The sequence below is a fragment of the Choloepus didactylus genome, chromosome 22 (genome assembly GCF_015220235.1).
Source record: "Choloepus didactylus isolate mChoDid1 chromosome 22, mChoDid1.pri, whole genome shotgun sequence".
Taxonomy (NCBI): Eukaryota; Metazoa; Chordata; class Mammalia; order Pilosa; family Megalonychidae; genus Choloepus; species Choloepus didactylus.
In genome coordinates this window covers 28,058,284-28,202,462 of record NC_051328.1, presented here as the reverse complement: position 1 = coordinate 28,202,462, position 144,179 = coordinate 28,058,284, and the positions used below count along the sequence as shown (strand labels likewise).

The following is a 144,179-nucleotide window of genomic DNA, read 5'->3' as shown; positions in this document are numbered from 1 at the left end:
TTCTAAACAGGAAAGACCATGAACTCTCCTTCACCACATGGGGTTGTTAGAAGAGCTCCTGCCACAGAGAAGATGGGAGCTGACAACTTGAGATGTATTTTAGGACAAACACACCCAAAGAGAGAGATTCTTCAACAAAATGAGTCCCTTAAAAATAGCCTTGAGAAGTAAGCAGTCATCAGAAACTCCCAAGAGATGCCTGCAAAGACCAGAGTTCTTTTGGCCCTACCACCAAAGCTGGTGGAGTCTTCCTCCCACCACCTACAAAGAACCAACCCATGAGCTCTTCCTCTCCTCTCTGGAGGAGCTCAGCCTGGTCAGGAAGCCCCAGTGCCAGTTCCTGGGGGTCATCTGAGTTCTCTAGTGCAGTCTGCACCTCATACCTGGTACAGCTGAGGTCGCATCAGTGGATGGGAGAAACCTTCTGTGCTGAAGAGCTGGAGTCCCAGCCCTCCAGTCATTTCCCTGATTGCCATGATCAAAAGATGACGACACCCATCCTATCAGGACCCGCCAGACCACGACCCCACCTGGGAGGGCCCCATGTGCCCCTCCCTTCCTTTCACCTGAGGTTCCTCTTAGAAGAAAATGCAATCTGTGCCTTCCCCAGAAAAGAACTTTCTTCTGCCCAAGAGGGTATATGCAGACAACAATCCTGAGGTTTGGGGTTTAAAAAGAAACAAACCATTTTGGCGCCTATAAAGACCACTCCCCACACCTTTTCCTCCACCCACCAACAGTGAGCCACCTGCAAGATCCTTCTCTTGCTGGAGGGGCTCATCCTAGACTTGTGGGGGTGGGGGGGCTGTGCGGCTGGGGAAGCCCCAGCACCTTGTCCTAAGTTTCATCTTGGGTCTCTCCTGACCACGGGCCTGAGCTTGGCTGAAACATGCTTCCACCTGCCTGTCCGCCTCTCTTTCCTGCCCAGCCTGCTCCTTTAGGCCCTCCTCTGGTCTTTCCCCTGAATGCTGAACCGCCCGGTTCCAAGGTTTGTCGTTTAAAACACAAAGAGTGTATTCACCACAAAAGATTACCTCAAGCTCTTATGGCCTGCAGAATTAACTGCTTAATTTTAAAGATACCTCACATTTTACTGGATAGTAAAGGACTTATTAGATATTGCTGCTGCATTTAATGCTTTAAAACTCCTTTAGGGCTAAATAAAAAGAGATACAATAAAAACCAAGCCTGCAGTTTTCTCTGATGCCCAGCCAGGCTTGGGCACCAGCCCTTTATATCAAATGGGTTTGGGGTTTGGAAAGTCGGGAGTCCACCACCTGTGAAAAGCTCTTTTCCATGATTTCACCTGCTCCTCCAGGCGGGGCCCAGAGGTAGACAGGACCGCCGAGGCTTGGGAACGAGATCTCGCTGAACACCAGCGGGGCTAAGGCTAATGGGCAGGAAGGAGAACTACCGCCCCCTGAGGGCACACTCCACAGGAACGTTTCAAAGCACTGCTTCTCAGCTGTGGGCGGCTTTGCCCCTTTTCCCCGGGGGACATGTGACAAGGTCTGGAGACACTTTTGGTTGTCGTAACTGGGGGGAGGGGGTATGCTGCTGGCATTGAATGGGCAGAGGCCGGGGATGCTGCTCAACGTCCTGCAATGCCCAGGACGGCCCCCACAGCAAAGAACTACCAGCCCCAAACGGCGAGAAACTCTGGTCTAGAATAAAGGCACTTGAACCACCCCCACCCCCTACCAAGCATCCTATTTTGGGGAGTCATGATCCCTTTTGAGCATCTTAGGAAGGCCCTGTCCCTAGGGAAAAAAAATGTATCCATGCACAGACAGACAGCTTAGCACAGGGTGGCGGTGGGGTTCATCAACCCCCAATGCCCATTTATGAGCCCCAGCACCCACCCAATCCCAGGGAATCAGACCAGGGTGCAGAGAGGCTGCTAATCTGTCCAGGGTAGCACAAACAGCAAGTGGCAAAGCCACAGGAAAGACCCCAGGTTCCAAGGCTGCACCAGAACCTCCACAGGGGATCAGAGCAGCACTGCTGATCTGACACCACCCCACTCTCCATCCGGCTCCCAACTCCCGGCCACCGCCCCCTGATGTTGTGGAAGGTGGCTGGCCAGTACTCCGAGGCCACCAGCAGCAACTCCGGGCGGATGCCAGGGACAAGGGCGGGCTTGAAAAGGCCTGAAGCAGAGGCAGCCCTGCTGGCCCTGGGCATTTGGTGCTGGGGCCACCTTCTCTGAGTCTCCCATGGGTGCAGGACCGCTGGGCTCACCACTCACAAGTGGGAGCCGGGGCTCGGGCCCCTCAGCCTCAGTCAGCTCTCTGCACCTCCAACCACACTCACCAGGACACTCACAGTGGCACCAGAGGCTGATTCAGAGCCAGGAAGGCAGCTCAAAGGCCTCTCATGGGTGCACTTAGCTCTCAAACCTGCCTGCTCAGAGGGTCCCAAGACTCTCTTCTCAGAAGTCAGCAGTCTGTCAATATCTGTAAATTGCTGAAACAAAAGTAAATAAAACCCTGAGGTTTTCTTTTTCCTCCACTAAAACCTCTTCTCAGCCCCCTCCATTTTCCTGTGCTTTAGTTGCTTTCCTTTCATACCAAGAGGCAACGTGTGGGCTGGGCTGGTCGATGGCTGTGCAAGAACCCACATTACTTTCCTCCTCTTGCTGGACATGGACAGCACGGCTGTGGGCAGATGCCCTGGCATGGATGTCCGTGCCCCCAGGGCTCGTCCTCGGTCCTTATTTCCTGTCTGATCACTGGTTTCCTGTTGAAAACCACACAGCATGACACCTTTGCTTCTGTGGAGGCCTGTGACGATTGAGAAATGCCATTCAATGCCTTCAAGGGCACTTTTTTTTTAATACTTTGCAAGAGCTCTCTTACAACATTTTTGTTTTAGAAATAGTAGCCCACCAGATTTAAGGTACCCTTTGCTATATGTGAAGCAGACTGACTTCTGAAATGAATGAAACACTGTAAAGATAATATCCGCCCCCGTGATTCCTTTCTGCCCTTCCTTCTCCCTGGCACTACCTGAGTGTCATATTTCTCACCAACATGGGGCAGTTGCATGGCCAGAATGGCTATGGTCTGGTGTGTTTTGACAACTGGGTCCTATTTGGGTCTGTCTCTTAAGGAGGCCCCAGTTTGTTCTTGGGCTGATGTCTCCCCTACCCCAGAAGGGCACAGGGTGACTCCAGAAAGGGGATGAGAAACACTCAGCCCAGGGCCAGTCCCCACAGAAGCAGGTTGATGTCCACGACTCTGGTCCCCTAAGGGACCCCCTAAGAGAGCCAAAATCATGAGTCCAACTCCCCATTGTCCATGCAGCAGCACCACAGAGCAGGCTGGAAGGGATAATCCCCATCATTTGGTGGAGGAGAAGCAGGCCCAGAGAGGGTCATGAACATGTGAAGTTCGCACAGCCAGCAGAAGCAAGGCTCCGTTGGCACTCGCCATGTTGCTTTCATGCAGCGGGAGCACCATCAGATCCTTCTTTCTCCTCATCCCACAAGGAGCAGGCTGTGGGCGGTGGTCTCCTGGCCTCCGCCCCTGCCTCCCCACCCCACACCATCCCACCCCCTCTGCCCCTGAGCAGAGCCAACCAGCTACAGTTGGCCATGACCTGTGGCTTCAAGCTGCTGCAATTCCACTTGTGGGCAGCCTGCCTATAGGATCAGAATCCCAGGTCAAGGTGGCAGGGACTACAAAACTGGATGTAGGAACTCAAGGTGGGGCCAGAGTGCCCCCTTATGGCTAACTGTTAAGCAACCCAAATCTAATGTCTGCTCCAAGAGCTCTGTAGTCCAGGCGTGGTAGTGCTGGGGGTTGGGTTCAGGGCACTCGCTGCCCTCCTCCAGTTTCTCCTTTGGCTCTAGACCACCCCTGGGAACACAGGTTGATGGGGGCAGGGGGGAATGCCCACCATGTACAAGACACGTGTTCCTCTTGCTGCATCTCTGAATGAGCTCACTCAGCATCATCTGTGGATGGTGTGCCAGGCACTGGGACAGGCACGTTGGGGACCAGAAACAACAAGACACTGTGCCCGCCCTCGCAGAGTTTATGGAGTGAGGCAAACAACCAAGGAAACAGAATGGCAAAGATCCGACTGAACTGAGTGCAACAGTCTGGGCGAGAAGGGAGGATCACACGGGCTTGCAGGGGCTGAGTGGAGCTTTGAAGGAGAAGTAAAGGTGCAGGTGGACAAGAGGGGAAGGCATTTCCAGGGGAAGGAGCAGGCCAGCGCCCGTCCTCGCCGCTCCCCTTGTCCCGCCTCTCTCTCCTGGCTGGACCAAGAGACACGCCAGGTCCACGTCTGGGGGGATTCCTGCGACCCTCCCAGCCTTCACACCCTGATCCTGCCATGGAACAGCTGGTTTCCTGAATCCTGCACAAGCCCGTCCACCATACAGACACTTGAGAATTCAGTAAGAGGAACGTATTCTTTGTTCACCTGCTGCAGGGGATTCAGAAAACTCTAAGAAAGAGAAGCATCTCAGGGAAAGAGGAAAGATGCAAAAAGTCATGTCAAAAGGCTCAGCAAGTTCGCTCTGGGCCATGGAGGCAAGAGGGGGTGAGGTGGGGAAGAAGGGGATGGGAACTCCATGGGTGTCGGTGGGATCTGGGTGAGGGAATGGGGGAGTCAGGGGGAAAGGCTTGGAGCAGGAGAGCTCCAGAAGAGTCCATGAGACAGTGCATGGCAGGTGCTATGGAGCAGGGAGGTTCCTGAGGAGTACTCCCTGTGGAGGGCTGGGAACACGAAAGGGGCATCATTAATACTGTGCTCTCACAGGCTCCCCCCGCAGCACATCGGCTCAGCCTGCTCTCAAGCTGGGCTCCTGCCTCCCTGCCCGCAGGGCTTGCCTGCAGGGCTAAAAGAACTCCTCCTCCCCAGGGTGAGTAAGCCAGCAGCGCCCAGCTGACCAGGGACCCAGGGTGCTCACCAGGGGTGGGCCCTGTGGGGGAGCCCAAGGCTCCTAGGAATGGGAAGCTGGGAGTGGGGGGGGGCACAAGGTGGGCCCCAGCCAGCTGCACATTCATCCTGAACCTGCCACTCACCTGACCTTTTAGAAAACTCCTTTCTTCTCAGGCTCCCCAGTCCCTCGGAGCTGCTGTGGCCTTCTGTGTAAGGCGCCATTCAAAACTGAAACAAAAAACATGGCCAGCTCCATGGACCCGGCCAGCTCCGGCCTGCCCCGATGGGGGATCCGGGCCTCGGGCTCTGGCATTTCTCTGTTCTTACAGTTGCTCTGCCAGGCTTTGCTTAGCCTGTGTCCTCCTTCTCCCATGCGGACCCAGAGTTTGCCCACTTGTCCGGCCGCCCCAGGACTCTGGGTCCTCAGCCTCAGGCCAGGGGGAGGAGCCCACCCGTGACAGGGTGGGTCCTGGGGTCACGGGGAGGCAGTTCACCGGGGCAGCAGCATTATTTTCTCTAGTTTTTCTGATATTCCATCTCTACTAGGAATCTGCTTGTTTGAAATATGGCTGAGAGTGAAACAGATGGCCACCGGGGGGCAGCAGAAGACAAATGCTTTACCTGGAAACAATTTGTACTGTTCGCACAAAATGTAGAGCAGGGTTCCCAAACTTGGCTGCACATGGGATTCACTGGGGAACATTAAACGAGACTGATACCAGGTACCCACCCCCATAAATTCTAATTTACTTGGTTTGGGGTGCAACCCTAGCATCAGGCTTTTTAAAAGCTCCCCAGGGGAACTTTAATTTTTAAAAGGAAGAGGAGGAGGAGAAACCTCTCAGACCCATCTACTATTTTGCTAAGGTTAAAAACCATTGGGCTGGACCTTTGCAACTCAAAGTAGGGTCCATGGATCAATCACCAGCATCAACATCCCCTGAGAGCTTGGACCCACCCCCAAAACTGCATCAGAATCTGCATTTTAATAGGATCTCCAGGAGATTCCTGCACATTAAAATTTGAGAAGCACTGGTCCTAATAACCAAAAGGGCTCTTGGGGATAGTCTAGTTCAATGCCATATCTCCAGTGTCTAGAGAGAAGGATCCATTTGTCTCAAGTCACTGGCCACGTATTGGGTGTGATGACATAGACCTCAGGAACCTGACTCCCACCCAGCCTAGTATTCTTTCCCACATGGCTCCTCCAGCCCTGAGCTGGGCCTGGGCACAAGGTGGCAATAAGTGATGGCAGGATTTGGTGGGATCTTAGAACTTCCTCATAGCCCTTAGTACATGGTTGGGGGGTAGGGAGGATTCCAGGATGAATGCCCTCCCTGGCTCAAGGAGATTCTGTCCTCATATATAACTCAAGATATCAAACAGAACAACCTCTCACCTTGAATCATGCTGTGGTACCATCTCTCAATCAAGAAAAACAGAGAAGAGAGAAAGAGGTCACTGTGGCTAGCTGTAGCCAGGGGAGGCATCTTGCAGGACGGGCTTTTGGGAAAGGTGGGTTAGATTTCAATGGCTGGTGGAAGCAAGGTGCCACAGTTCCCACATAAATGAAGTGGGACCACAAGACCCACATAAATGAAGTGAATTAAGAGGACAGGAAAGAGATCAGCAGGGCTGGGGCACCAGGAAAGGTCGGGCAGCAGTGGGAGATAAAACAGGACTGGGAGGGAGGCTTATTAGACCCCAAGCAAGGCCCTGAAAACAGGTAGAGGACTCAAAGCCTGCTGAAGCTGGTTCAGACCTGGGCTGGAGGCCACAAGGAGCTATAGAAGGTATCTGAGCCAGGGAGAGGTCAGGGTCTTAGAAAGATCTTCTTAGGTCAGCCCTGTCTGTTGGGCATGGAGCAATGGAGGAAGGGGCTATAAGAACCCTCACCTAGGAGCTCACTGAAGACATAGCTTGAGGCTCATTCATCTCCCAGTCGCCAGGATTTGCAGAGCCTTGGTCTTTGGAAGTTTCCCTGCAAATGACCATCTCTTAAGTAGACTAGCCTTTTAGCCAAGGGCCATTTAATATCCAGGTCCAGCTCAGAAAAGGAAATTAAGTCCTGTTTTTATGGTCTTGAGCTTGTTACATCACGAAGTGGGGATAACAGAAACTCCCTCATAAGCTTACAGTGAAAATGACCTGTGAAAGTACACGGCATGTGCCTCCTAATCAATGGTAGCATTTTTTTGGGTACTTCACATATATCAAAGTACCTTACGTATATGAATTTATTTCCCCATACAATGATACTTTGAGATAAACATTTCCCCACTTTAAAAGTAAGAAAACTCAAGGATAAAAAGGTTAAGGTCACAGAGCTCACACATGCGTACAACAGGGATCTGAATCAGGTTTTGGGGCTCCAGCAACCCTTTCCTACCCACTCTTCCATATGGCCACCAAAGTGCCCAGGTCTCTGTCCTCGACCCCTCTATGACCCCCAGGCCACACCTCTCTCAATTCTTCCTTCTGAGCCTTGTCCTCTCCTTTGACAGACACACATTTCCAAAGGCCAGTGGGATAAATCCACAAGGATGTCTGTCTTCCCCTCACACTCAACCAGCCCCAAACATCCAGCCCCTCCCTTTAGCCTAAGCCTAAGGCAGCTTATCCCTCGTGCTTCCATTCGAGCATTCAAGTTCTCATTCTGGGCAGAAAGCTAGCTCATCCTGACCCTGCTGGTCTCTGGCCATGGACTACGCGACCCTGGAGAGCAGAAATCTATCCTCAGGCACTTCTCAGACCCAAGCACAGTAAATGTAGACCTACCTCTCAGTCAAACAAGCACCCCCTCCCAGCTCCATTTCAGCTCAGGGCGTATCTTCCACACTGTCCTCTGTGATATAAACCTCTCACTTGACCCAGCCCTCTCCAGCGTCTTCCTCATTCCCCCAACCGCCCTCTCTGCTCAGAGCCACCTCCCAACTGCCTCTTAGAGTCTTCACGTCCCCCACATTCTGAGAGACCAACCCCTCTCCCTGACCTCCAGCACACTCAGGTCACATGTCACCCCTCCTCGAAGTCCTCCTCCTTCCACCTCCTCTCCTTGTCCTAAGCTCTCACCTACGTGCTCTGCCCCCGTTAGCATTAGTTCCCAGGGTGTCCCTTTCCCAAAGAGCCATACACTCTTTGGGGGCAAGAGCTGTGTCTTCTTATCTTTCATCCCCACCACAGTGATCACAAAACCACTAATAAACAGATGTTGAGTGATTGAATTTGGGGATTTAGTTTGAGCAAAAATTGATGCACAGTGGGCATCAACATTAACAGTTCTATGTTTCCCGGAAGAGAAAACATAAAATAAAATTGCCCACGACCACAGCCCAGGCCACTGCCCCTTGCACATGTCATGCCTGTCATATACATACACACACACACACACACACACACACACACACACACGCAAAATCTGTTTATTCTGTTTCCACTTGTGAAAGGCAGTGATGATTCAAATATTTCTTGAATGAATTAATTTATGAATGAAGGAATGAGATTTTAAAGGTCACTTAATTCAGGGACTTTACACTTGAGTATTGGAAACAACTATAGAGTACAATCCCCAGGCCCAATGCCAAGTCTTATGGTCTATCAGATGCTCTAGGGTTAGGCCTCAGGTGTTCCACTTTTATTAATTTGTTTTAGTTTTTAACTTTTCCTTTTAAAATACTTTCAGACTTATAAAAGAGTTGCAAAATAAGTCAGATTTCCCATATACCCTCCACCCAGCTTCCCCAAATCTTAGCATCTCACAGGAACATAATGCAATTATCAAAGCCAGAAAATCAACATTGATACAATACTACTAACTCACATACAGACTTCATTCAAATTTAGCCAATTGCCCACTAACATCTTTTTTCAGCTCCAGTATCTGATCCAATCCAGGATCCCACAAAGCATTTAGCTGTCATGTCTGTGTAAACAACCCCAATCTGGGACAGTCTATAGCCTCTGTCTTTTACATGACCTTGACACTTCCAAATATCATGTTGGTATTTATCATTACTAGTACCATCAGCTTTGTCGACTTGGTAAGGGTGGTATTTCTACCAGATTTCTCCATTGTAAAATTACTATTTTTTCCATTGATGATTCTTGCCTGCTGTAATTATTACTGTAGTATTTGCCAAATGGTGATTTGCTATTTCTATCATTCCTTCTACATTTCTACCATTTGGAATTCTACCATAAGGAAGAGCTGTTGTCTCTCTCTCTCTCAATCTCTCTCTCTTTCTCTCTCTCTCTCTCCCTCTTATACACACACACACACACACACACACACATACACACACATACACGCATACATATATATATTTGAATTATTTATTTCAGGATGTACTCATAGATGTTTATTTCATTTTATGAGTTATAACACATTACCATCTATATTTATTTTGTTGCTAAAAATGTCCCAGATTTGGCCATTGGGATTCCTTTTAAGTTAGCTCCTGTGTCCTTGTGACATGGCCCCATCACTTTGTGAGCACTTCCTAACTCTCTGGCCCTTCTAACCCAGGAGTTCATAGTGATACCTTTGACTCAAACCCACCATCATTTTTGATTCCTCCCACTTCTTGGATGACTTTAATTATTCATTTTGGGGGTAAATCAAACAACATCATGTCAGAATGTCAGAACTATATTTAAAAGGTACACAAAAAAGAAGTGTCAGTCGCTTTCATACCTTCAACCCATTCCCATTTGCCCATTTTTTCTACCTGTTTCCACCACATCCTATAGATAACCAATTTCATGATTTCCGGTTCACTCTTCCTGTATTTCTTTTTGAACAAATGGGCAGATACATGTATATTTTCTTATACCTCTTCTTTTTTACATGCATATTATAGAAATGCTTTGGCACTTTGATTTTTTCACTTAACGTATTCTGGACTTCACTCAATATCAGTGCTTGGAAATCTTCCTCACTCTTCCTCTTATACTGCATAGTCTACCATTGTGTGTACGTACCACAGTTTATACAACCACTTCTTACATATGGGCATTTAAGTTTGTTCTAGTTTGCTAATGCTGCTGGAATGCAAAACACCAGAAATGGATTGGCTTTTATAAAAGGTGGTTTATTTGGTTACACAGTTACAGTCTTAAGGCCATAAAGTGTCCAAGGTAACACATTAGCAATCGGGTACCTTCACTGGAGGATGGCCAATGGTGTCCGGAAATCCTCTGTTAGCTGGTAAGGCATGTGGCTGGCATCTGCTCCAAAGTTCTGGTTTCAAAATGGCTTTCTCCCAGGACGTTCCTCTCTAGGCTGCAGTTCCTCAAAAATGTCACTCTTAGTTGCACTTGGGATATTTGTCCTCTCTTAACTTCTCTGGAGCAAGAGTCTGCTTTCAACAGCCATCTTCAAACTGTCTCTCATCTGCAGCTCCTATACTTTCTTCAAAGTGTCCCTCTTGACTGTAGCTCCTCTTCAAAAGTCCACTTTCAGCTGCACTGAGTTCCTTCTGCCTGTCAGCTCATTTATATATAGCTCCACTGATCAAGGCCCACCCTGAATGGGTAGGGCCATGCCTCCATGGAAATATCTAAGCAGAGTCATCGCCCACAGCTGGGTGGGGCACATCTCCAAAAAAACACTCAAAGAAATCTAATCAACACTGATAATGTCTGCCCACACAAGATTACATCAAAGATAATGGTGTTTGGGGGACACAATACATTCAAACTGGCACAAAGTTCTTCCCAATAGTACAAACAACGCATGTGTATGTATTTGTATATTGTTGAATACGTATTATCACAGTAAATTCCTAGAAGTTGGATGGCCAGGTTAAAAAGTAAGAACATTTTTAGTTTTCTTAGATATTGCCCAATTCCCCTCTGAAAGGGTTGTCTCAATTTGCACTCCCACCAGTTATTTATGAGAGTACCTGTTTCCTCATAGCCTTGCCAACCGAAAGCTGTCATATTTTAAATGTTTGACATTCTGGATAAGCAAGAAATCATATCTCAGTGTTGTTTCCATGTGTATTTCTTTTATTATGAGTGCACGCTTATCTTTTCATATGTTTGTTTTATTTTAATTTGTGTGTATGTTTTCAAATCTTTCTCCCATTTTTCTTCTGGGTTTTTGGTCCTCTCTTCCTCAATTTTTAAGAGTCCTCTATGTATTAGAGATATTAGCCCTTTGTTGGTGGGCAAATACATTCTCTCACTTTTTTCAGCTGTCTTTTGACTTTGTTCACAGTGTTTCTTGCCATGTCCAATCTACAAATCGTTTAACTGTCTCTAGATTTTGCATCATGAGAAAATCTTTCCTTACACTTAGGTTAAAGAGGAATTCACTCATGCTTTGTTTTTGTTTTTGTTTTTGTTTTTGTTCTTTATCTTCATTTTATTGAGATATATTCACATACCACACAGTCATACAAAACAAATCGTACTTTCGATTGTTTACAGTACCATTACATACTTGTACATTCATCACCTAAATCAATCCCTGACACCTTCATTAGCACACACACAAAAATAACAAGAATAATAATTAGAGTGAAAAAGAGCAATTGAAGTAAAAAAGAACACTGGGTACCTTTGTCTGTTTGTTTCCTTCCCCTATTTTTCTACTCATCCATCCATAAACTAGACAAAGTGGAGTGTGGTCCTTATGGCTTTCCCAATCCCACTGTCACCCCTCATAAGCTACATTTTTATACAACTGTCTTCGAGATTCATGGGTTCTGGGTTGTAGTTTGATAGTTTCAGGTATCCACCATCAGCTACCCCAATTCTTTAGAACCTAAAAAGGGTTGTCTAAAGTGTGCGTAAGAGTGCCCACCAGAGTGACCTCTCGGCTCCTTTTGGAATCTCTCTGCCACTGAAGCTTATTTCATTTCCTTTCACATCCCCTTTTTGGTCAAGAAGATGTTCTCCGTCCCACGATGCCAGGTCTACATTCCTCCCCGGGAGTCATATTCCATGTTGCCAGGGAGATTCACTCCCCTGGGTGTCTGATCCCATGTAGGGGGGAGGGCAGTGATTTCACCTTTCAAGTTGGCTTAGCCAGAGAGAGAGGGCCACATCTGAGCAACAAAGAGGCATTCAGGAGGAGGCTCTTAGGCACAACCATAGGGAGGCCTAGCCTCTCCTTTGCAGCAGCCGTCTTCCCAAGGGTAAAACCTATGGTAGAGGGCTCAACCCATCAAACCACCAGTCCCCTATGTCTCTGGTCATGTTAGCAACCATGGAGGTGGGGTAGGCCAATACCCCTGCATTCTCCACAGGCTCCTCAAGGGGGCACTACATCTTTTTTTTTCCTTGTTTTTCTTTTTCTTTTTTTTTTAACTTGCCCTTCTTTTTTAAATCAACTGTATGAAAAAAAAGTTAAAAAGAAAACAAACATACAATAAAAGAACATTTCAAAGAGACCATAACAAGGGAGTAAGAAAAAGACAACTAACCTAAGATAACTGCTTAACTTCCAACATGTTCCTACTTTACTCCAAGAAAGTTATGTAATACAGCAACATTTCTGTGAACTTGTTCCTACTATATCCATCAGAAATTAACAGACCATAGTCATTCCTGGGCATCCCCAGAACATTAAATAGCTTATCTGTTCTTCTTGGATTACTGTTCCCCCTTCCTTAATTGCTCTCTACTGCTAGTTCCCCTACATTCTACATTATAAACCATTTCTTTTACATTTTTCAAAGTTCACATTAGTGGTAGCATATAATATTTCTCTTTTTGTGCCTGGCTTATTTCCCTCAGCATTATGTCTTCAAGGTTCATCCATGTTGTCATACGTTTCACGAGATGGTTCCTTCTTACTGCCGCGTAGTATTCCATCGTGTGTATATACCACATTTTATTTATCCACTCATCTGTTGAAGGACATTTGGGTTGTTTCCATCTCTTGGCAATTGTGAATAATGCTGCTATGAACATTGGCATGCAGATATCTGTTCGTGTCACTGCTTTCCGATCTTCCGGGTATATACCGAGAAGTGTAATCACTGGATCGAATGGTAACTCTATATCTAGTTTTCTAAGGAACTGCCAGACTGACTTCCAGAGTGGCTGAACCATTATACAGTCCCACCAACAATGAATAAGAGTTCCAATTTCTCCACATCCCCTCCAGCATTTGTAGTTTCCTGTTTGTTTAATGGCAGCCATTCTAACCGGTGTTAGATGGTATCTCATTGGGGTCTTAATTTGCATCTCTCTAATAGCTAGTGAAGCTGAACATTTTTTCATGTGTTTCTTGGCCATTTGTATTTCCTCTTCAGAGAACTGTCTTTTCATATCTTTTGCCCATTTTATAATTGGGCTGTCTGTACTATTGTCATTGAGTTGTAGGATTTCTTTGTATATGCAAGATATCAGTCTTTTGTCACATACATGGTTTCCAAAAATTTTTTCCCATTGAGTTGGCTGCCTCTTTACCTTTTTGAGAGATTCCTTTGAGGTGCAGAAACTTCTAAGCTTGAGGAGTTCCCATTTATCTATTTTCTCTTTTGTTGCTTGTGCTTTGGGTGTAAAGTCTAGGAAGTGGCCGCCTAATACAAGGTCTTGAAGATGTTTTCCTACATTATCTTCTAGGAGTTTTATGGTACTTTCTTTTATATTGAGATCTTTGGTCCATTTTGAGTTAATTTTTGTGTAGGGGGTGAGGTGGGGGTCCTCTTTCATTCTTTTGGATATGGATATCCAACTCTCCCAGCCCCATTTGTTGAAAAGACCATTATGACTCAGTTCAGTGACTTTGGGGGCCTTATCAAAGATCAGTCGGCCATAGATCTGAGGGTCTATCTCTGAATTCTCAATTCGATTCCATTGATCTATATGTCTATCTTTGTGCCAGTACCATGCTGTTTTGGCAACTGTGGCTTTATAATAAGCTTCAAAGTCAGGGAGTGTAAGTCCTCCCACTTCGTTTTTCTTTTTTAGAGTGTCTTTAGCAATTTGAGGCATCTTCCCTTTCCAAATAAATTTGATAACTAGCTTTTCCAAGTCTGCAAAGTAGGTTCTTGGAATTTTGATTGGGATTGCATTGAATCTGTAGATGAGTTTGGGTAGAATTGACATCTTAATGACATTTAGTCTTCCTATCCATGAACATGGAATATTTTTCCATCTTTTAAGGTCCCCTTCTATTTCTTTTAGTAGAGTTATGTAGTTTTCTTTGTATAGGTCTTTTACATCTTTGGTTAAGTTTATTCCTAGGTACTTGATTTTTTTAGTTGCTATTGAAAATGGTATCTTTTTCTTGAGTGGCTCTTCAGTTTGTTCATTTCTAGCATATAGAAACATTACTGACTTATGTGCATTAATCGTGTATCCCGCTACTTTGCTAAATTTGTTTATTAGCTCTAGTAGCTGTATCGTCGATTTCTCAGGGTTTTCTAGATATAAGATCATATCATCTGCAAACAATGACAGTTTTACTTCTTCTTTTCCAATCTGGATGCCTTTTATTTCTTTGTCTTGCCGGATTGCCCTGGCTAGCACTTCCAGCACAATGCTGAATAACAGTGGTGACAGCGGGCATCCTTGTCTTGTTCCTGATCTTAGAGGGAAGGCTTTCAGTCTCTCACCATTGAGTACTATGCTGGCTGTGGGTTTTTCATATATGCTCTTTATCATGTTGAGGAAGTTTCCTTCAATTCCTACCTTTTGAAGTGTTTTTATCAAAAACGGATGTTGGATTTTGTCAAATGCTTTTTCAGCATCTATTGAGATGATCAATTGATTTTTCCCTTTTGACTTGTTAATGTGTTGTAATACATTGATTGATTTTCTTATGTTGAACCATCCTTGCATGCCTGGAATGAACCCCACTTGGTCATGGTGTATGATTTTTTTAATGTGTCTTTGGATTCGATTTGCAAGTATTTTGTTGAGGATTTTTGCATCTATATTCATTAGGGAGATTGGCCGGTAGTTTTCCTTTTTTGTAGCAACTTTGCCTGGTTTGGGTATTAGATTGATGTTAGCTTCATAAAATGAGTTAGGTAGTGTTCCATTTTCTTCAATGTTTTGAAAGAGTTTGAGTAAGATTGGTGTCAGTTCTTTCTGGAAAGTTTGGTAGAATTCTCCTGTGAAGCCATCTGGCCCTGGGCATTTATTTGTGGGAAGATTTTTGATGACTGATTGGATCTCTTTGCTTGTGATGGGTTGGCTGAGGTCTTCTATTTCTTCTCTGGTCAGTCTAGGTTGGTCATATGTTTCCAGGAAATTGTCCATTTCTTCTACATTATCCAGTTTGTTGCCATACAGCTGTTCATAATATCCTCTTATAATTTTTTTAATTTCTTCAGGATCTGCAGTTATGTCACCTTTTTCATTCATTATTTTGTTTATATGGGTCTTCTCTCTTTTTGATTTTGTCAGTCTAGCTAGGGGCTTGTCAATCTTGTTGATCTTCTCAAAGAACCAACTTTTGGTGATATTTATCCTCTCTATTGTTTTTTTGTTCTCTATGTCATTTATTTCTGCTTTAATCCTTGTTATTTCTTTTCCTCTACTTGGTTTAGGATTGGTTTGCTGTTAATTTTCTAGCTTCTTCAGTTGATCAATTAGTTCTTTGATTTTGGCTCTTTCTTCCTTTTTAATATATGCGTTTAGTGCTATAAATTTCCCCCTCAGCACTGCTTTTGCTGCATCCCATAGGTTTTGGTATGTTGTGTTCTCATTTTCATTCGTCTCTATATATTTAGCAATTTCTCTTGCTATTTCTTCTTTAACCCACTGATTGTTTAGGAGTGTGTTGTTTAACCTCCAGGTATTTGTGAATTTTCTAAGTCTCTGATGGTTATTGACTTCTAATTGTATTCCATTGTGGTCAGAGAATGTGCTTTGAATAATTTCAATCTTTTTAAATTTATTGAGGCTTGTTTTATGTCCCAACATATGATCTATTCTGGAGAAAGTTCCGTGAGCACTAGAAAAGTATGTGTATCCTGGTGATTTGGGATGTAATGTCCTGTATATGTCTGTTAAATCTAATTCATTTATCAGATTGTTTAGGTTTTCAATTTCCTTATTGGTCTTCTGTCTGGTTGATCTATCTATAGGAGAGAGTGATGTGTTGAAGTCTCCCACAATTATTGTGGAAACATCAATTGCTTCCTTTAGTTTTGCCAGTGTTTCTCTCATGTATTTTGTGGCACCTTGATTGGGTGCATAGACATTTACGATTGTTATTTCTTCTTGCTGAATTGCCCCTTTTATTAGTATGTAGTGGCCTTCTTTGTCTCTCAAAACATCCCTGCATTTGAAGTCTATTTTATCTGAGATTAATATTGCTACACCTGCTGTTCTAGTTTGCTAATGCTGGAGAATGCAAAACACCAGAGATGGATAGGCTTTTATAAAACGGGGGTTTATTTCACTAAATAATTACAGTCTTAAGGCCACAAAGCATCCAAGGTAACACCTCAGCAATCGGGTACCTTCACCGGAGGACGGCCAGTGGTGTCCAGAAAACCTCTGTTAGCTAGGAAGGCAGCTGGCATCTGCTCCAAAGCTCCGGCCTCAAAACGGCTTTCTCCCAGGACGTTCCTTTCTAGCAAGCTTGCTTCTCTTCAAAACATTACTCCCAGCTGCACTCTCTTTCCTCTCTTTGAGTCAGCTCATTTATATAGCTCCACTGATCAAGGCCCACCCTGAATGGGCGGGGCCATGCCTCCATGGGAACATCTCATCAGAATCATCTCCCACAGCTGGGTGGGGCACATTCCAAGCAAATCCAACCAGCACCAAAAATATCTGCCCCACAAAACTACAAAGACAATGGCATTTGGGGGACACAATACATTCAAACTGGCACATTCCACCCCCTGGACCCCAAAATGACATTATCTTTCCAAACACAGAATATATATTCATTCCACAACAATACCACAAAAACTCAAATCATTTCAGTAACAAAAGTTAAGTACAAAATCCCATCAAAATCAATTTAGGCATGGTCAGTCCTAAGGCATAATTTTTCTTTAGCTGTGGATCTGTGAACTTAGAACAAGTTATGTGCTCCCAATATACAAAGGAGAGACATTCATAGGATAAACATTTCCATTGCCATAAGGAGAAACAGTAAGGAAAACAGGGTTAACAGGACCAAAACAGTTCCTAAAACCTGCAGGACAAACTCCATTAGATTTCAAAGTCTGAGAGTCATTTACAGAACAATGTTGCATCCTTGGGGCTTGAGAGAGCGGGAGCCTAACCCTTCCCAAGGGCCTTTTTGGCAGCTGTTTCCTCTCCAAATTCTTGGGTGAGTGCTCCAACATATCCACACATTGGGGAGACCACCTTCTCGGCCCCACCCTCCTCAAACCTCGGGGCAGCTCCCGGATTCCCTTCCATCTCCGGGGCACACGCTCAACCCCTTCAGAACAGTGTGGTGGCAGCCAGGTTCTCCCCAATTCCCTGGAAATGTGCTCCAACCTCTTTGGGACCTGAGGTGGCAAAACTCTTCCAGAGCATTGAGGCGGAAAGCCCGCCCTCGACCTCCAGGGCAAACTCACCCTTTCCATGCATGTGAGCTTCTCCACTCTCCCAGCCTGAGACCTCTTGACTCCAGACCTCAACCTCCATGGCTCTGTCTTTGGAGAAATTTTTCCTTCAGTTTGTTCCTTGTCTGTCTCCTCCAGTCCAGACTGGCAATGGCTCCGTCTATAAAGATCTCGCAAAAATTCTGTTGGCTTTGCATGAAGCACACAGGGATCAAAGCCATCAGACAACAGGACCTTCCACAAATCCTTTCTGCTTAACTCCTTTTCCAATCTTGGCTTGTACTGAAATGGCGCCTGGGTTCCATGTTTGGTTACATCCTCACGTTGGGCTGTAGCTTCTGGGATTCCATCCCCTGGAAGCTCATAATTTTCCAAGCCATCAGCTTGTGGTTTCTTTGAACCCAAGAGTTCAGTTCTAAGTTTATCTCTCTCTGCTCGCATTTTACTATAAGCTGCAAGGAGAAGCCAGGGTATATCTTCCACACGTAGTCTGGAGATCTCCTCAGCTAAGTATTCCAGGTTGTCACTTTTAAATTCTTCCTTCCATCTAACACCAGGACTCAATTTTGCCAAATTCTCTGCCACTTTAAAACAAGGATCACCTTTCTTTCAGTTTACAACACATTCATCATTTCTGTTCAAGTCCTCATCAGAAGTATCTTTAGAGTCCATATTTCCACAAACAGTCTCTTTAAAGCAGTTTTGGCCTTTTCTATCAAGCTCCTCACAACTCTTCCAGAAATTCCCCCTTATCCATTTAAAAAGCCGTTCCAACATGTTTGGTATCTGCAAACTCAGCAGCAAAAGCACCCCACTTCTCTGGTACCAAAATCTGTTCTAGTTTGCTAATGCTGGAGAATGCAAAACACCAGAGATGGATAGGCTTTTATAAAACGGGGGTTTATTTCACTAAATAATTACAGTCTTAAGGCCACAAAGCATCCAAGGTAACACCTCAGCAATCGGGTACCTTCACCGGAGGACGGCCAGTGGTGTCCAGAAAACCTCTGTTAGCTAGGAAGGCAGCTGGCATCTGCTCCAAAGCTCCGGCCTCAAAACGGCTTTCTCCCAGGACGTTCCTTTCTAGCAAGCTTGCTTCTCTTCAAAACATTACTCCCAGCTGCACTCTCTTTCCTCTCTTTGAGTCAGCTCATTTATATAGCTCCACTGATCAAGGCCCACCCTGAATGGGCGGGGCCATGCCTCCATGGGAACATCTCATCAGAATCATCTCCCACAGCTGGGTGGGGCACATTCCAAGCAAATCCAACCAGCACCAAAAATATCTGCCCCACAAAACTACAAAGACAATGGCATTTGGGGGACACAATACATTCAAACTGGCACACCTGCTTTCTTTTGGCTGTAGCTTGCATGAAATATTTTTTTCCATCCTTTCACTTTCAGTTTCTTTGTGTCCCTGTGTCTAAGATGAGTCTCTTGTATGCAACATATTGATTGTTCATTTTTTTTGATCCATTCTGCGAATCTATATCTTTTAATTGGGGAGTTTAATCCATTTACATTCAACATTATAACCGTGAAGGCATTTCTTGAATCGGCCATCTTATCCTTTGGTTTATGTTTGTCATATTTTTCCCCTCTGTCTATTAATATCCTTTATTGTACCCATACCGAATCTCTTTAGTACTGAACCTTTCTCCAAGTCTCTCTGTCCTTTCTTTGTTTATCTGTCTGTAGGGCTTCCTTTAGTATCTCCAGTAGGGCAGGTCTCTTGTTAGCAAATTCTCTCAGCATTTGTTTGTCTGTGAAAAATTTAAGCTCTCCCTCAAATTTGAAGGAGAGCTTTGCTGGATAAAGTATTCTTGGCTGGAAATTTTTCTCACTCAGAATTTTAAATATATCGTGCCACTGCCTTCTTGCCTCCATGGTGGCTGCTGAGTAGTCACTACTTAGTCTTATGCTGTTTCCTTTGTATGTGGTGAATTGCTTTTCTCTTGCTGCTTTCAGAACTTGCTCCTTCTCTTCTGTGTTTGACAGTGTGATCAGTATATGTCTCGGAGTGGGTTTATTTGGATTTATTCTATTTGGAGTTCGCTGAGCATTTATGATTTGTGTATTTATGTTGTTTAGAAGATTTGGGAAGTTTTCCCCAACAATTTCTTTGAATACTCTTCCTAGACCTTTACCCTTTTCTTCCCCTTCTGGGACACCAATGAGTCTTATATTCGGACGTTTCATATTATCTATCATATCCCTGAGGTCCATTTTGATTTTTTCAATTTTTTTCCCCATTCTTTCTTTTATGCTTTCATTTCCATTCTGTCATCTTCCAGGTCACTGATTCGTTGTTCAGCTTCCTCTAGTCTTGTACTATGAGTGTCCAGAATCTTTTTAATTTGGTCAACAGTTTCTTTAATTTCCATAAGATCATCCATTTTTTTATTTAGTCTTGCAATGTCTTCTTTATGCTCTTCTAGGGTCTTCTTGATTTCCTTTGTATCCCGTACTATGGTCTGATTGTTCATCTTTAGTTCTTTGAGTAGCTGCTCTAGGTGCTGTGTCTCTTCTGTTCTTTTGATTTGGGTGCTTGGGCTTGGGTTATCCATATCGTCTGGTTTTTTCATATGCTTTATAATTTTCTGTTGTTTTTGGCCTCGTGGCATTTGCTGAACTTGATAGGGTTCTTTTAGGATTTGTAGACCAATTGAAGTCCTTATCTCTAATTTATCAGATCTACAGCTTCGTGGAGTACACTTTCTCTAACCAGCAGGTGGCGTCCACGAGCCACCTGTTATCCACAAGCCAGTTCTTCCCTGCTTAGCCTTTTTGGTGAGTGGGGGAGTGAGTCTTGTGGGGTCCAACTGGTGTACCAAGCTTGCGTGTGTAATTGGTGTTGCCTGCCCTTTATATGGGGCGTGTTTCTGGGCAGTCAGGGAGGGGGGGTGGCCCTAACAATCAAATCTCCCTGGTGATCCTAGAGTTTTAAAGCTGCTGCAATAGTCTAATCCGTCAGTTCAGTCCTGCCACAGTTTGTCTCTGCCACTGACCCACAAGTCCTTGGTATTGGCGTATGGCTCCTGAGACTTGCAAGTGGGCCCCTCTTCCAGGCCGTGCACCCTGGGTCCTCTGTTGAGGGATGACTGTGCTATGTCACAGGTGAGTGCCGTCCCCCCAGGGCGGTTCTGGGCTGCTGGGCTGTGTAGGGAGGCTCCCAGTCTGCTGAAATGATGGCTGAATGGGGCTTTGTTAATTCACACTGTTCCACCTTCCCAACTCTGGGACAATCAGCTGAGGTTGCAGGGAAGGCTAATGTCCGCGCCCAGTTTTGTGGTGTGTGCCTGTTATTTGAAGCACTTCCGTCACACTGGGTTGTCTGGGGCAGCTCTGGGCTATGGGGCTGGCGATGGGCAAGAGTGTTTCCTGTCCACCAGGATGATGGCTGTGAGTGGACACCCCCCTTTTCTTGGGAAGTTGTGGTGTTTAGTGAATTTTCTCAGCCACTGGATTATTGCGTTTTGTCTCAGAGCTCTCTTAGTTCTGCTCTTGACTTGACCTGCCCAAATTGCAAGTCTTTGAAGCTTTCTGTATTGGGCTTCTTAGAGTAATTGTTTTAGAAAAAGAAAAAAGGATTAAAAAAAAAAAAAGGGCCCTCCTCAGAGATCTAATGGGTTATTGAAATGCTAAGAGACAAAGCAACCAGGGCCATTAAAGAAAGGTCCACAGGGCAGAGAGAGCAGCTTTTCTTCGGGATTTGCATATGAGCCTCGGGGCCTGAGCTCTGACCTTCCCCTTTCTATGTTCACCGGAACTCCCAAAATCCTCCGCTTTTATTTTGGAGTTTTTCGTGCTGTTTTTTTTCTATGCCTGTCTCCTCTCTGCTGGGCTGGCTGCTCTCAGATTCTCTGGTGTCTGGTCTCAGTCTATCTATGGCTGGAGTTTGGATCAGTAGAATGAGTTTCCGATAAGGGCTGCCACTGCAGTTCTCCCTTCTCCTTCCCGGAGCTGACAGCCCCTCCTCCCACGGGACTGAGCCTGGCAGGGAGGGGCGCGGGTCCCCTGGCCGCAAAAACTTACAGATTTCGCTGATCTCAGCAGTTCCACGTTTTCATGAGTGTTGTATGAAGTATGCCCAAAGTCAGATTGCTCTGTGGTGTCCAGTCCACGCAGTTCCTGGCTTTCTACCTACTTTCCTGGAGGAGTAACTAAAACATACAGCTCACCAGTCCGCCATCTTGCCCCGCCTCTCGTTTTTTTTTTTATTAGAACTAACTTGTATGTTCCATTTTTTACATTTAATCCATGATCCATTCAAGTTTATTTATAGATGGTGTGAGGTATGAACCTAATTTTATCTTTTTTGAAATGGCAACCCAGTTGTCGCAGCACCATTTGCAATAAAGTTATCACTGCCTCACAATTTGAGATACCAACTTTATCATATATGAAGGTTCCATTTGTACTTTGGTCTATTCTATACTTTCTATTCTATTCCACTGGTCTGTCTGATTATTCATGTGCCAATTCCTCAATGTTCTCATTATAGAGGCTCTATAGATTTTTAAATGTACAGTAGGACTAGACTCCTGTTTTTTTCCAGTGTTTCCCTGGATATTCTAACATGTCTATTTTTTATGTGAACTTTAGTTATAAACTTATCAACTTCACGAAAAAGCAATGCTGATATTTTTATGGAATTGCATTAAAATTTTGAGCTAATTTGGGGAGAACTGGCATTTTAATGGTGTTGAATCATAATATCCAAAAACAGGGAAAGTCTTTACATTTAGCCCACGTTTGTATCTTTCACAAGTGTTGTAAAGTTCTCCATTTATATATTTTTCACATTTCTTGTTAAGTTTATTCTTGTTTTTAAATCTTCTTTGTTGTCATTATATTGGGATTTTCTATTCTCCTATGTCCTCTAACCTAATTATCATTTTTGTATATGAAGGCTATTGATTTCTGTTTGTTAATTTTATATTTGGCTGCCTTCTTGATATTTTTGATTCTTTAGAATTTTCCAGGTATATCATACTAATATCTGCAAACAGAAAGAGTTTTACTTATTTTTTTTTTTGTCAATTCTCTAATTGAATTGGCAGGCATGTCTAGTATAATGGTGAAATCAGTATACATGTATATATTATATATCTATATTATGTACTGTCCATATATAATCATTAAGAAGGTATCAATCAATTTTTATTGTCAAGTGTTTTTATCAGGGATAAGCATTGACATTTTGTTGAATAGTTTATCTATTAATATGGTGTTTCTTATTAACATATTTCTTAATATTGATCCACTATTGCATTCCTGGAATCAATCCACTTAGCTATGGCATTATTTTCCTAAGGTAGTGTCAGATTCTGTTTGCTAATATTTTATTTGGAATTTCTGCATTGATAAAAGTGATATCGATTTGTAGGTTTTCATCAGGTTTCGTTATCAATGTTATATTTGCTTCAGAAAAAGAATTAGGAAGTTTTCCTTCATTTTCAATAATCTGAAACAATTTACAAACCTCTGGAACTCTCTGGCCTGTGAAGGTTTGATAGAATTCTCCTGTGAAAACATCTGGCCTTGTTTTAACTTCTTAATTTTTTACTAGTTTTAAGTCCTTTATTATAAAATATTTCAAACATACAGTAAAGAAGTAATTGTTTAATGAATCCCATTACTTATCATCCAGCTTCAATAATTACCAATCTATTGCCAAACTTGGTTCATTTTTACCACTTCCTCATCCCCTACTGTTAACGGTTATTTTTTAAATAGCCTCACTGAGATGTAATTTACATGACACAAAATTCACCCATTGTAAGTGTACAAATCAATGATTTTTGGTAAAATTACAGAGTTGTATAACCATCACCACCAACCAGGTTTAGGATTTCCCTCACACCACCAAGCTTCCCATTCCCGTTCACAGTCAAAACAGAAAATGTAATTCAAAGGCAACTCAAAACCATAGGTACCACAAAAAAATAAACAAGGCAGAATTCAGGAAATTTGTCCTCTGGTGGAAGCAAAGAAATTCAATCAGGGAGGGGCACACAGAAACTGCAACGGTATTGGTAAAATTCTGAGTCTTAAGTTGTGTGGTGGTTACGTGGGTGCTCACTACAACTTCTATATGCACTACATACATCCTTCTGTAGATTCAGATATTACTTTTTTTTTTTAACAAGAAAGACCCCAGTCACCTAAAATCCTGTGTTAAAGAGGAAAATTCCTGCAAGCCAGGAACACAGCTGTAAACCATCTCCAAGAGGAGCCTCCTACAGATAGCTGGTTGAGGAAAAATTTACCACTTTCAAAAAAAGGATATTTTTAAAAGTACAAAAAAAAGAAAGAAAAAAAAAAAAGAGAGTGTAACAAATAAACAGAAAAGAAAAGGAAAAATGCATGGTAGCTAAGGAACTAAGGGGAAAAAATGACATCAGATTGTAGGTGAAATGGCTAAAAATGTTCCCAAAATTTGTAAGAACTTAAAGGAAAGAACTCTTTGATAAAAACAAGAAAAGAGAAAGAAAAAGCAAAGTTATAAGACCTCAGGGAAGAGATGGTGAGACTACAAAAGAAAACAATCTGGCTGGAATCAGAAAGAAAAGAAGGAAAACAAAAAAAGACAAAATTAGAAGGAACGCTAGGGAAGACAGACATGGGAAAACACAGTCAGGGAAATAGGAACATAACAAGAAAAGCAAGCAAATGAAGTGGGACTTAAGAAGGGAACAGAATCAGAGAAAAAATTATTAGGGAAGACATCAGGCCAAGGAGATTGAACATTCTCTCAAAGAAGGAAATAATGGAGCAAAACAAGTAGCTGAAAAGTAGATTCAAAATAACTTTCCAAAAAGAAAAGCTAAAGCCTACAAGTTAAAAAGGGCACACAGGGACAAATCAAAATCACAATGAGATTCCATTTCACACTTAATAGGATGGCTGTAATCAAAAAGTCAGATAACAGTAAGTACTGGAGAAGATGTGGAAAGATTGGAACCCTCATATGCTGCTGGTGGGAATGTAAAATGGAGCAGCCACTTTGGAAAACAGTATGGTAGTTCCTCAAAATGCAAAACATAGAGTTAACATATGACCCAGAAATTCCCCTCCTAGGAGTCTACCCATGAGAACTGAAAACATATGTCCACACAAAACTTGAAACCCAAATGATGAATAAACAAAATGTGGCACATCCATACAATGGAATAATTTTCAGCCATAAAAATGAAGTACTGATACATACTCCAACATGGATGAATCATGAAAACATTATGCTAAGTGAAAGATGTCAGGCACAAAAGGGCAAATATTGTATGATTCCATTTATACAAAATGTCTGGAACAGGCAAATCCGTAGAGATAAAAAGTGTAGATAAGTGGATGCCCAGGGCTTGGGGAGTTTAGGGGGCGGTAATGGAGAGTAACTGCTAATAGTTACAGGTTTCTTTTTGATGTGATGAAAATGTTCTAAAATTAGTTATGGTGATGGTTGCACAACTGTCGATATACTAGAAACCACTGAATTGTAGACTTTAATGGGTAAAATGTATTGTATGTGAATTATATCTCAATAAAGCTGCTTTTTTTTACAGAGGGGACACACTGACAAGTATTGTCATGGGATATGAATTAATGAGAAAGAAAATTTCTCAAATGGAAAAAAGGGGAACTGTGAGGCCGTGTGTTTCTGATTCTCACCCACACCCAGCACGTCTGGGCACCGACTCCAGGTCCTCACATTCCCTGTCCCATCCCCAAAGTACCTATAAAACAGCCACTCCTGCCTGAACAACCTTGTCCAGGATTCCTCCTTCTTCCCACATAAACTCACTACTAACAAGGCTGAAAGAAACCCAGTTTTCTCCCTGGCTGTTCCCTTGCTATTGGGAGTGTGTAATAACTTTTTGACATGCTTATAAATTATACATGTGAGATTTTGCTTTAACGTGGTAATAATACCTATTAGTTACTAAGCACTTATTACCTTGTCCTAAGCACTTTATATATATCACTCCATTGACCCCTTTTAAGTCAGGACTATCATTACCCCCATTTTACAGATGAGGAAGTGGAAGCACAGAGAGAGATGTTAAGCAACTTACCCAAGGCCACACAATCAGTATGGGATGGATTCAGGTTTTGAACCCAGCTATCCAGAACCCACACTGACTCCACACCAAGAAATATCCAAAAACAGACACTGGACTTTGAAGGTAAGAAAGAATCATTTGAGCAGTTTGTACTAAGTCCCTTACAAGGGTATAAGCGCCCAGCTGGGTTCAGACTTCTCCACAGCAACATTTATCAAGAGGATTTAACTCCAGTGACCCGAGGATTTTATACCCAGTTAAGACAGTCCTCAAAAACAACAGCAGCACGACACAAATGCAATTAATACCACTGAATCGCACACTTGAAACGGTACAGTGGGAAATTTTTAGTTACCACCTTAAAAAGTTGTATAGAAAAAGAATAAAGGCAACATATCAATGATTGTGATCATGCAAGAGCACAGCCAATACTGTCCCTCTTCTGTCAAGACTCCAGGAGAGGTCACTGAGAAAAAACATGCTGCAACAGATTGTCGACTGACAAATACCAAACTAAGCTGCAGGGCAACAGCAGCATTTATTTGGGATCTTAGAATTGCAATTCGGGGAGCACAGATTCAAGTAGTAACCCAAATCGTATCCCCTCTTGACATTCCAGACAAGGGTTTTGAAAGGAAAAGAAGAACATTAAATAAGTTGTTTGTGGGTAGTGGATATTTGGTGTGCTCCAAATGTCCTCCAGGTTGATAGTTTCCTGAGTTCTTTTTTTAAAAAAATCTCTTTATTAGAGATGATGTGTTAGAACAATCATGCATAAAATACAGGATTCCCAGGATTCCCGTATACCACCCCATGACCAATACCTTGCATTGGTATGGAACATTTGTTACAATTGATGATAGCACTTTTTTTTAATAAGTGTACTATTCTTTTTAACAGTAGTAACCAGGATTTATTTAGACATTCTATGTTCTAAGCATTGTGTGAAGCAATTTACATGGATTACCTCGTTTAAAATGAAGTTGTAAGTTTACAGAAAAATCATATAAAAAATACACCATTCCAAGATACCCCCTAATGTTGACAATTTCCATTAGTGTGGCACCTTTAATGAAAGAATATTAAAATAGTACTATTACCTACAGTCCATAGTTTACCTTAGGTCTGTTTTTTTCCATAAACCACCCTATGATTAATGCATTTTATTAGTGCCGTTAATTTGTTTTAATTCATGAAAGAACACTCTTATATTTGAATTATTAACCCCAATTCAAAGTCCACAACAGGGTTCACTGTGTTAAACAGCCCCATGTTTATCTTCTAACTTTCATTCTAGTAACATAAAAAGACCCAAAACTTCCCCTTTCAACCACATTCTCATACATAATTCAATCTTGTTAACTACACTCACAATAAATGTGCTACCATTACCACCATCCATTTCCAAACCTTTACAATCAACCTATAAAGAAATTTTGTGTAAATTAAGCATTAGCTCCCCATTCTCTACCCCCAGCCTATCCCCTGGTAACCTATATTCTAGATTCCAACTACATCAGTTTGCTTATTATAATTAGCTCATATCAGTGAAATCATACAGCATAATGTTTCAGGCTTTATTTCTTTTGGCATAATGTCCTCAAGGTTCATCCATGTTGTTACGTGCATCAGGACTTCATTCCTTCTTACAGCTGAAGATTATTCCATTGTGTGTATATACCACATTTTGCTTATCTGTTCATTGGTTGATGGACACTTAGTTGCTTCCATCTTTTAGTGATTGTGAATAATGCCGCTATGAACATCAGTGTGAAAATATCTATTCAAGTCCCTACTTACAATTCTTCTGCATATGTATCTAATAGCAGATTGTCAGGTCATATGGTAATTCTATATGTAGCTTTCTGAGGAATTACCAAACTGTCTTCCAGAGCGGCTGCACCATTTTACATTCCACCAGCAATGAATGAGTGCTCCTATTTCTCCACATCGTCTTCAACACTTATAGTTTTCTATTGTTTTTAATAGTAACCATTCTAGTAGGTATGGAATGATATCTTCTGCTTTTGATTTGCATTTTGCTAATAGCTAGTGATGTTGAGCATCTTTTCATGTGCTTTTGAGCCATTTTTATATTTTCTTTGGGGAAACGTCTATTCAAGTCTTTTGCCCAGTTTTTAATTGGGTTGTTTGTCTTATTGTTGAGTTGTAGGATTTCTTTATACATAACTGGATATTAAACCCTTATCAGATATGTGGTTTCCAAATATTTTCTCCCATTGAGTATGTTGTCTTTTCAGTTTCATGACAAAGTTCTTTGATGCATAAAAGTTTTTTTAATTTTGAGGAGGTTCCATTTATCTCTTTCTCTTTCATTGCTTCTGTTTTGGGTGTAGTCTAAGAAACCATTGCCTAACACAAGTCTCAAAGATGCTTCCCTACATTTTCTTCTAGGAGTTTTACAGTCCTGGCTGTTATATGTAGGTCTTTGATCCACTGTGAGTTAATTTTTGTGTATGGTGTGAGATAGGGGCCCTCTTTCATTCTTTTGCATAATGGATATCCAGTTCTTCTAGCATAGTTTGTAGAAGACACTATCCTTTACCAACTGAGTGGGCTTGGCAGCCGTGTCAAAAATCAATTGGCCATAGATGTGAGGGTCTATTTCTGAACTCTCAATTCGATTCCATTGACCGATATATCCATCCTTGTGCCAGGGTGATGCTGTTTTGACCACTGTAGTTTCATAATATGCTTTAAAGTCAGGAAGTGTGAGTCTTCCAAACTTGTTTTTCTTTTTTAAGATGTTTTTGGCTATGTAGCTTATGAGGGGTGACAATGGGATTGGGAAAGCCATAAGGACCAAACACCACTTTGTCTAGTTTATGGATGGATGGGTAGAAAAGTAGGGGAAGGAAACAAACAGACAAAGGTACCCAGTGTTCTTTTTTACTTCAATTGCTCTTTTTCACTCTAATTATTATTCTTGTTATTTTTGTGTGTGTGCTAATGAAGGTGTCAGGGATTGATTTAGGTGATGAATGTACAACTATGTAATGGTACTGTAAACAATCGAAAGTACAATTTGTTTTGTATGACTGCGTGGTATGTGAATATATCTCAATAAAATGATGATTAAAAAAAAAAAAAAAAAAAAAAAAAGATGTTTTTGGCTATTCAGGGCCCCCTTACCCTTCCAAATAAAATTGATAATTGGCTTTTCCATTTCTACAAAATAGGCTGTTGGAATTTTGATTGGGATTGCATTGAATATGTAAAACAGTTTGGGTAGAATTGACATCTTAACAATATTTAGTCTTCCAATCCACAAATACAGGTTGTCCTTCCATTTATTTAGGTCTTCTTTGATTTCCTTCAGCAATGTTTTGTAGTTTTCTGTGTACAAGTTCTTTACATCCTTAAATTTATTCCTAGATATGTGATTCTTTTAGTTGCTATTGTAAATGGAATTTTTTCCTTGATTTCCTCCTCAGATTGCTCATTACTAGTGTATAGAAACACTACTGATTTTTGCATGTTGATATTGTATCCTGCCACTTTACTAAATTCATTTATTAACTCTGGTTGCTTTATGGTAGATTTTTCAAAGCTTTCTATATATAGAATTATGTCATCTGCAAATAGTGAAAGTTTTATTTCTTCCTTCCCAATTTGGATGCCTTTTATTTCTTTTTCTTGCCTAATTGCTCTAGCTAGAACTTACAGTACAATGCTGAATAGCAGTGGGCATCCTTGTCTTGTTCCAGATCTTAGAGGGAAAGCTTTCAGGATGACGGTAGCTGGGGGTTTTTCAAATATGCCCTTTATCGTGCTGAGGAAGTTTCCTTCTCTTCCTGTTTGTCTAAGTGTTTTTATCAATAAAGGATGCTGAGTTTTCTCAAATGCCTTTTCTGCATCAATTGAGATGATCGTGTGGTTTTTTCCCCCTTTGTTCTTTTAATGTGTGGTATTACATTAATTGGTTTTCTTGTGCTGAATCTCCCTAGCATACCTGGGATAAAAATTCACTTGCTCATGGTGTATAATTCTTTTGATGTGCTGTTGGATTCAGTTTGGTAGTATTTTCTTGAGGATTTTTGCATCTATATTTATACGAAAAATTAGTCTGTAATTTTTTCTTATAATATCTTTATCTGACCTGGTTTTAGGGTGATGTTGGCCTCATAGAATGAGTTACGTAGTATTCTCTCCTCTTCAATTTTTTGGAAGCATTTGAGAAGGACTAGTAGAATCCTTGGAATGATTGTTAGAATTCACCTGTGAAACCATTTGGTCCTGGGCTTTTCTTTGTTTGGAGGTTTTTGGTGAATGATTCAGTCTCTTCACTTGTATTTGGTTTGTTGGGGTCTTTTACTTCTTCTCAAGTCAGTGTAGGAATTTGTCCATTTCATCAAAGTCGTCTAATTTGTTGGTATACAGTTTTTCTTTGTACCCTCTTACGATCCTTTTTATTTCTATGGGGTCAGTAGTAATGTCCTCTCTCTCATTTCTGATTTTATTTATTTGCATCTTGTCTCTATTTTCTTTCAGTCTAGCTAAGGACTTGTCAATTTTATTCATCTTTTCAAAGAACTAACTTTGGTTTGGTTTTTTTTTTTATTCTCCATTTCATTTATTTTTGCTAAAGATTATTTCTTTCCTTCTGCTTGCTTTGGGATTAGTTTCCTGTTCTTTTTCTAGTTCCTCCAGGTATGAGGTTAGTTATATTTTAGCTCTTTCTTCTTTTATAATATAAGCATTTAGGGCTATAAATTTCCCTCCTAGCACTGCCTTCACTGCATCCCATAAGTTTTGATATATTGTGTTCTCATTTTCATTCATCTCAAGATATTTACTAATTTCCCTTGCAATTTCTTCTTTGACCTATTAAGAGTGTGTTATTTAACTTCCATATATTTGTACATTTTCCAGTTCTCCACCTGCTATTGATCTCCAGCTTCATTCCATTATGTTCAGAGAAGAAGCTGTGTATAATTTCATTATTTTTAAATTTATTGAGACTTGTTTTGTGACCCAACAAGAGGTCTATCCTGGAGAATGATACATGGCCCTTGAGAAGAATGTATATTCTGCTGTTTTGGGGGTGAAGTTTTCTATATATTTCTGTTAGATCTATTTCATTTATCATATTATTTAAGTTCTCTATGTCCTTATTGATCTTCTATTTAGATGTTCTATATATTGAAAAGAGTGGTATATTGAAGTCCCCAACTATGACTATAGAGGTGTCTATTTTTCCCTTCAGTTTTGCTAGTGTTTGCCTCATGCATTTTGGATATCAGGGTTAAGTGCATAAATATTTATGATGGTTATTTCTTTTTGGTGGATTGCCCCTTTTATTAATATACAGTGACCTTCTTTGTCTCTTATAACAGCTTTTGACTTAAAGTCTATTTTGTCAAATAGATGTTAGCAGAACTACCCCAGCTCTTTTTTGGCTACTCTTTGCATGAACTATCTTTTTCCATCCATTCACTTTCAACCTATTTGTGTCTTTGGGCCTAAGATGAGTCTCTTGTAAATAACATATAGTTGGATCATGCTTTTTGATCCATTCTGCCAATCAGTGTCTTTTGATTGGTGAATTTAATTCATTAACATTCAGGGTTATTAGTATAAAGATACTATTTACTACAGCCATTTTGTCCTTTAGTTTTTATATGTCATACCTTCCTTTTTTGTCTGTTTTCCTTTATCGCAACTTCCTTTTCTGTATAGTTATCTATTGTGATGTAACTGAATGATCCCTTTATTGTTTCTGTTTCTGTATATTTTTAAAATACTTTCTTTGTGATTACCCCAAGGTTATATTATACAACCTACATCTATAACCTACTCATTTGAAAAGATACCAACTTAACTTCAACAGCATACATGTTCTCTGCTTCCATATCCCTCCATTTCTCCTCTCTATGTTGTTTTTGTCCCACTTTACCAACTTATATTTTGCTCATCCATTACCAGGAAATATTCTATTTTCTTGTTCAATTGTATTCTGATTCTTGTAGGAATTAAAGAATAGAGTTATATATTGAGGATACAATACTGTTGGGTTTTGCATTTCCCTTTTATTTCCCCTTACTGATGATCTTCATTTCTTCACATTACTCCAAACCATTCTCTACTGTCTTTTCCTTTCAACATGCAGAACTCCCTTTAGTAAATCTTATATGGCAGGTCTTTTATTGATGGACTCTCTCAGTTTCTGTTTATTTGTGAATATTTTAAACTCTCCCTCATTTTTCCAGATAAAGAATTTTTGGCTGGCAGTTTTTCTCTTTCAGCATCTTAAATATACCATACCACTGCCTTCTTGCCTCTGGTTCCCAATGAGAAATTGGCACTTAGTCTTATTGAGGATCCCTTGTATGTGACAAATCACTTTTCTCCTGCTTCTTTCAGAATTATTTCTTTGGCATTTGACATTCTGATTAGTATGTATCTCAGAGTAGTTCTATTAGGATTTATTCTTTTAGGAGCACATTTCACTTTCTGGATATGTATATTTATGTCTTTCATAGGAGTTGGGAAATTTTCAGCCATTATTTCCTCAAATAGTATTTCTTCCCCTTTTGCTTTCTCTTCTCTTTCTGGGAAACCCATGATGCCTATGTTTGTGCACTTTCTGCTGTCACTCAAATCCCTGAGACACTGCTAAATTTTTTCTATTCTTTTCACTTTTCACTATCTTGTTCTTCTGACAGTATAATTTCAAATGTTGTATCTTCTAGTTTGCTGATTCTTTCTTCTGCCTGTTGAAATCTGTTGTATGCCTCCAGTGTATTTTTAATCTCTACTATTGTGCCTTTTACCCCATAATGTTCCTTCTTTTTATACTCTCAAGTTCTTCTTTACGCTCACACATTGTCTTCTTAATATCCTTTAGCTCTTCACCCATATTTTCCTTCATCTCCTTGAATTGATCTAGGTTAGTTTGAACTTCTTTAATTAGTTGTTCCAAATTCTGTGTCTCCTCTGAAGTTTTAATTTGTTCCCAGACATATGTTCCTGTTTATTAGTATGGCTTTTAATTTTTTGCTGATGTCTAAGTATCTTATTATCTTGATGAGTGTACTCTGAGGGTCTGGTTCTTCCTCTTGTTGAGGATTTTATTGTTGATTGGCTTTGTGTTAAGGTTCTTCTTTGATGCTTGGTCCAACTTTTTCTAGACCTTTAGAATAGCCTGTGTTTAACTGATCAAATTTTCTTACCTCGTCTTCATCTGATTTTTGTCATGGACAGGCAGTACAATTTTTAAATTGTACTTTTTGTTTAATTGTTTCTTCTCCAGGAGAAAGCTCTCCTCTGTTCCTTCTCCAGGAATTTTGATCAATTCTGTTCTTTTTTGTGCAGAATTTTCTGCTGAGATCCCATGATTTGTGTTTTGCTTTACCAAAGCTGATGAAATGTAATATATCAGAAATGGGGTGGCTTTTACCATGCGGATTTATTAGCTTACAAATTTATAGTTCTAAGGCAATGAAAATATCCAAATTAAGGCATCAACAGAAAGACACTTTCTCTGAAGAAAGGCTGCCAGCATCTGGGTTACCTCTGTCACATGGGAAGGCATATGGCCAGTGCCTGCTATTCCTTCTTTCCTGAGTTTCATTGCTTCAGCTTCTGGCTTCAGTGGCTTCCTCTCTCAGCTTCTGTGGGTGTGTCCTTGTCTCTCAGCTTCTCTGAGTCTTCTCTGAGCTCTCTGAACCTTTTCTGTGTGTCTTTTATCTTCTTATAAAGGACTCCAGTAAGGGGATTAAGACCCACCTTGGGGCAACTCTTCATTTGAAATAACCTAATCAAAATGTCCCACCTTCAATAGGTCTGCACCCACAGGAATGGACTAAGAGAACATGGTCTTTTCTGGGGTACATAATGGCTTCAAAACACCAAAATCTGTTTATATTATCTCTGTCACTCAATGTCCTGTTTTCTTTACACTTCTCAGTTCTGGGACACTCCCATCTTATAACAGTTCAGTTTAACACACACACACACACACACACACACACACACACATACACACACACACACACACCTGTTTTTCCTCTGTGAGGCTTTTCTGCCTCAGGTTTCTTTCCCATTGGGGTATCCCATCCCAGGGAGCAATATGGGGTCAATCCAGAAAGGTGGTCACTTCAGAAGATGTCCATTTTCACTTAGATGGTCCAGCCAACAGAAACTGGATTGGGTGAAGGCACAACAGTTCTTGCCAGCAGTTCTACTATGGACTCTCTCTCTCTCTCTCCTGCCCACACCTCCCACACCCCACTCAGGGGCCCTTTTGTATGCAGCACTCCTCAGCAGCTTGTGTTCCACACTTGGTCTCTGCAGACTTAGGTCCCTGTGCATGGATATGGGGTTCTAATTTGCTGCTGTGAGTCGCTCTAAAGTCTCTGTCCAAGGTGGGAGAGACCTAGGTCTCCGCCTTTGAGAGATTCCCAAGCTGTGTGGGACCAAGTGTTGGGGAGGGGAACAGAATAGAGGTCCAGGATAGAAATTTCCTACCTGATATTTCTCTTTTCCTTCGATTCAGCATTTTTGGAGTCCTTCTCCAGCCTCTACTGTCCTCCAGAGTTCTAAGCAAGTGGTATTTGTCCTTTTATTTACTAAATCTCTGGGGAGGCTTTTTCAAGGGATGTCTTAGGTCGTCATGTCACTCTTCTTTCCTGTGTTCCTTATCTTGTGTTTGTTTATGGTGGTCCGGATGTCCTGAGGATTTTGATGTTTATGGTGGTCCAGATGGTGTCCAGATGTCCTGAGGACTCTGAGGAACATTGTTGCCTGAGGTTTTGCATACTTTGGCCATTTGTTATATCTGGCTGAGACCTGCAAAAGAGTAACCTCCAGAATGACCTCCCGACTCCATTTAAATCTCTTAGCCATAGTATCTCTGTTTTGTTTCCTTTTTAAATGATGTAGAGACAAAACCAAATTCTCCAGGCATCCATTCTTCAGAAAAGCAGATCAGGTTTCTGAGGCCAACACCTAGTCTCTTGGTGCAAACTGAGGAGTGGGGTTGGGGTGGGCTAGGGATTGAGGTGGGGGGTGGGCAGGGGAAAGTTGTGAGGGATGAAAGGGAGGCTGAGGCAGCAGGAAACTGGGCAGAGCAAGCTGTCCCAGGGATGGGCACCTTGGCGAGGGGGTGGGGATGTGAGAAGGACACCCCGAGGGGAAGCCACGGCTGAACTGTGGACACAGGAGCAGTACAAGGGGCCCACTGTGACAGGCATGGAGTTGGGACTGTTAATGGATGGCCTTGGAGGATGGGATCCAAGAGCAGGTTGCCAGGGCCTGAGCCCACCCAGGCTGCAGTCCAGGGAGGATGGTGCTCAGCCTCTCACTGCCCTCCTTGGCCTCTAACCCCCAAACCCTGACTCTGTACCAGGGTCAGCAGTACCTGGGACCTACTCTCTCAGGTCTCCACCTCCATCTGGCTTTGGATACTGTCTGCTCACCTCTTGTGCTCCCCATGTGTCCCTGGCCCCGCCAGCCCCAAGCCCCAGCCTCACAGCCCCACCGATGCCCCACTGCTCCACACCACAGGTCAGGCCCATCGAGGCCCAGAGGACCCCAGATCCAATGTCTGGGGGCACTGCAGTGCCATTGCCTCTGCCACTTCCCTGTATGGCAGCCACAACTCATAGGGAGAAAGACTGGGAACCCAGGATACCACCCCGGAGACTTCTACTCCTGTGGCTTCTGCCCCTGAGGGCAGGGACACTCTTTAGTGGAGGGTGGTGTCCAGAACAGAGGCCAGCCAAGGCAGAGGGAGACCTATGTCCTCCCGTCCCAGTGTGTGGGGCAGTCCCAGTGACCCCTGTGCTTGGCAGACTACAGGCGGGGCCTTGAGCTGGTGGGGAGAGACAGAAAACAATTGTCCTTGCTTCCTGGTGGAGACGATATCCAGAGACTGCCCAAAAATTAACTTTCAACATACTCCCAAGGGAATAGGAGATAGTTTTAAAAACATTGTTGGATTTTGAACAAAAGATTAGAAGTCAAGTACTTTCCTTGAGGCCATCAACATACACATCACAATTAGTCTGAGGGAGTATCTCCCCATGAATATAAGATAAGATCAGGGGGCTTGAACAAATAAATCTAATTCTAGTGGGACGTCTGTTTGTTAAATTGGATCCAGAGAAATCATAGAAAATGGAGGTGCTTATCAATCAAGAAATAACAAACTAAGCTGCAAGGCAACAAAGCCATGTATTGGGGGGTCTTAGAATTGCAAGTTGGGGAGCACAAATGCAGGTAGCAACCCAAATTGTGCCTGGGGCCCCTACTGTCCTTCGGATTAGATCTTCCCTGAGTTCCTTATCTTGTGGTTTTGTATATGGTGTCCAGATGTCCTGAGGAGTTGGAGGAACACTGCCGCTGGGGGCTTTGCATACTTCCGGCAGTTTGTGATATGTGGTGGAGACCTGCATAAAAGTAACCTCCGGAATGACCTCCCAGCTCCATCTGAAATCTCTTAGCCACAGTAACTCTATTTTGTTTTATTTGTTTTACATGCTCAAAAGTCAAGAATCTATGGAAACATTACAAGACTTTATACGAGACTTAATAAAGTTTCCCAAGGTCGGAAGAGCTTTAAAGAACTTAAATAGAGGAGAAAAGTGCAGATCTGACCTCTGTGGGGCTCAGAAAACAACATCCGGCTTCAGAATTCCTACTGGAAAAAGAACAGTAGAGGAAGCAAAACATCAACTTTCATGACCTGATCAAATGCTATGAGCAATCTCAGAGCCCTAGAGTCCCTTCTGAAAGACGACATTACACTGTGAGAAACGTTGGCCAACGCGCTGTGATGGTACAGCATCTAACAAGTTACACAACAGACGTGTCCCGGACCAAGTCTGCATCAACCGTGGTGGGAAAACACGTGGAACACTTCCAAGCAAAACAGAGAGAGTGCATGTGAGCCAGGGAACACCTGAAACAACAGATAAAGACAATGGTTCCTGGCATGCAGCCACTCTCCTGAAAAACACATGCGAATCTTTGTGGGCCACCCACAAAGGCTGCCGGCAGAAAATCACTGCTCTGAAAGCAAGTGATCCTGAAGGAGATCCCACGGGTCTTTGGGGTCCTTGCCCAGCACGGCATAATTGACATGGCACATCGGTTTGGTCGCAAAGGAAAGTGATTTAATAGCCAACGGAGACAGTAACCTCAAACCTTCGAGTTGGACCAAAGAGAACTGGGGAGAACACAGGAAAATCAGGGAGACAACATTTATGTATTGTTTGGGAAATAAGAAAAGTTAGGGAGCGTAATCAAGGGCTTGAGAGGCAGCAATCTCATTTCCTATTTGGTTTGCTAAAATGTAACTAAGATGCATAGGGTAAACGTTCGGTCAGGGAACCTTCCATAGAGGCATGGACGTCTGTTTACTGTTCAAGTTAATCAATCCTCCCTTTGTCAGAAAAAGCGCAGCTAGGAGAGCTAAAAGATACCAATATAGCATTACTACCTCTGCTGAGGACGAGGAAACTTTATTATACAGGGCTTTTGCAAAGATTAACACGGTGTTCCTATCATCAAAGTAGGGCACTGAGAGACCCAGCTGTAGGGGCTCTTTCAATCCTGGAAGAGAAAGGAGTGAGCAAAATGCAGCCTTCCAAATGACACCGAGGGAAGCAGTGTCCGCGAGGCATGAGCTAGAAGAATAAGTGATGAGCTAGAAGAATAAATGATGACACTGTTCACTGCATGGGGCCAACACTGTCCTGGAAAATCAGCGTAAAAGCCCGCAGAGGCTTAATGAAGACCATCAGCAAACACGGTACCTTCAAAACAAAGTTACTTAGCAAGGAAAAGATCAGGAAGTAAAATAGCAAAATCTTTCCCAAAAAAATGAAAATATACAACCAAAAATTCAAGACATGGAACAAAAATTAGAAATGGAAAAAAGATCTTATGGTTTTGGTAATGGATGATGGTGATGGTAGCATAACATTGTGAACGTGATGAACAACAATAAATTGTATACCTGAATGTGGTAAAAAGGAGAAATTTTAGGTTGTCTATATGGTACTAAAATGAACATTTTTTTAAAAATTCATGGAACTGCACAACACAAACAGTGAATCCTAAGTTAAACCAAGTACTATAGTTAATTATAAAAATGTGCTTTTATCAATTGTAACAAATGTAACACACCAATGCAAGGTGTTAATAATCAGGCGGTATATAGGAATCCCGTATTATATAAATGATTGTTCTGTAAACCCACAACTTCTTTCATTAAAAAAAGGTCCTATAAAATTTACATTTGCATTCTAAACACAAAGACCGTAAGTCTTTTAACATTCTGTGTTAAATTTTAACATCCTCAGTGCTCTTGTCACTGAGAAGATGGGAGCTGACAACTTGAGATGCATTTGAGGACAAACACACCCAAAGAGAGAGACTCATCAAACAAACCATGTCCCTAAAACCAACTTTAGGAAAAGTAACCAGTCATCACACCCTTCTTGGAAGATGCTCAGTGACTCAAGAGCTCTTTTGGCTCTTCTGGCCCAACCAAAGCCAGTGAGTCTTCCTCTCACCACCACTGAGCCCACCCATGAGCTCTTCTTCTCCTCACTGGAGGACCTCAGCCCAGACTGGAAGACCCAACACCAGTTCCTGGGGGTCATCTGGGGTCTCCAGTGCACTAGGTACCTCACACTCATTTCAGCTGAGGGGACACCAATGGATGTTAAGAAACTCGCTCTGCTAAAGAGCAGAGTCCTGGCCCACCAGTCACTTCCCGATGTCCGTGATCACACCAAGATGAAGACACCCACCCACCTGCCAGACCACCACCCCATCCGTGAGGGCCCCCATGTGCCTCCCGCTTCCTTCCACCTGAGGGTCCTCTTAGACCCTCCCAAGAAAATGAAATCTGTAATTTCCCCAAATAAGAACTTTCTTCTGCCCAAGAGGGTATATACAGACAACAATCCTGAGGTTTGAGGTTCAAAAAAAGTTTTCACTACAGAAAAGACCACTCCCCCAACTGTTTCCTCCTACAGAAGGACCTGCATGTTAGTTTAGTTCTTACCAGCTCTGTAGGTATAAATGCCTTAGAAATTTATGAGAAATGTAACACTAAAGAAATCCTTTCCATGGGAGAGTAACAGGAGCTCCCCAGTTATTCTGATGGACAGCAAGGTTTGAGAACCTAACAGACAGGAAGGGGATCTGGAGGCAGCTCTAACCTCCAGCTGGGACCCTGGGTTTCACAAGACCCTCAGCACCAGTAGACAAGAGAGGTCAGCAGGGTCAAGAGGGATCATCCAGCTCAGAGTGATCACAACAGCCACTGATGAGTAACAATCAAGGCTGCCACTTCTCATGCCAGGCATATTCCAGGTACTTTATAATAGCATCTCCCTTACATCTCCCAGCAGCCCAGAAAGGTGGATTCAGTTATGATCCCCATTTTATGGGAAAGAGAAGTTAAGACAACTTGTCCAAAGTCACACAGCCGGTCATGGGCAGAGCTGGGAATAAACAGAAGCATCTCATCCAGCAGCCATGCACAGATTTTTCCAAGACTCCAGGCTTCCAAGGACACTGTGAGAAGTGGAAGAGCACGGGACTGAGTCCCCACTCTCCGTGTGGCATGGCCATGGCCCGAGGTGAATGTCTGGGGTGCTGGTAACCTGGAACAGGCTGGGAGGGGATTGACTCTGTCAGTTCATGGAGGAGAAACAGTCCCAGAGAGTGAAGGGACTTTGATGACACAGCCAGCCCATGTCCCAGCTGAGACGGGAATCCAGGTCTCCTGGACAGGGCCCTCCGCACCATCTCAAGGCCCGTGGGTGGCAGAGGCAATGTAAGGCTGCCTACGGAGGAAGGGCTGGAAAGCTGGAGGCTTCCCTGTCCTGAGGATTTCAGGCAGCCCTGCCCCATCTGGGAAGCGTCTCCTTTCTCCCCGGGGCCCCTGCAGGATCTCCAGGACCCTGCTGATGAAGTGGATCAGGGCTAAGCAGGCATAAGGTAGTTCTCACCACATCCCTGAAATCACCGACTCAAGAAACACCTAGTAATGGCTTTTCACACAAGAGCACTGGGATGGATGTGGAGGGAAGGAAACCTGAGAAGCTGACCTTACCTGATAGCACAGAGGTGATGGTTTATTGGGTGTCTCAGACATGTAATCTGTTTATGTGGGGGGTGGGGGACATAAAGATCAGACAGAGATGAGCAGAGAGCTGGGAGAGGACAGAAGAGGAAGGACCAATTACCAACCAAGGAACTGAGGAAGGGACTCTTGGTGGGGATCATATTTGAGCTGAGGGTGAGGGAAAAGATTTCAGTAGCGAAGATGGCGGCCAGAGATTCCCAGGGGGAGAGAGAGAACATGGCTGATGCCTCTCCTCCCCCTTCCCCTCCCTGCTGCTTACCCTCAAGTCCTCCCTCTGTCCCCGACCCTCCAAAGTCCCTTTACAGCTTCCTCATCTCACAACCGCCCCATGAGCTCACTGCTCACACCCAGCCTCGCACACCCAACCCTAACACTCAACACTTGGATCTCTGAATCCGACGTAGTCCTGTCTGCAACCTGGACATTCAGGAACTGATAAGCTAGAAGTCTTTCTTGTGTTGCCAGCCAACCTAAATCATCTCAGGGAAAGGGCAAAGGTACAAAGGAGGCACATGGAGACAAACTGTGCCTGCTAGTTCTGGGCCATTGAGGCAGGAAGGCCCCAGGAAGGTGGGAATTCAACCTTCTGGGTAATTGAAGGCGGGCTGGGACCAGTGGATTCATGGGAGTAAGGCAGGGGCAAAGGCTGGGAGGCTGGAATGGTCTGGAAGGCTCTGGAGGACAGCGCATGGCCTGTCTCAGCTGGCTGGGGGTGCAGGTGGGGAGTGCATCTTTTCATATGTCCCCAAAGGCAGTGGGGAGTCACTCAAGGTTGGGAGAAGGGACATGACCCCACGAAAGGTGTGCTTAGATTCCTAGGAAAGGGTTGAGTCCTTCCCTCGGTGCAGACTCTCCAAGTGGCCAGAGAACCCCTCCTGCTTGGGGACCAGCCTCTGCCACAGTTTCTGCCTCCAGTAATTCAGGGAAGAATTTGTGCTGCCCCAGGAAGAAGGAGAGGGGGCGCCACACATCACAGGCTGGTCAGTGGTTGCCGGAGGACCACACCCAAGACCCTGCGTGACATCCAGTGCGCTTTCCTCCCTGCACCCCTGTCATGTGTCCCAGCAGGAGATGGGGGCAGAGGGTGGCCTGGGCAGGGAAGGAGAGGGAAGTGGGAGAGATGATGGTCCAGAACCTCCCTTCCCCATCCCTCTGAGTACATGGAGGGGGTTGGGGGGTGGGGGGGGACTCAAATCCTGTGTCTGGGGAGCTCCGGGTCTAACGGAGGGAACAACTGAGAACAAACCACGGGATGTGCTAAGGTCACTAAGTGCCCCGGGAAATGAGAGAAGGGAGAGAGAATCCGTGTGAGCAGCTATACAAGAGCCTGAGATGGGTCTTCATTCGGGCACTGACGCCAAAAAGAAGAGCAAAGTGGGGCGGGGGTGCAGTCCCACCAAATATTAAAATATAGTATTACTCTGGTGAAACAAGCAAAAACCCACAAGGGCCTAGGAAATGAATAAGGAATGAGTAAGTCCAAGATAGTCATCTTACCCCATAGTAATCGCTGCACAAATGGGATGAGGTGAAGATTCCTTGGTAGTCATTTCTCCTGGGCAGCAACAGCAGAAATTTCCCTGAATGGGTAAGGAAGGAACACTTTCTTAGAAAGGTGGGTTACATGCTCTGTCCATCCATCTATCCATCCCTCCAACTCTTTTTTTCCTATTGCGTTTATTTATACCAATGAGTTTTTAAATGCTGCTAAGAGCAACTGGTGTTTTTCTTTTGTCCCTCAAAATGAGATGTCCCCAATGTGTAACAACGTTTGGATATACTATGTCCCCCAGAAAAGCCATGTTTTTTAATGCAATCTTGTGGGGGCAGACTTATTAATCTTTTGATTAGGGTGGAAACTTTTGATTGAGTGTTTCCATGGAGATGTGACCCACTCAACTGTGGATGAAAACTTTGATTATATTATTTTCATGGAGCTGTGGCCCCGCCCATTCAGGGTGGTTCTTGATCAGTTCACAGGAGTCCTATAAAGAGTGCTCACGGAGAGAGCAGAGACAAAACCACCCAGGGATACGCTAAACCAGGACACACAGAAACTGAACTTGATGACAGAGATGCTTAGAGATGCTTGGAGATACAGACAGAAGGACGTTTGGAGATGTTAAGCTAAGAGAAGATCCACAGACGCTTAGGGAGAAAGCCACTGGAATCAGAAGCTGAAAGCAAAGCAACCTGGGAGAAAAGGACCAGCAGACACTGGCCACATGCCTTCCCAGCTGACAGAGGTGTTCGGGACACCACTGGCCCTTCTTCAGTGAAGGTATCTGATGCCTTAGAATGGACACTTTTATGGCCTTAAAACTATAAATTTGTAACCTAATAAATCCCCTTTGTAAAAGTCAATCCATTGCTGGTATTTTGCATAACCACTGCTCTGGCAAACCCGAACATAAGGAAACAAAAGATTATTTGAAAGCAGGAGAGAAAAACCAAAAGAGCGCTGAGATTTGATGAACAAATCCAAGATAACCGTAATTTCTTCCTTCCATTTTCCTTCTGAATTCATGTCCAAGGGTCCATCTGGAATCTTCCTTCCCTCTCCCACTTCACTCCTCTCCCACCCTCATCCTCAGAACCTGGAAATTCAAAGCCCTAAATTCCTCCCAGCGCCTCTCTCCTTCGCACTCCCATCCCGTCCCCCATCTGCTCCCGAAAAGCACCTGCTCCCAAGGGCTCTACGCACCCCTTGCCCAGGGCACTCCCTCTGACTCCCACCACAACCGGCTCTGCCCCCTCCAGCCCTTTGTCACCGGCCATTTGGACACCTACCATTGTCAGCAAACCGGGCCTGAGTTCATCTCCCACCTGCTCAAGCTGACATTCGCCCTCAGCTCGGACAGCACCAGGACCGAATGACTCTCGCACCAGCCTCTTCCCGTCCTCCCCACCCCGGCCTCTTACACGGAGAGCCCTGTGCCTGGAAGTTCTCCAGCCCAAAGGCTGGGCCACGCCTCGAGGCCTTTGCACCTTCAGGGCCCCTTGCCTACAATACCCTTCCCAGTTTGTCTGCCCTGCCAACTCCTGTTCATCCTTCAGAACCCCACTTCAGCCGCACCCTTTCGCCCAAAGTCTGCGTACAGGGCACGTATCCGGGCGTCCCCCGGCGTCCCACCCCCGGTACCCGGATATCTGCGCGCGGGTGCGCTCCAGGCAGGCGCAGTCGAGCCCCACCCGCAGGTTCGGCCTTCCGAGGCGCCCCCTTCCTGAGGGAAGGACCGTCCGTGCCCTCGGGCCTCGGGGCTGCAGGGGGCTCCAACTTGGGGCACAAGGAGACCGGGGACCCGCCGGGCCTCCGCAGGGAGAAAGGAACACGTGGGAATTGGGTCGGCCAAGGAAAAAGGCTTTGGCATTTTCCGTTTAGGAGGTAAAGAAAGCCCGTTGCCGGCGGCCTTCTTAGCGCAGTGGGCAGCGCGTCAGTCTCATAATCTGAAGGTCCTGAGTTCGAGCCTCAGAGAGGGCACGTCTGTTTTACTGCGCTATGCCTTAATTAAATTAAAAGTATATCAACGGAAGAGCCAGTGAAGACGCTTGGAAACCACTAGGGGGCTTTGTGAACCCTGCGTTCTACTAGAGGGTCACACGGTGTGCCGGATCCCCGATGGCAGAGGTCACGTGAGGCCCAGGTTCGGCGGACCTCTCGTAGGGTCCTACGTCTCACAACGAAGGCGCTTCCAGTTCATCGCTAACCAAAGAAACGGAAGTCTCAGCCATGGGGGATGATCATTTTATTCCCAGCCCAGTAATAAAACTCCACAAATGAAGCAGCTCGCAGTTTGTCAACCCTCGCACGGGAGGACCCGGGCAGTCTGCACCAGTTCCCTGTGGCCCAGGAGACATCGGTGAGTGACGCCGATGACCCTAGGAAAGAGTAAGGGGCATAACTTCCCTCTAACCATAGCTTTAGCTGAATCTTTCAATTTTTAATTATTCATTTTTCCATAGCTTCTAATTATTTGGCGATTTATTCTCGATTGGCTATTCAGACATTTAGTTGTATATTTCTTAATATTCCGAAATAGGGAAAATTCTAGTTTTCTTTTTATTTCTATCTTAAATGCATTTTGGTCATGGAATATATTCTGTGTGAATTAAATCTTCTAAAATTTTGGTTCTTAATAGGGTCAAGTTTTGTCAATGCTCTGTGTTTGTGAAAAAGGTGTGTATTCTGCAGTGGCTGTATGCATTGTCCTAAGTTTTCTAATTGTTCTGTCCGTATTAATTTTTTGTTGTTTTGAACAATTGGTTACCGAGAGTAAGATTTATCTATTTTTGTCAATTTTTCATTATATATTTGAGGCTACATTAAATAAAGGCATAAAAACACAGAATTCTTTATATTCCTAGAGAATTGAACCTGAATTGAATCCTTAAGAAGTGTTTGCCTTTATTTCAATTATTCCTCTTTGCTTTCTAGTATATGTGGTCTAATATTACTATACCATCATCAGCTTTCTTTGATTTAAGGTGTGCATGAAGTGTGTTTTTCCATACTCAATTTTAAATGTATCTCTTTTTAAAACATACGCTTTGGGTATTTTTGAAGTGTGCTTGTCTCTTGTTGTTTTGAGATGTATCCACATTGATACATGCAGCTCTGAGACATTCCTTTTAATGGTCTATGTTGTATTCCGTCTGTGCAACAATTTATTTTTCCATTCTCCTGTGTTTGATATTAGATTGTTTCCATTTTTTGCATGCCTCATTGAATATTCATGTGCATGCATCCTCGTAGGTTGTGAGAGAAATCTGTTGAAAATTACCTCAGGGGAATTGAAGTGCTGAGTTGTAGGGTGTCCACATCTCCAAAGGGATTGCATCCAGCAGCTCTCCTATTTCTCCACATCCCTGACAGTATTCGCTATTATCAGACTTTTCATCTTTTTCAATAATTGAATGGTTATATCTCATTGATGTGATTTGCATTTCTTAGCCTACTCGTGAGTTCAAGCATGTTTTCACGTGCTCAGTGGCCATTTTGAGTTTCTCCTTGTTACTCAACTCACTCTGACGAATATAATCAGAAAGGGAATTCGTTGAAGGGAAAGCTGAGAGTTCAGAAGCTCAAGGGTGTCTAAGGAACCAAAGCTTAAAAAATCAGGAACGAGGGCAGCTCCAGAGATCTTGGTAACGGAAACCAAGAGAGACCCTAAATAAGCTCCAGCCATTTTTCCTCCCAAATTGACTATTCAGTGCTCACTTTGAATATTTAATACTTAATTTGTATATTAAATTGAGAGCAGTCATCCAGTTATCCTAGTAGTAACCTTAGCCTGCCTCTTGGCTAGGAGGGGCTGTGTATATTTCTGACACCTGTCTTTTTGTTGAGGGTAGGGGTGTGTGCATAATTCCCCAAAAAGAAATAAGGTTGGGATTCACTCATTAAACAACATGAGGACCTAATACGTGCCAGGCTACACTCTGAGGCTAGAGCAGCAGTGCAAACAGCAGACAAATCTCAGACCTCGTGGAGCTAACCATCTCGAACAAGGAAAGAATATAACCAAATCAACGTATTTTAGAAGATGCAAAAGGTTAGTGGGAAAACTAAAGCAGTGACAGAGGATTATCCTCAGAAGAGCATCTACTGCCCTGAGCTGTGATGTCTGCAGGAAGAGAAAGGCCTCGAAGCCACTCCCAGGACTGCACGGCCCTTATCTGCACCTGGACGCCGAGGCCCATCCTTTTCCTGCCTCACCCTGTTCCGTTCCTGCCTCGCCCCCCAGGCTGTTGCCGGAGCAGGTCTGGGGTGCTCACTCCAGGCGTCCTGTGAAGAGCAAACCTACCTCCTTTCTGGGTACCCCTGCCATAAATACCCCCACACAGACTCCTACAGGCATAAATCACACCCCCGGGGCTGGCTGAGGAACAAATCAAGGGCTCTCTTTCCGTCTCCCCAGGTCTGACGTGGGGACTGGAGCTTAATGACGAAGGATCGCAGAACAGTTAAGACCAAAATATTTGAAGTCAGATGGCCCTGGGTTCAAGTTTTGTGTGGCCACTTACTTTCTGCCTGTCCTTGAACACACAGCTGCTGTCGGTTTTATCAAATGCACAATCAGAATAATTTGCCTGAAACCATGGGCAGGCCAAAACCAGTTTCTGGGGGATATCCTCTGTTCCTGTACCTTTTCTCCTGAGCTTGTTTAACCAGAGCATGCACAGAAAACAGATTCTTGTCCTTTAGTTGACCTTTAAGACTCTAGAAACAAAGGTCATCTCCCCCGGAACCAAGATTATGAGGACAAGGAGACATTGGAAGCAAATTGGATGCAAGAGTTCCTTCAATAAGGAAGCTCTGGCCGAAAATCCACTTTAGCACATATGGACAACTCTATAATTAACTGGTTGGACTATGCCAAGTCAAACCTCCCTACTGCTGTCCCCACCTCTCACCTCTCATTCCCATAACTCTCAGATCAGGGAGACAGATTTGAGCCTTGCCTCTTGTCTCCTTGCCCATCGACTTCACAATAAAACTCTTTTCTCAAAATCCTGATATAGTATTGGCTTCTGTGTGCACCGGGCAGTGAGCCCTTGCTTGGTAACATGCCCACAAGTGCTTTTGAAGACCTACCACGTGAAAGGCACTCTGCTGGCTTTCTTGGGCAGAGGAAATTGCCTGACTAAAACCACTGCCGTAGACATATTCATTTCCTATTGCTGCTGTAACAAATTACCACACCTCAGTGGCTAAAAACATGAATTTAGTACCTTACATTTCTGGAGATCAGAAGTCTATATTGGTTGGCTGCCTGCCTTCTGGAAGCTCTAGGGGAGAATCTGTTTCCTTGCCTTTTCCAGCTTCTAGAGTCCACCAGCATTCTTTGGCTCCAACCTCTGATTCCATCATCACATCTCCTTCACTGACTCTAACCTTCCTGTCTTCCTCTTATAAGAACCCTGTGATTACATTGGGCCCTCTAGGATAAATCAGGACAATCTTCCCATCTCAAGATCCTTAACCTAATCACCTCTGTAGTCTCTTTTGCCATGTAAGATAACATACAGGCTCCTGGGATTTAAACATGGACATCTTTGGGAGTCATTACTCTATCACAGTGGGCAAAAGAAGAAATATGTTTAAATCAACAGCACAGTGCCTGGCATATGATGTATGCTCAACAGGGGGAGGCAGTTATTATTGGAGAGTTTTGTGTTTGGGTCAGGAATTAAGAGCTTCCTGGGAAATGAGGCTTGAGACAGCCCTGGCTGCAGTTCTGTTTTAGTCAAACATGCTAAACCCTTGCACATAATTTGGAATCAGTGGCTACATTATTCTCAGTATTGACCAGATATGCCTAATCACCTTTATGAAGATACACACAAAAATAAGACCATAGAAAGATACAGGACAAAGGCAAAAAGCACATTTTGGATCACGTTGGCTCAATGCCTTGACCCAGTAGGATAGCTCTACGGTTGGCCTCTCCAAAAGATGAGCTGAGCTAAGCTGAAAGAGAGCGGAGCTGAGCTGCCAGGTGTTGAAGGTAGCTGATTAAGGCAATCAAAGCCAAAACAGAAGTAACAGTTAAGACTTTAATCACTTATTGCACGGTATAAGCAAGAAACTAACCTGGAGAAAAACACCAGCTCCCCATGTTTCATTCCTCACCCCCCATGGAATGGCATCACCAGGAGAGAGTCGGATGGATCAACACATAGCTGAGGGACCCCAAAACAAAACGCTCCTGAAGTTTTATGAGTAGAAACTAGGAGTGGCAAAGTACTGAGTCACAGTGAAGCCCCTGGAGGGCTTTGGGACAGGAGTGCGGGTGTGGGTGAGAGCATGCCCACCCAGGGGGGCCCGAGTCCTTGCCTGCAACTCCCTTCAGAAACGGCAGCACACTGCCTGGGCACCAAGTCTGTGCTGGGAGGCCAGCTTTCCCCGTGAGTACTGCCAGGTAAAGCTTTTTAGTTGCCTATGGTTGGACTAAAAATTGCATAGGATTTTGGCCAGGAGCCAGAATCTTCAGGCTCTGCCATCTGTATCATATTTTTAATAGATGCCAATTACTTATATTATTTAGAGTCATGGTGGCTATAGCAGTGGTTGGCAAACTACTGCTGGCAGGCCAAATCTGACCCACTGCCTGTTTTTATACATGAAGTTTTATGGGAACACATTCACTTATCCATTTATGTGTTGTATGTGGCTGTTTCATGCTCCAGCAGCAGAGTTGAGTTATTGAGACAGAGACCAAATGCAAAGCCTAAAATGTCCCTTTAAGAGAAAGTTTGCCGTATCAAACCACTAAGTAGATCCCAATATTTGTAACAGCTCAGTTACCATAGAAGTTGATTTCTCTCTCATGTAATAGCCCAAAGTGGGCAGCTTTTTTCCATTTGTTTCCCGGATACAGGATGCTTCCACCTTGTGGCTCTGCAGTCCCCAAGGGACTCACATCATTTGCTTTGAACTGGTAGAAAGGGGAGAGACCCTGGAGGGGGCACCCCTATTTCCTTAGCCCTGGCCCACGATAGACGCATTATGATCCATTGGTAAGAACTAGTCACCTGACTACATCTAGATGCAAGGGTGACAACACTTGATCCTTGGCTTAGCAGCCTTCTCCCCATGACATCTTTAAGCTACAGAAATGGAGCCCAGATTTTAGTGGGAAGCTAGCTGTTCCAGCCATGTCCATTCCAAGCAAAGAGGAGGAAGCCAGGATGGGAGAGGACTGGAAAGCCAGCCTTATGCAACTTTTTTTTTTTTTTTTTTTTTTTTCTTTTGTCTTGAAATTTTATATTGCCTTTTTTTTTTTTTATCATCATTTTATTGAGATATATTCACATACCACGCAGTCATACAAAACAAATTGTACTTTCGATTGTTTACAGTACCATTACATAGTTGTACATTCATCACCTAAATCAATCCCTGACACCTTCATTAGCACACACACAAAAATAACAAGAATAATAATTAGAGTGAAAAAGAGCAATTGAAGTAAAAAAGAACACTGGGTACCTTTGTCTGTTTGTTTCCTTCCCCTACTTTTCTACACATCCATCCATAAACTAGACAAAGTGGTGTTTGGTCCTTATGGCTTTCCCAATCCCATTGTCACCCCTCATAAGCTACATTTTTATACAACTGTCTTCGAGATTCATGGGTTCTGGGTTGTAGTTTGATAGTTTCAGGTATCCACCACCAGCTACCCCAATTCTTTAGAACCTAAAAAGGGTTGTCTAAAGTGTGCATAAGAGTGCCCACCAGAGTGACCTCTCGGCTCCTTTTGGAATCTCTCTGCCACTGAAGCTTATTTCATTTCCTTTCACATCCCCCTTTTGGTCAAGAAGATGTTCTCCGTCCCACGGTGCCAGGTCTACATTCCTCCCTGGGAGTCCTTATGCAACTTTTTTTTTCCAGGAGCAGAGGCTTTTGCAGCCTGGAGAAGGCCAGACAGAATTTTACATCACATCCTCAAACATAAGGAAACAGAGAGGGGGGAGCTTTTGACTGGCACCCAAAGCCAGAATTAGGACCAAGACCTCTAAGGAATCAGAGAAAACAAGGTATCATGAAGTAGGGAGTTCCTGTTTCACCTAAGTTAGGCACACAAAGGGGAGAGAGAGCCCATCCTCAGGATACGGTTTGCCCAGCTCATGGGAGTTTTAACCTGGCTCAGAGTTGACCTTTGTTGGTCTACCAACTCCCTGATTCAATCTGAAAGTTTGCACATGTACACACATTTTTCGTTGAGCTTAAGATTCCAAAATTTCCCTGACCCATACAAACAAGACTAAGTCTGGTCTAAAATTCCTCCCCAATCCTGGAATTTGCAGAATGGGAGTTGTGGTGGTTTGGAGCTGTAGATACACCAGAAAAACATGTTCTCAAACTTAACCCATTCCCGTGGTGTGAACCCATTGTAAGTAGGACCTTTTACTGAGGTTACTTCGGTTAACTTTCAGCCCAGCCCAATCAGGATCATTCTTAATCCTATTACTGGAGTCCTTTATAAGTAGAATAAAATTCAGACAGAGTGAAAGGAAGCTGCAGAGGGAGCAGCCAGAAGCTGAACATCAGTGGAACCCAGAAGAGAAAGGAGAGACCAGGAGATGCTGCCATGTGCCTTGCCATGTGACAAGCTAAGGAGCAAGGATCACCAGCAGCCAGCCCCAGAACACCAGTCTTTGGGGAGAAAGCATTGCTGGATGATGCCTTGATTTGGACTTTTTTCCTAACCTCAAAACCATGAGCCAATAAATTCCCATTATTTAGACTGAACTGTCACATGGTATTTGCTTGAGCAACTCAGAAAACTAAAACAGGTACATAAGTAATCTGTCACAGTAATTTGTTATTTGAAGGAACTGGCCATACAGCCAAGCCATTTTCATTTATGCTTTGCTATTTTATTAGTTACAAAAACGAGATCTCACAAAGTTTCCAGCCAAAAGCCAGAAATCAGTGGGAGGGAGATAACTGACCAGCAAGGACAAGGCAGCCAACCCGGGGGGAGGGAGGCGCGAGGCAGTGCAGGGGCTGGCCTTCTTTGAGCTTTCACTGGCAGAACCATGCCATGAAATCTTCAGTACAAGAGCTGGTAAACTGTAGCTCTGGTCTTAGAGCCTGTGATCAGATACTGATTGTCGAAAGACACATCACAACACAGGATTTTTGAGGACTCCTCTACCTGGGAGGAAAGAGAGACCAAAAGAGGGACAACATGCAGGAGGAAGGCTTGAGCCAAAGAGGGAGATTCTTTGGGGCTGTTTCAAGGTTTTGCATAGACCTAAGTCTCAGTCTGGAGACAGAGTCAGGTTCAGCTGAGGGCCCAAGGTGGAGCAATGAGTTCACAGAACCTTAAATCCTCATCTCCCCAATCTATAAAATGGCCTTGGATGCCATCTCAAAGGTACTTTCCAGCACTATATTTGGGATCCAACCAACCAGGATCTGGGGCTACAAGCACCAAGTGTTTAGATTAGTGCTCCCCCCTCATCTCTTTCTAATACCTGAAACAACCTTTTCTGAGAAGGTGCCGCCATGCAGTAGATCATCTCATCCATTGTGGTCACAAAATAGCTTCCTGGTGAAGAAAAGAATGAATGGAGAGGCCAGAGACTGAGCCTGCATTCTGCTTCCAGCTCTGTCCCTGACTGGACTAGGGAAAAGGCAATACTTTCTCAGCCTCAGTTTCCCCAGAGACATAACCCAAGCCATTCCCTTATCTGCCTCCACCAACCTGCCACACACTCAGGACCGTGGTGACCATCAATGAACAAAAACACAGTCAGATTAGGCTTTGGACCTACACCTTTGGACTGTTGTTCTGTGTAGTAAGAGTCCAGTGATAGAAAGAGCCAGAAAAGGAAGGGCGTGAGTAGAGAAAGAAGTTGCAGAAGCCAGCCAGGCAGCAGAATAAGAGACGCTGGCTGGGGAGGAGAAAGTGGATGCAGAGATAAGAGCCTTTGACTCTGCCCTCAGCTGGGTGCAGTGGGGAAGACTTTGGGTCTTTGTCTGCCCAAGGTTGGGTCTGTAGAGGGAAGGATTAAGAGAATGAAGTCAGGCTGGACCCAGATTCTACAACTGGGTTCAAAGCAAGACAACTGTGGCGTCACCTGACTTCCCACTCACCACAGGAGGCAAACTTGAGGTTGTGGTGGTAGATGTATTTCTTCTGCATGACGGCCTTATACTTCTCCTCCCGATGAGTGTGCAGGAATATTATATCACTAGTTCTCAAGCCCACTAACATCCATTCCTCACTGGGGTCATGGGCAATGCTGAGGATCTGGTTGGCAGGAGGTCATTGATGCCCATCTCTTCAAACCCGAGCCCCCCTTCCTCCATCCACAACACCACCACCCCCACCCTGGGGCTGCACTCAACCCCAGTGGTGGCCATTTAGCCACCTCATACTGTAAATCATGTTGATGCAGCCTCTGGTAGGTCCTCAGGTCCCAGGAATACAGGCTGGTATCTTCACCTCCTGTCCAGAACTTATCACCTGCGATATCTACACATCTGGACCCATATATGGGGACTTGATGCTTCCTGAAAGGAAAACAATTCAGAAGAGGTTTGGACCCCCAGAAGTTTCAGGACAAGGAAGCCCCTAAGAGTACCCAGATATATTCTTCAGTCTAACTCGCCTAGAGGGGAAAGAGTGAGGTCATCCAGAAAGGGACACATGCTATCCCAGTGGCCTCACCATCAAGCCCTCCCCCAGTTATAACCAAGTGGTTGGGGAAAGAAGGCATACCTGATCAAGATTTGGTTCTGCAAATCCCAAATCTCAACAAATCCTCTGAAACAAGCTATACAGATATGGGCATCAGAGGAGACTGCCAGGGAAAAGCAACTGGAACCTGTTGACGCCAGCTCTGCCTTGACACGGGGTGTGGGTACCAGATCCCAAAGAGTCAGGGTTCGGGACACACCTCCTGTGATCAGGCACTGCTCATCAGAGAACAGCTTGCAGGTGAGAACACAGTTCTGGCGGTCCTGTCAGTGTTGTTGGATTCTTGTGTCACCTCCTTGAAGCACTGATTCTGAGCCTCATAACTGAGGGTGTATCTTGGACTGCCCAAGCCCCATTTGAAAACCCCTCACCTGAAGGTCCAGCTGGGCCTGAGGGAGCTTGTCAGAGGCGTGCAGAGCACTCTCATCCCAAACCTTGATGTGGCGGAAACCACACGTGTACACATGGTGGGTTGAGCGGCTGATGGCAACCGCATAGACTTTCATTCCGTGGTGGAGTGCACCGACCTCCCAGGCCCCACAAGGGGTCCTCTGTCTGCCCACCACGTCGACTGGAATGGGAGGCTGGGGAAAGGGTGGGTGGCAGTAAAAGTGTTATTGCCCTAGCCTACTGTTAGCCATCCTTCCAACAGCAACTCTTTGACCCCCAAGCAGAATTGTGTCCCTTTCTGGATCCCCCCAGACAATTGAACACCCTTTTGCTCTAGCCCAGGTTATGCCAAGGTTTTTCTCCCCAGGATCACATTTTGAGGCAATTCAGAGTGTCAGCAATCAGAGCAGAGCCTGGCTGACAGTTCCACGGGCCATATCTCCCAAAGGAGTAACACTGAGCCAAAGACTTCATGTACTGGGATAGTGAGAGCAGCCTGGTTCAAAAGATCCCAACACACCTACCACCTATGGAATTGAGAATGCAAGTGGGGATGCATTCTATGCCGTTGCGTTCTTCCTATAGAGAAGAAGGGAAGGATCCTGAGTTTGTTTTTTGTTTTGTTTTTAAAGACACTTACAATTGCTCTGAGGAGTGACTGGACTTCTTCACTGGAAGAGGTCGAAGAGCAAGGCTGATCTGCAGAGGAATATCAATATCCATTAACCCACAGAGAGGCCAGCAGGACAGAAAGGGGGTCCGGCAGTAACAGAGAGCCACACAATTCAGGGAGAACAGTCTTCTGACACCAGGCACCAGGCTCTCATTCTTAGCCCTCTATCTGGAGCCCAGCCTTGGGCTACCACCCCTCCCTCAGGGGCCAGGTAATGACCTGTACTTACTAGACACAGATCCTGGTAGGAAGCTAAAACAAAAGGAGAGAAGACGGGGAGGAGATAGGACATGAAACAGAGTGCTTGTGCTGGGGCCCACTCTCCCCAGGGCAGTTCACCACCCCCCACCATCTTGATCAAGGGAGACCTACTTTAGGTTGGACCCTGCTGCTTCCCCTAGTTCCACCACAGAGAGGCCAGTAGCCTGGTGCTCACAGCTCTCTGGGGCCTGGAGGGTCCCTTGCTGCTGTGTCACAGCACTCATCTCCTGCTGAGCCCGGTCACACTCTGTCAGGGTGCCTGGGGACTGCTGGGCCATAGCATATGGACTTTCCTGTTGGTACTGTAGTGGTTGCTCATGCTGGGTGGAAATGCCAGAGCTTTCTGGCACGTCTCTCCTTTCCTCTGCCTCACCATAAGCCCTGGATGCAGTAAGTGAGGCCTCTTCCTTTTCTCCACTCATGTTCTGAGATCAGCAAAGTACCTGAGCCACATGGATACAGGGCTTGAGAAATGGGCCTGTCAAACAGATCCTGGCTTTCCAATTCCTCCTGATTCCTTGTCACAGAAAAGAGAATAGATTCAGATATGCACATGTTTTGAGTTTATTTGGGAGGGTCAGAGAACTCTTCCTTTGGTGAGAGGATTCAGACGACTTGTTGCCATCTAACTTTTTATACTGAATGTTAATGATAGGAATGCTAAGGATGGAAGTTTGACATGGACATTTAGAGGACATTTAGAATAGTTATTACCTAGTCCCCCCTTTTAGACATGTTGACTTCATTTCAGGCCATATAAAATTAAACTTACCTTTTAATCTGGCTGGGTACATTTCAAATGAGAGCTTCTCACAAATGTAAATAAAACATAATGCCACAGGAAACTTTGTATCTCAAGGTCTCTCACCCCCTTGAGGAGAGAACTTGGAGGAACTTCAAGAAATCGTGCAATTATGTGATGTTCCATTTGAATAGGGCAATATTGCATAAGGAGGAAGAGCTTGTGGTGACATTAATATTTCCTACCCTATGGGATAATTGTGAGAATGGAATGAAATCGCACATGTAGAATACTCAGCATTATGTGAGCCCAGCGGTCAACATTCAAAAACAGAAGCTAGTGTGCTTATTTGTGGACTGTGACAGATAGCAGAGCTCTGTTAGGCAGATCACATCCCTTTCTTTAGGGAGGCTCCATGACAGCCTACCCGACAGTCACCAACAGTAAGTCCCTGGGAAGATCAATGTTACGTTAACAAAACATAGGAGGAGACTTGGACACAAAAGAATGATTGGGGACAGGGAGGGGATCCTCAAATTGGATCCAATGCTTTGACAGCCAGGCTCAATCTTTGGCTCTCAGATGCTCTCATATGCCCTTTCTCACCAAGGAGACACCAGGGAGAACCAGGTCACCCACCCTTGGGAAGAGACAGGGGATAGTTTCATGCCAGACTCTACTACTCTTGACATTTTGAGTCCTCATTTTGTATTTGGCCCTGATCTAAACACTTTGCATAGCTAATCCCGTTTTATCTTCAAAACAACTATGTGGGCCAATTTTAAATATTTAAAAAACTGAAGCTCAGAGGGGATGAACATCAAACAGCCAGAAAGCAGCTGAGTTTCAAACCCTGTCCTTTCTGGCTCTAAATAATCTTCTTTTCTACCTCCCCAAGGTAGGCTGAATCATGGCCCTCAGAGATGTCAGGTCCTAATCCCCAGAACCCATAAATGTCACCTTATTTGGAAAGAGGGTCTTTGTAGATATGATTAAGGTAAGGATCTTGAGATGGTGAGATTATCTGGATTATCTGGCTGGGCCCTAAATAGTCCCACAAGTGTCCTTACAAGACAGAGGCAGAGGGAGATTACACACACACACACACACACACAGAGGAGAAGGTATTGTGAAGATGAGGCACCAAGATTTGAAGATGCTGGAGACTGGAGTGTTGTGGCCACAAGCCAAGGAATGCCGGCAGCTCCTAGAAGCTGGAAGATGCAATGGAACGCAGCCCTGCCAACACCCTGACTTCAGCCCAGAGATACTGGTTTAGGACATCTAGCCTAAAGAATGGTGAGAGAATAGATTTCTGTTATTTTAAGCTGCCAAGTTTATGATAATTTGTTACAGCAGCCACAGAAAACTACTACACTCCCCAGCAGAAGAAGGAAAGCCATTGTCAGGAGAGATGCAGGCTCTGGACACCTCCCTTTTAGGCATCCTGGGGAGCCATCCTCTGACATCTGGGCACTCAAGATCCAGGGGTCTGGGCTTGACATGGCACTTATTTCCCTTCTCTAGGTCTACTGCTCCCATTTTGTGGAAAGAGATAGATTGGGCTGCTTATGTATATTCCTTCTGGCTGTACATTCTAGCAACCATTTTCTCTATGACTCTCAAGGAGTCCTTTCCCCTCTTTGGGCTTCAACAAAATGAATTCCTTAATTCCTTTACAGTGTAAAAAGCACTTCTTCAATCATTACTGCACATCACTTGTGCCAAAATCCAACTAGTCAGGCAGAAAGGAAATGTCCAGCCCATATGACAGAGGTATTCGCAGAAACTCAGAGGTCCTGCATGAAACGGTCTAGGAGGTTTGGGGACATCCGGGCATGCTAGAAGCCTCAAGGGGACCAAAGTCAGTCATTGATCCCTGGAGCTTAATTACCTCATTAAGATATTTTAGATGTAAATGTGCAACAGTGATTATATTGAAAGGATAATTATCATCATTGCTTAGATCTCCGACTTGGAGAGGCAGAACACACAGAGGCATATCTAGTTAAAAGAAATAAAGGAAAAGAAAACATCATTTATAATACAAAAAATTAAAATAGCCAGCCTAAACTGAACAAGAAAAGTGCAAACAAATGGGGAAAGGAAACACTCCTGAAAGATTCAAAAGCAAATGGAAAGACATGTTCCATATTCTTGGAAAAGAAGACTCAACATTAAATATGTATGTATTCATGTAAGTTTTTCTGTTAATTTAAAAATTTAACATAATGAGTTTCTTACTTTGAGTCAGAAGAGTCTTTTCCTACCCAGTTTTGAGGCAATTTCCTGTGTGGGAGGGGACTGCAGAGAGAATAAAACTCCCATTGCCATTAGAAATGTGAATTATTTATAGTCTTTTGGGAAATAATCTGGCAATACTTATTCATATTTAATATTATACATATCATTTATTCTAGCAGTTTCACTCCTGGAAATCTATCTCCTATCATTGAAAGTACCAGAAAATAAATATAACTGCACTCAGATACTTTTTTCAGCACTGCAAAGGGAACAGTGAACCTAGAAACAACCTGAATGTGCTTTCCTAGGGAGACAGTCAAATTTTGCTACATTCCTGTAATTGAATAACATGCATATCTTAGATTCCTGGAAGGAATTTCCAAAATGTATTTTTAATGAGACAAGCAGGATAGAGAGAGATATATAGGAGGATCCCATTTTTGAAAAAAATAAATGATGACAAAACCCATATGTGTATGGCCATAGACATGCCTGTATGTAGTAAGGAGAAAGGGAAGCAAGGTGTTTCAAATACAAACCTGAGAAATATACTTAAATACGTTCCAGAGAGGTGCAGAGGATGTAACCGGAATGCTGCCTCTGGAGAGATTCAGCACCCAGTGTCCACAGCCATACGAGGCAGCACCGCTAATATGAGCCCTGGGGTCTCCCAGATTCTCTTCATTCCATCCCTCACACAAGGTAACCCAAACACTTCACACAGTCCTCCGTCTTTCTCATCTTCCCCTGAATTTAATTTGGGATTGTCATGATTCTTAACTAATTGTTTACATAATTTAACAAATTCTCCCTGATATGCATCAGGCCTCCTTAAACTGGAGACACACCTAAGGAGATCTTATCTGGTAAGAGGGAAAACCTAGGGCATAGACATTCTCAGCTCAGCATGATAACAGAGAAAAAGTGATGGACAGGTTGCCCAGCCCCAGTTGAGGGTTGTGTAAAGCCCAAAGGCAGTGAAGCCATTTCACTAGGGCTTCATGGATGAAAAAGATTTCACTGTAAGGAAAAAAAACAAGGCTTCCTAGAAAAAAGCAGAAGGTAGAGCCAAAATCACCAATTCCCCTCCTACTCTATCCCAGAGCTGGTAATTCAGTGACCCCTTTTACCAGGCAACTCGCCAAACCCTGAACACAAAATGCTGGATTGAGGACCTGTCCTGTCAGCAAGATAAGCCCTCACAACCTGCACCCCCACCCCCACCCCAGGGCATGAAAACTCACCTCCGAAGGCAGAAGGCAAAACCGTGGAAAGCTGAGGGCTAAACAGGACTGGGTTCCTTCTACCCCGGCCCCAGGCCCACCCTTCCACACCCAGGCACTGCCCCTATCCTGCAGATGCTGCCATTTTTGAACTCTAGCCTAATTGATAATCAAGCCCTAGTCGCTGGTAAGCAGCACCTGAGTCAGGTGTCCTGGCCCTGAATGACTTGCCCAGCACCCTGCTTGGCCAGCCCCAGGTGTCTCCACATCCACCACCGCCAAGGCTGACCTCCAGCACAGTACCGCTCCCACCCCACCCCAAGCCATCTGCTTGCTGGGATGCCATCTCCAATTAACTGTTGCGTATGCAAATGGGGATAAAGTGAGGATACATCAAGTAAGTTCATGGTAGGAAGCAGAAACAGAGTGAGAGAGCTACTGGGGGATAAGTCTTTTGATTGGTTTTGGGCCACCCTACAGGCGCCAGTGTTTGGGCAAAGATGGAGAGTTGCGTTCAGCTGTTGTCAAGGGCTGTTTCAAATTCTCATCTCCAGGTGAGTCCCCTTTGCTTATGAAGGCTGATCTTGGACTGAAGCTAATGATGGATGATTATGGGAGAGAGGTAGGACCAAAACTGTTTGAACCAAAGAGGAGCTTCCCAGCAGAGAAAGCAGAGAAAGCAAATGAGCCCATGATGGGAATCAGATGTGTCTGTGTGATAACCCACAACCTGCTCACCTGTTCACCCACAACCTGCTCACCCACCACTCACCCATTCACCCACCACATGCTCACCCACTACCCTTCCACCCAAGTAGACAGTTAACAGTTTTGTTGAGCCTCTATTGTGCTAGGCACTAAGGATACAAGACAGCTTACAGAGGTTGTCTTGACCATTGCTGGATTTCAGCCTTTTGGGAGAGACTGACAGTTGAAGCAACAATTACAAATCATAGTGGAAAGTGATGGGGCAGTGCTAGGGAGTGGTGGGAGCAAGAGATGGGGCACATAACCCAGATGTAAAAGGTAATGGGCTTAAATGAGTTCTGAGACATGAAGGAGTCCGTGAGGGAAGGGAGGTGGAGGGCAGAGAAGAAATTCCAGGCAGAGAGAACAGATGGTACAAAGGTTTGGAAGAGAAGAGCCTTTGGCACATTTTAGGATCTGGGAGAATTTTCTGGAGCCAGAGGGTGTGTGTTGTGGGGGTCGAAAGATGAGGCTGCGGGGACAGGCAGGAATTTGTGTTATATCCTAGGGAGTGGGGAGACATGATCAGACTTGTGTTTTAGAAGGATGATAGATTGTGGATAGAGGCAAGACTGAGGGTTGGGAGACATTACATCACCAACAAGCACATGAAAAGACGCTTAGCATCACTAGTCATTAAGGAAATGCAAATCAAAACCACAGTGAGATAATACTTCATACCCACCTGGTTGGCTGTAATAAAAATTTAGAAATAAAACAACAGACAATAACAAGTGTGGAGAAAATCAGACTCTTCATATATTTCTGGTTGAAATGTAAAATGGTGTAGCTTTACAAAAAAGTTTTGCAGTTCCTCAAAAAGTTAAACATGGAATTATATCACCCAGCAATACTACTCCTAGGCATATACCTAAAAGAATTGAAAACAAGCATGTAAATAAAAGCTTGCACACACATGTTCATAGCACTATTCACAACAGTCAAGATAAAAACAATTGATGAATAAACAAAATGTGATGTATCCATACAATGGAATGTTATTCAGCCATATGAAATGAATGAAGATACATGCTATAATGTGGATGAACCTCAAAAACTTTATGCTGAGTGAAAGAAGCCAGACCCAAAAGGCCAGACATTTTATGATTCCGTTTATATGAAATGTCAGAGTAGGCAAATTCATAGAGACAGGAGGCAGATTATTGGTTGTCAGGGGCTAGAAGGAGGGAAAGGGAGGTGAGTGTCCTTTGAGGGTGATGAAAATGTTCCAAAACTAGAGAGTGGTGATGACTGCACAACATTTTGACAATAGTGCCACTGAGTTGTATACTTTAAAATGGTAAATTTTATGTTTTGTGTATTTTACCACAATTTTTAAAAAAGACATTTCAGAAGGAGTTGCAGCTACATGGGAGAGAAAAAGAATGATACTCTTTGCATCTCACATCTTTAAGTTATGTCTACCTTCATGGTAAAAAAAAAATCATCTGTGACACATAATAAATGGATTTCTGCCAGTGACAGATCATGATACAGAAATTAAATTCATGATCACCCTCTTTCCTCTATACTCATTTATGTCTTCCTGGTGTCCACTGACAGATACTTCAAGTATGATTTTTTGCAAAAAATAAAATCACCTGGAAATGGGTTTTTGATAAAATCATTCAAGGATTCCTGAATAATACATGTGAAAAAAAATCATGAGATTTCAGATTTTAAAAAAAAATTCTGACTTCTTTTGAAAACTTGGAATCTTTGTCCTCACTGGGCCTGCTTTCCTACTGAACCACAATTTGTCGTTGCTGAGTCGGAGCTGCCCACTTTAGATGGGGCATGCATCCTTGAGTTCGGCACTAATCCCTTTCCCACTCCTTATTGTTGCTCTGAGCAGCCTCATTCATTTGTTATTTATTTGACCCTGTAGGACATTTGATTAACTCTGGGTCCATAGAGGCACTTTTGAGGAGTTGGCATTTCTGGGTGATGGCAGCCTTATTCAACAGTGACTGTCCTCCTCCAGTACCTGTGGCCTGCCAGGTGACCTGGAACAGAAGAGTCTGAAGGAACAGAGGTGCTTCCAGACCAAGTATCTAAATATTATAGTTCCACATTCAGAAAACATCTGGTGGTTTTGGATCTCATGCTAAACTAAATGCAGACTAGTTCCAGTCATGAGTCTGAGGGTCAGAGGATAACACATGTGCCTTGCAAGACACACAGGTGGGCGTGGGAAGAGGAAGAGACACCACTTCCTTAGAGTGTGTAGCACTTGTGGAAGGGGGAAGTTCTCCTGTTCTTGTGACCTGCCTATCCATGTTTTGGCCCTTTTTCCCCACTTTCTAGAATTTGCTGTTCTTCAGCTTCCTAACAATTAGCATGGCTATGGTCTTTAATGTTTAGAATATGTTTTTTGTTTTTTGTTTTTTTTTTGGTTTTTGTTTTTTAAGGGATGAAGGACTACCTTCTAAGTATTATCTTGAGACTTCCATGATTTTCATGTAACCGGAGGCCTTGAAAAACACAAACAAGACTGGGAATCCCAGGTAGCCACTTTCCTTCAGGACTACAAGGCCACATAGTGAGACAAGGAATCTCTCCTTTGCCCTGTGTCTTTGGAGTTAGAAGTAGCTCACACCTTAGGCTTCTCCTTCTCTGTATATGGACAGTAAAACCCAAGTGGTGTTTTGCACTATCCCACCACCCCTGCTTTGGCTTGGGTGGAAATGTGCTCTAAGACCAACAACCTCCATGACACATTGTGCTGCTATGAGGACTCCTGATTTTAAAAGTGGGTTTTGTGGAGAAGAGCTGTCTCCAAAAGTTTATTGTGGGCATTTCCAATTCCAGCCAAGATAAAGTACCAAGGACTGCATGGTACACAAAACACACACACACACACCCCACTGAACAAACTAATAAAATGGACACAATACATGAAATGACAGCTCTAAAGTCATTGGACATCAGGCAGTAAGAAGAGTGAACTCTGAGAGACAGGAAACAAATGAGAACCCCACGATTGCCCCAGCTTACCACCTGAAGTTTCCAGGCCACAGTGCAGGAATGGGGAACCAGGGCAGAGGCTGGTGGTCTCCCTGAGTTGAGGATATGGAGCTGGGAGTCCAGGGAGGCCAAGTTTACAAGAAAAGGTAAAGTAATAGGGGTGGAAAGTTGGATGTTAAAGCCATCAGTATATGAGGGGGAGTTGTCAAGTCACGTCAGCAATAAGTAGGACACAGCAGTAAGCACAAACAAGTCTAAAAGTGTATTTTTGAAGAGGAAGAAGTGGTTTGGAAGCAGCCAAGGAAGAGGACATCCAGTCCACTTCCTCATCCAGAAGTAGAGGAGTATGAAAGAACAGGCTCAACTTAAGAAGGCTGCTGAGAAAGTGGACATTCTGTTTTCGGGTATGGCAAGGAGGTGCAGAGCATGTTTAGTGCTGAGGCTGAGGCTATGCTGCAGAGAAGGTATCATTGACAACAGACCCTAAGTAGTAGAAGGCACAGTGGCAGGGAAATTAGGTCAGATCAGTGGCTATGGAGTAGTGAGAATGCTGGTCCAGAATCCTAGGGAGCTTGGGCTTTCTGACAGTGACTGAGATGGTGCTGTAAGTCATGTAGTATCAGTCTCGATCTTTTCATGGAAAAAAGTTGGTATAATTCAACTTATATGGGCAGGGGCCACTGGACAAGTGATCTCTACTGGAAGTATTGGCCATAGGTGTAGTTAAGGTATAGTCAGAGGACTGCTCCCTTAAACACTTGTTGGCCTCTTGTTGACGGCACCCATAGGGAAAGGGGTAGTGGGGGCATGTTGAGGCTGCCTCTTTTCCACATGGATGTACAGCTATAGTGGCTGGACCTTAAGGGTCTGTGCTGCACCTGACAATGAATTCTTGGCTCTTGGACCCTCTTGGACCCATAGCTGGAGTAGCAGGGGGCTTCTGGCTGAAGAAAGAGGGAGATTCTAGGAAGTAAAAGTCATAATCCAGGTGGCAGGGAACCAAGGAATCACAGACCAAACTCCTTTTACAAATTAGGAAATGAAGCCAAAAAATGCCCTAAAATCTGATAGTGGTTTTGTTTATGAAACACTCACCCATATTATCCTACAGAGTTCCTAAAATTTACCCTATTCTTGAGAGCTATGGTGGACAGTTTCACAAAGGAGGATTGAGACTGAGAGACCAAATAATACACTCAGTGCTGCCAGACAGTGATAGAAGCAGAAGTGATCCAACTCCAGATCCAAAGATTGCGTGTACTTGCCAACCATGTTTCTAGAGTTCCAGTTACTACTAAAACAGGAACCCACTAACATACTAATTTGTTGACCGCATTTGTACTTACATAAAGGGCATCTATAGAGTAAATGTCATTTTTGAGGGCTGCATAGTATTTCATGAGTATCTATATATCCTGATGTCACTATTCAGAGGATTGCTGAGACTGAACATCATTCCTTACTGTATTAGTCATTTTTATAGCTTTTTTAAAGCTGCCTTTTAGTGTCATCTGTTGGTTTTTATTTCTGTCAATTGTAAGACCTCTTTGTATAGTAAACATTACGTTTTTATATCACATATTTTACAAAGGTATTTCTACTTTTTGTCTTTAACTTTTAACCTTATTTGGGATTATTTAAAACAAAAAAATATATAGAAACATTTAATTTTGAGTAATCAGCATATCAGTATATTCCTTTAAGGTTTCTAGCTTTCATTTGATGCTTAGAAAGGTTTTCCCTATTCTAAGACAATAAAAAGATTTAGTCATTATTTTTCCTTTTAAAAGAAATCTTTATTGTTCCTCCTTTTTACAAAAGTGATGCATGCTTGTCAAAAATAAACAGAAATAAATTAATTTAAGTAGAGTTACTATCTTAATAATGTGGGTTTTCCTATCCAAGAACAAGGTCTCTCTCTTCACTTACTTAAGTTTCCTTTTGCAGCCCTCAGTGGAGATTTATAATTTTCCCCTTACAGGTTCTGCAAATTTATTAAGTTTATTCCTAGAAAAATCTACTTTTCTTGATGCTGTTGGAAATGGGCTATTTTCTTTCATTATACTTCCTTATTGGTTGTTTGCATTAAAAAAAAAAAGCCATAAATTTTTGGATGTTACTTTTTAACTGATCATCCATTCCTGATTAAAAGGTCAATAAAAATAGGGGGAAAAATGTGTTTCCATGTGAATACTCTGCCTTGTTCATTTCCCTCTCAGGGTTTTCTACCAGGGTGAACCTGATGGTACTTGATCCATTTCAGCATTAACCTTGAGAATTTTCTTCATCTTCCTCATTATTAGGATTTTCCTTCACTGTGGACACTCTGATGCTGACTAAGTTGGAAGCTAAACCTAAAGGCTTTTCTACACACATTACACACATAGGGTTTCTTCCAAGTATGGACAGTTTGATGTATAATACAGTCAGAACTATAACTGAAGCCTTTGCCACACTCCACACATCTGAAGGGTTTTTCTCCAGTGTGGCTTCTTTGATGCCGAACTAAATGGGCATTAACATGGAAGGCTTTTCCACACTCCTTACATTGAAAGGGTTTCTCTCCAGTGTGGATTCTCTGATGCACAATATAGTCAGAACTACAGCTAAATGCTTTCTCACATTCCGTACATTTGAAAGGTCTCTCCCCAGTGTGTATTCTCTGATGCCGAGTTAATTTTGCATTGATACTAAAGGCTTTCCCACATTCCTTACATTGATAAGGCTTTTCTCCAGTATGGATTCTGTGATGATCTAGCAGGTTTCTTTTTGAAGAAAAACATTTTCCACACTCATTACATACAAAGGGTTTCTCCCCAGTGTGGATTCTCTGATGCTGCATTAGTTTTGCATTCACATTGAAGGCCTTTCCACACTCGTTACACTCGTAGGGCTTCTCCCCAGTGTGGACTCTCAGATGCTGCTGAAGCTGGGAGTTGCACCTGAAGGCTTTCCCACATTCATTACATTCATACGGTTTCTCACCTGTGTGGATTCTCTGGTGCTGGATTAATTTCCCTTTGACACTAAAGGCTTTTCCACATTCAGTACAATCATAGGGCTTCTCCCCAGTGTGGATTCTTTGATGCTGAATGAGTTTTGCATTATTATTGAAGGCTTTTCCACACTCCTTACACTGATAGGGTTTCTCTCCAGTGTGGATACTCTGATGCTGCCTAAGCTGGGAACTGCATCTGAAGCCTTTCCCACACTCATTACATTCATAGGGTTTCTCTCCAGTGTGGATTCTCTGATGCTGAATTAATTTTGCATTAACATTGAAAGCTTTCCCACAGTCATTACACTCATATGGTTTCTCCCCAGTGTGTACTCTTTGATGCGTGATATATGCAGAACTACAGCTGAAGCCATTTCCACACTCCTTGCACTGATAGGGCTTCTCTCCAGTATGGATTCTCTGATGCCGACTTAGACTCCCATTAACACTGAAGGCTTTCCCACAAACTTTACACTGGTAGGGCTTCTCACCACTGTGGATTGTGTGATGTGTGATATAATGGGAACTGTAACTGAAACTCTTTCCGCATTCCACACATCTGAAGGGCTTCTCCCCAGTATGAAGTCTTTGATGCCAAATTAATTTTGCTTGAATGCTGAAGGCTTTGCCACATTCCTTACACTGATAGGGCTTCTCTCTAAGGTAGCTATCTTGAAGCTGATTAAGCTGGGAGTCACATGTAAAGGTTTCCACTAATTCTTCACATTTGAAAAGTCTTTCCCCAGTATTAATTACTTCATGCTGAATAAGTTTTGTGTCAACACTGAGGGTTTTCTCCAATTCTGTACACTCAGGGGGGTGCTCTCCAGTGGAGATGGTATGACATCGATACAAGTTTGGACTTCGACTCAAGAAACAGTCCTCCACAGGGCTTGTCTCTTCTTTCACTGTTCTGTCAATTATACCACTGTTTGCTTCCTTCATACTTCCAATTGAATGGACTTCTTGAAGTTTCTCTAGAATAAAGGCTTCTGAAAAGTCTGTGTTTTTGGAAAAGTTACTCTGAAGTTCAAATAATTTACTATTTTTCTCTTCACACATTTTCTTGGTCAAGTTGTTGTCCATCTCAATGTCAGTATCTACTATAAAAAATAAAAAAACATGAATGCCATGTAAGAACCATGTTAGAAAAAAGAAAACTGCTAGAAAGAATAAAAGATCATAATAATCAGGGGGCTCTTTAAAATCACTAGCCTAGGTTAAAGAAACTAGGGTTTATCCATAAGGTGGCATAATATATAGCTGGTAAGAGAATGGAATAAATCTAAATTAATGCTGACATGAAAAGATGTCCAAGATAAATGATAAGTGGAAAAACAAGTTGAGAAATAGTATGCAGCATACAAACCTTTTGTGTAAAGGAGATAAAAGGAAGACAAAATATACATATATATTTGTATATGCCTAGAACACTTCTGGAAGAATACACAAGAAACTGGGGAAACTAACAACAGGAAGTTTGATAGAGTACCATCAACACACACACTATATAAACTTTCTGTACCATTTTAAGCCTGTTTAAGTGTTATAATTTTTAAAGTACTGATTTATAAAGAACACCAGGCTCTCTCTCTGCCAAGGGCAAGACTGTTATAGAGGACACAATCAATAACATGAAGATTAAAAGCAACAGCAGTAAACAAAGCTCTAGGTCTTGTCCACCAGTTCAGCATTCTTTCCACTGTGCCATGCTCTTCTACACTCTGCAGTTTCTCCTCAGGTGTCCCTTTGTTATTGAATCCCTTGTTAATAAAAATGGAAAATGCTTAAGAAAGAAAAGGCACAGGATGCAACAAGAAGTGATGGCAATGGTATGACAAGTGTCAGCGGCATCAGGAAGTAAAAGGAAAATACTTTTTCTTTCCTTAGAACTGAAACTCGAAACTTTCCAAAATTCTTCCTTCAACTTCTTTTTTCTCTATTCAGAAAAGCTTTAAGAACCTTTTGAAGCTTAAATCCCATGTCTTCCCACTCCTTCCCAAATACTGTTGCATTAACAGTGCCTTTTCCTTCTACCTTTTCCCCAGTTCTAATATAGATCATCCCCTGAAATTCTTTCTATAACCCAACAGTCTTTAGAGCTTCTGAAAATTGTTTCCAAATTTCTCAAAAGCTTGGCCCAAAAATAATACCTTTATTTTTTCCCTCTCAGTCTCTACTTAACCATGTGTAATTTCTCCCTCCCACAGGATTTCATTATAATTACTCTCAATTGACCAAAATGATCTGCATTTCCCTGACAGGCATTTTCAAAATAATACTGGTCTTCTCTCAATTTACATAACAATCTGTAATATATGAAAGTTACAAAGAAGAAAATTAAAATCACCTAAGATATAACCACCTAACGATAATTAGGTGATGTTACTCTGATGTAACTCCTTCCCCGTTTTCTGTCTGATTATTTTCCTTAAAAACACATATGTATTTTTTTTCAAAGCTGAAGTTAGTTTTCTTCCTTAACATCAACAGTAATCATTTCCCAGTGTCTTTAGACATTCTATGAAAATAATATTTTGCAATTACCTCATAGTATGCTATCATGCAGAGGTACCTTAATTTTCCCATTCTGTGGAAGGGACAGTCTGGATGCAGCCTGCTGCCTCTCCCTGTAACCCACAAGTAAGCCTTGTGCTCAGGGTTAGGTGTGTTAGCCTGGCTTCCAGGACGGGATGGTAATTGTGAGCTGACTTCCTTCTTAGGAGTGCCTGGAGATAAAATACATCCCTAATGGGCCTGCCAGCACATTCTTTCCCCCTTTTCCCCAAACATATGTAAACAATTACTAGAGACTGCCTGCATAAAGTATGTGTGTCCGTGGCACCTGGCCCACCCCCACTGCTATATCTGTTCCCAGCAGGGAGGGAGTGGGTTGCTTGCCTGCAGCACACAGAGATGGGTGCATGTAGACCATCTCCTTGTGTCGGCTGCAGAGGCAGACCCTCTGCCCATCAGGGATCAATGCACACTAGTGAAGTTGACCTTGCTTTGTCTCTTCTCTAAGTAAATGTTGTTCCATCCAGTGTCCATGTTAAGTGGCAACCCCAACACCTGTATGGAGTGAGCTGACATCTCTTTGCTGTCCTCAACGTGGTAGGATTCCTCCCCAGGAGGTGGTAATAGGTGTCCTTCCCCCAACAATTCTTACACTGAAAATTCAGGTTGTTTCCAATATTTTATTATTATAAAGATATTATAATGAACTTCTGTGCATGGGTACCTATATCTATATCTCTGATTGCTTTACTAGGCTACAACCCTAGAAGAGAATATCCTGGTTACCAAATACAAAGTCTTTGGTTCTTGATATATATGGCTCAAGTGCTTTCTAGAAAGACTACCCATTCATATTCACCTCCAGAAATCCATTCCTGTCTCTTGTACATTCACCAATAATGAACATAATTTAATTGTTCTCAATATGATAGGTGAAACATCTCTCATTACTGTTTTAATTTTTATCTCATTGGTTTTAACTGAGGGTGAACACTTTTCACATTGATTAGAAAGTAGACTTCTTATGTAGATAACCACTTAAGTATCTTTTCCCAGTTTTTCTACACTAGTGACCTTCGAATTACCAAATTCTATGATATGGTATCCTTACTAGCATAGACTTTTTTTTTTTTTTTTTTTTTTGAGGTACCAATATGCCCTGCTAAAAACATTCCCACCCTCTCCTGCAAAGGGGATGGCCATTTGACAGTGTCAGCAAATGAGATTTAAAAAGAAGTCTCTGGCTGGGGCTTCCAGGAAAGTTTTTAAAAGAAATGTCAACTCTGCAGACATGGACCTTCTGCCTTTTGGCTCTTACCCTTCTGTCAGCCCAGAACCCAGTATGATTCCTCACCCCAAATAGCCTACACAAACAGACCAATTTTTTATTGTCAGCTAAGATCATGATGGGCTGTTCAAAAAACTTCAAAAATACTTCAGGATTGTCTGCTGCCTGTAGAATGAAATCCAGATGACATTGATCGAGGACCTCCAAAATATTGCTTTTTCCCCCTTTATTTATGAGGCACATTATACTTCAAACTCTCAGTTTCCAAAATAAGCCTTCCTTGGTCAAGGATCATCTGGTTGAACGATCAAAAAAAGAGGATTCATTGAAAGGATGCAGGAGAATCACATGGATCGATCCCAAATGCAGGAGGAAAAGCTGGGCCTCATGGCAAACAGGAAGTCATCAGGCAGCCACTCTGCTTGAATCCATTAGAACCTTGCTACTCCAAATATGGTCTGGGAAACAGAAGCAGTGGCACAACCTGGGAACTTATTAAAAATACAGAATCTTGGCTCTATAACAGATTTCCTGAATCACAATCTGCATATTTATAAGTCCCCCAAGATGACTTGTGTATATATCGGTGTTTGAGAAACACTGAATTAGAACACTTCCTCCTTTCTGCCTTATTTTGCTATGTGCAGGCATCTCCTCAAATAAATAAACAAACAAAATATGTTATTGAATATACACATAAGCTAGGTACTTCATAGGTATTATCTCATTTCATTCTCAACCCATGGGACTAGTATGATCACCTCATTTTACTAGTAATTACTAATAAAAATTACTGAAATTTACCTCATTTTCAGAGATGAGGACATTAAATCTTAGAGAACTCAACAAACTGACTGTTCAAAGTCACACAACCAAGACGTGGCACAGCTGGGATATGAACTCAGGAAAATCTACTCCAAAGTAGACTTACAACTACCAGGCTTTTCTGCCTTTTGTGTGAAAAGACTATTGATTCTGTATCCTCCACATTTAACTCACTAATGCTTTGAAAGTAAAAGACCCCAAAAATTAATGAATCCATTAATATTGTCTGAGAAAGGTGATTCCAAAATTAGGATTGAAAAGCATTAGAATGAAGCATTTGAAAAGAGATCTATTCTTGGTATTAGAAAGAAAGAGCAAACTGCTAAAATGATAAGGTTTATGAGAAAAGTCTCAATTGCACCTATCTCTATATATCACCAAAATTACTTAGATTTTACTCTGTATGGCTGGTCAACAAATGCAGCAGGCTTGTGTGCTGCTAAAATTGGCTTTCTTCCTAAAGAGTTAAGCTTTCCAACATGATGGGCAATATGTGCCTCCCTTACCAGTCCAGAGGCCTTGGGGGCCTCTTCCTGTTCCAGCTGCTGGTGGAGACGGGCCCCACAGTTCACCTCCTCTCTCCAGTTGTGAGATCACAGCAGGCTTGAGAAGTGGAAATCCTGGTTCGGAAGAAGGAAGTAGTAGAGACAGGAGAATAATCCCGCAGATGAGCTCCTAAGCCTCCACTCAGGCTGTATCAGCAGTGGGGAAAGACAGTGAAAGCCCCAGCGAGCCCTGTGTCTAAGGATCAAGGGAAGGTATGGGGGAGCTTGGGAAGGGCCCCGAGTGTGGACCTAGAGGCAGGACCACCCAGGGAGATTCTGCTCAAAGGGAGACTACTTTTCGGCCATGATATATTCTTGGCCTGAAATATTCTTAGGGTACGCTGGCCTGAGATATTCTTAGCGTACACTGAGATCCTTGGAAAGACTCAAGAGATAGAAGTAAGGTGAGGGGGAACCTGAAGGTGCCACTGTGGAACAGGAAGTTACTTTTTTCCACACTGTGTCCAAAACACAGCTTCTGTAGGGTGGAGTAAAAGTAAACACCAGTCTCAACAAAGTCCTCTCTTGGTCCCAAAAGTACTCAGGGCTCACCCTTCCCAGCAATCCCTGAGTCTAGGGGATTTGGACTCTCAACCTCTGGGGCTCCCACCAGAGACCCTGCCTGCAACCCATAAGGGGGAAGGAAAGCAGAAAACCCCAAATGGCAGAGTTTGGGTCCCAGGGGGAAGGAGGCCTTACCCAGGGAGACCACATTCCCATAATTCTCCAGCATCACTTCCCTGTACAGGGCCCTCTGTGCAGGGGACAGGCCATCCCATTCCGTCTGGGTGAAGTACACGGCCACATCCGCAAAGGTCACCAACTGCTGAAACAACAGGTTCCTGCTGCCCTAAGGCCAATTCCATGGCTCAGGCCCTAAGTGAGGGGCAGAGGGCAGTATAAGGGCTTGGGGAGGGAGCTTTTGAAGAATATGAAATTAGTAACAAGGGAAAGGTTTGAGAAAAGGCATCTGCAGAGTGAACCATGGAATATCCAACTTCCCTCACGGCAGAGAAGCCACATGCCATTTTTTTGTACTTATAATAGATAACATAAATTGGGGAGAAAAAAGAAAATTCCTGCAACCAAATTCCCCTAAAGGAACTCCACCGTATTAGATAGGCCACTTACCCTGCCCACTCCCTCACTGGAAGACACGGTTCAGAACCACTCAGCAGCAGTTCCTGCTTCATCTCCTGAGGGCTTAGCTTCACCACCCTGCTCCCCTGTGCTCAGCCCTCCTCCACGCCCCACAGCTCACCCTCATCTTCCAACCTCAGGTCACCCCCAAAGAACAGTCCTGGCTTCCATCCTATCCAGCCCTCATCTGCTGCTGGACTGCCATCACAGATCCCGCAACAAGCGGCAAGAGGAAGCACAGTGCTGCCTGGAACAGCCCGTTCTGCTTCCCGGTGGGTACCTTGAAAACCCAGCATTTCCTGGTACCCTCTCATTTAAGCCTCATCCTTTCCAGCTTCACCGAAGACCTCAGTTTCTCCAAGAAGGCTTGAGAAAGAAGGGAGGTCAGCCTTCTCGTTGGCCAGCTACTCTGCCACCTTGGCTGCTTCTCTTTGCTAAGCCATGTCAGCGGAGGCTCGGCCACTCAGGGCTGATGCTACATGTCGCTCCCAGGCCCGACTCCTCCCTCCTGGGCAGCTGCAGCCTCTGGCTGGTTCCCCTTGTGCCAACCTCAGCCTTTGGGAACAACCTTGGGGACTCATCTGAGATTTGTGTCTCAGTTTCTCTCGCCAGGATCTATCTTGCTTGAGTCTTCTGACCTCCACACCTGAACAATTCTAGTCCAACTTCTGGGTGTTTCTGTGAGTCACTCCCTGTGTGACCTTCACAAGTTAAGTAACTTCTCTACCCAAAATTAAATACCTTTACTCCCCACCACAAGTAAGGTGCACCTCCTCCTGAATTCATACCTCAGCTGATGTCACCACCATCCACTCAGGAAACCTCAGCTAGAAACCTCCCTCTCCCTCACCGCCAGCCCCAATCCTTTGACTCCATGTTCTAAAGACTTTTATGCCTTAAGCATTACTTGAACGTGACCCCTCCTCTTTAAGTTGTTAAACTTTCCTCGATGAAGCCCACATCACTTGGACTTCCACAGGGAATTCTTGCAGAAGGGGTCACCTGGATTTTGACTCACCCCCCAAAATTATTCCATACACTGTTGCCACAAACCTGACCCAGTTAACTTCACTGGTTCCCTAGACATCATGTGGCTGAATGGTCAAGAACCAGACAATAACTGCATGACCCTGGCCACATTACTTAGCTCCCCTGTGCCTTTGTGTCTTTATTGGTAGGATGAGCACAAGACAGAGGGCGGTCGTCGGGACTGGCTGAGCCACTGGCTGAGCCACCCACACAAAGCACTCAGTGTGGCGCCCGCAACGTAAGCCCCAAGCTGGTTCCTGCTGTCACGGTTGTTACAGGTGTTACAGTTGCTATGATTGTTCCCAACCTGTAGTCCATGGAGGTCCATGGATGAGCCTCAGGGGGTCCGTGAAGTCCCTGAAATTGTATGGAAAATTTGGTTTGTAGGTTTATTTTCCTGAGGTGAGGCTCCAGAGCTCTTATTGGAGACCTGAAGTCTGAGCTACTCACCCCAAGCCCTGAAAGCCTCTCAAGGACACAGTGAGACATGCTGTCCCTCAGGACTTCCCTGCCCTTTTCTTCCCTTTCGCCAAGCTAGAGGCACAGCCATCCTTTATATCAGGCTGTTCCTGCCATTCCTATTCACCTACAGGGAGAATCCATTCTCCTCCATGTGTCCAGGCAGAGGGCATCCTACGGGGACAGCGTCTGCATCAAGACTACACTTCTGCTTCCCACGCACGCTCTGTGCTGCCTCCATCTCTTTCCTGTCCTGGGTCTCTGGCTGCCCATCCTTCCACATCACCTCTTTCCACAACCTCCAATGCTGCAGGTGGAAGCATGGGGTCCCCCTCCAGCTTTCATCCACAGGCTAACCAGCTTCCCTTCTCAGTTATCCTCAATCTGGCACTGTCTGGAGGAAGGGCTGAGGGACCCACTGCTCACCTGGGGCCAGGCTGTGAGGAGTATGGCTGCCATCACCTGGTCTTCCTCTCAGAGATGGGCAGAGGCTGAGGGAAAGACAGAGAGACAAGTGTAAGGCACACCACAACTACCAGGGACAATACAGCCCCATCACAGAAGACCCAAGATGCAGGTGGCCCACATCCAAATAGGAGTGAATGGGAACTGCTGCGGGCAAGGGAGTGAGCTATTGGCTCCACCCCTAAGACTCTTCCCAGCTATGACAGTGATGCTCATCTGCCAGGAACCCTAGGATTTTTCAATTCTGACACATATATTTAGAGAAGAGTATATATAAAATGTATGCAGAGTCCAAAGAATAATAAAACAAAGAGTCATATAGCCCCAACTAATCTTAAAAGACAGAACATTACCAATATCTTTAACTTATTTCCCTAAACAAGCTTATCCCCAGGGCTGCGGACCCAGCAGAGAGGCCCGAGGAACCAGGCCCCAGGGAGGCAGCACCAGGAGGGGAGGCTGCTGGCCTCATCCTGCCCCATGCCCTCACAGGTCTTGCTGCCTCTGTGAGGTCTTGGGAGACCAGCCTCCTGCACAGCCCAGGCTCACCTCAAGGAAGCTGGAGGCGAAGTGAGGCACCAGTTGCCTCCTCATGCTTGTCTGCTTTCTGACAGCAGATAAGCCAAGGCCTGGAACTCCCACTCAGCTCCCTGGTCACTAAAGCATCTACGGCCATGACCCAACAGGCCTTGTGCATCATAGTGAAACACACAGACTGGTTAGTTTCTGTAGTCAGTAAGCTTCTATGGGGGTGATACTTTGAGACTATGCAAATATCCTGCTTCTCATCCCACTTTCACCTGCTAATTTTAACACCCACTCATGATTCTTGTCTGCAACAACTATTACCATAGTGCTTGCCAAAGGTGGTTTCCTTTTTCTACCATAATTGATTGGAATTCTACTACAAAGAAGGGCTGTTCCTTGTCTCCCAATTATTTATTCATATCAGTCTAAACTCATGGAAACTTCTTTAATTCTATGAGTTATAATCCAATAATATCTTTATTCTTCATTGTGTCTCCAGTTCTCCCTCAATTATTTATTCATATCAGTCTAAACTCAAGGAAAGTTCTTTAATTCTATGGGTTATTATCCAATACTATCTTTATTCTTCATTGTGTCTCCAGTTGTCTTAGATTTGTCTTAAATTTGGCATCTGGGAGTCCCTTCAGGCTGGCTCCTGTGTCCTCTACACATGTCCTCTACATCATTTCTTGAACATTTCCTTCCTTTCTTTCTGACACTAGAAGATGTTCCAGGCTCATCTTGTCCTTTCCCTCCTCAGCCCTGGAATCAGCTACTTTTCCAAGGAGTCCTAGCTACTTATATTGGAGAATGATATCTAGAAAGCAAGATCTGGGTGTTAGGTGTGCTCACTGCTACTAAGTGTACAGTGTCTTCCAGGCCCTCTCAGCAGACACCTAGTACATATATGTATGTATATATTTATATACATACATACACAAATATCTATATTACTTTTATATCTGTCCATCTCTCTCTATATTAAAAACCTTGAGTTCACACTGATATCTCCAAATCTAATCTATCACCACAGGGTTCATTCTAGCCTTCCCTCTTTCCTTATTTAATTCTTTTCCCAATAGTGATCAACTTGGCTCTCATTTTCGACAATATAGCTACTAATTTGCTCAGTCTGAGAAGACACATAAAGTAGTTTCAGAATTGCTAAATCATACCCCTATGAAAAGCAAATTTACTAACTAGAGTACATCATTTGGGTATAGGTCTTTTTGTCTTTAGCTTTATAGTAATTAGTCACAATACCATTTTCCAAAGTAACTCAGTTATTTTCATGCCCACTGCTTCAGTGTGGCTACATTATTCATTTGTAGTACAGTTAGGCTCACTGCTGTTGTCTGTATTCCATTTCGGGTTGTTCCCTTCACCCCCACCCTGTCCTGGCTGGTTTTCTTTCTTTCTTTATTGGGATATGCAAAACATTACTATAGTTATAAAAGTCAAAACTATACAAAAAGAATTAGAGAAGTGTCTTTCCATCCTCATCCCTTCCATCCTATTTCCTTCCATCCCATTCCCATTCCCTTTTCCTTTTACCCAATTCCCACCCACATCTGAGGGAACCACTTTTCTTAAGTTTCTGGTTTATCCTTTTTGCACAAAGGAGCAGATACACATGTATTTTCTTATGCCTGTTTTTTCTTTTTTTTTATTATCTTTTTTTCTTATACCCTTAATATAATAATATATTCTAAAAATCACTCCATATCAGTTGATTTTCATGCTATTCATTCATACAAAAGACTGTATCTAACCTGGAAGTTATGAAACACTGTAGTAGAATGTGCATCACCCATGAACATACCACCCAACTTTAGGAGCCCATTGCCAATACTGCTGCATCTGGCCGTGTTCCCCCCCAACCCAATCCAGCTTCCTACTCCTAGAGGTAACAACTGTCTTAAATTTTGTGCTTTGTGTTAAAATAGCCTTTTTAAAAAAAAAATAGTAATATCATAAATGCCTATATCTATAAACAATGTATTTAATTGTTATTGTTTATGAGCTTTTAAAATTGGCATCATTGTTTATAGTCAGTCATCTGGGACTTGCATATCTTAACATTATGTTCCTAACTTCATCCATGTTGTCCTGTGTAGCTGTGCTTCATTCACTTTTGCTACTGTATAATGTTCCACTGGAAAAACCTGTAGACAATTTAATATCTATTCTCAATGGACACACCGGTTGCTTCCAGTATTTAGCTATTAAAAGATTGCCAATAGTGAGTATTTTTGTACATATCTCCTACATATGAGTTTCTCTAAGGTATAAATTTTTAGAGTTAGGAGTGAATGTTGACGTTTATCAAATACCTTTGGCATCTATTGAGATGGACAGCATGTTTCTCTTTCTTTGATTTATTAATGTAGAAAATTATTGTAAACTATATATCCTAATAATGAACTTTAGTTGCATCCATGGAATGATCCCATTTAGTCATAATGCATCACTTTGAGTCTCTTTCTTAACATTTAGGATTTTCACATCAGTATTCATAAATGAGACTGGTCTGTAGCCTTTATATTAGTGTTGTGCTGGCATTATAAAAAGAATTGGGAAACTTATTTTGCTGTATTCTGTAACAGTTTAAATAGTGTTAGAATTAGTCATTTCTTAAAGATTTGAAAGGATTTGCCCATGACACATATGTGCTTAGGATTTTGTAAGAATTTGTGCTTTACTCACTGTCTCAGTTTAATTAGGTAAAAGGTAACCAGAGATTACATAGAAAATCTAAATAATATTATTGATAGGATTGACCTATTGGATTCTAATGAAATTATATATTCTTCCATTATAGAATAACTTTTCTTCTTAAGCATTCATAGTTTTTTTTTGTTTTGACACTTTAACCATGAAAACAAAAAACAACAAAAAGAAGTGGGAGTAAATAGATCAGATTCTCTAAGCACCAAGGAGTAAAGCCAGAAATTATGAATAAAGAAATTAACAACAAAATCACAATTGATGAATGGCTATAAAATAGTATCAAATACAAAATATGAAAACTCCAGGACTGCAGCTAACTGTATTCACAGGAAACGTTTTCCTTATTGGCTTTAACTGCCAAATAGGAAAGAATAAAAATCAATGAATAAATCATGCTACCTCAAGAAGGTAGAAAAAAAGCCTTTTGTGGTCTGGCTTCCCCCAGAAGCACAACATGGGATCAAGATTTATGTGCAGGTACTTTACTTGGGAATGCAGTCCCTGGGGCAGAACAAGGGGCAAGCAGAATGAAACAGTGAAACAGGGAGAGCCAATACAAGAATGAATTGTCAGGCTGGCCCTACTGCAGGCGACTAGAACTCTGACTCAGAGGATCTTTGAGGAACCATAGGAGTCTCACAGCATCTCGCTGGAGGGACAAATGGGGAAAACATTTATCCATTGCCTTTGACCCCACTGGTTGGGGTGGCCAGAAACAGGAGATTTGCAGAGTCTTAAAGTATCACCCCAAAAGAAACTTACTAATTACAAAGGGGAAAACTGTAACTTTACAATTGAAAAAGCACCCTAACCAAGGGATCACAGTTAATATTACCAGTAATGAAACATATTAATACCATGCTCCCCCAATAAGATGTGCTGAGAAGGGCACGGCATCACTTCTATGGTATTTTTGCTAAAAATACATGATCCAAATTTTTTATGAGGAAACACAAGGCAAAACTAAAAGTAGGAACATTCCTAAAAAAAAAAGGCACCTGGCTAGTACTTTTTAAGAGTGTCCAAGTAATGAAGCACAAAGACTGAGGAACTGCCCCAGATTGAAGGAGACTACGCAGAGATGAGAACTTAATATGATTTGGGATCCTTGCTCGGAACTTGAACCAGAAGGTGAACATTAGTAAAACATTAGCAAAATTTGAAAAGGGTCTTTAAATTAGTTAATTGCATTACATCTACACTTATTTCCTAGTTTTATTGTTCTATGGTTATGTAACATGTTAACATTTGGGAAAGCTGGAAAAAGACATACAGGAATTCCTTGTACTATTTTTGCAATGTTTTTTTGCAAATCTGAAAGGATCTCAAATCAAAAAGTTTAAAAAAATGTTTTATCTTTTAGAACAATCCATTTAGTGGTTCAACACTGAACCATGCACTGTTCTAGGAGCTGGAGATACTGAAAGTGAACAATTAAAAAGAACTCTTAGTAAAATTGGAATCAATGGATACTTCCTCAACTGAATTAAAAAAATGCATATATATGGACATACACACACTGTTCAAACCAAAAAAGAAATGCAAAATTGTCATTAATTATAGAAGATATGGCTGTATACCTCAAAACACCCCCCCAAAAAAATGAAAAACTTTTAGAAATAATTAAGTGCAGTAGATGCAATGTTCTAAATATGTATATATGAATAGTTTCCTACTATATCAAAAATAAACTGTAGTAAAAGTAACAGAAACCAAGACATCTAATAATATACATAAAAGAAATGTACATTTCCCATGAGACAACGCTAAGCCTACTGAGAAACAAAAGAAGCCATGAATTAATAGCCTCTTACATGTTGTTGGATAGAAAGATTCAACACTGTAGAGATGTTAATTCTTCTTAAATTAAAATGCAATCTCAAACAAGGTATTTCTAAAAATTTAACAAAGTGATTCTAAAGTTCATCTGGAGCCCCCTTGAGCTGGTGGAGAATGCAGGGGTATTGGCCTGCCCCACCACGATGGTTGCTAACGTGCCCACAGACATAGGGGACTGGTGGTTTGATGGGTTGAGCCCTCTACCACAGGATTTGCCCTTGGGAAGACTGTTGCTGCAAAGGAGAGGCTAGGCCTCCCTATAATTGTGCCTAAGAGCCTCCTCCCAAATGCCTCTTTGTTGCTCAGATGTGGTCCTCTCTCTCTAGCTAAGCCAACTTGGCAGGTGAAATTACTGCCCTCCCCACTATGTGGGATCAGACACCCAGGGGAGTGAATCTCCCTGGCAATGTGGAATATGACTTCCAGGGAGGAATGTAGACCCGGCATCGTGGGATGGAGAACATCTTGACCAAAAGGGGGATGTGAATGGAAATGAAATAAACTTCAGTGGCAGAGAGATTCCAAAAGGAGCCGAGAGGTCACTCTGGTGGGCACTCTTATGCACAATATAGACAACCCTTTTCAGGTTCTAATGAATTGGGGTAGCTGGTGGTGGATACCTGAAACTATCAAACTACAACCCAGAACCCATGAATCTTGAAGACGATTGTATAAAAATGTAGCTTATGAGGGGTGACAGGGGGATTGGGAAAGCCATAAGGACACACTCCCCTCTGTCTAGTTTATGGATGGATGAGTAGAAAAATAGGGGAAGGAAACAAACAGACAAAGGCACCCACTGTTCTTTTTTACTTTAATTGCTCTTTTTCACTTTAATTATTATTCTTGTTATTTTTGTGTGTGTGGTAATGAAGGTGTCAGGGATTGATTTTGGTGATGAATGTACAACTATGCAATGGTACTGTGAACAATCGAATGTACGATTTGTTTTGTATGACTGCGTGGTATGTGAATATATCTCAATAAAATGAAGATAAAAAAAGGTACTGAAAATATTTTTGAATAACTGCAGTAGTACAGTACTAGCAGGGAAACACACCATTGGTACACCAAGAGTCTAGCATATATTCCTTTTCAGCTTAAACAGTAATCATTTTCTAAAATGTTAGTGGGAAGGGAAAAAGTATAAATAGCAAGCATAGGCAGTGCTTCCAAAGAACTTCATAAAGCAGAAAAGGAGAAAGATGGCATGCCATCTAGAGATGCTAGCTTAGCATAACAGGGTCCTGGAACTTTTTTTAATGCGAAAAGTTGGAAATAACAGATAAACCAAAGGGAAGGATTCTGTAAAGAAACAGTTCTTAAATGACAGAGGATAACTGATACATCACTATTCTTGAGGAGATAGAAAAACAAAGGAATCCTGAGGCCAGGGAAACAAGAGCCCTTAGTTAGTTCTAGGGCAAGGATGAGAGCAGTAAATATCATTAATTACAGGCTTCATTGCCTGCAAGTAACAGACCATGTGATTACAGAAAGACAAGGTAAGCGTGCGGTGGGAGAATAGTGACATTTTCAGAAAAGAGTGGAAACTAACAATATATGCAAAGAACTGTCCTAGAGGCCGAGTGCCTCGCTGACATGGTCTCTGTCCTGTACCTGGAGGGGAGTGTTCCACTCTCCCTCCAGGAATGCCTCGTGGAAAGCGAAATTATTCCCAGGTCACCGTCACCCCACAGCCCGAGGGAAGCAGAGCCGTTACCTTTTACAGCTTACACTGCCTCCAGGAGACGGTGCCTCCAAACTCCGGGCTTCCTCAGCTCCCGGGTTACTAGGAGGGGTCTACTTTTTCCGCTCCTTATCGGCCCTGATTCACGACCCCAGGTCAGGAGCCAGGGAGCACACCGTTGAAACTTGAAATGCTTGGGTAAAAGCCCGGGCACGATCTTAATATGGCAAAAGACTGGTAATATCACCTCGGGCCGCTTCACCCCTGCAAATACTCCACTCTCTGGCTGCACCGACGACACTCCTTCCCGAAAGGCCAGTAGCATTTTCCCTGAACAGATCAAGCGCTAAACGTTCAGGGCCTGGTGGCTGTCACGGTGACCCAGGCTTCGCTTTCCACAGGATCGAACCTATTCCGTCCTGTCGAAAGCCTGAGCCCAGGAGGAGCGGAAAAGGACCTCGACCCCCTCCCGGCTCCCTCCCCCAGGCTCCGCCCCCCGGCAGCGCCCGAAGAAGGACCCCCAGCTTCCCTCTGGGGTGACGGCGCGTCCCACCGCACCCTGAGCCGTGCGGCTCCGCACTCACCTCCGCAGCGGGCGTCTCCGCGGCGCGACAGGAAGTGCGTCACCCAGCCGCCCGCCGCGCCTCTCTAGGAGCCGGGCCGCTGTTTCTCGGTGTGCCGTCGCCCCTCCACCGGCCACCGGTTCCCCTAGGCCCCGGGAGCCTTGCGCCCATCATCTGTTTCCCTCGGGTCTGACCCGAGAGGGTCGTTCATCCTCGGGGCGGGCTGGGGAATGCAAGAATCAGAATAGAGCATTGGGCCCAAGCGGGAGAGTAGCGCCGGGAATCTGTAACTTGGTGAAGCTGCAGGTGCAAACAGGTTTGGGGGTCTCCGGCCTGTACCCTTGGGTCGCCAGGCTGTCAGATCCAATGCCCCCTCTTTTTGTAACAAAAATTTTGTAATGTCCACTTTATTCTCCCGTAATGAAATTAATAGATAATGGCTTAGAAAACCATAGATGATATAAACTACCTGCATTTTTTTAAATTAATATTATGCCTTAACTGTAACACAAAGGTGAACTAAAAGGAAAATAAGTTATAATAAAAACAATTTCTATATGTAAAAGTTTGGTCATGTCTGTTGTAAGAGGCCTAATAAAGTGGTCAGATATTTGCCCTTTCACAGTTGAGTTTGGAGACCAAATAATTCAGTCTTTCCACCTGTAAACTTCTTAGATTGGCACACTACAATAGTAGGTGATCAGATATATACTTAACTTTCCCTTTAATAAAGGAATTTATTTTTGAAAACTACAATCAAAATCCTGGGCCACTAACAGCTCTGGAGTGACAGGTAAAAAAAAAAAATCCCTTTTAAAAATACACTCTGAATATCAATATCGCTTCATCAGTTGTAACAAATGTACCAAACTAATGCAAGATGTTAATATGGAGGGAAAGTGTGAAGGGTGGGAGGAGAGAAAGGGGCATATGGGAACTCTCTGTACTATTAGCTCAATTTTTCTGTAAACCTAAAACTGCTCTAAAGTCTATTAATTTTTTAAAAATGAAATTTAAGGAAGTATTTAAAATCTGTGAAAATGGAAAAATATGCCCTTAAATAAATATTCTCAGGCTTCCCACTGAATACAAGCCCTCAATTACAAAAACATGAGGAAACAATCCACTGTTAGGGAGCGTCAACAGAAACAAAACCCCACAAAGAACTACAGATAATTCTCTATATAAGCCAAAATGATAGAAGAAGAAATGAGAAACCAATTCTTTTAAAAAAGACAAGTCATGGGACTTATCTTCTGGCTATATGAAACTATGTTTCAACTGAAAACAACTGTTTCAGGCATTGGGAAACATGCAGTACAGGACTGAGAGAAGAGAAAAACAAGAGCATTATGATCACTCTGTGTTTCTGCCTAAAGGCACAATGCAGATGTAGAGCATGAAGGGAGAACGTAAAATAGAGCACAATGGTTTCACTGAGTTGAGAAGAGAAGGATGACAAGTCCAAGAAGGCTAAGGCAGCTGAAAGTCATGGGGCAGAGGAAATATATATTTAGAAAAAGAGCTCAAGAAGTTTGCAATGAGATCCCAAATAGTATTTGCTGAACACTAAGACATGAAGCCAGGCAAAAACTGGGAAGATATGTCTTGAATAGTTCCCAGAGCTTACACAAGGCTGTAAAGTCCTTGAGTGTTAATCAGCCAGGGTGAAGAATCCTCTTGGTCACTTGGGCATGCAATAGAAATTCTAGAAGAGCCATGCCTTTGTTGTAAGGCTAAACTCTCCCTGGAGTAAAGGCTACTCTAGCCCTTTCCTGAAAAAAATCTTAAAAACAAGCCTGAAAAGGATCAAACTAAACTGAAAGTAATATAACTGACTACAAAATGAAGCCTGACACTTGTTAAAGAAAGACAGTAAAATCCAGACCTTCAGTAAGGTAAAATTCAGTGTCTGGCATCCACTAAAAACTTGTGAGGCTTTCCAAGAAGCAGGAAAAAGTGATCCATAATAAAAATCAGGAAAAAATCAGACAACAGAAAAAGAAACAGAAATGACAGAGATGATAGAATATAACAGGCAATGGCTCTTTAAAAGTTAGCATAACTATGTTCAAGTACTTAAAGGAAAACATGAACATAGCAAGGAGAGAGTGTAAGATATTAACAAAAAACAAATATATCTACACAATGTCTAAAGTGAAAAATTCACTGCATGAGATTAACAGCAGATTTTATGCTACAGAAGAAAATATTAGTGAACTTGAAGCAATAGAAACTACCAAAAATAAAGCATACCTTTCACTTCTTACCAAATTGGAGTAAGATAAACCAGATTTATCCTACTGCTCAGAACAACCAAAATAATACACAAAATATACGAGCAAATGGTTTATAAAACCCTGGACCACAGGCAAGAGCAGTCAGTAATCCCTGAACGACAAGATCCAAAGGAGGCGAGTTCTACAAATGTCTCACCTTATTGCCTTGAGAGTTTCCAAGATGTGGTACAGAGAGGGTTAACCAAGGCAGAACCCGGAAAACTCCATGAGCTGAAGAGACAGAGCTGAGAGTGAAGGAAACCAAGGTAACTAGAGTTCACAGGACAAAAAACTGTACAGGACAGAGCAGCACAGTAGAGAACTCCAGAGATCTGCAGAGGGTCCCCTCTAGTATTCAGCTGTGTACTGATCAAGTGCATGTATATGAGAAAACCACCCAAGGCCAGGGAAAGAAACACTCAGGAGGATTAAAGGTAAATATGTCTGGCACTTACACAGGGCCAAAATAATGCCTGTTCCCACCAAATTAACTGGAAAGCCTGAAGATGCACAGAGTATTGGGTGGCATACACAGAAGTCTCTTGTCTCAGCAGTGGGGAATGATTAGCTCTAGGCTGGCCATTACTCCAATACTACCTTTAAAATCTTAAAAGCAAGACCCAAAACAATTTTCCAGTTTCTTAACTTCATCCCAGAACAAACCTCAAAAATATTTTTAGGAATACAAAAATATTCAGCACCCAAAAGATAAAATTTACATGTCAGGCATCCAACCAAAATTACCACATAAGCAAAGAATCAGGACGATATGACCCATAAGTAGAAGATCAGTCAATTAAAGCCAACTCAGAAATGGCACAGATGTTAGAAATAGCAGAAAATGCCATTTAAAAATTATTATAAGTACATTCCATATATTAAAAAGTTAAGTGGAGACATGGAAGATATTTTAAAAGACCCAAACCAAATTTAGGGATGAAAACTATAATATATGATGGAAAATACACTAGATGGCAAGAAAGAGAAATAAAGGCATTCAAATTGGAAGGGAAAAGGTAAAACTTTCCCTGTTTTCAGATGACATGATCCTATGTATAGAAAATCCCAAAGAAATCTACAAGCCTACAAGAGCTAATAAACCAGAAAAGTGGCAGGATACAAGATCAACATGCAAAACTCAGTCGTGTTTCTACACACCAGCAATGAACAATCCAAAAAATAAAGAAAGAAAACAATTCCATTTACAATAGCAACTAAAAGAATAAAATGCCTAGTGAGTAAATATAACCAAAGATGTAAAGGAACAGTACACAGAAAACTCCAAAACATTGTTTGAAAGAAAATTCTAAAGGAAACCTACATTAATGGAAATACATTCCTTTTTCATTTCTCCAGGAATAATTGCTCCCAGGGTGCTGCCTCTATGGGATTACCAACCACCAGGCAAGGAGTCAGAAGTCCAGAAAATTAGCAGTGCTCCACCCCTATGTTTGTTTATAGTGCTATCCAAGGACAGGGGACTGCCATAGAAAAACAGGCAACCTGTGGTGCTGTCCAAGGTGCTAGGCATTACCTCATCGATTTGGTTGTGGAGCTCTCCAAGGTTCTGGGGTTCTCCCCTCTGAACCATTGCTCTCCAGCCTAGTCCCTGATCCCCCTGACTGTATTTTCTACCCTGGTCTCCAGACACCTGTCTCATCCTCCCTCTTTCTTTGAACCCAGCTGGCTCAAGCCTGACCCATACAACCCAGTTTCCTCAGCCCCTGCTTGCCTCTTCTGCCCATCAACCAGAAAATTCCAAGGACAGGAATTTATTATGGACCCAAATGGTCAGGGGGAGCTTCTAGGAAGAGTTCTTACATTTTAAAGGTTTATATAAAGATTAATCATATATACATTTGCATACACACACAAATACAGGCTTTGAAAGTCAAAGACAGGGATTAGGCATTGTTCTTGTCCAGTAATAGTAAAAATAACAAATTACCTCAACACAAATTAAACATGATAAAAGTACACAACTTAAGCACATTAAAAGTGCATCCTGGAGAGCAATTTTGGATTTCTTTCAAACTGATCCTGGAAATTAGAAATTAGACATAGAAAATGCTGTGGAGTAGGCCATGTTTGTTAACATTATTTTTCCCTAATAATACCTTTGCAGTGGAAACCATAGTAATCAGATCACTATTAAAATATAAATAGCCTTAGAATAGGAGTAACTGAATAAGATCTAATTGCCAAATTTTCAGTAACTGAAGTGAAAGGCCATTGAGAGCTAAGGAAAAGTCTTCCTGCATTGGGACAAATTAAACAATTGCAGTATATATTTTCCAGAACTTGACAGTCAATGTACCTTTAAGGTTGTCCATAATTTTAGGATATTATGAAAACAAAGATATTTTTAACCTCCAATAGAAGGAATAAAAAGCAAATACAGCTACACAATTGCAGTGGCAATGTCTAGTCTGATTCCTGATAACTTTTTGAGTCAAACAAAATGCAATTTTATTTTGCTGAAGTATGCTCTCTCTAAATTTATACAAGTTTATTGATGAAATAAGTTAATATTGTAAGTACACTCTCAAAATTCCTCTTCAAAATAGCCTAACTAGGCAGATTGTGTAAACTGAGCAATGTATCTGGTAATGTTGACTCTTATATAAAATGTAATAAAATGTAATAAAAAGAAAATATATTGATGCTTCAATATATCCTATTTAAGAAATTGGTTAAGTTTAGTAAGAAATAAAAGAAATTTTTGTAACCTTGATTACCTAGATTTCAAAGAATCTGGCTGTTTAATTACTTTGTCCTTTGTTACTCCAGTATGTGGAAGAATTTGGATTTGTTATGTCAGACAGTATATTCTGTGAGTATATAACATAATCAGGTTAGTAAGTGCTGTCATAAATAGGAAAGACATAATTCTTAGCTTCAAAGAGTTTATATTCTAGTTAAAGTATGCTTTTACCAGGGCAATATAAAACAGTAGTATTTAAAATGCCTGCCGATTGTCTGAATAAAGAAATAAAAATGCTGGAAGAATTTTAAAAGGCAAATAAATTTAAAAATGACCTAGGAAGTCCTCATAAAAGAGATGACACTTGTAAGACCTTTGAATAAGAAAGTAGCATTTGAATAAATAGAGCTTTAAACTAGTTTTTTTTAGAGGCCATAATTTAATATTGTGAACTAACATTCCTGGTATTATTTAGAACTTGGAAATGGTGTTGAAATTTTTTAGTTTTTTATGGATATAACTCCCTTAATCATTAAAGAACTGATTATATCTCAAATTTGGGCTCTTCTGACCTTTAAAGGTAAAGCTGGATTGGACTAAGAAATTTTAGGCATATTGTGAAGTAATCATTTGTGTGTTATGAGTATAAAGTAAATAAATGCCTGGCTGGGTTCCAAACCTAAGCATAAATTTTTCCTTCTTCCATTATGTTGTAGTATCTCTGTCTCTTCTCCCCTTCATGAATACTGTTATTGGAAGGTAGTAAGCATGTTCAAAAAGCTTTGTGAATTTGTTATCAAATTTATTTCTGATTATGTGCAGTCTGGATAAATAAAAACTATAAGTGGGATAGATAGTATTTTTATTATTTTCCATATTTTGATAACCATATTTTCCAATTAAAGTGAATTCTGTTTGTTGTTGTCATTGCTGACAACAAGCCCTGAGTGGATATGGAAAGTTGTAAAAGGTTTATAAAAGTAAAATTCTGCCTGTCATAGTCAATGCTGACCAAAAATTTAATAAGTCTGTTACAATATTTTTTAAAAAGAGCTTTTGTGTCAAGCCTTCTATTCATACAAAACTAAAGTTTAGTTGCTCTCTGTTAAAATAATGTGGATTGTTATATATAACAATTTTGCTTAACAATCTGGGTACTCCATCTAGAAGACAAAGATTTTATATCAAAATAATATCCCTATTATTATGTTGACCTTATAATCCTTTATTTCAGAAGACAAGTCTTCTCACCTTAAAGGAAAACTGTTATAAAAGATTTGTCCTTTCACGTTGTAAAAGTGAGATACTAAACTAGTTTATTACATAAGGTGATTGGTAAGTATTACAATAATTTAAATGGATTTTTTATCCTCAGCTAAATTTGTATGGGTGAAATGTTATTCATATATTTAGAGATTGTATAAAATTCCTTAAAACTCGACAGTGTTCTCACTGTCCATGTTATATCCTGAAACTGATCTGTATGAATCTAGACAATGGTATGATGTTGTTAGTCATGGTTTTAATTATTCTTAGAAAAAAGGCTGCAGATCAGAAAAAACAGCTAGATTTACTTCTCAGTTGCACTGCTTTGCCCTAATGCTTCTCTAAAATTATATGTAATCAGCTGTAAGTCAGAACTTCATTTGCAACAAAAAGGGACTTTAAAAGAGAAGCAAAAAAACAGCCTGAAAGGCGAAATCACTGCCCTCCCCACTATGTGGGATCAGACACCCAGGGGAGTGAATCTCCCTGGCAAAGTGGAATATGACTCCCGGGGAGGAACGTAGACCCGGCATCATGGGATGGAGAACATCTTCTTGACCAAAAGGGGGAAAGGAAAGGAAATGAAATAAGCTTCAGCGGCAGAGAGATTCCAAAAGGAGCCGAGAGGTCACTCTGGTGGGCACTCTTATGCACAATATAGACAACCCTTTACAGGTTCTAATGAATTGGAGTAGCTGGCAGTAGATACTGAAACTATCAAACTACAACCCAGAACCCATGAAACTTGAAGACAATTGTATAAAAATGTAGCTTATGAAGGGTGACAATGGGATTCGAAAAGCCATAAGGACCACACTCCCCTTTGTCTAGTTTATGGATGGATGAGTAGAAAAATGGGGGAAGGAAACAAACAAACAGACAAAGGCACCTAGTGTTCTTTTTTACTTTAATTGCTCTTTTTCACTTTATTATTCTTGTTATTTTTGTGTGTGTGGTAATGAAGGTGTCAGGGATTGATTTTGGTGATGAAGGTACAACTAGGTAATGGTATGGTGAACAATCAAATGTATGATTTGTTTTGTATGACTGTGTGGTATGTGAATATATCTCAATAAAATGAATATTAAAAAAAGAGAAGCAAAACAAATATCTAAATTATGTCTTACCTGTTAATTAACATAACCCTGGTAAATGTGTAAAGGTGAAACAGAACAAAACCTTTGCTACGGTTTGTCAATATAAGACAATTGTCAAATGTTATTTCTGAAAATAGCTTCCTTTAGAAATGCTTATAAGAAAATTAAGGCTTAGATTATAAGCTCTTACAGCAGTCACATCTACTCTTGAGCTTTAACTGTTATTTCTAAATTCTGAGGTGTTTTGCTTTTTGTATAACCTGGTAGTTCCTTAGCACTTTAGATATCTGTGTGACAACTGAGACTCAGTCAGTGTTCTCCAGCTCTGAGAGTCAGCATCATTCCAAACAACAACTATTAAAAAGCTGAAAAAGAAATCAGATTTCAATTAAAGTGTGAATGAAGCTAATCTGGTTAAGACTAAGGTAAATCAGAATTCAGGTTAAAAGATAATATGGTCTCTATTTTAAAACTTTGACTTCTGTGTGAGACCAAAAGAAGAAATGTTTATTTTGTCCAAAATTTAAATTTTCTGTAGCACACTATCTAATTTAGCTGGTCTAGTCAGTTTATTTAAACAATCTAATTCAGTCTTATTTGACACGGAACCTAGAATAAAGAATAAAATCTTGATATTCAGTACAAGTTACCATTATACCCTGATGCATTTCAAAGTATTTGCAATAGAGAAAAAGTGGAACTGTTTTAAAACTTCCCCACCTAGGGAATTCCTGATGTTCTCTTATGCATTGGGGGCTCCCAGTGTGATGGGCCAGGCCCTTGAGCTTAAGGCTTGCCCTTGTGAAACTTATTTCTCTAATGGCAAAGCTAAGCCTTTTTATAATCAATGCCTAAGAGTCACCCCAGAAAACCTCTTTTGTTACTCAAATGTGGTCTCTCTCTTTAAGCCAAGCTCTGCAAATAAACCCACTACCTCCCCACTACGTGGGACGTGACTTCCAGGGATGTAAGTCTCCCTGGCAATGTGGAACATGACTCTCAGGGATAGGCTTGGCCCTGACAACATGGGACATGACTCCAGGGATGAACCTGACCCTGGCATCATAGAACTGGATGACCAAAAGCGGGAAAGATGTAAATAGAGTTTCAATGGCTAAGAGGTTTCAAATTGAGTCAAGAGTTCATTCTAGCAGTTACTCTTATGCAAATTTCAGCCAGATATTACAAACTGCCACAATATGGCAACAGTGTTCCTGAAAACCCAAAAGGGTAACTTGGGCTCTATAAAAATATTACTTACTTTGTTTTTCAGAGACTTAAAGCCACCAATTGTCCCTATGCCAGATAAGCTCTGAAACCCAGAAGTACTGGTCTCTCCTAGAAAAAACAAATTTCATCCCTCTGCCCCATAATGTCGACAACCCTTTTCAGCATGAAGCAGTTAGAAGAGCTGTCGCCCAGATATCCCTCAAGACTGAGGGAAAATTATCAAATGAGAGGGAGGAGTTGTTAGGATTTAAGGACTGGTGATGATTACCGAATCATTATATATTCCTTTTTACTTTCTGGTATATTAGAGTACACAGAGGGAAATACCTGAAAACTTAACTATAATCCAGCTGCCTTGATCTCTGATAATGATGGTATAGCCTTTATCTTGTGCCCTTGTGATTGTAAAAACCTTGTGACTAACCTTCACTTGTACCCATTTATCCAGTTTTTTGACTTTAAAATCTTATGATAACTGAAGACAGCCCCTACTGTTTATTAATGAAAGATCCTGGGTCAGCCCAGAACTAACCCACCCCAAGTCCAAAGTTATCTTGATAACCGAAGCTAGATCTAACCAAAATGTTGCCTACCTGACATGTGCAGTATCTTAGTCCTTTTTTTAAAATTCAATTTTATTGATATATGTTCACACACCATAGAATCATCCAAAGTGTACAATCAATTGTTGACAGTACCATCATATAGTTGTGCATTCATCATCCCAATCTATTTTTGAACATTTTCCTTGTACCAGAAAAAGTGAAAATAAGAATAATAAAAGTAAAAAAGAACACCCAAATCACCTCCCCTCCCACCCTATTTTTTATTTAGTTTTTTGTCCCCATTTTTCTACTCATGCATCCATACACTGGATAAAGGCAGTATGATCCACAAGCCTTTGACAATCACACTGTCACCCCTTGTAAGCTACACTGCTATACAATCATCTTCAAGCATCAAGGAATAGCTTAGTCTTTAACCTACAAGTCACTTACACCTCATTATAATACTAAAAATTACGTCCATCATTATACTAAGGCCGCCATTTTCTTACATACGTTCTATGACAAAGCATGTAATCAATCTGCACATGCTCAATAATTAGATCACCTCCAATTACATAATATGGGGCCATTGTACTCATTATCCTAAAACCTGCCCATCTTTTGATGCTATAAAACTATCAGAATTACTACAGTTCAGGGAGACAGATTTTGGACCAATAGGCCATCTGTTCTTCTGCTTTGCGCCTAGCAATAAAACTCTCTCTTTGGAGGAAAAAACTGTATCCTGAAGAAGGTGTAGAAGGTATTATTTTGGCCACATTTTATAGATGAGGAAAAACAAAGTTTACTGGTTACAACCCCATAGATCATAGAACTGTAGGGGAGAAAGCACTAAATAAGTCAGCATCTGAATAAATACATCATTGTAAATTTGAATTCATATGACAAAGATAAAGAGCAGGAGAGAATATTAAGGAAAGACCATTTTTAACTTGGACACATTGAGCTGAGACCTAAAAGATAATGAAATATCTACGCAAATTATCAAGGGAAATAGCATTCCAGGCAGGTGGAATAATATGTATGTAGCCTCTGTGGTGGACTAAAGCTTAACACATTGACAGTGGGAAGAAGTAGTACTCCATGAGATTATATAGAGCTTTGCAGGCCATGGTAAAGAATTTGGATTGTATTCCAAGTGCAATGGGAAATTATTGTAATGTCTCAAGTAAAAAAATTACATGACCTGTTTCATGTTTTTAAAAGCTCACTGGCTGATACACATACTTTTCTAGTGCTCATGGAACTTTCTCCAGAATAGATCATATGCTGGGACATAAAACAAGCCTCAATAAATTTAAAAAGATTGAAATTATTCAAAGCACATTCTCTGACCACAATGGAATACAATTAGAAGTCAATAACCATCAGAGACTTAGAAAATTCACAAATACCTGGAGGTTAAACAACACACTCCTAAACAATCAGTGGGTTAAAGAAGAAATAGCAAGAGAAATTGCTAAATATATAGAGACGAATGAAAATGAGAACACAACATACCAAAACCTATGGGATGCAGAAAAAGCAGTGCTAAGGGGGAAATTTATAGCACTAAACACATATATTAAAAAGGAAGAAAGAGCCAAAATCAAAGAACTAATGGATCAACTGAAGAAGCTAGAAAATGAACAGCAAACCAATCCTAAACCAAGTAGAAGAAAAGAAATAACAAGGATTAAAGCAGAAATAAATGACATAGAGAACAAAAAAAAACAATAGAGAGGATAAATATCCCCAAAAGTTGGTTCTTTGAGAAGATCAACAAGATTGACAAGCCCCTAGCTAGACTGACAAAATCAAAAAGAGAGAAGACCCATATAAACAAAATAATGAATGAAAAAGGTGACATAACTGCAGATCCTGAAGAAATTAAAAAAATTATAAGAGGATATTATGAACAACTGTATGGCAACAAACTGGACAATGTAGAAGAAATGGACAATTTCCTGGAAACATATGAACAACCTAGACTGACCAGAGAAGAAATAGAAGACCTCAACCAACCCATCACAAGCAAAGAGATCCAATCAGTCATCAAAAATCTTCCCACAAATAAATGCCCAGGGCCACATGGCTTCACAGGCGAATTCTACCAAACTTTCCAGAAAGAACTGACACCAATCTTACTCAAACTCTTTCAAAACATTGAAGAAAATGGAACACTACCTAACTCATTTTATGAAGCTAACATCAATCTAATACCAAAACCAGGCAAAGATGCTACAAAAAAGGAAAACTACCGGCCAATCTCCCTAATGAATATAGATGCAAAAATCCTCAACAAAATACTTGCAAATCGAATCCAAAGACAAATTAAAAAAATCATACACCATGACCAAGTGGGGTTCATTCCAGGCATGCAAGGATGGTTCAACATAAGAAAATCAATCAATGTATTACAACACATTAACAAGTCAAAAGGGAAAAATCAATTGATCATCTCAATAGATGCTGAAAAAGCATTTGACAAAATCCAACATCCGTTTTTGATAAAAAACACTTCAAAAGGTAGGAATTGAAGGAAACTTCCTCAACATGATAAAGAGCGTATATGAAAAACCCACAGCCAGCATAGTACTCAATGGTGAGAGACTGAAAGCCTTCCCTCTAAGATCAGGAACAAGACAAGGATGCCCGCTGTCACCACTGTTATTCAACATTGTGCTGGAAGTGCTAGCCAGGGCAATCCGGCAAGACAAAGAAATAAAAAGGCATCCAAATTGGAAAAGAAGAAGTAAAACTGTCATTGTTTGCAGATGATATGATCTTATATCTAGAAAACCCTGAGAAATCGACGATACAGCTTCTAGAGCTAATAAACAAATTTAGCAAAGTAGCGGGATACAAGATTAATGCACATAAGTCAGTAATGTTTCTATATGCTAGAAATGAACAAACTGAAGAGACACTCAAGAAAAAGATACCATTTTCAATAGCAACTAAGTCAGTAATGTTTCTATATGCTAGAAATGAACAAACTGAAGAGACACTCAAGAAAAAGATACCATTTTCAATAGCAACTAAAAAAATCAAGTACCTAGGAATAAACTTAACCAAAGATGTAAAAGACCTATACAAAGAAAACTACATAACTCTACTAAAAGAAATAGAAGGGGGACCTTAAAAGATGGAAAAAATATTCCATGTTCATGGATAGGAAGACTAAATGTCATTAAGATGTCAATTCTACCCAAACTCATCTACAGATTCAATGCAATCCCAATCAAAATTCCAACAACCTACTTTGCAGACTTGGAAAAGCTAGTTATCAAATTTATTTGGAAAGGGAAGATGCCTCGAATTGCTAAAGACACTCTAAAAAAGAAAAACGAAGTGGGAGGACTTACACTCCCTGACTTTGAAGCTTATTATAAAGCCACAGTTGCCAAAACAGCATGGTACTGGCACAAAGATAGACATATAGATCAATGGAATCGAATTGAGAATTCAGAGATAGACCCTCAGATCTATGGCCGACTGATATTTGATAAGGCCCCCAAAGTCACTGAACTGAGTCATAATGGTCTTTTCAACAAATGGGGCTGGGAGAGTTGGCTATCCATATCCAAAAGAATGAAAGAGGACCCCTACCTCACCCCCTACACAAAAATTAACTCAAAACGGATGAAAGATCTCAATATAAAAGAAAGTACCATAAAACTCCTAGAAGATAATGTAGGAAAACATCTTCAAGACCTTGTATTAGGCGGCCACTTCCTAGACTTTACACCCAAAGCACAAGCAACAAAAGAAAAAATAGATAAATGGGAACTCCTCAAGCTTACAAGTTTCTGCACCTCCAAGGAATTTCTCAAAAAGGTAAAGAGGCAGCCAACTCAATGGGAAAAAATTTTTGGAAACCATGTATCTGACAAAAGACTGATATCTTGCATATTTAAAGAAATCCTACAACTCAATGACAATAGTACAGACAGCCCAATTATAAAATGGGCAAAAGATATGAAAAGACAGTTCTCTGAAGAGGAAATACAAATGGCCAAGAAACACATGAAAAAATGTTCAGCTTCACTAGCTATTAGAGAGATGCAAATTAAGACCACAATGAGATACCATCTAACACCGGTTAGAATGGCTGCCATTAAACAAACAGGAAACTACAAATGCTGGAGGGGATGTGGAGAAATTGGAACTCTTATTCATTGTTGGTGGGACTGTATAATGGTTCAGCCACTCTGGAAGTCAGTCTGGCAGTTCCTTAGAAAACTCGATATAGAGTTACCATTCGATCCAGCGATTGCACTTCTCGGTATATACCCGGAAGATCCGAAAGCAGTGACATGAACAGATATCTGCACGCCAATGTTCATAGCAGCATTATTCACAATTGCCAAGAGATAGAAACAACCCAAATGTCCTTCAACAGATGAGTGGATAAATAAAATGTGGTATATACACACGATGGAATACTACGCGGCAGTAAGAAGGAACGATCTCGTGAAACATATGACAACATGGATGAACCTGGAAGACATAATGCTGAGCGAAATAAGCCAGGCACAAAAAGAGAAATATTATATGCTACCACTAATGTGAACTTTGAAAAATGTAAAACAAATGGTTTATAATTTAGAATGTAGGGGAACTAGCACTAGAGAGCAATTAAGGAAGGGGGAACAATAATCCAAGAAGAACAGATAAGCTATTTAACGTTCTGGGGATGCCCAGGAATGACTATGGTCTGTTAATTTCTGATGGATATAGTAGGAACAAGTTCACAGAAATGTTGCTATATTAGGTAACTTTCTTGGGGTAAAGTAGGAAACAGGTTGGAAGTAGTAAGCAGTTATCTTAGGTTAGTTGTCTTTTTCTTACTCCCTTGTTATGGTCTCTTTGAAATGTTCTTTTATTGTATGTTTGTGTTTTCTTTTTAACTTTTTTTTCATACAGTTGATTTAAAAAAGAAGGGAAAGTGAAAAAAAAAAAAAAAAGGAAAAGAAAAACACGGAAAAAAAAAAAAGATGTAGTGCCCACCCTTGAGGAGCCTGTGGAGAATGCAGGGGTATTCGCCTACCCCACCTCCATGGGTTGCTAACAGGACCACAGACATAGGGGACTGGTGGTTTGATGGGTTGAGCCCTCTACCACAGGTTTTACCCTTGGGAAGACGGTTGCTGCAAAGGAGAGGCTAGGCCTCTCTATGGTTGTGCCTAAGAGCCTCCTCCCGAATGCCTCTTTGTTGCTCAGCTGTGGCCCTGTCTCTCTAGCTAAGCCAACTTGAAAGGTGAAATCACTGCCCTCCCGCCTACGTGGGATCAGACACCCAGGGGAGTGAATCTCCCTGGCAACGTGGAATATGACTCCCGGGGAGGAATGTAGACCTGGCATCGTGGGATGGAGAACATCTTCTTGACCAAAAGGGGGATGTGAAAGGAAATGAAATAAGCTTCAGTGGCAGAGAGAATCCAAAAGAAGCCGAGAGGTCACTCTGGTGGGCACTCTTATGCACACTTTAGACAACCCTTTTTAGGTTCTAAAGAATTGGGGTAGCTGGTGGTGGATACCTGAAACTATCAAACTACAACCCAGAACCCATGAATCTCGAAGACAGTTGTATAAAAATGTAGCTTATGAGGGGTGACAATGGGATTGGGAAAGCCATAAGGACCACACTCCACTTTGTCTAGTTTATGGATGGATGAGTAGAAAAAATAGGGGAAGGAAAACGAAACAGACAAAGGTACCCAGTGTTCTTTTTTACTTCAATTGCTCTTTTTCACTCTAATTATTATTCTTGTTATTTTGTGTGTGTGCTAATGAAGGTGTCAGGGATTGATTTAGGTGATGAATGTACAAGTATGTAATGGTACTGTAAACAATCGAAAGTACGATTTGTTTTGTATGACTGTGGTATGTGAATATATCTCAATAAAATGATGATTAAAAAAAATAAAAAAAAATAAAGAGAAAAAAAAAAAAAAAAAAGAATTGGGGTAGCTGGTGGTGGATACCTGAAACTATCAAACTACAACCCAGAACCCATGAATCTCGAAGACAGTTGTATAAAAATGTAGCTTATGAGGGGTGACAATGGGATTGGGAAAGCCATAAGGACCACACTCCACTTTGTCTAGTTTATGGATGGATGAGTAGAAAAATAGGGGAAGGAAACGAACAGACAAAGGTACCCAGTGTTCTTTTTTACTTCAATTGCTCTTTTTCACTCTAATTATTATTCTTGTTATTTTTGTGTGTGTGCTAATGAAGGTGTCAGGGATTGATTTAGGTGATGAATGTACAACTATGTAATGGTAGTGTGAACAATCGAAAGTACGATTTGTTTTGTATGACTGCGTGGTATGTGAATATATCTCAATAAAATGAAGATTAAAAAAAAAAAGGAAAAAAACAGAAAAAAAAAAAAAGAAAAGCTCACTGGCTGATGCTGGCAGATGGACTAAAAAGACATAAGATCAGAAATGGGAAGACCAGATGTGGTAACCCAGGAAATAGATTCTGGTGGTTGGACCAGGGTAGTGGTGACAGGATATGGAGAACAGTTCAATTTTCCTCACCAGGAACATGTTCCCATCATCTAGTATGGATTTAACAGTCGCCACTAAATAAATATTTGTTAAATTAATGAAATAATTTAACAAAGGGTATATGGCACACATCTAAAGATCCCGTTATTTTGTGAATCCAAATCCTATTAGTTTGATAACATGAGGTAGATGCATCAGCAGATCCTCTTTACAGGCTGATCACTGTTACGTTTGCCATGATTTAGCTCCCAGACACACAGAGCTTTGGTTACATAAACCACTGAAGTCTATTGACAGTTATGTGCTTCAGTGCCACACAGAAAAAATTGTTTCCCACAGGACAGATACTTTCAGAAGCTTTGAAGTAAAACTCAGAAATGTACAGTCATCACTGAAAATAAAATGGGATTTCATCATTTGCCACCATGTGCTCACATGGACCAAACAGCACCAGCTGAGCAGCTTGCTGACATCCACGACTGGAATATAAGACATTTTCTCACTGTCTGTAGGTTTTAGTCTCCCTCTTTAGTTTCAGGTTCCCTAAAAGCAAATGCAACATGGAGATCATTACTGCACATACTTTATAAAATTTTTGCACTAAGTGAGTAAATGTGCGCAATGGTTAGCAAAGTACCTGACATGGTGTGTCAAAAATATTATTCCCATTATCATTTATTGAAGGGCAGCTGTAGCTACTGCAGTAAGTGAAAACCCTGACCCTGGTTATTTTAACTAGTTTCTCTTCTGGGTGACTTAAGATTTTCTGCCCTCAAAATGATCACACTAGAAATAACCGAAATGCCCACCAACAGAATGGGCAAATAGCAGTATATCCGTGTAATGAATACCTGGCAGCAATGAAAATGAATGTATACTGATCATCTATCCTGATGATTCCATTTAGATAACAGTACAAACACAGGCAAAACAATTTCTATTGATATGTCAGAACAGGTTATCCTGAATGACTAGGATGAAATACAGGGAGATTTATGAGGTGCTGGTATGTTGTTTTTCTTGATTTTGGTACTGATTTTAAGACTACGTTCTTTGTAAAACTTCAAATTTACAACTATGACTTGTGCACTTTTGTGTATGTATACTATACTTCAACTAAAAAATGTTTACTTAAAAAGTGGTTCACCAGATTATTTATCTGTGAATGCAAGCCTGTGATACAACTGCTCATCCAATAGCTGGCAAGTAAGGAAGAAGTGGTGAAGCCACCCAGGATCTAGACTTCAGGGAGTGGATAAAGTCTGGAATTAGGAGGGTGATTTTAACACTGGTTGGCAGCAGAAGGGTGCATGGGAGTAAAAGGGTGCGGGTTACATTCATCATCCAAGGATGAATGTACTAAAACAACTCCACAGTATGTGTTAAGATTGAGAACCAGAGTACTTCCTTAGTTAGAAAGTGCCATTAACCAGGTCAAAGGGCAGAGTAGGCATGTAATTCTATGCATTAAACTGGTAAATGCCAAGGTATAAAAGCATATATCCATCCATTTCAGATAAAAACTGAGTAAATAGAAAATCAAAGCTTTAAGAGTGAAGGCTTTCCGTTTCATAGTAAGACTTTTCTTGAGACTGGAATCACTGATGCATAGCTTTCCAGTAATACTGAACCTTTTGTTGCAGAGCCTGAACTGTTAGAACTTCTATCCACTGGTGTCATCCTGATGTAACGTGGGCTCTCAAGTGTTATATGGAAGAGTTTCCCATTCTCATTACAAACACAGGGTCTGTCCCTATGGGGGACTTCAGGAGTAAAGCTAATGACTTTCCTACACATCACACATAAAACTCTTCTCCATCATCAGGTTTGTTATCCCTGAAGACTTCTGAAATTATTGTTACACTGATAATGTGCAGTGTAAGATTCTGTCCAAGAAAAGAAACTCAACTCAAACTTGCTTAAGCAAAACAAAAGAAAAGTGGAATTTATTTGTTCCTGGAATTCAAAAACCCAGATACAACTCTTGCTTCAGATATGGTTTAATGTTCAAACAATAACTCATGATTTGATTGGTCTCCAACTTTGATATAACTACTCTCTTGACTTTATTCTCAGCCTCCAGAACCCAAGGAGTTCCTCCACCTTTGAGTCCAAAATAGTAGTTCTTCCTACTAGCTACTGCCAAGTCCTAGGACTTTGAACTGAACCATCCTGGGTCACCTACTGACATATGAACCAATAACTGTGGCTTGAAAAGAGGAACCGTAGCTGATCCAGGCCAGTGCCACACCTTCCACTCTTGAGTGAAGGATGAAAAGGGCATTTAGTGTACTATTACCAGAAAAAGGGGGTAAAAAATTCTGGGAGGACAAAATGACCAACGTCCAACACAAGCTTCTCTGCTGGGTGGACATGTTCATGGTGACCTAACTGGGAAGAAATCCTAGAGGTTTTTTCATACTCACTACACTCACAAGGTTTCCCTCCAGTATGAATTCTCTGGTGCCGAAGAAGATTTCTTTCACTACTGAGCACTTTTCCACATTCATTACATACATAGGAAGACTCTTGAATATGAATTCTTAGATGCCTTTTTAATTGTTCCTTAGCACTGAAGGCTATTCCACAATCTACACACTCAAAAGGTTTCTCCTCACTGTGGATTCTCTGATGCCGGATTAGTTTCGTATGAAAACTGAAGGCTTGCCCACATACTTTACAAGAAAAAGGCTTTTCCCTTGTGTGAAATACGCTGAATGTTGGCTAAGATGGGAAAGTCCCTTCTGAAGCTTTTGCCACATTCGCTACACTCAATATGGTTTTCTCTCCAGTGTTGAATTTTCTGATGCCGAATTAGTGATGAATTGCCAAAAAAAGCTTTTCCACACTCATTACACTCATAAGGCTTCTCCCCTGTATGGATTCTCTGATGTATAACAAACTCAGAACTACTTGTGAAATCATTTCCACAATCCTGACAGTGATGGGGTCTTTCCCCACTGTGGATTCTCTGATGCCTGATCAGATTTGCATTATCATTAAAGGCTTTCCCACACTCCTCACACTGATAGGACTTCTCTCCAGTGTGGATTTTCTGAATGCCGAAGTAATGAAGAACTAACATTAAAGGCTCTTCCACACTCATTACACTCAAAGGGTTTCTCCCCAGTGTGGATTCTCTGGTGTCTGACATAGTTAGAAAAATAGCTGAAGCATTTTCCCGCACTCCTCACATCTGAGAGGATTTCCTTGCTAAATGGATTCTCTCATCCTTTCCTCTAACATTTTTCACTGTGGGGGATTTTCCAGTGCTTCTCAAGTTCACATTGTTTGGGAAAGTCGGTTCTCTGAGGAACACTTTTTTGCAGCTCACATATCATCATCATGTCTCTTTCTTCAGAAATTCCCTGTGTTGATGTGGCCTCAATGCCAATGCTGGTCTCAGCATCTGACGTAAGAAGCAGAAAACACAAATGCCACCTTAGTACTATATGGAAACAGAGATTTACAAGTTATTAAAAAAAAAATTTATAGAGCTTTTAAGGATTATGATTTCAACTTCCACATCAACCTGCCAGAAATATAAAGCTGTTAAAATGAGAGGGCCAAATATCACACATGCAGAAAATGGTTGAGGTGGAAAAGGAAAGCAGGTTTTGACAGTACACTTTCCAGTGTACACATCCTATCAGATTGTTTCCTAAGCTTTCCCAGACACTATTTGAATGACCTTTCCTAGCATGTCCTGGTATCTTTTGACTTCATGGTACTTATACGCCTATAAAGTGTACAAAAAAGAAGGCATCGGCTTTAAGAGCAAGTAGTGATGTTGAAGTTGACAAGATTCAAGAGACTCAGAAAGCAAAAGGTTTTTAAAAAAAACAACTTATACCCTACAGATGTCCCAAAAGACTGGAGACACTGACATGAAGGGCTCTAGGCTGTGGCAAGGCATAAAGACAAGAGAATTACAGAGGGTATCTCAGAGGACATCACTCCAAATATGCTATAAAGATCACCTACTTCAGAGGCTCTTAGCTACAGGTTCACAGATGGGATAAAGGAGATGAGTGAACATACCCTAAAACCACTGACAATTCCTATGTCTTGTCATCAGAAATCTCAAAAAAGTATGAACCCTCAAATTTGTGGAGAAACTTTTGACCTAGTAATCTCTCCCTATCTGGAAAGAGAAGAACACAGTTTACTTAGACAACACCAAGGCTACAGAGTATTTCCATCTCATATTAGCAAAAAAGAAAAACAAACAACAGCAGCCTGTAAACGGCAAATTGTGTTTCCAAAACATTGGATATTTTAAGTATGTTTAAGAGCTCACTCTATGACCATGGGATAAAGAAGTGAGGACGCCTCAGAGGTGAGTGTGGGGAGGGAGAGATACGGGACTGGCATAAACAGGGTAAAGAACAGTCTGGAAAAGAGTGACCAAGACAACTGAGGAACTGGTGGCCTGTTTTCACACAGCTCTTCCTTTTTGCTACTCTCGGACTGCTCAGTCTCATAAAATCAGGCCTGAGGGAATCAATGATCAAACAATCTCTTATTCTTCCCTGCTGCCCATACTCTCCCATCGCCCACCTTCCTAATTCTCCAGTCATTATTGCCATCTGCTTGCTGAAAGAAACCAAAGCTGCCCAGCTGAAGTGCCCTTAAATTCATTCCTTTCTACCATCACATCCTTCCATCCCAAACTGCCCTCTCAAGTCCCACACCTCCCATATCATCCCTGATGCGATCTCCCACGTCCTCTGACATACTCTATTAGCGTTATCTTTTCTTCATCTTCATCCTTCTTCCCTAGATTCCTCTAACCCAATTGAGCTTCATGATCATCTCTTCATATCCCATTGTTTTTTAGTGTTTTCAAACTGCCTAGACATTAGTTATGAAATTGATTTAGTGTGTCACTACCAAAGCAACTTTTAAAAATGAAATACACCAAACCACACTGGAATCGACTAGAAGAGAAAATATTCATACACATAGCAATGGTAAGGGGTAAATTTTGTATCCTGATACTCTGGTTTTAGTTTTTATATACGAATGTTTTGATTCAAAATATAATGCGTACTGACAGTCACAACTACCAAAAAAAGTTTGAAAAATGCTACCATTTCCTTTATTTTCTATCATTCCTAACCTTATCAAAATAAGGCACCAATGAGAGATCCTTTGGCTGTTTTAGTACATTGAATTAATCAGTACACTAATGGGAATTCCCAATACACGTGCAAACATAAACCAGCTTCTAATAAGCAAATTGACCATGCATTTTGTACAATTACATCTGATCCTGGGAGACACCTAAAACATTTTTCCTCAAAGTTTCTTTTTGATTTTTTTTTCATCTTTCCAAAATTCATGTTACTGTTCAGAATTCCAGGGAGATCCAAAATGGAAACCCAAGGGATGCTTTAACAAGCTTTTCACCTCCTGAGACCCAAACTACAGATTCAAGTGCATCACACTCCACTGTCCCTTTGCATGTTCTTTTCCTATCAATTAACCCCAAACAAACAAACAAAACAAAAGCAAAACTTGGGTATTAGATAAATACTAAAATACTTAAACAAACCAAATACTGATTGCATCATGATAGAACCAGGATTTTAAAATTAGGAGGCCATCAGCGCACATGATGAAATGTTGTATGTGTTAGAAGAAAATAGAAGACAAGATATTATTTAGGTGAGTTTATTTGAGTAGTTAATAATCAGGACAGCTTCCAATCCACACATGGAAAGGAGCTGCCACAGGACAAAGAACAGAGGAAGGTTATATAGGGTAATGTGAAAACTTAAAATGATTTGATTGGCTACTGTAAATTCCTTTTTCCTTTTAAGAAGGTGGTTAGGCATGACATTTACTGGACACAGGGCTTCCCTAGATTTTATTTATTCATATACACTCAATCGGACTCCATTTGTTATATTTATCATATGTAACTTCATAACGTTTATTACAAATGGCACATTATTTTAAAAAAAGCTACCATTTCCTCTATTTTCTTTCATTCCTAACCTTATCAAATGTTGATAAAGTACTATCTGCCTTAACTTTGTCATCTCCCATTTACTCCCTCTCTGCAAACCATCAAAACTGAAACTCCTACCCTTGGCATCCACACCACTGCTCACTGTTGGTGGCCCTCTGAACATTTCACTACGTACTTTCTCGCACCACCACCCCCCCTCATTAAAATGAACCATCTCTTAATATCTGAGATTCAGTTTTTCTTTTATCTCTCTGAGGTGGTTTCAACTAAAACTCTGGTTGAGGACACTTACAGCCCTACTTGCAAACCTAACATTTATCTCAGATTCTAAACCCTGCACTTCCTCAACGGCCTGCTTCTAGAGCTATCCACTTACTTATTCTAAAGGAACCTCAGACTGCATGCTCAGATCTGAGATTGGTATGAAATCCAAAAAGCTCTTCCTATTATTACTTCCCAGTATTATCTGACTCACTTCTCCCCTTTTATGGCTCAGCTTTGCTAAGATCTGGTCACGTTCTCCCTCCAAACTCTTCTTCACATTTCATTCTTGTATTACCTCTCTACCCCCGACAAAATTTATGCACTGGAAAGTTAATACCTGATATAAAATAACAGTGCAGCAATATTTTATGGCCTTCAATTTCCCCTCAGCCTAATGAAACACAACACACTATGTTGAGTTAACATTTCTAAGGCACAGCAATTAGAGGCCTGTCACTAGTGGGAAGGTTGCTGTGGTAAGGGTCACTGCTCCTGCCCCATGTTGTCTTGCCTGCCCTCTTGTTTTCTGTTCCCATGCCACAAGTTTTCCAGGACAGAGCCCTTCAGGTCCACCACAAGCTCTATGTTCTAGATTTTCCACATGAGGCAGGGAGGATAAGATGCATCAACCATATTCGATCTACACCATAGGCTAAGGGGGCTGAAGGGTTCTAGATTCTAGAAAATAGAGAACAGAAAGTCCCGCTTAGGGCCTTTATTGGTCCTACGCTTTGTGTTCTTGTAGTGCTTACTAGAAAAGACAGAAGAATGCTTGCAGGTAGGATCCAGAAATATACATTTTTAAATATACTCCCCACGTGATGCTTCTGCACATTAAACCACAAAACTCTTCACACAATGCTTATATACCAAGGAGAACACTTAAAACTTTTCTTTCTTTCTTTCTTTCTCTCTTTATCTATCTTTCTATCTATCTATCTAACTCTATCTCTCATTTATTTATTTATTTTTTTGGTTCTTTACATATGTCTCTATAACCTGCACCCTCCAGAGCTTCTTATATAAAGCCTGGAATATGCTAAGTGCTTAAAAAACTGCTCCTGAATAAATCCACCCTGTCCAAGGAAGGAGAGCCACTAAAGTAGACAATGTTGAGACTGAGAAAGCAGTAATGGATTCCAGAATTGTATATGAGATGTACTAAGCAGTAACATGTCATCAAGAATTAAGATTTGTGGGAAAGGATTCAAATTTTACCCATTAACAGAAATACAATATATTATTTAAATCCTAACCAACGTGGGTCATTCTGAAACACACTGTTCTGCAAAGCTTTATGTGTGCCAGTTCTAAACCTACCTCGCTTACCTTTACAGACATCTTTGGTCCTCTGTGCAGGTGGATCATCCTGTGCCTCCAGGCCCCAAGGCAAATCCCCTCCTTCCAGAAATGAGATCAGGAGGACAGGTTTGGGAATTGAGTATCCTGAGAAAGGGGAAGAAAATAGCACCCATTGGCCATGTCTGCTGTCAAAATAAGGAATACCCGAAGAGCCATAAAATACCCAAAGAACCATAAAGGAAGGCTCAGGACTGGGGAAGGGATTTTGATTAAGAGAAAACAGCATTTATGACCTCTTCTTAAAAAACCACTTAACCGTTAGTGAGATCCTGCAAGATGTGCAAACACAGAGAAGGGGTCACACCCTTCCTGAGACAATGGGGAGGGCAGCAAGAAGAGATCATAGCTCTGACAACAGAAGGACTTATTGCTAACCGAGCAGAGCCCCTTGGAGGACAGAAGTGCTCTTACCAGTGAACAGCAATTCCCTACATTGAGAACAAAATGACCCAAGACCTCTCCCTACTCGGAAACCTCAGAGATTAGTCAATTTAGCCTCAGCCCTGGAGCCGCCAATCAGTGGATACCAGAGACAACCTCTCCCTCTTTCCACCACACCCCAGCCTTTAAGAACAAAAGGAGGAAGAAAACAGGAAATTATAGATCCGAGTCCCAGGATAAAAGTGGCCTTACCCAAAGAAGTCAAGTTCCCATAATTCTCCAGCATCACATTTCTGTACAGGGCCCTCTGTGCAGGAGCAAGGCCAATCCATTCTGTCCAGGTGAAGTACACAGCCACATCCTCAAAGGTCAACATCTCCTAAAACAACATGTTCCTGCTGCCCCAGAGCCAAGTCCCTGGCTCAGGGCCAGAGTGTGGGGCAGAGGGGACAGTAGGAGGGCCTGAGGGAGGGGTCCCATAAGGAATGGGTAATGAGAAAAGGTGAAAGTTCCTGGATATTGGCACCACTGAATGACTATTTCTACAACCAGAAATATGGAACTTCTCTCACTACCAGAAGAGCTTCCATTAGGACACAAGATTTACTGTTATAAAACATGATATAACATTTTGAAAAACCTGGAAAAAAAAGTCTCCCATGACCACATTTTCCTAGAGCAAAATCTCTTTGATTTTGTAAATGTTCTTTTAGTCCTACATTGTGGCACCTCCAAATGGATAATTAGCTTCAATCTGTCCAGACATCCACTTACAAGTAGTACCTGCTTCTCCTTATACCTCCAAGACAACCTGTAACAGTTTCTGCCAACCCTCAACAACCACCCTTTCTCCCTCTCTGCTAGCCCCAACTCTACCTCTGCAGAAAGCTCCAGCATCTGGTTTAGACCTCTATTAACTCCTCAGACTTTGGTATCCACCTTGGTTACCTGACTGAGCAGTGAATATCCCCCCATCTCCCAATGCCTCAATTGATTCAGCAGATTTCCACCTTCCACTAGCCCTTGCCCTGCATCAGATTCCCTGGGTGACCCAACTTATCTGAGCCACCATCCAAAATAAAACTCATCTCCCCTCCAAGCTGGCTCCCTTTCTAATTCACATAAACTGAATGACAGGGTGAGTGACAATTTTTTCCCCTATCTCAGTTAATAGCACCAATTTCAGCCTAGTCACCTATTCTGAAAACCTGAGATTCATTTATTATAGTTTGCCAGGACTGCTATAACAAATACTACAGGCTGGTTGGCTTGAACAACAGGAATTTATGACCTCAACAGTTTTGGAGGCTAGAATTCTAAAAACCAAAGGGTCAGCAGGATACACTTTCTCTAAAGTCTGTAGAGTTTCTGGTGGTGACTTGCCAGCAATTCATAACTCAATCTCTACCTCCATCACATGACCATCTGTCCTCCTGTCTCTTACTCCTGTGTCCAAATTTCCTCTGCTTATAAGGACTTCAGTCATATTGGACTAAGGCTTACCCTGATTCAGTTTGGGCCTCATCTTAACTATAAGATCTTCAAAGCAAAGATCCTGTTTACAAAATGGGTTCACATTCACAGGACTGGGGGTTAGGGGCTTCAACATGTCTTTGCAGGGGACATGATTCAAATCCATAACATCATTCTAAACTATATCATCCCAGTTGTGGCTCACTTCTGATAAGCAGCCAGAATCAAATCCTGCCAGTTGTATCTCCTAAATATTTTTAGAATCTGACCCTTCTTCCCCACTAGCTCACAGTGGACTCTTCAACAACTCCAATTCTAGCCTTATCCTGCACTGAGTCCTTCCTCTGTCTAGCATGTACAATAATGTACTTAAAATAACCTGAGTCGATTCTTGAATGATTCACCACTAACTAGAATGTGGTTCTCAAAGTGTGGTCTCCAGACCACACACAACAGCAGCATCACCTAGCAACTGGTTAGAAAGGCAAATTCCCAGGCCCCACTACAGAACAATCTGTGCTTTAACAAGCCCTTCAGGTAATTCTGATGCTCAATCAAGTTTGAGAACCCTGGGCTAGAGGACAAATCCAAACTCAGGGAACTGAGCTGTGTCAGGTGACAAGTAGAAGGTGATGGGAAGGTACAAGACTGTACGGAGAAATGAGCTGGGAAGCTCTGCAAATAAAATCCCAGGGAAGGAATGACAGAGCCTAAATGAAGCTACCAGAAAAGACAGGAGTGGAGGAGATAGCCAGAAGAGACAATAGGACTGGTGACTCTCTGAAAGTGGTAGCAAAGGAGTATAGAATCAACAATGACTAAGCAACCTGGAAACTAAGGGATCATTATTGCCCTAGAGTGATACCAGTAACTTGATCAGAAGACCTGACAAATGTGGGGAATCTGGAATTGGCTCTTATCCATATGGTTCACAGATGTAAAGATTTGATAGAAAAGTCCTAAGAAGGAAGCAGTAAAGCAACACTCAGCAATTCTTCAGTCTCAAAAAGTGAAATACTATACAAGAAATTGATTTCCCTGCCCACAAAATACAAGGTACTTATTTTCACTTTGCAAATGAAGTCAATTAAAGTACAGAAGTTAAGTGATTTGCTCAGGTATAGATTTTCCTATCACAGCCCACTGCCTCCCTTAGCAGCATTACTGACCTTAAGAAGGATAACGTTCTTCCCCGGATTCTGAAGCCCAAACTTCTTTGTTTTGAAGGAAGAGTGGTATAAGGCTCCTCTTTCTTGTCTTCTTCCTGCTCTCCCCTCTGCCTCTACATCCCTGATCCCCAAAAACCTGGTGACCCTGCTGATCCTGAACTCTCCCTTGCATAACCGGAATAACTGACAGCACCAGCCTGAGTCACTCATGCTCACAGATCCCTCTCTGCTGGGGGAGCTTCTGAACCTGGGAACTCTCTGGCTCAGCAGAATCCTCTGAGCATGGGAGACTAGACTTCTTCCCAGTTCACTCTCTCCTGTCTCCATCCAGCGCTTCAGGGTCCCTAAAAGGGCTCAGCCCTCCCCATCAGTCTCTTTCCCCACATCCAGTCCCAATGCAGGGAATCAACGAAGGTTTTCCTACTGTTCTGGCTCTAAGACTGGCCACAATCATTCCCCATTCCTTTAACTCACATCTCTCTGAGGCTGACCTGAGGGGCCCACAACTCACCTGGTGCCGGGCTGTGAGGGGCATGGCTGCCATCACCTGGGCTCCCTCTCAGGGAAGGGCAGGGGCTGAGGGAAGAAGCAAAGTGAACCCAGAGTGAGCCCAGCCCAGTCAAAGGCTTTCCTTTAAAACAACAAACCTGCCCATAACTGCAGCAGAAGTCACTTACTAAATGCCCACTGGTTTAAGTGGTTTATATTTCCTGTTTAATCAACACCACACCTTGAGGTTTGTAATTCTGAGGAAACAGATTCTGAAAGGATAAATAACTTGTTGTATGTCACCAAAGCCTGAACTCACAAACATCAAGCAATTCTGTCTTTCCCAGGTAATGGTGGAGAGGGGAATGGGGAGCCAAGTACATGAAGAGCTAAACAAAAAGCAGAAGACACCAAAAACTCTATGCAACACTTGAGAAGAATCCTAGACCTTTATTTAAAAAAATAAATTTTACTGACAAACATAAATGGTTAAAGAAATAGAAAGGAATAGCGTGGTTTTGGATTAAAAAAATACATATCCTTGCACTCAGTCCCCACAACAATCCTCTGAACCTTTTCTCTTTCCTAGATGAGAAAAATAAGGCTATAAGAGTAGTTTGTTCTACCAAGGTCATACAACTGGTGGATCCCAAACCAGACCTGCCGGACTCCAAAACCATGTTTTTAATAACTACTGCTATCCTGCTTCCAATCATAATCCCAACAAGATTTCTTTTGAAATCTTATAAACTGATTCTAAACTTAATATAGAAAAGTAGATAAGAGTACCCAAGAAAACTTACTAAAAGAATATCTGGGTAAATCTCCCTTTCCTTTGACTTGGGGCAGGCATCATTTTTGTTCATTGACCCATTCTAGGACCCAGTGATAACCAGAAACTGATTAGCAAAGGACCCAGAAAGGCAAATTCAACATGCTAAAATGTCTTGGTTATTACTTTAAGTACATCACTCCCCACAAACATTTTGTATATTTGTTACACAGTCTTATTCTACCAAAGAACCAGCATCTTCCCCAAAGAGTCTCACTACATGATGCAGTTTCCTGTTAGCCTCATCTTGTGTTATCTTCCTCCTTTTTTAGTTCAGTCACACTGGTCTTCTTTTTCTCTCTAAAATGCTAAACCAGGACCTTTTTACCTGCTGTTATCCCCTGACCACTCTTCTTCAACCTCAGAACTTTTATACCTATTATTATTCTGCCTGCAATACTCCCCAAAAACCTGACCCCCTCTTCACCCAGGTAATGCCAACTCATCCTTCAGATCTCAACCTGTCTCTACAGACCAGGTCAGGTTCCCCTCTTACACACTCCACTAGCACTGTATTCATTTCCTGCACTATATTCACCCTAGTATGAGATTATACATTGACTTGTGCTTTCTTCATTCAACAACCATTTATCACATACATATTTCATGTCAGGCCATGTGTGATATACAGGACATAGTGGAGAGAAAGAAAAAGGTGATCCTTTCCCTTCCGGAGCTTCGTCTAATCTAACAGACATATATATTAATCAAAAAGTCTCACAAATAATTTCAAGATCACAACTCTGTTAAATGTTGGGATGGGGGTGAGGGTGACTATATCCTAGTCAGGGAAGGCTTAAGAACAAAAACTAGGTTAGATGGGAAATCTTTAAAAAAGTAACAGCGCGTGCAAAAGCACGTTCTAGAAGTGAAGAGCCAAGAAGGCTGTAGCAAAGTCAAGGGGAGGGTGCTGCAAGATGAGGCTGAAGAAGGTGCAAGAGACCAGAACCACGCAGGGCCTTAAGGAAGTGGCTTTCACCCAAAAGCAATTGGCAGCAGCTACAGGGTTACCAGCAGCTGGAGTGAAAGGTTCGGATCTGATTAATATGTAACTTTCCCATCAGGCTGAAGCTCTGAGGACGGGGCCCACGCCGCTTGTTATTCACGGCGGCTTCTCCTAGAACCTAGAACCGCCATTTAGCCGCCCAATAAGCAGCTGCCGATCAGAGTGGCTGTGTCGGCCGCACGGAGATTCCTTCCACCACGCAGCCCCTATTCAGTCTCCACTTCCCAAAGCGGCCGCCACAGTCTGGGGGTAACGAGCGCACCCGAAGGGCGGGACGGACTTCGGGCGCCGCCATGACTCCCTAACCCCGGGCTCCCCGCGGCAACCAAGGGCCGAAGTCAACAGCCTTCTCTAGGGGTGAAGAGCACGTCACAGCAGGACCTTCCCTGCTGACACAACACGAACACTCCAACCCAGGAAAGGTAGAAAGTGCGGCGCGACCGGAAGTTGCGTCACCAGTCGGGTCGCGTCAGTCGAGCCTCGCGTTTTCCTCTCTAGGAATGCCCGAGCGCTCTTCTCAGTGGTTCTCCAGCTCCACTCCCTGGGGCGGGACTTCTTAACCTGGGATCCTCAGAGGCCTTGAAGAGGATTAATAAATACTTCGTTGTTTCCCTAATCTCCAACAGAAATTTAGCATTCTTCTATAATGTCTTGGCAACTAACCACAGTAGTGTCAGCAGTACCTGCAACTTTGTTGCCAATAGAAGTCACAGATATTTTCATAACACATTGCAGTTGATGCAGATATCTCAAAATAGGGGCAATTCTCATTAGTAGTTTGAAATTACCATCGTTGTTACTAGACCCACTTTTAAATCTTGTCATTTCATTTCATCACGTTGACAGAGAAGCAAATATATTACTGCACCACAAATTTATTTTTAAACTATTTTAGCTTTTAGTGTAGTTGGTTTCCTTTGTCACCCAGTGTATTTTATTTTATGTACTTTAAAACGTTTTTCTGAGAAGGGATCCACAAATTACCAAAGAGTTAAATGGACAAAAAAAAAAAAAAGCTGTCCCCTGAGAGGTAAAGATCCAGTCACCAGACCAGGGCTGAAAAGGGATACATTAAAGAACAATTTAGGAAGTGAAACTAGTGGACATGGTAAATGATTGAATAAGAGACATGAGGAAGCGGGAATAATCTATGATAGCCATCAAGTTTGAATGGCCTGATGGATGAAGCTGCCATTAACTGAGATCAAGAATTCAGGAAGCTGGTTTCAAGCAGGAAGATTTCAGAATTTGGTGTTAGAAATACTGAATATACGTAACTATATATATAAAATGATAATGTATTATATATCCCTATACACACCCACTACATACATGATAACCAAAAACTGTTGTATGTGTATAATATCCACTTTGTTAAGATGTAATTCACATACAATTCACCCATTTAATGGTTTTTAATATATTCTCAGAGTTGTGTAACAATGACCAAAATTAATTTTCATTACAATCAATTTTAGAACATTTTCAACATCCCCCTAAGAAACTCCATACCCACTGCAGCCACTGCCAATTTTCCCTGTGGTAGACACAGTAATGCCTCCCTCAAACATGACAACGTCCTAATCTCCATAATTTTTTAGTATGTTAGGTTATATGGCAAAGAAGATGGAATTAAGGTTGTTAATCAGATGACCTTAAAATAGGGAGATTATCCTGGATTATCCAGGTGAGTCCCTTGTAATCGTTAAGAGTCCTTAAAAATGGAAGACAGAACCAGAGAGATGCCAGGGTGAGAAGGACTTGGCCTAACGTTGCTGCTCTGAAGACGGAAGGAGAAGGCATGAGACAAGGAAAGGGGGCAGCCTCTGGAAGTTGGCAAAGGCAACAGAATGGATTTTCCCCTAGATCATTCAGCAGAAACAAAGCCCAGCTGACATCTTGATTTTAGCCCAATGGGAACTATTTTGGACTTCTTACCTCCAGAACTGTGAGACAATAAATTTTTGTTGTTTTAAGCCACTGCTTATGGTAATTTGTTACAGCAGCAATAGAAAATTAATACATCTCCCAATGCTCCACCCCCCCTCCCCCAGCCTTACCCAACCAGTCATCTACCTCCTGTCTGTATCAATTTACCTATTCTGGACATTTAATATAAATAGAATCAGAATATATGTGGTCTTTTGGGACAATATTGAGTTGTTGATGCTTGTCAGACATCTGAATAGATGTGTCCTATTCATCCTTCAGATCTTAACCTAAAGGTCACTTCCTCGTGGAAGTCCCCCCATCTCTACAGACTAGGTTAGACTTCCTTATTACACATTCCACCATCACTGTTTTCCCTTTCTTTTATATCCCATGTCGAGATTATATATTTATGCTTTCTTCAGCAAATATTTATTGTGCACATACCTCATACCATACTTGGTACAGCAATACAGTGGAGCAGGAAAAGGGTATGATCCTTGCCCATAGAGCTTTTGGTCTAGTGGGGTAGATACACATTAACCAAGACTCTCACAAATAACTATAAAATGACAACTCTGATAAGTGCAAGATTAAGAAAATCCAAGGAGGAACTTCCCTAGTCAGGAAAGGATGGGAGTTAACCACCACAGGTAGCCGAAAAATACCAGTCTTAAGGGCTGGCAGAAAATACAAATTTTATAGTCAATGCTGAATAGACAATGGGTAAGAATATGGCAGTCAAGGAGCTGTCCCAAGGAGAGCATGTAGAGAAGGAAGAGCAATGATCCAAGGATAAACGAATTATAAAAGATACCAAAAGGGGCTGGACAGAAAACTCTAATTAAACAAATGACAAATCTCCTCTGAAACTACTTACAAGGCTTTCAATCTGTAATTTGGTATTTATATTTCCTCAAAGGTGTTTTTATTATTGATAATATTATTATAGTCTTCAGAATTATGGGAATCCTTATTTATTCAAGATTTGGGGAGAGCTTGATTTGGGGGCAGGGGGTCACTGGGGAGAAGGGGATGTTGTACTTTTAATCTGCACAAACTCAAACTTCCCAATGAGGAGACCTTTTTTTTCCCTCCAATTATCTCTGGTGAATGGCCACTCCAAATAGAGAAACTGCATACTGCACCACCCTTCAATCCTGGCCATAGTGAGCATTATAGGATTCCTCCTAATAAGGCTTAGGAGCCCTGTGCTCCAAAATAGTTAGATTTTATGCAAGTTTTTTTTCTTCAAACACCTTAGTAATTGTTCCTAGATTATCATAACAGTGAATTATTGACCCTTGGGGAGAGTTAGAAGTTACAGCGTTTGCCTATCTCCTGTGTAGTCACATGAATCAGAGTGTTACACTGTCGTTTCTTGGTATTTGAAAATAAACTCCTAGGATTATGTCATCTGGTTTTCCCTGACCAAGACCCTAATCTAATGTCCTCAGGAAATTTTGAATGGGGAGAAGTCTAGGCATCCTTAAATTCTCTTTTTGCTCAAATGGTTAGCGATTTAATTTCCCCACTAGACAATCTCCCTATCAGACTTGTAAATAATAATAACTAATATGAGCTCACTAATAATAGCTAATTAGTGCTAGTCTATGTTTCCCCAGCCATTGCACAAACTCGAAGGAAACATATACTTATGCCTGTCACCATCTCTTTTGTCAGACATAATTACTTTCAAGGCTTGGTTACTCCTCAGATTCCACTGGGAGCCACCTTCTCTCCTTCTGGTTACCTTATAGCCTAAACACCCAGCCCTCCCTCTCTAATTCTACACTGAGTATCTTTAACTTTGGCTACGAGTAATGGAGGGGCAGGAAACCAGTCTTATTAATCTTTGATCCTCAACACTCACCATGGGGCTCAGGATATAGTTCAAGTCATGATATTTTTACTGTTGTTCCTAACTTGAAAATGTGTGGGGAAAATAACAACCTTTTCTCTCCCAGTTCTCTGAAAAGCCTAGCCACAAATGAGTTGAAGTTACAGTGGAACTTAAATTTCATGCACAAAGTCATTTTTGCCTTGGCTGCAGGAAACATACAGTTAAATCAAATGTTTTATTGCAGTAGCTAGAGTGACATAGGTTTTGATGTGACTTATCTCCTCACAGCTGAAAACTTATTTAATGGTGAAAGACAAAACACTTTCCCTCTAAGATTAGGAGCAAGGCAGGTATGTCTGCTCTTCCCACTCATATTTAACATCATGCTGGCCATCCTAAAGTGCAAGAGGGCCAGAAAAAGAAATAAAAGGCATACAGATAGGAAGGGAAAACATAAAACTGCTACTATTTGTAGAGGACATGTCTACATAGAAAATCCCAAAGAATCTAACAAAAAAAATCCCCTATAACTAATAACAAATTTAGCAAGGTCACAGAATAAAAGTCAAGTGTTGGATAGTTCAATTTCCAACAATACAATCAGAAATTTAAATTTAAAAAATCAGTACCATTTACAATAGCACAAAAACATAAAATACTTAAGTGCAAACCTAATAATATGTGCAAAATATGTATGCTGAAAACTACAAAATCATGACACAAGGCCTCATAAATGTAAAAATATACTGTGCTATTGACCGGAAAACTTAATATTAGGATGGCAATTCTCCTCAAATTTATCTAAATATTCAATGCAATCCCAATCAAAATCCCAGCAAGATTTTTAAATAGAAATAAACAAGCTGATTCTAAAATTTATATGGAAGGGAAAGGAATTAGAATAGCCCAAAAATTTTTGAAAAAGTAAGAACAACATTGGAAGATTCACACTACCCAATTTCAAGACTTTATATGTATAGTATTACATAGTATAGTATAGATGAAAGGATAGACACATAGATCAATGAAACAGAATTGAGGGTTCAGACATAGATCCATACAAATATAATCAACTAATTCTTGACAAAAGTGCAAACCAACTCAGTGAAGAAAGAATAATCTTTCAACAAATGGTGCCGGAACACTCAGACTTTCATATGCAAAAATATATAGATCTCTTACACAAAAATCAACTAAGATCATAGACCTAAAAGTATAACCTAAATTATAAAATGTCTAGAAGAAAATATTTGTGATCTTGGGATAGGCAACTAAATTTTAGATAAGACATCAAAAGCACGATCCACCCATAAAGGAAAAAATGACAAACTGGCTTTACTTTTTGCTCAGTAAAAGACACTGAAGATAATAAAAAGACAATCTATAGACTAAAAGAACTTATTTACAAACCACATTTTTGACAAAGAACCTGTATCCAGAATATATAAAGAACTCTCAAAGCTCAACAATATAAAGACAAAGAACTCAATTTAAAAATGGGAAAAGATTTTAACAGATATTTCACTAATGATACACAGATGGCAAATAAGCATATGAAGAGATGTGCAACATCTTTAATCAATAGGGAAATATAAACTAAAACCACAATGAGATACCACTAAACTAACCTATTAGAATGGCTAGGGGAAAAAAAATAACTGACAAAACCAAGTGCTAAAGAGAATGGGGAACAACACTGCCAATAAACAGGCACTTTGGAAAACAGTCTGGAAGTTTCTTAGAAGTTAAACATACATTTACAGGATGACCTAGTAATCACATTCTTAGGTAGTTACCCAAGAGAAATAAAAACTAATGTTCACACACATACAAACTTATAAATGAATGTTTATAGCATCTTTATTCATAATTACCTCAGTTGGCCACCCTGTGTTTGTGCCCACATGCAACCTACTTTACCATAATACCCAACCAACAGTGATTACCTCAAGTCCCAATTTTTTTCTTATGACTCTCACTTCCTCTGCCCCCAACTTTTGCTGATACTAAAAGGGTGAGGTTACTGTGGGAGCTACTGGAGCCCCAGCCATTCCTTGAAGATGTGCCATTTTATGCTAGGTCCCATTCAGGCATGAACCTCCATAAATTTTCCAAACACTTTCCTTATTCCTTAACAAATCTTCAGTTCTGGGGAAAGAAAGGCAGCTGAGTCTCCTCCTCACTGCCTGCTGCTCTTCTACCTTTTTCTGGTCCCTGCTTTATACTTCTATTTCTTACTTCCCTACTCACGCCTGATGCTGTCTCTACTTCCCAGGTCACATCTCCATCTTCCTGGACAGTAGCTGTTCCTGGATCCCTCTCCCCATCTCAGAGATAGGTGCCACCCTGAAGGAACTCAGCCTCAGTGACAATCGTCTCATTTCCCAATGGCCTAAGGTTCTTGGTTCCACAGACTTCCATATTCTACCCCAGTCCTGGCTTGTAGTAATCATCCTATCTAGGATCTAAACCTAAAACATCCACCCCACACATTGCTCCTCCCTTCTATTATCTCCCTCAGCTGGTGGCACAACCACCCGGACTAGAAACCTGGGTACAATTCTAGGCTAATGAATTTGTAAATGCCAATAGTAAATTATAAACTACCAACACTGGCTGAAGAAGACATAGACAATGTAACCGATCGATGCCATAAAAGAAACTGATAGAGTGGTCAGATTTCTTCTCACCTCCACCTCTACCCTCAACAAAAGCACCTGGCCCAGGAGGAGTTATAGGTAGATTTTTTTCAAACTCCCAAAAAACAGATAACTGGTAAGCTATTCAAACTATTCTAGAGCCTCCAAATTATTTTTAGAAATATGGTATAACCCAGTTCCCAAATCTTAAAAAAGATGGGAAATACAAACTTCAATTAGTGATATGAATGAAGCAGGTCTGGTTAAGACCAGGGCAAGCCAGGCCAAAGGGTAAAGGTTGAAACTGATTGTATTTTAAAACTTCAACTTCCATATGAGACCAAGGGAAGAGATATCTATTTGGTACAGGATCTAAATTTTCTAAACGGTACAACTCTACAGTCGATTTGTTCAAACACCACAATTGCATGGAACTTTGAATAGGAAGTGAGATACGGTAGGTTAGTATAGGCTGGAGTGAAATAGTGACACATCCCAGAGTAATTTGGGCAGATAATAAAAAACATATTTACAGTCTCCCCCTCCCCAGCCCCGAGGATCTGGGGGAAGGTGCGGATGTGTTGGACATCCTCACCTGGACTGGTGCTGATGTTGTCACAAACATTGGGACTGGCGGTTTGATGTGCTGAGCCCTTGAGCATGGGACTTCCCCTTAGGAAGCTCGTTACTGCAAAGGAGAGTCTAAACTTGCATGTAATTGTGCCTAAGAGTCTCCCCCTGAGTACCTCTTTGTTGCTAAGATGTGGCCCTCTCTCTCCAACTGAACCATCTCGACAGGTGAACTCGCTGCCCTCCCCCCTACGTGGGACCCGACTCCCAGGGTTGTAAATCTCCCTGGCAATGCAGAATATGACTCCCGGGGATGAATGTGGACCCGGCATCGTGGGAGTGAGAGTATCTTCTTGACCAAAAGGGGGATGCAAAAGTATGAGATGAAATAGTTTCAGTGGCTGAGAGATTTCAAATGGAGTCGACAGGTCACTCTGGTGGACATTCTTATGCACTGTATAGATAACACCTCTTAGGTTTTAATGTATTGGAATAGCTAGAAGTAAATACCTGAAACTACCAAACTCCAACCCAGCAGTCTGGACTCCTGAAGACAATCATATAATAATGTAGATTACAAGGGGTGACAGTGTGATTGTGAAGACCTTGTGGATCACACCCCCTTTATCTAGTGTATGGATGAGTAGAAAAATGGGGATACAAACTAAAGGACAAATGGGGTGGGATGGGGGATGATTTGGGTGTTCTTTTTTCACTTTTATTTTTTATTCTTGTTCTGGTTCTTTCTGATGTAAGGAAAATGTTCAGAGATAGATTGTGGTGATGAACGCATAACTATGTTATCATACTGTGGACAGTGGATTGTATACCATGGATGATTGTATGGTGTGTGAATGTATTTCAATAAAACTGAATTTAATAAAAAAAAAAAGATGGGAAATAAATTACAGGGCAATCACATTTACGAATATAGATGCCAATATCCTAAACTTGTTAACAAATACAATCCTGCAATTTTGAAAGAAATTTAAAACGTCACATCCAACTAAATTGTAAGAACATAAGAATGATTCAGTATTAAGAAAAACATTCATTAATTACAAAAGTAGGTCAAAAAAGAAACATCATTTTGAAGGATCGAAAATGATATAAAATCTAGCATCCATTTCTGTTAGGAACTGAATAGGAAATAAAAACTTTTTAAAGGTTTTCTATTTAATACATTCATCTTCCCTACAGAATATTCACTGATACTTGGTTTTTTAACAACTTGAAAGAATTTCATTACAGTGCTTCAATTGTTGTCATTTCCATCCATTTGGGATACTTAAACATTGACATGGCTCAATTGAGTGTTCATGGCTTTCCCACATTTATGATACTTAAGAGTGTTTGCCTCTATGTGAACCATCTGAATTATAGCCACATCCTTTCTGACACATTAGCATATGAAATGTTCTTCATGGTACAACTCCAGGATGCCAAATCAGGTCTGTTAACTCTGCAGGCTTTGAAACATTTGAGACACTGAAATGACTTTGTATCAGTAAAGATTCTGTTACAAGTGGCAGAAAACCCTACTCAAAACTACTTAAGAAAAAAAAAAAAGGAATTTATTGTTTCATATTACTTAAAAAATCCAGAAGTTGCTTTCTCCATCTCTCAGTTTGTCATCCGAAGGAATGGCTTCATTCTCAGTCTTCATGTGTATCAAGGCTAACAAACAAATCCAGCAGAAAAAGAATGATGCTTCTTGGCAGGATTTGCCTGGTCATAGGGTCCATTCAGATCAGATCAACTTGGGTCACCTGAACCCATTACTGCAGCTAGACGGAAGGAACAGGGTGGATGGGCTAGTCTAGGCCATATATTCTACCCCTGCAGTGGGGGATAGAGCCCCATCTAAACCACGTGAATCACTGAGTGGAGGAAGAGTAGTTTCCTCCCCCAAAATATGGCAGTATTACCATGAAAAGGGGGTAAAGAATGCTGGGAGGCCAAAAGAACCAAGCTCCAGCACGGGCTTCTCTCCAGGGTGGGCATACTCATGACGACGAAGTTGGGAGGATGTCCTAAAGGCTTTCCCACACTTGCTACATTCATAAGGTTTCTCTCCACTGTGGATCCTCTGATGCCGACTTAATGCTGATTTAACAACAAAAGCTTTTCCACACTGATTACACTTATAGGGTTTCTCCCCAGTGTGGACTCTCTGATGTATAACCAACTCAGAACTACTGGGAAAACCATTTCCACACTCCTTACAGTGATAGGGTCTATCCCCACTGTGGATTCTCTGATGCCGACTTAATGTCCATTTAACAGCAAAAGCTTTTCCACACTCATAACACACATAGGGTTTCTCCCCAGTGTGGACTCTCTGATGTATAACAAACTCAGAACTACTGGGAAAGCTATTTCCACACTCATTACAGTGATAGGGTCTATCCCCACTGTGGATTCTCTGATGCCTGATCAAATTTGCACTATTATTAAAGGCTTTCCCACACTCCTCACACCGATAGGGCTTCTCTCCAGTGTGGATTCTCTGATGCCGAATTATTGAAGAATTGCCATTAAAGGCTTTTCCACACTCATTACATTCAAAGGGTTTCTCCCCAGTGTGGATCCTCTGGTGTCTAATATAGTAAGAAAAATAACTGAAGCATCTCCCACACTCCTCGCATCTGAACGGTTTCCTTGCACAGTAGATTCTCTCATCCTTTCCTCTAATATTTTTCACTGTGGGGATTTCCTGGTGCTTCTCCAGTTCACTGTTTTGGAGCACACATGATATCATCATGTCTCTTTCTTCAGAAATTCCCTGTGTTGATGTGGATTCATAGTCAATGTTGGTCTCTGCATCTGACATAAGAAATAGAAAACACAAGTGCCACTTGAGAATTACACTAGAAACAACAGTGCATCAAAATTATAGGGCCTTCAGAGATGATCATTTCAACCTCCAAGTCAGCCTGCCAGAAATATAAAGCTATTAAAATGGAAGTGCTGAATATCACAGAAGTAGAAATTGGTAGAAATAAAACAGGAGAACCTAGATTTTGAACTCCAGGTCACTACACTATCCAAGATTTCTTCTTAAGCCTTTCCAGACCTATGTATACCTAATAACTTGTGAGTTCCTGGTAACTGAATCCACGTCCTGCATATTTTCCAAAAGTCTAGGGATACTGAACACTGAAGGCACTGGGATGTGGCATGGCAGAAAGGATGAGTGCTTAGAGGACATCACCCTGGTATGTTAGTAATTACCTAGACCAAGGGTTCTTAACCATAGTCTCACAGATGGGCTACAAAAATCAGTGTACAACCTATAACTATTAGAAACTGTTGCACTTATATACTGCTGGCAGACTCAAAAGTGTCTGTAAACCAAAACTGAGCAGCAATTGTCTTCTAGATTGTTTGGAAAGGGAAGAACACAGTTGCTTAAACACTGAAACTGCACAAAAACCTTGCTCATTTTGAGAAAAAGAAAAACCTAAGCTGAGAAACAGACTGTTCCATGAATGGCATTTGTATAGCTAAAGACTGGATAACATCTTAAATTAGTTTAAATTCAAACCATTTTTTTTAAACTTGGAGTTAAATTTCGTATTTAAGTGTTGATTTTTGTCAGTGTGTATTCTTTTGTTAAACAATATTTGTATGTTAAAACAAGATACTAGCATTTTTATGCCTTTTGCAAAATAAAGCTCTGTGCTAAAAGCTTGTTTTATTTTTCCTTTGCTTCACAAATTAGCTTTCCTTCATCTTAAACCAAAAGAACAAAAGCTCAATGGCAGCAGTGACTTCATTTTCTTTCCTGCTATGTCCCCAGTGCCTAGAAAAGTTTCTGTACACAGTAAGGGCTCAACAAATATATTAAGTAAATGATTGAATAAAATATTTATTACTCTGTGTAAGATAGGCATACAACTTATGTGCTGCAATAATAAAATTGTTTTCCCTCAAAAATAACATTTTATAACATCATGGCTTACAAGTTCTACTTTAACAGTGAGTGGGGTTACGTGGGAATTTCTCTGCTTATTAATCTTGTGAATCAACTTGCCCACGTGTGTGAATTAGAGGAGTGGAATTATTTAGAAAGGAAGTGTTGGGAAACAGGAGCAGGGAAACAGCTGAAACTGGTAGTGAGCAAGAAAAAAAACAGTCTGAAAAATAATGACCAAAACAATGGGATGCTTGGAAGTCAGCTCTCATTTACCTTTCTCTTTGCTGCTTGGCAAGAAGGGTCACAAAATCAAGATGAAAGTAGATGATAAAGAAATCCCCACCTTCCTGCTGCCTTATAATCCTATCATTCATATTGATCCTTCTTCCAAGCCATCACCATTTTTCCTAAAGCCCCAGTTACCCCCTCACTTAACTCTCCAATCAGCATCACCTTTTCCTTGCTGTGAAAACCAAGGCTGCCCAAAAGGTGCTTCCTCAACCACACCCTCCACTTCACACGGCAGAGATTTTTCACCAGTCCTGCTCCCACTGATTCCAGACAAAAGTGGTGAATACTCTGCCCAATAAGGTAAAATGACCAATTCCTGGGAAACAAGGGTTTCAAAGACAGAAAGACTTTATTGCTCAGCACAAAGCAGATCAAACGGCCTATTGGCCTAAAAATCTGTCTCCCTGAACTACAGTAATTCTGATAGTTTTATAGTATCAAAAGATGGGCAAGTTTCAGGATAACGAGCACAATAGCTCTAGATGATGTAATTAGAGGTGATCTAATTATTGAGCATGCGTACACTGATTACATGCTTAGTCACAGAACATATGTAAGAAAATGGCGGCCTTAATATGGTAACGGGCATGATTTTTAGTAACATAATGAAGCATTGGTCACCTATGGGTTAAAGTCTAAGCAACTGTGCATGTCAGGCAAGCCCATCTTGATTAGATCCAGCTTTGGTTATCAAGATAACTTTGGAATTGGGGTGGGTTACTTTGGGGCTGGCCCAAGGCCCTTCATTAATAAACATTAGGGGCTGTCTTTAGTGATCACAAGCCTCCAAAGTCAAAAAACTTGATAAAATGGGTACAGGTGAAGGTCAGTCACAAGATTTTTACAACCACAAGGGCACAAGATAAAGGCTATACAATTATCAGAGATTAAGGCAGCTGGATTACAGTTCAGAGATTTCAGGTATTTCCCTCTGTCTACTCTAATATACCACAAAGTAAAAAAGGAATATCTATATAATGATTCCGTAATCATATTCATCCCTTAAATCCTAACTTCTTGGTTACACCATCTCCTACTCTTTAAGGCTCCCTCTCTACTCACAATAATGCCAGTTCTTCCCGTCTTCTAGGATAGGCTCTATCAGGTTCATCCTCTCCCCTTCTCACCTTTGACCTTCTCTTACATTAGATATTCCAGTCCACTTGAAGATAGTTATCTTTCCCAGAGTAGTATTTGTCTTTTTAATTGTTTGAGAACCACTAGTGGTGGGTCATGAAATAAATGTAGCAGATTGTAAGCAGAAAATTTTAAAAGGTGAAATAGATGTGACAATATTTGAATAGAGAATCACAGAGAAAACACCAGAGGTCAGAGGGCACAGTAAAGGTAAACACTGAATCTGAAGCTTTGGTTTCAGTTACCTATGGCAGTATATTTCGTGTTGTGACATAAAATGTATTTCTGACTGTGGGTCACAGTAAAAAATGTTTATAAAACGTTGCCTTACAGCTAGTATTTGCAATCTTTCCTTTCACTCCTAAACTTTACAAAATAAGGATCTATAAGTGCTGCCTCAACATGTTCACCTCCAATTTACCCCTCAACTGCCTTATTCTCTGAACATTACCTTTGAAAATCCTCCCACCCTCTGTTTTAGTTTCATTCTTCTTTTTTTGGTGGTGCTCCTCTACTTAATTTTCTCTACTTCCTCCTCTCTCTCCTTAATCGTAAATATTCTTTAAGAGTCTGTTCCTGCCCCCATCTCTTCTCTATCCAAGGGATATTTCAGAGTCCTTTATGTTGAGCAGGGTTTCTCAACCTCAGCACTACTGACATTTTGGGCCAGATAATTCTTTGCTGAGGAGCGTAGAGAGGCAGTCCTCTGCATTGCATGATGTTTAGTAGCATCCCTGCTAAAACTGCAGCCCCATCCCCAATTTAGACAACCCAAATGTCTCCAGATATTGCTAAATGTCCCAAGGGGCAAAATCGCTCCCCTTTGAGAACTACTGATACAGAGGACTCTCACACATGCAGAGTGGCCATAAAGTCTGGAAATGTAGGTAATAATATTTTTTAATAGATTGACAATGTCCTGGATACCTTTTATGTCTATTTGCCTATGTATCCAGACTTTTGACACCCTGTGTAAAATTCCAGACCTCATCTCACCCCAAGATTATACACCTGCATCCTCAACACCCTGCTATACCCAAAAGCCTCAAACTTCACATGGTAAATCTAGTGTGTCATCCTCACCACAAAAGCTGTTCCTAGAGCACGACTTCCCTACTGACTCATTCCCGCGCTGACAGCTCAGCTCTGTCAATGCTACCTTGACACTTCTCACAATCCTTTCTATCCCCACATACCCCCTGTCCCACCAGAGAGTGTACCTCCAGAGTCCTTAAGAGCAATGTAATAATAATAATGCAACAGGGTTGTGCCTTGCCTTTCCTTCAGCCCAAACAAGGCACACTAAGTGGAATTAGGGAGTTAAGGTTTCTAAGCACAGCAATTAGGGGTCTGTGTTCCTAGAAGCAAGGTCACTGTGGTGAGGTCACTGCCCCTGCTCTACCTTCTGTCTTGCCTGCTCTCCCATGTCCTGATCCCATGCATTAGGCTTTCAGTCCTAAGCTTCATGCTTTGGTACTGCCTGCCAGAAAAGATGGAAGAATGTTTGCAGGTGGGCTCTGGAAACATACATTTTAAATACACTCCCCAAGTGATTCTTCTGTACATTAGACCATAAATCTCTTCACAAGGATTTATATTGCATCTTCTACTCTCCTCCTCAGGTCAGACTATCTTCCTTTTCTTCCCCATCTGTAAACCATTCTTATCTGTTAAACTCAGAACAAAAGGCCCTCCCACAGAAGGAATGTCACTTAATCTTCTAAAATTGGAATAACTCTAACCATTCCTTATGCTGTGCTCCCACAGCCCACCGCTTATATACCACTTACCACGTTAACGGCACTTAACACATGCCCTCTTTTTCACCTCTTTACATCTGTCTCTATATCAACTATGCTCCAGAGCTTCTTGAACAAAGTTTGGCACATGGTAAATGCTCAAAAACTTGCAAACCACATATATGACAAAGGCCTAGTATCTAAAATATAAAATAATTCTCAAAATGCAACATTAAAAAAAAGAAAACAATCCAATTAGGAAATGGGCAGAGGCAGAAACAGACATTTTACTGAAGGGGATATACAGATGAGAAAAGAGATTCAACATCATTAGCCATTAGGGAAATGCAAATTAAAATCACAACGAGCTATCATTATGCACCTGTCAGAGTGGCGGAAATAAAAAATAGGGACAACACCAAATGCTACTGAGGATGTGGAGAAACTGGGTCATTCATGCATTGCTGGTGGGACTGTAAAATGGTACAGCCACTCTGGAAAACAGTTTGGCAGTTTCTTATCAAATTAAATATGCAATTACCACATGTTTGAGCACTTGTAATCTCTGACGCTTAGCCCACAGAAATGAAAACTTATGTTCATGCAAAAATCTGTACACAAATGTTCATAGTAGCTTTGTTCACAATAACCCCAAACTAAAAATGGCCCAGATGTCCTTCAATGGGTGAACAGTTAAACTCTGGAGAATCTATACTATGAGATACTAATCAATAATAGAAAAGAATGAACTCCGGATAAATGCAACAACTAGATGGCTCTCAAGGGAATTATTCTGAGTGAGAAAAAAATCTCCCAAAATTACATCCTGTATCAGTCCATTGACATAACAATCTTTATATGATACATTTATAAAGATGGAGAATGGATTAGTGGTTACCAGGGATTGAGAAGGGGGATGGGAACAGGGAGGATGTGGTTATAAAAGGGCAGCACAAGGGATCTATGTGACATTTGGAACTGTTCTGTTATCTTGACTGCAGTAGTGGAAACAAACCTATATGTGTGATAAAATACATAGAACTAAATACACACCCAAACACACAAAAATGAGTACATGTAAAACTGGTAATAGCTGAACAAAATCAGTGGATTATATCAATGTCAATTTCCTGGTTGTGATATATACCACAGTTTTCCTAGATGGAGGAAAATGGATGAAAGGTATATGGGATCTCTCTGTATAATTTCTTTTTTTTTTTTTTTTTTTTATTAAATCATCATTTTATTGAGATATATTCACATACCACGCAGTCATACAAAACAAATTGTACTTTCGATTGTTTACAGTACCATTACATAGTTGTACATTCATCACCTAAATCAATCCCTGACACCTTCATTAGCACACACACAAAAATAACAAGAATAATAATTAGAGTGAAAAAGAGCAATTGAAGTAAAAAAGAACACTGGGTACCTTTGTCTGTCTGTTTCCCTCCCCTACTTTTCTACACATCCATCCATAAACTAGACAAAGTGGTGTTTGGTCCTTATGGCTTTCCCAATCCCATTGTCACCCCTCATAAGCTACATTTTTATACAACTGTCTTCGAGATTCATGGGTTCTGGGTTGTAGTTTGATAGTTTCAGGTATCCACCACCAGCTACCCCAATTCTTTAGAACCTAAAAAGGGTTGTCTAAAGTGTGCATAAGAGTGCCCACCAGAGTGACCTCTCGGCTCCTTTTGGAATCTCTCTGCCACTGAAGCTTATTTCATTTCCTTTCACATCCCCCTTTTGGTCAAGAAGATGTTCTCCGTCCCACGGTGCCAGGTCTACATTCCTCCCTGGGAGTCATATTCCACGTTGCCAGGGAGATTCACTTCCCTGGGTGTCTGATCCCACGTAGGGGGGAGGGCAGTGATTTCACCTTTCAAGTTGGCTTAGCCAGAGAGAGAGGGCCACATCTGAGCAACAAAGAGGCATTCAGGAGGAGACTCTTAGGCACAAATACAGGGAGGCCTAGCCTCTCCTTTGCAGCAACCGTCTTCCCAAGGGTAAAACTTATGGTAGAGGGCTCAACCCATCAAACCACCAGTCCCCTATGTCTGTGGTCATGTTAGCAACCATGGTGGTGGGGTAGGCGAATACCCCTGCATTCTCCACAGGCTCCTCAAGGGGGCACTACATATTTTTTTTTTTTTTTTTTTTCCCTTGTTTGTCTTTTTTCTTTTTTTTTTTTTAACTTTCCCTTCTTTTTTCAAATCACCTGTATGAAAAAAAAAGTTAAAAGAAAACAAACATACAATAAAAGAGCATTTCAAAGAGACCATAGCAAGGGAGTAAGAAAAAGACAACTAACCTAAGATAACTGCTTAACTTCCAACATGTTCCTACTTTACCCCAAGAAAGTTACATAATATAGCAACATTTCAGTGAACTTGTTCCTACTACAACCATCAGAAATTAACAGACCATAGTCATTTCTGGGCATCCCCAGAACGTTAAATAGCTTATCTGTTCTTCCTGGATTATTGTTCCCCCTTCCTTAATTGCTCTCTACTGCTAGTTCCCCTACATTCTACATTATAAACCATTTGTTTTACATTTTTCAAAGTTCACATTAGTGGTAGCATATAATATTTCTCTTTTTGTGCCTGGCTTATTTCGCTCAGCATTATGTCTTCAAGGTTCATCCATGTTGTCATATGTTTCACCAGATCGTTCCTTCTTACTGCCGCGTAGTATTCCATCGTGTGTATATACCACATTTTATTTATCCACTCATCTGTTGAAGGACATTTGGGTTGTTTCCATCTCTTGGCAATTGTGAATAATGCTGCTATGAACATTGGCGTGCAGATATCTGTTCGTGTCACTGCTTTCCGATCTTCCGGGTATATACCGAGGAGTGCAATCGCTGGATCGAATTCTGTATAATTTCTTATAACTATATGTGAATCTATAATGATCTCCAAATAAAAAGTTTAATTTAAAAAAACAACTGCCCCATATCAATTCATCCTGCCCAAGGAAGGAGGGCCACTAAGGTAGGCAATGAACTCAATAAACATACAGGAGTCAAGAGTTGAGTTAAAATGTTAAACATAGAGTTGAAATGATCCAGCAGTTCCACATCTAGGTTCCTCGGTACATCCCCAAGAGAAATGGAAATGTATGTCCACACAAAACTTATACGTGACTCTTCATAATAGCCCAAAAGTAGAAACAACCCAATATCCATCAAATGATGAATGGATAAACAAAACGTGGCATACCTATACAGTGGAATATTATTCAGCTGTAAAAAAGGAATGAAATTCTAACACATGCTACAAGGGATGAACCTTCAAAACATTATGCTAAGTGAAAGAAGCCAGTCACAAAAGACCACATAGTGTAAGATCTCATTTATATGAAACTTTGCAGAACAGGCAAATCTACAGAGACAGCAAGTAATGGTTGCCAAGGGATGGGGAAGGAAGTAATATGCAGTCACTGCTAGTGGGTGTGTGGTTCTTTTTTTTTGGGGATGATGAAAATGTTATAAAATTAGATTATGGTGACAATTGCACAACTCTGGAAATATACTAAAAACCACTGAATTGTACACTTTAAACAGGTGACCTTCATGATATATAAATTGCATATCAATAAAGTTTAAAAAAAAGGATTTGTGGGAAAGGTTTCAAATTTTACCTGTTAGCAGAAATTATCTATTTTATTCAAATTCTGCACAGCATGGAGCATTCTGAAATACACTATTCTGTAAAGCTCTCTGGGTGCTGGTTCTGAACTGGCATCCCTTACCTTTGTAGATGTCTTTGGTCCTTTCTGTGGGTGGATCTTCCTGTGCCTCCAGGCCCCAAGACAAATCCCCTCCCTCCAGAAGTGAGATCAAGGCAAGTTTGCAAACTGGGTATCCTGAAAATGGGGAAGAAAACAGGGCTGAAGGTGGAGTCTTACATTAGTGTTCCCAAGGCCCCTGGTAGCCTGTGTCTGCAGGGTCAAGACAGGAAAACCAAAACAGCTCAGTGAAAGAAGGCTCATCGAAGGGGGCTGGAGTGTGGGGAAGCCCAAGGAGATTTTGATCAAGAGGAAACAGCATTTGTGATCTCTTCCTAGAAAGTCACTCAAAGAGTGTTAGCTAATAAGATCCTATGAGGCATACACAAACACAGGGAAGGAGTAATGGAAGTCTTCCTCAGACCACTGGGAGGGTTGAAGCTGAGCATTTCAACAGAAGATATTTCTTTTGCAGTGTGCCCTGCACAGAGCCTATTTTACTGACAAGGGCTCTCACCAGAGAAAAGCCAAACCTACATCAGACCCAAACTAGCCTCAGGCTTCTCCCTCCCCACCCAACATACTCTGGGGCTGAGGGATTAGGAGTCTCTGTCCGTGGAAATAAGTGGAAGGTTGTTAGATTTGTGCCACAATCCACCCCTACCCCTTGTCCTATAAGTCTGAGTCCCAAAGGCAAAGTGGCCTTACCCAGGGAAGTCAAGTTCCCATAATTCTCCAGCATCACTTCCCGGTACAGGGCTCTCTGTGCAGGATCAAGGACAGCCCATTCTGTCCGGGTGAAATACACAGCCACGTCCTCGAAGGTCACCACCTCCTAAAACAAAGATTCCTTCTGCCCCAGAGCCAATCCCTGGCTCAGGGCCACAGTATGGGACAGAGGCGACAGTAAGAGGGCTTGGGGCATGGTCCGGGAGGGTTGGGAAATGAAGAAAGGGTAAAAAGACATGGACAAGAATGCTAGCTGAATGACTGCATCTACAACCATAAAATCTGAAACTCCTTTCACCATCAGAGGAGCTTCTACTTGCACACAAAATTTACTATTACAAAAGCAGTATAACATTATAGAAAAACTGGAACCCAGAAAGTCTTTTACAAGTTCACTTTCTTGAAGCAAAACCTCTTCATTTTTGCATATGCCCTTCTAGTCTGTCAGACTCTCTACTTATGAGCAGGGGATTGGTCTCTGCCCTTCTCACTGGTAACATCTCAAGACACCACCCCCCCCCCAACCCCAGTGCTGATTCCCACTTCACCAACTGAGGGACCAGCCCACCCATCCTGCCCCTGGCACTCACAGAGCCCTCATGCATTTCCACATCTGCCTGACCTACCCCACCTCTCATTCCCACCTACCAAGAATAGTCATAGTTTGTCCAGATGGGCCTCTGTCCTCTCAATCCTCAGCTGATGGTTGAACCCTCTTAGACCACTCAGCCCCCTGTGCTGCCTTTGCTTGAGCACCTCCAGCAGAGAGGAAGTCGGTACTGCCTAGAACCCACTCAGCAACAGATGGTCTTCCTAGGAGAAGGTGCTTTCTAATTCTAATTGCTTCTAGGTAGCTCTTCAGCTGCTTCTCTTTACACCTCTAAGATAACTAGTCCTCTGTCAACCAAATGTCCCTGCCAACCATCCCTCCATCTTCCCAGAAGCACCATGCCCTGGTCATTCTCATCTCCTTGGCCTTTGGTATCAACCTTGTACGGTGAAAATCCTCCCATCTCCTCACTCCAAGCTCTCATGCGGTCTGTACCAGTGACAGCAGCATCTCAGACTCCCTCACACTAGACCCTCACACCAGTTATTTTCCTAATACACCCAAGTCACCATCCAATACGGAACTCATCTCCCACCCTAAATTGGCTCCTCCTAATTCATATGAACTACTCAGCACAGGGAGAAACAAATGTAAATGTTCAAACGTGATGCTGGCTATTAATTGCATTCTCTTTCTCAGTTAGTAGCACCATTTTTAGCCTGATCTTCTATGCCAGAAACTTGAGAATCATTCTTAACTATTCCCCTAGTCACTGCTCTTTTCTGACAAGCAGTCAGTAATCAAATCCTGCCAATTTTATCTCCTAGATATTTCTTGTAACTGAATCCTACTCACCACTATCAATCACCACCTAATCAAGTCCATAACAACCGTTACATGAACCACTGCAATAGTCCCTACGTCCAGGCTCATTCCCCAAGTTCATTTTTCATCAAGCACAAAATGATCTTTATAAAATGCCAACCCTGACCCTGTCAACTGCTTGGTTAAAACACTTGAATGGATCACCACACAACTGTTACCAGATGAAGGCAGTGGATTCTTCTGCCCAATGCACTCCAATGACCAATTCCTGAGACACTGGGATTTCAAAGAAAGAGTTTATTGCTAGGCACAAAGCAGAAGAATAGATGGCCTATCAGTCCAAAGTCTGTCTTCCTAAACTGCAATAATTCTGATAGTTTTACAGCATCAAAAGATGGGCAGGTTTTAAGATAATGAGTACAATGGCCCTAGATAATGTAATTAGATATAATCTAATCATTGAGCACACACAGATTGATTACATGCTTAGCCACAGAACGTATGTAAGAAAATGGCGGCCTTAACATGATGACGGGCATGATTTTTAGTATTATAATGAGGCATAGGTGACTTGTAGGTTAAAGTCTAAGCGATTGCGCATGTCAGGTGGACCCATTTTGGTTAGATACGCTTCAGTTATCAAGGTAACTTTGGACTTGGGGTGGGTTACTTCTGGGCTGACCCAAGACCCTTCATTAATAAACATTAGGGGCTGTCTGTAGTGATTATAAGATTTTGAAGTCGAAAAACTGGATAAACGGGTACAAGTGAAGGTTAGTCACAAAGTTTTTTAGAATCACAAGGGCACAAAATAAAGGCTATACAATCACTATCAGATCAAGGCAGTTGGATTACAGTTCAGGTTTCAGGTATTTCCCTCTGTGTACTCTAATACACCAGAAAGTAAAAAAGGAATATCTATATAATGATTCAGTAATCATAATCAGTCCTTAAATCCTAACATCTCAGTTACACAACTCACAAGCTTAATCCAACATCCTAGCCTGAGCTCTACAGGCAAGAAGCTGGAAAGCTCTACTAACAATATCCTAGGAGATGGCTGATAAAATCAGAAGAGTTGTACAAAGGAGGAGACAAATGAGCACTGAAGCAGGAACAATAGGACTTGGATTAAATGGGCAATGTCATCAGGGAGCGTGAAGTGTCAACAATGGCTCAGAAATCTAAAAACAGAGTGACCAGGATGGTGATCTGGAGATACCAGCAACTGGTAGGAGATGCAGGAGGGGTATGCAAGTTACAAAGATGACAATGAATTTGCAACTCTGATGTACTAAGGTTAGGCTAATAGGCAATGTGATATATTTTTTTAATTTTTAAACTTTATTTATCGAAAAATTAAAAGAAACCAACACACACACACACACACAAACCCACATTTCAAACAAAACAAAGCAAAGGATTAAGAAAAACAAATAACCTAAAATAACTACTTTGCTTCCAACATGTTCTTACCATATCCCAAGAAAATTAACAAACCATAATCAAAGGAATAAGAAAAACCAAATAACCTAAAATAACTACATTGAAGCTAATTTTTAATAGCTTTTTCTACTTTATCAAAAAATTAAAAAAATTCAAACAAAACAAAAAACAAAGGAATAAGAAAAACAAATAATCTAAAATAACTACAGGCAATGTGATATTAAAGGGAGGGAGCTCAAAGACAGTGGACAATCTGGAATTGGAACTTGGAATACAATCATGCTAAGAGGCTAGACAGGGAAGCCCCAAGAAAAGGCAATCAAGCAGCACTAGCAATTCATCGGTGTGCAAAGCTGAAAGGCATTTGGCAAAATCTTTCTCCTTAGCTTGGGAATGAATGACATTATTGCCATTTTACTATGAAGTCAGATGAGGTGCAAAGAGGTTATGTGACTGGCTCAAGGTTGATGGAAAATCTAATCTAACCTAATCTAAATTAGATTTCCTACTACCTATTTTTCATATCACGGTGTGCTGTTCCCTCAGCTAGCAGGGCTGACTCTCAAGAAAGACATTTATGTGCCCTTCCTTGATCCATTCTTTCCCTCTTTGATCCTGGATCCCCAACTTAAGCCCTCTTTTTGGAGGAAGAGTGGTATGGGTTCCTTTTTCTTGTCTTCTTCCTGCTCTCCTTCTGCCTCTACATCCCTGATCCCCAAAAACCTGGTGACCCTGCTGATCCTGAACTCTCCCAGCATAACCTGGATAACCAAGAGCACCAGCCTGAGTCCCTCATCCTCTCAGATCCCTCTGCTGGGGGAGCTTCGGAATCTGGGGACTCTCTGGCTCAGCAGAATCTTCAGAGTGTGGGAGACTAGACTTCTCCTTCCCAGGTCACTCTATCCCGTCTCCATCCAGCGCTTCAGGGACCCTAAAGCCTCTGGAGGCTCAGCCACTCCCCATCAGTCTCTTTCCCCACATTCAGTCCCAATGCAGGGAGTCAACAAGGGTTTTCCTACTACTCTGGCTCTAAGACTGGCCACAATCATCCCCCATTCCTTCAAATCACAACTCTGAGGCTCACCTGAGGGGCCCACAGCTCACCTGGTACCGGGTTGTCAGCGGCATGGCTGCCATCACCTGGGCTCCCTCTCAGGGAAGGGCAGGGGCTGAGGGAAGAAGCAAAGAGAACCCAGAGTGAGCCCAGCCCAGTCAAAGGCTTTCCTTTAAACCTGTAAACTTGTGTTAGCTGCTAATAACAACAGCTAATGTAGAAGGGTCACTTCCCAAATCTGGGTTCATCACTCAGGGCAGCCAAAGAATTCACACCGAACCAGGCTGAGAAGGAAAAAAGGTTTATGCCAGTGGGAGACAGGGGAAGTTTTCCCAAATCTGCCTCTCAGATGTGTTTCTTCAGTTGGTTTTTATGCAGGTTCAGAGACAAAGAGAGATAATCATGATAGATGAAAGGCTTATCTATAGCTGGAGGGTTTGGGGCAGTCACCCCAAAGTGATTCTTTAATTGGCTAAACTCATTAGAGCTGGACAAAGAGAGTTAATCGTTTTAGTTAACATGTAACAAAGGTTTGGAGGATTTCAGTAATTTAGTTATTTCCTATTTCCTTTAGGAACTAGGTGACACCTGTGAAAGTTGCAAACTTTACATTTACATATTGTTGCAGACTTCACATCTTGCTCTTTTGTGAGACCAAAGGTTTTCACCCACTGCCTACTTCCCGTTTTAAGATTACATTTAAAAGCTGCTTTGGGTTACATTTTAAGGTTAACTTATAATTTCCTGCTTGCTTATAATTTTAAGATTATACTAAAAAATTCAGTTACAGTAACAATCACTGAAGACTTACAATGTGCAAGCCTCAGAGATTGGCACTTTATTGACATGAATTATAATACTAGGGGATATGTAATACTATTGTCCTCATTTTACCAAAACAAGGAGAGAGACATAAATTTATCTTAGGTCACAAGATCCGTATTCATAACCACCAAGTAATGCTTTCTCTCCTGGGTTAAACAATATGGTACAGCAAAAAAGTACACAAATTAAAACCAAACAAACAAAAAATAAATTTTACAAGAAGCACATTAAACCTATATAAAGAAAATTATAAAATATTGCTGAGAAGCATAAATGAATACATGAAGAGGCAAAACATGTTTCTGTTATCTGACAAAGGCAGTGGATTCTCTGCCAGATGCACTCAAATGACCAATTCCAGAGACACCAGGTACAGGGTTTCAAAGAGAGAGAGTTTATTGCTAGGCACGAAGCAGAAGAGCAGATGGCTTATCTGCCCAAAAAATCTGTCTCCTGGTCTAGGGAGTTCAAGGTTTTAATGGATTCTAACAAGGGGAGATGAAGTCATTACAATTTCAACGGCAAGTATAAGCAGAAAGGGAGACAGAGCTATCATCTCAATAGCAGCGATAGGCAGAAACAATTTACAAATGAAAAGAAGTGAAACTGTGCTGGAACCAGTTAAGGGTTGGTTTTGAGCTGATTCTAGTTCCTCCATTAGCATTAGGGCTTCTCCCTCACAAATTTCTAAAGTAAAAAAAGGGATAAAGGAAGTAACAGCTTTTACAACCACAAAGGCACAAGATAAGGGCTTTTACAATCATTAACAGAAATCAGGGCAGTGGATCACAGTTCAGAGATTTTGAGAATTTCCTCTCTGTCTACTCTAATAAAATAGAAAGGAAAAAGACTATTTATATGATTCAGTAGTTATAATCATTCATTAAATCCTTACTCCTTGGTTACATTCCTGGGTGGAAAACATAAAATTTTTTTTTTAAATGTCAATTTTCCTTCATAAAAATCTACAAAATTAATATTAACTACCTTTTATTCAGAGCTTGTATGTACTCAGAACTATGCTAAATGTTTTATACACATCTCACTTAGTCCTCACAACATTCCTTTACATGAGATTTATATATTGCTTCTCTCTCTCTCTCTCACTCTATCAAAAAACAAGTAAACAGAAGCTAAGAGATTAAGAGACTCTATCAAGTTCACATAAAGAACAGATGGTCAAACTTGGATTTTAAACCAAGTTTTCCAGACTTCAAAGGTCATGCTCTTAACAACTAATCAATATTGCTTTCAAGCAAATTATGAACAGAATTTCCTTAGAAACCCGAAAAAGTGGTTCTTAAGTTGATATGGTAGAATAGTGAAGAATAACCATGGAAATTTAAATTAAAAAGGAAAACACAAAAGATAAAATTTACAATATCAGATGTTAAATGTTTAACAAGTAAAGCAGACTGACACAAAAACAGAGAGACCAATTAACTGAATTTAAATTTCACAAAGAGACTAAAGTATTAAGTATCATGTAAAGATGGTGTGGTAGACCCTGGCCTGAACAGAACAGGCCTGTAGACCTTGGCGCACAGTAGTCTGTGTGACCTAGGCAGCTAATGTTTAACCTATCAGCTTTGTAAGCCAGTAAAGAGAAAAGGGTAAATTAATCCTAAAATGTAACTTTAAAATGTGAAATGGGAAGTAAGCAGGAGGTGAGAAACTTGATCTCACAAAAGAGCAAGATGTAAATGTACCCCAGGCCTCCAACTGTCAAATGTTAATCTAGTCTACCTGCTTCCTGGCTCCCAAGTGTTATCACTCTTGGGTTATTTACAAAGCCCCGTCCTATAATTCTCTCCTTCCTGCATCACTCCCATGTCATAGGACTCTGTTCCTGCACCTATGTTCTCCCATCCTTAGGAATCTCTTTGCTATCCTCTTTAATTGTGCAGTCAACTTCCCTGCAAATGCGATGCCCGCACGGTGTAAGAGAGCTGTCATGATCTCTTCACAACTTCTCACCCTTGTTAGGTTGGAGTCATTCAGGAAACCACACAATGCAGTGAGTCATAGTTTAAGTAGAGAGTTTAAGGTTTAGTAGAGGAAGAAACCAGGTGGGAGCCAGCAAAAAGAAAGAAAGAAAATGGCTCCAGCTCTCCATCTGAGAGCAGCATTTTTTAAAGGAAAAACCCACGTTGGGATGGGAGGGTGTTGGGGGGGAAGGGTGCCTGCTGAATGTGTCCTGTCCCTCAACTGGGTGAGTGCCTATCAATTTCTAGGCTGATTGTTTGCTAGGGTTTTAAGCATTATTCTTCTTTGAAATGTAGCTGTGTCATCTATCTAGGGAGAGCAGGCCTTTCTGGTTGTTCATCTTATGGGCATATCTGATCTTGCCTTATCCACTCCCTGGGGGTTGAGGCACCACCATGGCCAGAACAGCCTTGAACAGCCTTTAACCTTTAGTTTATGTCGCACCTGGTTTTTCTGAGATAAGCTGTGGGGTCCCTAGGTCATAAATTCCTTCTATATACTAGATTCTTTTTCTGGAATCTGACAACCCCGTTGGTAAGCCCTGAATAAAAGTTCATGTATCAGAAAATGCCCGGTGTCTTCTTTGGCCATTGAACAAGCAAAGCCTCCTGGGCCATAACAGATGGCATTCCAAATCAGTAGGGAATCCATGAATGATACTGGGACTACTGGCTAACTATCTGAGGAAAAAATATATAATTGGATTCTTTATCTCCTATCATACATTGAAATAATTACAAACGCATCAAAATTTTGAGTGCCTAAAACAAAAGAAGGATTAAAGGAGCACAGAAATGAATCATTCCACCCTGGGGTACAAAGAAAACTAGCAAGAGCAGTTTCAATACAGTGATGACAAATGGCAAATGACAAAGAAGCAAAGAGGAAACTCTTAGAATGATAAATTAAACTCAATTTAAGCTTTTGATTTTAAAAATTAAGGAAAAACCAAAGGCAAATTGGGAAACTACATCTATAGCAAGCAAAAAATAGATAATATCCTAAATCCTTACAAAATCAAACAGCAAGCAAGAGTGAAAATCGTTATATCTTTTTCTGAGGAAAATCTCACTTAAGAATGTTCTTATTTACACTGTTAAGTATAAAATGCCATGTTCAGAACATTGTGTGAGATTTGCTCCCATTTAGAAAACTGTTATTTAGTGGTTACCTCTGGAGAATGCAACTCAGCATCTAACTAGAGAGCAAGATTTATTTTTTACCATATAGTCTTAGGAAATTTTTTTCTTACATTACATGTAGTAATGTTTAAATTTGTTTAAGTAGTTAAATTTAAAATAAACTTTTACAAATTCCAAGACGGGGAATTCATCTGAGATGTGCCCAAAGATTTCTGCTCAGAAACATTAACTGCAGAGTTATTTCTAATAACAAAAAATATACAAACTTAACTATCCAACAATTTGGTACAAATGAGAAAAAATAAGGTAGCTATTACAAATCATGTTGGGAAATACTTCACAAAATGGGAAAATACTAAAATGCAGTAAATGAAAAAAATGATTGTAAAAATACAAACATTACAATTTTCAATTGTGTAAGAATTACATATGTTTACTTAGAGGGCTATAAAGCAAAAATTCACCATGATGGTGGTTTTATTTATTTTTATTTTTTCCTTGTGCTATTTTGGTATTTCCCAAATTTTATGAGAAATATGTTACTACTTTTTTAATTAGAATAAAGATCACAGAGCCAGTATTAAATAAAATATCGGGTCCCAACTCAGGATCCTAGCACCCGCTATCTCCCCTGCTTCTGACAGCCTTCCTCAAACTGCCCCTCTTCAGTTCACTTCTAACCACTCTTCAGATCTCAATTTCAAAGTAATATCCTGGAGGATCCAAATTAAATCTGTTCCGCTGGGCATGTACTCTCTTTAAACTGGTATTTCATATTGTAATTACAAAGTTATTTGTTTTTTCATTTAACAAATATTTATTGAGGTATACTCTGTGATAGACAATGTGGTTAGCACTAGGGAGTCAAACACTGAAGGAATACAAATCTTGTTCTTGTGTAACTTGATTCAAATAACTGTAAGATTACAACTTTAAGTGCTAGAAAAGGTATATGGTGGTCTGAAAAACCCACGAAGAGGTAAATTGTAAGGAAACCAAAGTGAACTGCCCTAGTCGAGGATGACTTAAGAAGAGTTATTAACTAGGTCAAAAGAGTGCATCTTCACCAAAGGAATCACGTGTTCTAGAAATAAAAGGCCAAGGACGCTGTAGTAGAACCAAGCGGAGGTGGCTGCAAGATGAGGGTGAAGAAGCAGTAAGATGCCAGACCACGCAGGGTCTTGTGAACGTTAAGAACAAGTCTTCAGCCTAAAACCGTGGGGCGCCACTAGAGGGTTATGAGCAGGGGTAAAGGGATGATCAGACTTAATATGTGACTTTCCCATTTGATTGAAAGTTCCCTGAATCTGTCTCACTCACAGTTGCATCTCCAGAACCTAGAACAACACTGCACTTAGCGCTAGATAGGTAACGGACTAAATGAATGGAAAGTCTCTGTGACCGCGTCTAATGGAGGGACACCCCTTCCACTAGGCGGCCCACAGTCACAGTCCCCATTTCCCAAAGCTGGAGTGAAGGAATATAAGGAGGGCAGGACTGCACCACAGATCGCCTCTGCAATCCCAGGTACAGATGCCACCACCCCGACTCCATCCGCGTGCTCGGCTTCCCGGCAGCCCCAGGAAACAAAGAAGCAGATTCTCGAAGAAGTGGGAAGGACACCAGGATGGGACGCAGAATAAACTCCTTCCCCACCCGCACTCACCTCAGGCGGCGGGCGGTGCGACGCTCCGGAAGTGCGTCATCATTGGTTACGTCGCTCTTGGGCCATTGGTTCTTCCTCTCTAGGACGTGCAAGCGTCTCGGTGGTTCTCTTGCTTACCCCTAGGCTGATCCTCTATGAGAAGGTAGTGACTTCCTCTTAGATGGACCTTCTTGATCTGGAACCTCCTGTGAATCGCCCGTTCCATCTTCGGATGGGGCAGAAAAAGCGGAAGGCCAGCCTGGATTCGCTTTAGCATTTTGGGATTTCCCTTAGTTTAATGCATTCAAGCTGGCTCCGCTCTGCTCATGGGATCGGGTCAGATTTCACTGTAGATTGACCGTGGTAACTGCAGTGTGCAGCAGTATGAAGAATGGATTTAAGTGGGCAATAAGCGGTTACAAGGCTATTACAAAGGTTCCATCACGATGATTAAGATATAATCAAGGCAATACTGTTTATAACTTTTTGCCATAAATACTTCTCACGAGCTATTCTATCAGTATTCTATAGTAACAGCTGTAACTATAGACACACACATTTATGTGAATCATATACATTTCTTCAGTCCTCTGGATTGTACCTCTCTAGAAATTAATCTTTAGATATTCTTAATTTCCCATTACACATAATTAGCATCCAAACTGCTCCCAAAATGCCAATGTTTATTGTCACAGTGCCCTTGGCTTAACAAAGAATAAAATGTTCTGAGATACACCTTCTTCACTACATTATCCCTCCGTTATTCCAAGGAGGAAACTGCATCCTAGAAAAATGAGATACCAGAGGCTTCCTGGCCACTTTGCACTCTGACCCTGGCTTCTGTCTCTGTCGTTATTATCTCAACTCAGTCATTAAGGGCCTTAACATGTCTTGGGGCTCCGCAAACCCTTCCAGTTCCGCTTCTGGAAACTTCCAGTTCCACTTCTCCAGGCACTGGTGAGGTTGACTGTTAAGGTCTGTAATTCAGATCAAGTTAAACTATGTAGTAGAACTAACAAAGACTTAGACTCTAGGCAGAATTTTTCTTTCTAGATCCAACATATTGCTCTGGATACAGCCAGAGCTCTCTTCTGGGGGGCTTTGGCTGGAAAGAACTCACATGGAGGGTCTATAGTACTTTGGCTTCCAAAGAAGAGGTGGCAACGCAGTCAGGTTCTTGGATGCTCAAGAGCCAGGTAAGGCTGTCATCTGCAGGATAGCCCTAGCCACTAGGGCTAAAGTTAGTGGATCTTTAACATTACTGAGGGGAGAAAATGTAGAGAAGGTTAACTAATGCCAGGATACTGGAGATCCTCCAAATGACACTTGAGATAGGCACAGTTAATGGTTTTCACATTTTTTTCTCCCTATGTGTATTTTCTGGTGATGAAATTTATATTCTATCTGAAAGCTTTCCCACATAAATTCCATAAGTTTGTTTCCCAGCACAATGAACTAATGTAGTTCTCTGATGGAAGACTGTCCCATTATCGGAATAATCACAGAGTTTCTTTCTAGTGTGCCATCTCTGAGACCCAAATTAGGGTTCCTTTCCAATGTTAATTCTCTTATCATCACATAAATACTAGAGAGTAGAGTCTAAGGGGGCAAGGGAGAATTTTTTCACCAAGTCTCAGGTTTTAGTGACCATCCTTACACATTAGTTTTTGCACACATCTGATTATTAGCACAGAATATATTCCTATGTCATTGTTGCTATGCATATTTAATATTTTGATAAATATAACAAATTGCCCTTTATAAAGGTTGAACTAATGTATAATCCTACTACTAATTTATAAGGTCTAGACATACCACTTGTGGCAGAAGTTGTTGGCTATTCCTCAAAATCCATTCTTCTCTCCACAGGAATAGAACTCTCACTGTAATAAAACTCTTCCTCTATAAATTAATACCCATTGTTCATTTTTTCTCACCGGGGTTGTTTTTTTCTTATTGATTTACAAAGTAGCATGATAAATATCATGGTTAAGTTATTCTAAACCTTTAAAGAACAGACAATCCCAGTTCCATTTATATAATTCTAGAACACAGAGATGGTAAGAAGCTTTCCTAATAGAACTCTAGATTTTTAGCTGGTCATTTAGTCACTGAGAAAACAGGCTATACTTTCCCGTCTTCCTTGCTGTTAAGTGTGGAAATATAGCTAAGTTCTGGCCAATGTAAGAAAAAGTGTCACATTGCACTTTCATGAAGCACAATCAAAAGACAATTGGCATGCCCTCTGCCCCTTCTTCTATCCTGGTGTTTGAAACTCAGTTATCACTGGAGCTCCATTTGCTATGTTGGACCATAAAAGCAAGGGCCACACAGCAGGAATGGCAGAGTGGTGAACTAAAAGGAGCCCGGGTCCCTGAATACTTCAGAGGGCACTGTTGCCAGTCTATCCCTAGACTTTCACATAGAGAGGTACATTTTTTTAATGATTTGTTTAAGCCTGTTACTCACAATGTAAACTACGATTAAATGATATACTCTTACAAATATTGGGTATAATCAGTACTTTTTATTTTTCCAATCTAAAAGAAAAAGTTTTAAATTGTTTTATTTGTATTGCTTTGATGACTGGTGAGTTCTTCAACATATTTTCATTTAGTTGTTTGTTTTGCTTGTTTGTGGCCTGATGGCTTGTGGCTCTTCCATTACAAATTGCCTATTCAGATCCAATGTCCATTTTCTCCCAATTGGGATTCTTTTTCTCTTTTTGCTTTATAAAGTAGCATGATAAATGTCATAAGTAATTTACTCCAAAACTTTAAAGAATAGACAAGCCCTATTCTGCTTATTCAGCTCTAGAACATAGAAAAGGTAAGAAAGTTTTTCAGTTCTTTTCTTTTTTAAATGAAAGTTTATACAATCTAAGCAACTAGCAAGTAGAAAAACAAATTGTGATACATTCATACAACAGAATACTACACAATAAAAAGGGAACAACTTATTGATGCATGGAACAACATGGATTAATTTCAAGTGCATTATGCTAAGTGAAAGAAGCCATGCTCAATCAAAAGGTCACAAATTATATGATTCCATTTATATGACATTCTGGAAAATGCAAAGCTATAGGGATAGACAAGAGATCAGTGATTGCCAGGGTTTAATGGTCAAGGGAGGATTTGACTACAAAGGGGCAGCATCACAAAAGGGAGGTGCTGGAACTGTTCTAAACCTTGATTATGGTGATGGTTACATGATTGTGCAATTGTCAAGATTTGTAGCATAGTACAACCAAAAACAGTAGGTTTTACTTATGTAAATTAAAAATAGATTTCACAATGAAAGGTTATTAATATATTTTTATTAAAAGGATTTGTAAGCACAAAAAATTTAAACAATATTTAAAAAGTATAAAGAAGAATGTCAGAATTACTGGAAATCCCACAACACAGAGTAGAAACACTTAATATTTTGGTAAATACCTCTCCAGAAATCTTTTTATGCATATAAACTCATACCCCTATTAGATTACTATAGATACAATTTCATATAAAATAATATTGTAGTAGATGTTGTTGGTTCCTGGCTCAGACACCTGATGACCAGTGCACCCATCCCCTAGATATTGTGTTGGCTCCAGAGAATTGCCATAGGCCAACAGGAGCTGCCTAACTCAAGGTTGTAGGTTCTGAGTGATAGGGAACAAAAGCTCAGCTCCCCTTGCCCTAAGATAGGGCCAATTTTCTGTACTGCACAGGATGGAAAACTCCAGAACCCCCACAGAGTCAGGCTGAAGCTAATCTCCAAATAGGACCATATCCTTGCTTAGCTTTCCCCCTTGTCCTATCTTGCTTCCTGTGTTCCCCTTCTTCAAAGAGCACTCCCCAAATTATTCACTTGCACAAGAACCTCCATCTTAGGTTCTATTGGACCTTGACCTAAGACAGGTGTTTTGGTTTGCTAAAGCTGCCAGAATGCAATATACCAGAAATGGATTAGCTTTTACAATGGAAATTTATTAAGGTATCAACAGGACAATACCTTCTCTGAAGAAAGGCCGATGGCATCCAAAATTCCTCTGTCACATGGGAAGGCACATGGCTGGCATGTGCTGGTCCTTATTTCCCAGGTTTCCTTGCTTTCAGCTTCTGGTTCCAGTGTCCTCTCTTAGCATCTGCGTGTACTCTCTTAGCATCTCCAGGCACTTCTCTCTCTCTGTCTCCAATGTCTCTGTCTTTTATCCTCATAAAGGACTACAGTAAGGATTAAGACCCACCTCAAATTGGACAGGTCACATCTCAATTGAAACAACCTAATCAAACGGTCCCACCCACAATAGGTCTGCACCTATTAATTATGGATTAAAAGAACATGTCCTTTTCTGGGGTACATAACAGCTTCAAATCAGCATCACAGGTATCAAACTCTATATGCTTTCCTATACTTTGCTTTTTCAGTCAACAATATATCGACATGTTTTTTCACGTCAATATTGATTTGCATTATTGTTTTAAATGGTTGTACAACATTCCATAGTATTAACATTAATTTGTCTTATCACCTATTGATGGATATTTATGTCATTTTCAACATATTGTTAATATAAACTGTATATAAAGTTACAACAAACACTCATAAAACACACCTCTGATATCAATTTTATTACCTGAGAATATATTTCTAGATGTAGAATTTTTTGGAGTAAGGGGGGAGCATATTTCAACTTTTATTACATCCACTACTACTGAACTGTCACCCAGAAAGTTTGTCATCAATTTAGTCACAACAGGGCACAAGAATGCCCGTTTCCCCACTCCTACACCCAAAACTGATTTTACCAATTTTTTTATCTAAGCAAATCTCACAGAAAAGGTAATAATGATTTTGTTTGAATTTCACTTATTACATAAAACTTGATCCCAGGCCAGTGAAACATCAAAAACACTAGAGGGAGAACCTAAGATGGCAGCTAGGTGAGACAGGGCAAAAAAAACGCCTCCGTGAAAAATACTAGATAAAAACCAGAAAGTGACCCAGAATACCAGTATCAGCAATGCGACAGCTGGACGAGGTCTGCTAGTACCACAGGGGCTGTATACTTGGTGAAACCAGGAGTCTGCATTCTGAAACGAGTGAGTAAGCTGGCTGGAAGACTCGCAGCTGCACTGTGGTGTGGGGAAGCCAGGGGTTGGTGTTTGGAGACTGACTGGTTCTTTAAGAAAAAAAAAAAAAGGGAAAAACCCAGGAGCAGCTGCAGTTGTGACAGTGGGAACCACGCAGTAAAACACAGCACAAGAGGGCTGAGCCAGCCTCTTGGTGCCTGGCCTGGAGGATAGCCAACTGCAGATACCCTCAGGGACACGGGAGCAGAGGGAAGAGCCGGAAGCAGAAAGAAACCCCGCGGCTTGCAGCTGGCTTCCTGGAGGACTGGATAAACTCCTGCCCGGGGCCACAGCCCAGAGCCCCGCCAGTTGTCCTGGAGCTGGAAAGGAGGAACTGTGCCAGGAGAGGGGGGTTGAGATCCCCCATTCGGCCATCTTTACATCAGGCTGAGAGCGCCCCTGCACGGCCCGGCGGCCCGGGGCTTCCCTTGAGGGATGGCGAGCACTGGTGACGTAGCACAGCATTACCTCAGGAGAGGTCATGGAAGATCATAGCTGAGAAAGGGGGCCCGCTCGGAAAACCCAGGGACGCTATGCCAAGTCCGGTGGTTGCGGGTCAGCGAGAGAGAGGGTCTGGGGCTGAACTGAAATGAAGGCTTAGACTCTTGTGGCAGCCTTGAATCTCCAGGAACCTGGGGGGTTTGAATATAAAAGCTGCACTTCCTCCCTGGCCACCCGGACACACACCCCACATTCAGGGCGGTCAGCTCCAGCAACACACCCAAATTGAGTTCACCATCTGAACCCCACAAGACTCATTTCCCCACACACCACGGGGACAAGGTGGAGGAGAACTGACTTGAGGGGTATAGGTGACTCACGGACACCATCTGCTGGTCAGTTAGAGAAAGTGTACGCCACCAACTTGTAGTTCTGAAAAATTAGATTGGTATCTTTTTTTTACAACTTGAAAGAACCCTACAACCAAAGCAAATGCCAAGAGGCCAAAAACAACAGAAAATCTTAATGCATATGATAAAACCAGAGGAAATGGAGAACCCAATTCCAAACTCCCAAATCAAAATATCAGAAGAGACACAGTACTTGGCACAATTAATCAAAGAACTACAATCAAGGAACACAAACATGGCAAAGGATTTAAAGGACATCAAGAAGACCATGGCCCAGGATATAAGCAACATAAAGACCCTAGAAGAGCATAACGAAGACATTGCAAGAGTAAATAAAAAAATACAAGATCTTATGGAAATAAAAGAAACTGTTGGCCAAATTAAAAAGACTCTTGATAGTCACAATACAAGATTAGAGGAAGTTGAACAACGTCTCAGTGTCCTAGAAGTCCACAGAACAGAAAATGAAAGAACAAAAGAAAGAATGGAGAAAAAAATAAAAAAAAATCGAAATGGATCTCAGGGATATGATAGATAAAATAAAACATCCAAACTTAAGACTCATTGGTGTCCCAGAAGGGGAAGAGAAGGGTAAAGGTCTAGAAAGAGTATTCAAAGAAATTGTTGGGGAAGACTTCCCAAACCTTCTACACAATATAAATACACAAAGCATAAATGCCCAGCGAACTCCAAATAGGATAAACCCAAATAAACCCACTCCAAGACATATTCTGATCAGACTGTCAAATACTGAAGAGAAGCAGCAAGTTCTGAAAGTAGCACGAGACAAGAAATTCACCACATACAAAGGAAACAACATAAGACTAAGTAGTGACTACTCAGTGGCCACCATGGAGGCAAGAAGGCAATGGCATGACATATTTAAAATTCTGAGAGAGAAAAATTTCCAACCAAGAATAGTTTATCTAGCAAAACTCTCCTTCAAATTTGAGGGAGAGCTTAAATTTTTCACAAACAAATGCTGAGAGAGTTTGCCAATAAAAGAACTGCCCTACTTCAGATACTAAAGGGAGCCCTACCAACAGAGAAACAAAGAAAGGAGAAAGAGATATAGAGAATTTTAACAGACATATATAGAACCTTACATCCCAAATCAGCAGGACACTCATTTTTCTCTAGTGATCATGGATCTTTCTCCAGAAGGGACCATAAGCTGGGACATAAAACAAGCCTCAAGAAATAAAAAAAAAAAAAATTGAATATACTCAAAGCACATTCTCCAACCACAATGGAATACAAATAGAAGTCAATAATTTTTGAATTGTAACTGCACTATTTACTTTCTACATGATATAAAATACACAAACTCTAATGACAAATCAGTGGTTTTGAACTCAACATAAAATATGTAATTTTAGACAACTATATAAAGGTGGGGGAATGGAGGACTATAGGAACATAGTTTATGTGTCCTATTGAAGTGAAGGTGGTATCAAAGAAAAACAAGATTGTTATGGATTTAAGAGGTTAATTTTAAGCCCCACAGTAAACACAAAGAAATTATCAGAGAATATGACCATAGAGATGAAAAGTAGAGTATGGGTTAAGAGAAATGGGGGAAGGGGCAATGGGGAGTTAAGAAATGAGTGTAGGGTTGCTGTTTGAGGTGAAGGGAAATTACTAGTAATGGATGGTGGGAAAGAGCTTTACAACATTCTAAATGTGATTAATCCCACTAAAGGAATGCTAGGGAGGGGGTGGAACGGGAAGATTCAGGCTGTATATATGTTTCCACAATTGGAAAAAAATATATAAATAAAAAATAAAAAAGACAGTCTAAATAGATGACAATTGAATGCCAAGGATGAACCTGGATGGGATCGGAGGATGGAGGACAGGCAGCTCAAAGGGACACAGTTGACATAAGGAAAAGGAAATAGAGAATGTAAGCTTCGTATCATTGTTGACTCTCTT

General features: G+C 41.6%; 4 protein-coding genes and 1 non-coding gene across 13 annotated transcripts; 1 reads left to right on the top strand and 4 right to left on the bottom strand.

Annotated features, from left to right (window-relative positions):
• The first annotated feature begins 42,986 nt into the window (after positions 1–42,986).
• TRNAM-CAU lies at positions 42,987–43,059 on the top strand. The gene has a single exon. It is a non-coding gene; the product is annotated as a tRNA-Met (tRNA).
• Positions 43,060–50,137: 7,078 nt separating this feature from the next.
• Positions 50,138–53,539, bottom strand: TLE7 (TLE family member 7). Its single transcript, XM_037815721.1, has 9 exons — positions 53,229–53,539; positions 53,086–53,108; positions 52,824–52,882; positions 52,165–52,377; positions 51,815–52,056; positions 51,465–51,606; positions 51,187–51,343; positions 50,565–50,638; positions 50,138–50,242 (listed from the first exon to the last, which is right to left on the bottom strand). Exons 1-9 carry the CDS (start codon positions 53,537–53,539, stop codon positions 50,138–50,140), a joined length of 1,326 nt encoding a protein of 441 aa, XP_037671649.1.
• Positions 53,540–62,846: 9,307 nt separating this feature from the next.
• ZNF23 (zinc finger protein 23) lies at positions 62,847–79,696 on the bottom strand. Of its 9 annotated transcripts, none has more exons than XM_037815715.1 (6): positions 79,678–79,696; positions 72,268–72,332; positions 71,690–71,739; positions 69,913–70,039; positions 69,175–69,288; positions 62,847–65,141 (listed from the first exon to the last, which is right to left on the bottom strand). In XM_037815715.1, the coding sequence occupies exons 3-6, from the start codon at positions 71,708–71,710 to the stop codon at positions 63,340–63,342; spliced, it is 2,064 nt and encodes a 687-aa protein (XP_037671643.1). In that variant the 5' UTR covers positions 71,711–71,739; positions 72,268–72,332; positions 79,678–79,696; the 3' UTR covers positions 62,847–63,339. The 9 variants fall into 9 exon arrangements, with proteins under 9 accessions (XP_037671643.1, XP_037671645.1, XP_037671647.1 ...); XM_037815717.1 differs by having other exon boundaries at positions 69,913–70,089; positions 79,678–79,695; XM_037815719.1 differs by adding an exon at positions 66,586–66,767 and having other exon boundaries at positions 69,175–70,089; positions 79,678–79,694.
• Positions 79,697–97,223: 17,527 nt separating this feature from the next.
• ZNF19 (zinc finger protein 19) lies at positions 97,224–126,209 on the bottom strand. Its single transcript, XM_037815720.1, is given in 12 exon segments — positions 97,224–98,013; positions 98,016–98,042; positions 98,045–98,362; positions 98,364–98,486; positions 98,488–98,508; positions 98,510–98,563; positions 98,565–98,713; positions 102,875–102,991; positions 103,541–103,667; positions 106,442–106,506; positions 106,608–108,835; positions 126,096–126,209. Coding segments are annotated over 10 exon segments (1,383 nt in total). The 5' UTR covers positions 106,475–106,506; positions 106,608–108,835; positions 126,096–126,209; the 3' UTR covers positions 97,224–97,599.
• On the bottom strand, positions 116,120–136,314 carry LOC119518521 (zinc finger protein 19-like). The gene is made up of 5 exons (XM_037815723.1): positions 136,295–136,314; positions 130,726–130,790; positions 126,780–126,906; positions 126,096–126,209; positions 116,120–118,064 (listed from the first exon to the last, which is right to left on the bottom strand). The coding sequence occupies exons 2-5, from the start codon at positions 130,756–130,758 to the stop codon at positions 117,163–117,165; spliced, it is 1,176 nt and encodes a 391-aa protein (XP_037671651.1). The 5' UTR covers positions 130,759–130,790; positions 136,295–136,314; the 3' UTR covers positions 116,120–117,162.
• Positions 136,315–144,179: the final 7,865 nt, after the last annotated feature.

What these genes read in the sequence shown, in the direction of transcription:
- TLE7 (XM_037815721.1), bottom strand. Translation starts at nt 53,539, where the DNA reads ATGAGTGGAGAAAAGGAAGAGGCCTCACTTACTGCATCCAGGGCTTAT. An exon ending in GCAGCAGGGTCCAACCTAAA is followed by an intron (nt 53,109 to 53,228) that starts GTAGGTCTCCCT and finishes CTTTTGTTTTAG; the next exon opens with CTTCCTACCAGGATCTGTGT. An exon ending in CCTACCAGGATCTGTGTCTA is followed by an intron (nt 52,883 to 53,085) that starts GTAAGTACAGGT and finishes ATTCCTCTGCAG; the next exon opens with ATCAGCCTTGCTCTTCGACC.
- ZNF23 (XM_037815711.1), bottom strand. Translation starts at nt 72,300, where the DNA reads ATGGCAGCCATACTCCTCACAGCCTGGCCCCAG. An exon ending in TGGGAATGTGGTCTCCCTGG is followed by an intron (nt 69,289 to 69,912) that starts GTAAGGCCTCCT and finishes CTTCCGAACCAG; the next exon opens with GATTTCCACTTCTCAAGCCT. An exon ending in CCCCCAAGGCCTCTGGACTG is followed by an intron (nt 65,142 to 69,174) that starts GTAAGGGAGGCA and finishes TATTTTTTATAG; the next exon opens with TAGATACTGACATTGAGATG.
- LOC119518521 (XM_037815723.1), bottom strand. Translation starts at nt 130,758, where the DNA reads ATGGCAGCCATGCCGCTGACAACCCGGTACCAG. An exon ending in CGCTGACAACCCGGTACCAG is followed by an intron (nt 126,907 to 130,725) that starts GTGAGCTGTGGG and finishes TCTTTGTTTTAG; the next exon opens with GAGGTGGTGACCTTCGAGGA. An exon ending in TGGGAACTTGACTTCCCTGG is followed by an intron (nt 126,210 to 126,779) that starts GTAAGGCCACTT and finishes CCCCATTTTCAG; the next exon opens with GATACCCAGTTTGCAAACTT.